At 35.6% G+C, this 109565-nt stretch overlaps 2 protein-coding genes across 3 annotated transcripts; both read right to left on the bottom strand.

The window, feature by feature from the left end:
* Nucleotides 1–2347: 2347 nt before the first annotated feature.
* On the bottom strand, nt 2348–11193 carry GCG (glucagon). Its single transcript, XM_004674606.2, has 6 exons — nt 10961–11193; nt 8177–8274; nt 6457–6618; nt 4730–4867; nt 3504–3647; nt 2348–2835 (listed from the first exon to the last, which is right to left on the bottom strand). Exons 2-6 carry the CDS (start codon nt 8263–8265, stop codon nt 2829–2831), a joined length of 540 nt encoding a protein of 179 aa, XP_004674663.1. The 5' UTR covers nt 8266–8274; nt 10961–11193; the 3' UTR covers nt 2348–2828.
* A 16722-nt stretch (nt 11194–27915) lies between these two features.
* FAP (fibroblast activation protein, alpha) lies at nt 27916–96005 on the bottom strand. 2 transcript variants are annotated; one of them, XM_004674603.1, is made up of 26 exons: nt 95788–96005; nt 95372–95456; nt 81372–81470; nt 80474–80568; nt 79473–79547; nt 77984–78036; nt 74848–74920; nt 74036–74156; nt 73035–73189; nt 70803–70906; nt 68536–68671; nt 64988–65032; nt 59532–59636; nt 59362–59432; nt 57090–57143; nt 55030–55154; nt 50914–50961; nt 45851–45949; nt 45373–45442; nt 44437–44631; nt 39163–39217; nt 31667–31766; nt 30594–30658; nt 30021–30093; nt 29685–29758; nt 27916–28290 (listed from the first exon to the last, which is right to left on the bottom strand). In XM_004674603.1, exons 1-26 carry the CDS (start codon nt 95791–95793, stop codon nt 28189–28191), a joined length of 2283 nt encoding a protein of 760 aa, XP_004674660.1. In that variant the 5' UTR covers nt 95794–96005; the 3' UTR covers nt 27916–28188. The 2 variants fall into 2 exon arrangements, with proteins under 2 accessions (XP_004674660.1, XP_004674661.1); XM_004674604.2 differs by lacking the exon at nt 79473–79547.
* Nucleotides 96006–109565: the final 13560 nt, after the last annotated feature.

The raw sequence follows: 109565 nt of genomic DNA, 5'->3' as shown, positions 1-109565 counted from the left end.
TTTTTTTTTTTTTTTTCAGAAAACCACAATTTGTTCTGTTATTCCCGCTGCTTTTTGGTTTGTCTTTCAACCCAATTTCTTACAGTTTTAACTTTATCATTTTCACCTGAGATTTTAAAAATTATTAATGAGTTTTTGATTTTATCAGATGTTAAGTAATGTTTGACAAGGGTGGAGAACACTTAATGGGAAAGATAATCTCACCAACAAATGACATTTGAACTCAAATAACTACATGCAGAAAAATGAAATGACCTTTATATTACACCATCATAAAAATTCAGTCAAAATGATTAATGACTTAAAAATAAGACTTGATACTATAAGACTCAAAGAAAAAAATATAGAGAAAATCTTATATTGGGTTTAGAATTGATTTCTTTTCTAACATGACACCAAATGTATATGCAACTAAAATGAATATCGCCAAAAAATAAGAAGTTTCTGCCCATTAAAATAAACTATTTCCAAAATTCAAAGGCAACATATAAATGGGAGAAAATGTCTGCAAGCTGTAGATTAGATCAGGAGTTAGTGTCTAAAAGTAAGTAAATAACTTAAACCATTCCATAATAACAACAAAATCCAAACAATCATATTTAAAATTAAACAGAATTAAACAGACATGTTTCCAAGAAGACATCAAAAGAGCAATTAGTGCATGAAAAGGTGCTTTACATCACTATTCAGGAAATGCAAATCAAAGCTACAATATAATATCACCTTATGCCTGTTAGAATAGCTGTCATGAATAAGACAAGAGATAGCAAGTATTGATGAGGAAGTAGAGAATAGAGAATCCTCGGGCACTGTTGGTGGAAATGTAAATTGGTTCAGTTACTATGAAAATATTATGGAGGTTCCTTGGAAAATTAAAAATACACCTACCAGGCCCTCCCTGGTGGTGCAGCAGGTTAAAGCACAGCACTAAGAAGCTTACGCCACTTCCGCATGAGTGCGATCCCCGCCTGCCCCGGAGGAGACCACATGGCGTGGCAGACCTCTCCTGACCCGCCCGCCGCTCCCCTCAGCAGTGTACTTCGTCGATCTGCCTGTTCTGTTCCCAAATCTGTCCCTGGTGAATCCTCTCACCCTCCGCATCTCTGGCCTGTACCCCAGTTCTGCATGAATGAATAAATAAATCTTAAAAAAAAAATACACCTACCATACTATCCAGCAACCCATGTTGCCACTTCTGAGTATTTATCCAAAGGAAATGAAAATAGGATATGGAAGAGATAGCGGCATTCTTGATGTTCATTGCAACATTATTGACAACAGCCAAGAAATGAAAACAACATAAGTGTCCACTGACAGATGAGTGACAGAAAATGTTATTTACACACACACATACAGAGACAGGGGGAGAGAGAGTATTGCATGACATGTAAAATCTAAAATAACCAAACTGATAGAAACAGAGGGGATAACAGTGGTTACCAACAGCTGGGGGCTAGGGAGTTGGGGATATGTTGGAGATATTAAGGAGAACACACTTGCAACTAGAAAATGAATAAGTTTGAGATGTAAGGTACAGCATAGTGATTGTAGTCAACAATACTGCATTATAGCCTTCAAATTGCTAAGAGACTAGAGCTTAAATGTTTAAGAGTCTAGATCTTAAGATTTCTCACTACAAAAAGAAATGAGGGGAGTGTCAGGGAAATAAAGGAAGTCAACAGGTACAAACTTCCAGTTATACAATAAACCATGGGGATGTAAATTACAACTTGTCGACTGTAGTTAATGATGGTGCCCATCAGCTATGTTTGGTCATGGATGTTAACCTGACTTATCACCATGATCATTTCACAATCTATGAAAATACAAAATCATTATGTTGCACACCTGAAACTAAAATAATGCTGCATGTCAGTTAGATCTCAATTTTAAAAAAGAAATGATGTGTAAGATGTATTAGGTGTACGCTGAGGTGTTGGCTATGGTATGGAGGTAATCACATGGCAACATATGAAACAGATGAAGTCAAAATGATGTACACCTTTTACTTATAGAGTATTCCAGCTCAATTATCTCTCAATCAAAAAAGAGAGCTAGTGTAAGAGGGGTGGGAAGCAAAAGGGTAAACTGGAAAGCATGTGACATTTCAACAGGCGGTAGCTGCTACTCAACCTCGGTAGAATTTTTTAAAGGAAACTAGGAGTTATTATTTTTATATCAAATACCCAATTTTTCAATTATGCCTCAAAATATTAAAACACCAGGCTGCTGTTCAAAATACAAGGCCAACTCTGGACGCCAGATTTGGGTCATGGACTATCAACTTAGGAAGAAATATTCAGAAGAAATGAGGACAAACAACAAAAAGAGAAAACGATGATAAAGAAGTTTGAAAACTTTATTTATGTTCTATCTTTAATATATTGAAAGCAGAGCACTTTTATGACAAAAAGTTTTAGGAAGGAAGTTCTCTTTCCAATTTCACTAAAATAGCTACCAGTCCTTCCCTCAGCCTATTATTATTATGCAGAGAAGTTGTGATCGGAATAATTGATATATACAAATTATATAATAGAAAAACCATTTCATTGCTAATTGTAAGCAAATTAGGACACTTCATTCAAAAGAAGATAAACATAAGAGAATCCTGTACTTTTGTATTTTAAAACTGATATGTTAGCAATATTTTGACAATGATTTATTCAATTTATAATCTTTTGGCTACACAATATCAAAAGAATATTTATTGGCATGCAAAGCAATATGACTTCAGAATATACCTCTTAAATTTATACAACTTAGAGATTTCAAACATTCCATGTTGCTGGCAGATGATGTTGTGAAGATGATCTTGAATAGTGATATACTTATTTCCTAGAGATTAAAAAAGAAAGAGAGAGAGTGATTTTATGTAGTTATAAGACCCAGATGCTGTGGTTAACTTAGACAGGAACTATTTTCATTGATTTATTTTGATAAAAGTTATTTATCAATCCTTCATTCTATAAATCCTTTTCATCCTGTTGTATTTTAAAATATTTATAATTAGAGATGATTTATCCTAAACATACACTATTGAAATATTAATATCATGTTTATGAATAGTTATTAAAAGTAATTAAAACCCACCATAATTTTTGGTAGATCTTTTCTTAGATTTTTACTACTATGCTTATTACATTAAATATATAATACCATATATACTGTGATATGTTATTTTATACTGTGATAAAGTTTCAACCTATATAACAATTTGCAATGTGACATTAATATATAAATGACTTAACATTTCCATGCCTTATTCATGTCTGTGTTCTGAATGCCTTATCTTTTATTGACATTCAAAACATGCTTTTTTAAGTAAATTGGTGAATGAATAAAACTCTAATCATCAAAAATGAATATAGTAAGCTACTATTAAATGATTCATAATTTTGATCATATACCAAGGGAGTGAAGACATCATAGGGAACAACCTATAGCAGTATAATAATTACTACAGAGGTTTGGATGTTTTCCAGAATGAACTAAAATTCAGTCACCTGTCAGTAATTTTGGTTTGGAGCAACCAGTTTATAAAATCTCGGGTGGCCAGATTATCAAGCACTGTGTTCATTTCATCAGAGAAAGAGCCATCCGCATGCCTACGGTTAAGTTCTTCAACAATGGCTACTTCTTCTGGGAAACTGGTAAAAACAGAAATAAAGTCAGTATTTAGTTAAAAGTTTTCAGAAATTGTTTATTGATTGTCCCTCACAGGCAGTCCAGGTGAAGGTCGTTGAGAAAATGTTAAGTTTCTATTTGTAGAGTAAGTGCAGGGAACAGCCTTAGAGAAGCCTGCATGCTGGAAAGGTAGTTATTTAGCTGGCAAAGAACAGAGGAGGGTCAGAAGCCAAGTTTATCAAACTTCACATTCTCTTCCATATTCCTGGAGCTTTACCAATTGCAGGGTATTGGTAACATAGACGTTATTCTTGAGATGATTAATTCATCTGTAATTTAAAAAGTATATATCTTGTAAAAGCTGGTGACTAGCAGAAAAACACACTTATAAAAAATAGCATGAAAAAATGAAAATTTAGTCTGTGTTAGGTTTTCTCTTTGATTAGCTTAACACTGAAGACTTTTTGGTATCCCTTTACCCACTAAAAAAAATATTCTCAACTGAAACAACTATTTTACCATGGTTGTTAATGTTTAAAAAAAAATTAGTCACAGTACTAGTTTTCCTTTGTGTTGAAATCGCTTTTAGTTTCAATGAGCTTGTTTTAAATCTTGCTAGGAAAACACAGAGTTGATATGAGTTGAAACAGGAGTTTGAGAAAATGAGATAGGTCGGGGGTCTGTTGGTTGTGTTAAAATTCAAGGAAGTCAAACTTAAAGTTTCTAAATTATTTCCTTCTTTTTCCCTTATCCCTAGTTTTCCTGGGACAATCCTAGTTTAAACTTACTGTCATGGTGTCATCAAAAGCACTCTCTTCTGAAAAGTGTCCTGGATTGACACATTAATCCCTTACCTATAGCACAACTACCACAGGTAATAAAAATGTAATCTGTTTGACTCTATTATTAATACTTGCTACCAAAGCCAAAATAAATTAGATGTTTATATACTCGATCACGTCTTCTGCAAATAGGAGTTATTTCCTTACTTTGAGAGACTATACTAATTGCTTCTTTAATCCAGATCCATATATAAATAACTCTTGTCTAGGTTTTCCGCATCAAGCAATGAAAATAAATGTTAAATAAGAATATTCAGACTTACTCTCTCCTTCCTCGGCCTTTCACCAGCCAAGCAATGAATTCCTTGGCAGCTTGGCCTTCCAAATAAGAACTTACATCACTGGTAAAGGTCCCTTCAGCATGTCTCTCAAATTCATCATGACGTTTGGCAATGTTATTCCTGAAAGAAATGTGAAAGTTAAATTGAAGATCTGTCTCTTTAGCAATATGGTTCTCACCTATAAGCAGCGGCAGCTTTGGGTTGGGGATTCTACGTAGGAGGAGCATAGGGAGATAGGATGGCTGGGAGGTTTTGCTTAATTATCTGTATTGAAGATAGATGAAAGAAGGCTAAATCTCCCTCCCCCCCCTACCCCGCTCCACCCAGCACAACCATTTTTACCTGTCCTATTTCTCTCTCATTATTAAAGCTGTGTTTACTTTAGTCTTGATACACTTGATACATATGACTTCCCAATGAGCTATGTTAGTGCAAACAAGGCAGCTGTTTGTCATTCCTCTGGAAGAAGTCAGAGTTAATTGACTCAGAGGAAAGCAAAGAGTCATCTCAAAATATCACACAAAGCACCACATGATAAAGGACTAAAGAAACTATATGGTCTGCTAGCCATGGAAGAAGGATAAGAAGATGAACATGTCACTTCCAGTATGTGAGGGATGCTCTGTAGATGTGAGACTGGCTCTCCCAGTCTCTCTGGGATTATTACCCCTGGAAGTTCTCATTTTAAACACACCCCCCAAAAAGGCCTGACAGTAAGGATTCCTTCACGTTAATTAACCAAGTTGTGGCATTTCCTTTCTAGGAAAGAAGTCAGCTGTTCTCATTTTTTTCAAATTTGTGAGTTTTTTTACAATTCACCAGTGACCTCACCTGTCCCTCACAGGAACTTCTCTCATGGATCTGCACTGACCAAGACCACTATCTTTCCTGCTGTGGTAGACTCACTTGAAACTCTGGCTTACCACCCACTCTGTCTCTCTTGTTCCTCCTGCTGGCTTCTGTTCATTCTCTCTCACTCTTTTTCTTCTCCAATCTATCCAGGCAAATCTATGCCCTTTTCCTGATTTGCAGATTCCTTCAGCTACTTTGTATGCATAAATCCCTTTCCCTTGTGGGCCACCCTCCAAAGAAATTGTGAAATTCCACCATCTCTGTGAAACCCTTGCGGATGATTTCTCCAGTAGCCTAGATGCAGCAAAAACCCAACACTGTCAAAGAAATTCCAACATTAAAATGTATGCTTTACGACAAGCTTGTGTTCTTATTTGCCTTCTTTTCTCTGTGTGCTGTGCAGTTAGACAGTAATTTTAAATGTGTATCTTGGATTGTATTCTACAAGAAAAAGACTGCATCTGTTTCTATTCCTTACCATTATTAACTTGGCTATGGGATATTTTTAATGTGATTAAAATTATTACCTTGAACCAGGCAAGGGTATGTTGAATTTGGTCCAACATTTGGCCTGAAATTAAACTCTTAACCTCAAAGGCCACAAAAGTTGGCTCTTGGTTTTCAAAGGAAAAATGGGCAAGAGAGTAAATATTACAAAGATCACAGTTTGGAAAATTAAGTCCATGTCCCGCTGGTAAGTGTTTGAGAAGTAAAGGAGTGGACTACTCAGAGAAAAGCCTCACCAATTTTGACAATTGGAGTTTATGGGCACTCTTTGGAGCATGACACCTTAAGAAAGTCAGGGGGATATTTTAAACAATTTGTGTGTACAATTTGGACCAGGTTCGGACTCTTACTTGTTCCTCTTGGTGTTCATCAGCCACTGCACAAAATCCTGGGCACGCCTAGAGTCCAGATACTTGCTGTAGTCACTGGTGAAAGTTCCCTGTGAATGGCGCTTGTCTTCATTCATCTGATCCGCATCACTGAGTGGGTCTGTTTGGGGAGCTGGGAATGATCTGTAAAGAGCAGTGATTGGTACAACTAAATACCTTTGCAACACTTGATTCAATTATCAAGTACTTCACCTGTAAAATACAGTACAATATGAAAATGAAACACAGGAGCTTTGGGCATTTTGATAGGTAGATCAGACAGACCACAGCTTGTCATGGGAATCCCATAGTTTATTAAAGTTGAATACATCTTAATTTTAACAACAGATTTTTTTTTTCAACTGGCTCCTCACCCCTCCCAATAGTATTAAATAAACCATAATCTAACTAATTCCTTTACTCATGATTATGCAAATAATGACAGAAGAGAACGATGACTTGAATATTTTAAATGAGTGAAGGATCCCAAATTATTTGTTTGGACAGCAGATATGTTCCAAAGTCTGTCTTGCTTATATTAATATTTTTAAAAAGTGGTGCAATTACCCAATTATGTGGTAGTTAATGTAAAACCAACACAATTTAAAGTTCAAAGAAAGATGATAAAAAGCACACTTGCTCCTTTGAATAGTGGACAATCCACATGTCAATAATCAACAGTTGGTGGACATGGAAAATATGGGAAAATACCAGTGTGATTAATACTGCTAAATGGAAATGATGTTCTATTATTTTACCTGTCAAATTAATGAATATTAAATCTGGAGGGAATATAGTGAGGGGACTGTTTCTATACTGCTGATGGGGTGTGTTTATGTATATGCCTTTCCTGAAAAGTAAGTTGGCAAAATAGGATATAAGAGATTTAAACTCATTCAAACCCTTTGACATAATTTTGCTACTAGAAATCCATCCCCAGAAAATACTGACAAGCATAGGGGAAAATGTTATTTGCAGTATTCCTTGTGCAAATATTTGAAGAACTGTTAAGTGTTCAATATGGGAGAAACAGTTAAATAAATACATTTATGAGGCATAATAGTATGCAGCCATTAACTACCATACCTCTAAAAATATTTTAAGTGATAATAAGAAAACCTAACAATAAAATTTAAGAGTAAAAACATAACACAAAGTTATATATAATAATTATGGAAATACATTTCTGTGTAGTACACACACATTCATACACATACACCAACAGAAGAAAATACTAGATTTTAAAATTATGAATAGTTTTCTCTGAATAGTCAATGTTTAATATTTAATTTTTTTACATATTTTTTGTATTTTCTATCATGAACATTGTAGTACATTTACAACTAACAAGGAACAATATCATTTTTAAATGTAACAGAAAAGAGTAAAAGCTAGTATGTATAATGAAAATAATCTACTATGTTGTATGTGAGCAATGAGTGGATGGATACATTGGATCAATTGAAGATTTCAAAGAATCATAATTTCCCATAGGACACATCCTTCAACATGCCCATTCTTGGGGTTATGAAACAACATACGCTTTGATTTCTACTTCAGAAAAGCTTTTATCACAATGATACTTTCAATATACGAATATTGTGTACAGTAGTTTCTCTAAATTACTGAGAGCTATTCACAAGACAACGTTTCTCAGGTATCTTCTAAACTTAGTGCTATGTGGGTTCTAAAGATTTAATACCTGGCTTTTTCCTCTGTCTCTTGAAGGGAACGTTGCCAGCTGCCTTGTACCAGCATAAACAATCCGGCCACAAAGTAAATGGTCTTCATTTTTGCTGCCTGTTGGAACACAGAGTTGTGTTGGGGGTGTGGGCACATTTTGATGAAGTAAATATTGTAAGTAGAAAGAACAAGCTAATCGATTTTATTCTGATAGTATATCTACAGCTAACTTCAAAGAGTAGATTATATTATTCCTCTAAGTATTTTTTGTGGCAAAAAAGGCTACAAAAGACATATTCCACCATTAAGATTTTTCATTAGTATAGGACACTTCTGTTAATGATTAGAAGGCTCACTTCCAGACTTGAAATGAAAAATGTCCATGATAAACATTAAAATATCCACTGTAGATGATATGCTACATATGGTTAGCCTGAATGGCACCTTATCCATAATGCCTCCCCCTTCACTATCAGTCTGGCTTTCAATTAATAGTCCTTCACTTCCAAGCATTTACATTATACTGCATTTCAACCATCTTAAAGCAGCCTCAGGCTACAACTTGGCATACCAGCTGTCGGTTCAGATGTATTATTCATTTATATTTTAAATAGTGTAACTTGGTCTAGACTTTGTAATTATAAAGCGGCCAACAGATTTGAGGTATTTTAGGGTGCTTTGACCTGTTCTAAATTAAAGAAAAAAAATCATTTTAAAGACAAGCAATTTGCAACAAGAACTAATGCTTCTGGCAACTTGAACAATCACAACTAAGAAACTAAGAGATCACTGTCATAAGGAAAATTAATGCTTGCTTTGAAGTCTTGGAAGTCCCTCGGATGTTTTCTAATTGGACTTAGTCCAGGACACGTCATTCACTGCAAGTGACACCCTCGACCTGGTTGTAGGATACACCTGGGTGCCTGTCCTCAGGTCACAAGCAGATGCTCTGTGAATCTAGAGGATGCTAAGAATGTGATGCTGTGGTGGATGGTGAGGGCATCCTGAAGTAGGGCAGAGTGTTCCCAGGGGCAAATACCTCTGTTTTCTGAGTAGAAATCTTGTTCAGGTTTGCCCTGGACTTTTCTTTGCTACTTTCTAGTTTGACTATATTTACTGTGAGAAGTGGAGATTGGAATCCAACTTTGATTATGCTTATCCATAAATAATTTGAAGGAGTATTTTTAGCAAAAGGCATTTGGTCTGAAATAAAGATTTTACAAATATTACCATTTTTAACTATCAATCTTTTCTTTAACATCTTAGCCATGTTTGCTAGATATTTTTGGCACTAAAACATGGAGATTGGAATACCTACTGTGGTACTTTTTCTTTGAAATGCTGCCACTTTAGATTAAGTAGACAATGAGACATAGCAAGACAATAGAAATTATATAGTCAGTGCTTTTCATTCATAAACATCAAGTTATTAATTTTGTGTTTGGCTGTGCTTCAGTTTACCTAGTCAGTAAGCTTTGGCAACCTTGTCATGAATCTAGGTAGAATATTCCAATTATGATTCTCAATCACAAATTCTTACTTTCAGGAAGAGATAAACATACAGAAGTGTTAAGTCAGAACTCTCAACAAGCAGTAAAATGAGTCCTACTGGAAGAAGAAACTCATTTTGTGAAAATCTACAGAATTGTGAAAATATGAAGAATAAGGTTAACAGTTTAAATCCCACTGCTGAGATAACAAATCTATATTGTAATAGCTATTCAATCCAAGAAATTTTTCCAACTTTCTCCCCCAACCCCCACAATTTAACTTAGGTATTGTAAAAAGAGAACCTGAAGTTTTATAAGAAACAATACATTTCCACCACAAATTTAAGGGGAAACTATGATAACAATGGCATTTCCTGTTTAAAAGTTTTCTTTTGAAAGATTAGACCTAGGCAAGTTGATGTTATAGCACATCCCCAATACATCAGTGTGGTTGATCACATACTTTTTAAACTGATGATGAGCTTATTTCCTCAAAGGTTATTAGAGGTGGAGAATACATTCAACTTAGCAGGTGACTACATTGAGAAGCATTGCAAATTTGTGCTTTGTCCTTATGAACTTAAATAGGTAGAAGATCTGGGTTTTTTTGAAAAAGATTTACTAAAATTTCATTTCAGAATATAAACATATTTTATTTACTATTAGTCTTCAACAGTGAGTAAATAATTGTTAATCTGTGGTTTTACTCAGCTCCCTCCAGACAACTCGCTGTATCAATGATATTTGTTCTCCACACAAAATAAGTTGTATTTTACTTACAAAGAGCTGATTTCGTGGACTTTGATTTTTTGATAGACATTGTTATAAATTTGAATATTTGAAATATGATGTTGATTTTGTCCTTCTGCAAAATATGAGTTTTCATTGATGAGGAGCAATTTCTGTGAAAGCCTCCCTAATGGACACATTTCTGCTGAATTAAAAGGCGCCTTCTGTTCAAAGTAATATACACATTTATCAAATCCAGAAAATATATTTACTCTTTAACATGTTATCACTTATTTTTAAAATGCAGTCACCATAACAGTTAAATCTTTTAAAAGTGCATTGAGTTGAATCTGTTCTCTTTTATCTTTGCATTGGATGTCTCTCATGCACTTTATAACTTTGCTATGTTGAAGTAAATAGACACATTTTATATCACTTTTTAAATTTCAATTCTGTCCTGTGTATTATCAATAAAGTATAACATGAAAAAAACAACAAGTCTTTGCGTTATAATATTTTACCTCCTTAAAAATCAATATCCCTACATCAGGATTAATAATCTTACAATCATTTGGTAATCTTACCTTCTGACACGGGGAAGAAGAAAGAGCAGGTGGAGAGAGCGAGCTCTCTGTAGAACTTTGGATGTGCTGATCCTGAGCTCTGTACTCCTGCACCAAACCTCACTGCTTTTATATACTCCCCAGTGTTGTTTAGTTCACAGATATTACGCTGACAATAAATTTCTCATCTGTAAATAATGAGTTTTTGTTACGAGCGATTTCACTCGCCCACTCACTTTGCTCATCTGCATTCTTCACTTACATTGGGTGGGACCTCAGAGATCAGGAAACTTTTTATTTACTCTCGCCTTTTTTTTTTTTTTTTGATGGGGAATGGAAAGGGCAGTTTGGAAATTCACCTTTTATTCAATCAGCCATGAAAGTCAGGTAAATACTCTAAGTGAATGTTGATGCTGAAGACAGAAAAAATTGACATTGTCCACGTCAAAACCCACTTTGAGTAACACCGCATGTGAGTCTTAACATTTCCTTCTGTTTGCTATTTAGTTATGATGAATTTATCTATCTGAATATACTTAACTCATCTACTAAATAATAAAGCATTTGCTCAAAACACGGTAGTGTAGAGTGTTCATGTCTCCACTGAATGGAATTTATTTGTATTATTTTGGTGGAGAATTTTAAAAAATATCAATTAAAACCTAATATTTCTTGGTGCAATAATTTGGGTTGAGGTAGAAAAAATAAAGCAAAATGAGGATTAAAATCCAGGATATGTGATGCTACTAGGACCGGATTTAGTATTTTGTTTTCCTTCTAGTGGATATTAAAGGCTAATTTTACTGATAAGAGGGCTGCGGCCTAATTGGCAACCGCAAGGTGAGAGGAAAGCTGTTCAGAGGAGGAGAGTGCTTCCTAATTCCTGAACTTTGTGATCTACCACTTAAGACTTGAGTGATCCATAGGATTTAGCAGGTCTGAGTCTGGTCACTGTGAAGAAAGAAAAATGAAAAACAGTTAAACAAATAGCATGGGGCAGTGTTTGTGTAATTTGATTTTCATCTCACTGCTATCAACAAGCTGCGAAACTCAAATAAGTCATATTCCCTTTTACTCAGCTTCCTGATTTGTACAACGAGACAGTTGGCTAAATGACTTTTCTGAAATGAAAACCTTATTTCATATGATGACGTCATTGCAACATTTCCAAACTAGATTTCAATGTCCTAATACAATCAAGAGTATGACAAAGCTGATGACGAGCACAGAAGTAAACCATTGAGGTAACTGGAGTGACATTCCCAGTAACTTAAACTATTAAATTTTGTGGGTTGCATGCTCTGTTGGATAGAGAATATTTAAAGTTCTATGTGAAACTGGAAGACTCAAGCTTTTTGCGTGTCAGTGAATCTTGACAATCTCAAGTCTTGCTCTTGAAAATTTGGCATTATCACCCTGGAGCTTACTAGAAGTGCAGAATCTTTGGTCTAAACAGACTTCATAAATAACAATTTACATTTTACTAAGTTTCCCAGACAATTTGTATACAGATTGGAGTTTGAGATGTGTGGCTTTACATAACATATCTCATCTCCTTGATACCTACAATTTTGACCTGAGAACAGATTTTTCAGCACTACCAGCAGAGGGGGCGAGAGAGCAGGAAACGTGGCATATCTCAGGGCCCACTGCACTAGAATTATAAATACAGCAAAGACTTGAAAGTCTGGATTAATTTAATATGTGATCAAATGATTCACATGTGATCAAATGATCCAGACTCAATTCTCATACTTTATTGTTTGGTGTTCCCTTTGCAATCTGAACAGATATTTCTTTGCCAGCTTCACCTGCTTGCCTGCCTGTCTCTTTACTTTTTAAATACTACCAATTTGGGGAATATCTTAAGAAAGCTCTTGGGATGATATATTTAGAACCCATAACATGGTGGAGGATCATTGATGCTTTGACAGTGGGCACTGTATGTAAAACAAACATTTTTAGAGGTGTGAACCTATACATCTAAAGTGTACACAGCATTCAAAGCCAACATTACCTCAATAAACATAAAAAGAACAATACAGCACCTGACATCTCAGTAAATACGTTTTACCAATATCTACCTACAGAACGTGTTTTGTTTGTTTTGTTTTCCCTTACTCACACTTGCTTTCTAGTATCACAGACATAATTCTTAGAGATCCCAGCACCACTCTGATAAGCATTCTGAGAATGCAGAACCATTAAGAGAACTGCTATATAGTACACTACTTTCTCCCTGGGAAGGGCACATCAGACTCCTTTATGGACAATGTGTTATCAAAAATTAAGACAGACATCAAGTGTAATTTGGACTTGTGGGTATTCTTTCTCTGACTAGCCTCCACTTGGCCACCATTACACTTTTCAGCTCTTTAGACACAAGGCTGGAATCAGTATGCCCCTTTATACACAGTGTTTAAAAGGTTTTCTGAAATCAAGAGTAAAGTCCTCTTCCATCATGTAGTATGGTGGTTCCTGGTAATGAAATGTGTGTTGCCACACAATAGCTGTGCTATACCTTCCTGAAAGGTCAGTTTGCCTTGATATAAATGATGTACCACATAATTATCAAATGAGTTGACTACAAAATTTACATTTTTAAAAGATAAAATAAGGTATTTACTCAAAGATTTCTTGTTTGCTTTATGATGCTTCGGATAAAAGACAATTCTCATGGATTCAAGATCTGGACCATTCCTTAGGGTCACATGCTTAGAAAGGTCCCATGTGTGACTTAATACTTGACTCTTATCATGTTGAAATTCTTGATTCTATTTGAACAGGACTTCAGTTTTTTTCTTACACTGACCCCACAAATTACGTAGGACTTGCTTCAGAAAATCATAGGGTATTATTTTTTCAACTGTCCATGACATGCTGGAGAATGTAAATATCCAAGTTCATGGTGCTTTCTGGTGGCAAGACTAGACATTGGGATTATCCTGCTGATGAACGCACTGTCCCCTTTTGGGGTACAATGTGGCAGTATTATCAAAATTGAAAATAAAAAAAAAAGAACTATAACCCTTGTATGTGACGATTTGCTACAAGATTCTTCACTGCAGCACTGTGTAATTTTGTAACAGGTTTTAATCAACCCAGCAGTGTTTAGAAAAAGAACAAGGAAATTATTTTATTGGCCAGTATTGAAAGATGCCAAGTTAATGCTGCTAGGTGAAAATAAGGAGGTTCATTGTAAATATACAGTAGATTACCTTTTCCGTTAGAAGTGACAGGGAAAAATATATATTTATTTGCTCACAGCTGTATTTTAAAAAATTGGAATCAGGCCCACGAAATCAATAATGCATACTTACCTGGAGGAAGCAGTGGGGAAGACAGAAACAAAACACCTCTCAATATATACTTGTTACACTGCTTGGAATTTTTTGCCATTTGATTTAATTATCTCTATACAACAAAAGAAAAATGAATGCATTTTAAAGGCAAGAATAACAGTATAGCCATTTTGGAGAAACGTTAAACTTTAAAGTTAAATCTACAACTAGCCTTTGACCTAGCAAATTTACTCTAGGTACTTTACCCAATGGAAACATATGTCCACAAAATTGAGTTATACTAAAATGACCAAAGCAGCTTTGTTTACAATAGTTAAAAACTGAAACAACCAAACTGTCTATCAACAAAGAGAAAAGATAAACTGTGGTCTGGAGTTTGTGCAATGAACTATTCAGTAACAATAACAAGAAAAAAAATTAATAACTGATACTGACAGCAAAGTGGGTGAGTTTCACTGATATGCTGAGTAAAACAAAACAAAGCAAAACAAAAAAAAAAAACAGCAAAACTATGGCACAAGAACCCTACATACTGTATGAATCCATTTATAGAATTTCAAGAACAGGCAAAAATAAGGTTAAAAATCCCTAGACAACTGTGGTTGTCTCTTGGGAAAAAAAGGTAGAGGTCTATTTAGCAAGGAACTTTGTGGAGACATTTACATACTCTTTATTAGGAAAGAGGTTTGGAACTCAAGTATGTCCCATTGTCCAATCAATCAGCTATAAGATTTCATTTTATATAAATTTTAGCTAAAAGACAAAAATTGCAAAGTAGTGCAGGGTACATACTTGTACAGGGTACAGTTATGACAGATTCATGAATAACTGTTGGAATTAACTTAGGAGTAAACAGGGCTAATTATGAGATTCTGTTTACTTTATAAATGTTGGAAAATTTCCAAACTAGAAGGTAAAGTAATAATAGAATAAGCACCTTTTGAAGGTAGAGAAAGTGATCTTTCAGTTACTAACTACAAGCTGGCTGAAGTGAAAGAAGTTGGGAGACTTGAGGTAGCCAAGCAGACAGAGACAAGATGGCGGAGGCTGGGCTTGGGCCGAAGAGGCTTAGCTGCACTGGAGCCAACATTTGGAGGTGATGGAATGCTGCTGCAGCTTTCCTCTTCTCAGTCTTTAAGACCTGTCCTGTGTGTATGCCCTGCTCCGTTACCTAAGTCTTCTTAGTGACCAGTAAGACTTTTGAGGTTTTTTGTTTGTTTGTTTGTTTTTGGAGGTAGTCCTCTCAACATGCCATTCTCTTCTCATGTTAGAACAGTTTTCTGAAAAATGAGGATCTTCTGAAAAGGTGCAAGCCATTGAAAGATTAACAAATTATTTGTTACACACAAGAGAAAAGTTTATCTTGAAATTATCTTTAGTTTTGAAGGAAAAATGGTGGTTGTTTCACAGTAGTCTTGAGATTTTAAGAACTGAGTACACAGACAATCGAGTGTAATAATCACATCCCTTTTGCTTCACTATTCCTGATGTACTGGGTTCAGGGATGCAGGAGAATAAATGAACTTCCAGGGAGAAATTCTGAGTTTGCCAGAGGATGGGAGAAATATCCCTATGAGAGATACTGAAGAGCAGTTCATGACCCATCCATCTGGGACGATTTCGAGAAAGCCTGCTAGGTGAGGAAGATTTGGTAATCACATCAGTGGACAGTCTTCCTGCCCTGAGGCTCTGAGACCTTGTAGATGTCCCCGCCACCAGCCTGAGCTGGAACTGCGTGCACCACGGCTTTGCATGCCATGATTTTATCTTTTGCTAGATTCCTGGTATAATGAGATGTTTAAAATTGTTCTAAGTTTCAGTTGTTATTTTTATTCATAAAGGGAACAAGAAAGAGAAAGAAAACAAAATCACATTTGTACAAAATAATCTTATCTCATAATTTATAAGCAGAATATATATTTATATGTATAAATACATATATATCATTGAATACATGTGTTATGCTTCTATTTTTTCGCATATTGTAGCTATAAAAAACAAACCATATGTCATTACATTTATCCAACCTCTTGCTCATCTGGAAAGACTTTTTTTCTTCTAGCTTCTAAGAGTCTTTAATGTGAACCAATTAAAACATTGCAATTTTTCAAAGGCAATGTAAAAGGAAGTAACTTCAGCCATTAGAAAATTTAAAATTTGAAATCTGTATACTAAAAAAATGCAGAAAATGCAAAATGGAACTATAAACACTTTTTCCTAGCATTATGCCTGTAATAAGATTTACCCCCTGCCTGAAACTCACTCAGTGTCGTCAACTCATATTTTATCAGATGTATTGTAAAGATATGCCCAGTTTTCTGGTGGTATTGAAATGCAATAAGCATAAAGTGGATGATAATTTATAAAGCCCTTTAGGCTAATACTCTATTTTTAAGTGTTCTTTATTGCAATTCATTTTTTGGGCTATATTATACTTCAAGTATAGAAAATTAATTTTTACATTTCATTTCCAAAAATAATTTATATTCTTAGAACAGTTCTGGCCAGTAAGTCCTCATAACTGTGCTCTTTAATCCTCTTACTGACAAATCTGCCATGTGGTAAGAGGTTATAAAGAAAGACCTTTTCACTACCATTTTAATAAAACTCTTTTTCCTTTATAGATCAGAGTAGAATAGTAGAATATTAACTAATGCTGCCAAAAAAATAGATTTTACCTTTTTTTCTTACAAATCTGGCCCATGATCACTGTATCCTTCTCATAAATAAGGATCAACTAAATTTTAACAAAGACCACATCATTTCCACCTTTATCTTTACCCTTTATTTACACTTAGGCTAATGCATAGCACACTTAGGCTAATGCATAGCAGAAAAAGGTGATTCAAGGACTATTTTAAACTTTTGTTTGATTTAGTAAGAACCAATTTGCATCTAGTGTTTTTGTGGACACTTGACCTTTATAAATGTATCATTTAGGGCAGATGATAATGATGCAAACAATCAAGTACTATTTGTAAATTCAGGTTGCATTTGACTAAACATCTGGGTGAAAGTGTACTAACCATTCACTCCAGGGGTTTGCATGTAACACCAATCACCGCCAGATTAGGTGATTCCTTTTTTGTATTTTTCAGTTAGAATTCCCTAACTGAATTCTCATATAGAGAATTTTAGACAATGGACTTAGAAAATAATTCGAATGAAATTTATTTATTTATTTATTTATTTATTTTGCTGTTTAAGGCCAGGTTTTTATGCTTCAGGTATGAGGAGCAAGTTCTGGAGGTTAGCATCAACTATCATTTCTTGAATGCTTACTAAAGACACAGCCTTCTGAATATTGTTGTCTAGTACTCATAATTCAGAGCAAATTAGATATTTTATCTCCAATTTACAAATGACACAGGACCTTAGAACAGGTAAATCAAGTTACTGATAGTCATAAGTGACGTGAATGTAGACAATTCTGCCCTTTTAGAATGAGAGTCTATAAGTTGTTCAGGGAGGTTGAGACAAGATCTCCTTGCTTCCTTGGAATCTGCTTTGACTACTGACTGTAACCATTCATGTGCTAGATTAAATAATTGGCAGTTCTGGTGCTTTTTAGCTCAGTTTTTATCTTTTAAGTGTATGAATCCATGGTTTTCCTTAAATTCACCATGTTGTGAATTTAAAAGTTCTAATTTTAGAATTTTCATCACCTCTAAAATCATTGCCTACTTCCTGGTCACCAATTTATTTCTTGAAGTGTATGTATTTGTCTATTGTGTACATTTCATATAAATGGAATCATTCAGGATTGCCTTTTTGCATCTAACTTCTGTTTCTTAGCATAATTATTCTCAAGGTTCATCATTGGTGTCATATGAATTAGTACTTTGGTCCTTATTGTGACCAAAACATTAAATTAAATTGCACATACCACTTTTCCATAAACCATTCATTAGTTGATGGAAATTTGAGTTGTCTTCATTTTGGGCTTATTGAGAATAAAGCTGCCGTGAACATTTGAATGTAAGTTTTTGTCTGAACTACTTTTAATTCCCTTAATATCTGGAAGTAGACTTGGCTGAGAGCCCTATGATAACTCAGTGTTTACCACTTGAGAAACTGTCCAACTGCTTTTCCAGGTGAATGTTGAGATTCTATATTTTAAGAATCAGATCCATGAGTTTTGAATATGTCACTATTAAAAAAAATCAGAGACATTAAAAGCCGTGTACAGGAACGGAATAGGTCTTAGTAAGCAAGAGAGCTCATCCTTACTGTTTTCTCTATAAAGACTTGAGGACAGAATTGGACTGTGAACCCAGAAAGAGGCAATCTAAAGCTTGGTGTTTGAAAAAGTCTCTCTGGAAGATCTGAGTGTAGATGGCATGAAATTGGAAGAACATAATTAATTCAGCAATCAGGCAAGGGAACTTACGATATTCAAGAGATAAAATGTTTCTGTTCCGGCCCTCCCTTGTGGCGCAGCGGGTTAAAGCACAGCACTGAGAATCTGAAGCCACTTCCGCATGAGTTCGATTCCCGCCTGCCCCGGAGGAGACCACATGGCGAGCCAGACCTCTCCTGACCCGCCCGCTGCTTCCTCAGCAGTGTACTTCGTCGATCTGCCTGTTCTGCTCCCCACTCTGTCTCTGGTGAAGCCTCTCACCGCCCCTGAGCCTCTGGCCTGTACCCCAGTTCTGTATGAATAAATAAATAAATCTTTAAAAAAAAAAAATGTTTCTGTTCCTGTGAGATGTTAGGTGTGGATCAGAAATGTCAGGGGTGAGTTCTATGGGTTTCCTCTCTACTGTGTTTATAGGTATGGCAGTGTGACTGGTAACTGGCAGTAATAGACATAACAAATTTTAATTGATTTTTTTCTGAAGCATGAAAGTAGCTCTTTAGTTGGCAATAAAAATGGATCAATATATAAATATTTATAAAACATCCATGAGCCTAATTTCAAGGAAAATATATTTTTATATCAAAAATTGTCTGATTCTAGAAATGATGCCACAATACTTATAGATTTCTTAAACCATCAATCAATACAAGTGAAGTTTTAGAAAACAGATTTTTTAAAAAATGCATTGAGATTAAATTCACATAAACTCAACTCTTTGAAAGTGACTGGGTGGCATTTGGTACATTTAGAATGTTGCACAATCACTAACTCAACTTAGTACCAAACATTTCAATTGCTTCAAAATAAAAACCATGTTTATTAGGCAGTTTCTCTTCATTTCTTTCTTCCTCCAACCTCTGGTAACCATCAGGCTATATTCTATCTATGCAAATTTATCTATGCTAGCTATTTCATAAAAATAGAATCATATGATAGCTTTTGGTGCCTACCTGACTTCTTAGATGGAGTGCTTTTGAGGCTCTTTCACATTTTAGCATATATAAATACATCATTCCCTTTTAGAGTTGAATAATATTCCTGTGCATGTATGTACCACAATTTCTTCATCCATTTCCCCAACTGGTGGACATCTGGGTTGTTTTTACCCTTGGACTCTTAGGAATAATGTTGTTGTAAGCATGTCTACCTACATATATTTTTTAAGAACTGTTTTAAGTTCTTTTGGGGACTTAGTATGTCTAGGATGACAATTGCTTGGCTCTATAGTGATTTTTTGAAGAGCTGCTAAACTGTTTTCCATAGAAGCAGAATGATTTTACTTTCTTACCAGCAGAGTATGAGGATTCCAAGTTTTCCACATCCTGGTTATTATTTCTTTTCTTTTATAGTCATCATTATAGGTATATAGTGTAGTTTTGATGTATGTTTCCTTAATGGCTATAGTTGTAAAGCATATTTTCAGGTGTTTGCTGACCATTTGTTTATATTTGGACAAATATTTATTCAAGTTTTCCCCCATTTTCCAATTGGCTTGTGAATTGCAAGAGTTCTTTATATATTCTAGATATTAAATCCTAAAAAATACATTTAAATATATGTACATTTATACCTATGTATGTATTTGTATATGTAAACATGCATAGCATATATACATAAAATATATATACAAAATATGTAAATAATATATATGAAGTTCCTTTTCAGAATGAATAAAATTTTAATAAAAAACTTTACATTTTAATAAATTACTTATTTAACATTTGCAATAAAAGTTTCCATGCATGTACTTATTTTTGGGAAATTTGACATTAGAATGACTGGATATTTAGTTCTTGTTTTAAGATTTATGGCAAAATTTTTATACTTTGATAATGTTCGATTCCTAATGGAAATGTGATGCAAAAATTCTAAATCAAGTCAAAGAACTGATACTTGTGTTCCTATGCAGTGTTTCACTGGGCACAACTTTTCAACAAAGAGATTATTTGAACAATATTTTATGACTCCTAGTTACTTGATAAACAGTGAGGGTAGTCTGGATTTATTGTAAGCGCTTTGGCAACCTGGAGGCACATTTAATGTTTTTTAAAGCACACGTTGTTGGCCACCAACTAAAACAGGGGAGAGATACAAAATACTTATTTTGTATTTCACATTTCAATTTTGCTTTCTGAAAATTAGAGAACTAAAACTTAGGTTTAGAATTTGTGCTTTTATTTCTGGAGCCTGTGCTCTGGCAGCCTGAGTGCTATTGGCAAGACGCATCTGATACTAATTTGGGGGATGTTCTTGTGTGATCTCTTAGAAGTTCACCCACACTGCCCCCTTCTATAGATCCATGGTTTGGTGTGGAACTGGTTGCAGAGCAAGTTTGGAAAGATGTAGTAGATGGGAAACATCAGAGGGAAGACATTGAGAAGAAATACTAGTGAGTAGAGAAGAGGTGACAGGGGAGATTGGGAAGCTAGATGCCATTTTAAGCCCACTCATAAATTGGATTTATATATCAGGTAGCTTGTCTTTATACACAAAAATTTTCAGAGACAGTAAATAAAACGCAAATGCCATTGAAGTCACTGAGTTGTAGTGGAAGGTACAGACTCCATTTTGAAAGTCACCCTACAAATGTTTATTTAAGCAGTTACTTCATGACCACTTCATTACCTGCACATAAATTCTAATTATGGCTGATAAGGGCCTGCTCTTAGAGTTGTGTTTATCATACTCCAAATGAACATTTGATTAATGATGGCAATATGTAAGAAAGCCCATCTCAAAAGGCATTCCACATCCTCTTTCTGGAATTCCTGAGAAAAGGCAGGTAGTGGTTTCCTAGAGTTACAACTCAGCCACCTGAATGGTCAGGTGGAACAAGATGATCTAAACTGTGAAACCTTTGGAGCTATATTTCCAAAGCTTTGTTTTTTTATGACCGCCAAGTGTATAATCTGAATTTAAAGGAACTGACCAACCAGAATTTCAGGGTTTAAACTTGTAACTCTTCTGATCAAGAGATAGAAACAATATCAACCATGAATAGCCTTGCTTTGAAAAGTGAATGAAACCATTAGTCAGTGAAATACATTTATTAAGAAAAATATAATTTTTTAAAATACTGTTTTTTTTTTAAATCTGCTAGCATAATCAATAGCACTTTAGAGGCTTATTTGACTTTTTATAGTCTGAACATGTTGTGCCAAACTCTCTCAATCTGCACTGTTCTGGTGATTCATCAAGAGGCAGCAAGCATATGAGACAGGACAGGACAGTGGGCTGTGTTTTCATTTCCTAACCCAAATTATTTTTGTTTCAAAGACCAACCTCTTTTAGATCTCTGGCTAAGATTCATGTCCTCCCAAGCCCATTCTCCTGACTATGGACAATCTGCTACAGGAGGGATTTTTCCTCTTTATTTTCAGAGAGAAACAGCAAGTGCCTATTACTGCACTGCAGAAATGATGAGATCTGTTTCCATCATGAGATCGTGCCTAATAATTTCAGTTTCAGGTACTCTTCTCCCTTCTACAGAATATGGGAAGACATTCAACATATATTTATCAAGAACCTCCTACATTATTCCAAGGATTATCTAGCTTTGAGCACAGAGAGCAGAGAGACAGACAGAGCCACGGCTTGTAGTGAGTTTATAAATGAACGGGGAAAAGGTAAGAAAGATATACACAAATAAAATAATTTTCATGCTGATAAGTGTTATCAAGTAAACAAAATTAGATCAGGCGATTGGGAGTCTCTAGTCAAGGTAGGAGTAATATTAAATCCAGGGACCAGAGCAATTCTAAGGTAGTGACACCTAAACTGGGACCTAGGTGGCAAGGACATAGTCAAGTAAAAACCTGAGAAAACCACATTCTAGGTCCTGATACAGAAATGATTGCCCAGCACAAAGCAACCAGAACAGAGATCAGATTGACTAGGATTGGAAGAGACAAGGCCAGAGGGAAAGGTCTGTGTGGTGCTTTGTAGGTTATGCATGAAACTTGACAATTGACTGTCTTTGTTCTTCAACCAAACATCTCCCTGCAGTCTGTCTGCCTACAGAAGTGCCATTTGATCACTACCATCCAATATTTGACAACAGATGCGTTTTAAGATGCAGAAATAATACCTCAGTTGAGATATAGTACCAAGGTTGAGAACCTTCTCAGGTGGTCTTGATGCCAATATTGGTGAATATTGGTGAACCCTTAAAGGCCACCTTGTTTCAGAAAAGGATCAAGATTCACTTCTCAGTCAATGATAATTCTGGTACTTACATTAAATTTGTTGATCTGGGAAAGATCATCTTGGCTTCTGAGTCATGTGTTCATTTCTTGACTGAAAATGATTTTACTGAAAATGATAATTAAAAGGTGATTTAAGTATTCAGCAATCCCCTACAAATTACTTACTATATCCCACATATAGTTCACTATACAAACAGTAACTTATATAAACTTCCAATCCCCACATGAGGTAGAAACTATTCTACCCACATGAGGTAGAAACTATTAATTATGCCCACTTCACCTAGAGTAGTACCCCCTATCTTTGGGGGACACATCCCAGCACCCAGACTGAATGCCCTGTTGATACCATATTCTATGTATACACACTGATGAGAGAGTTTGTCATATTTATAAACTAAGTGCAGTAAGATTGACAATAACTAATAAAAAAATAGAACAATTACAAAATATCTTATTGTAGGTAGAATTTTCAGATGCAGCTGACAATGCTAACTGGAACCAAGGAAGAGAAATGGGTGATAAAGAGGGGCTCTTGTCTAAGAAAACTGAAGCAGCAAGAAGTTAGGAAAACTGACCAAGATCTCCTAACTGGTATGTTGTGAAACTGGAATTCAAATCAGTAGTCTGATTTTGTATCTGTGCTATTACCTATTACATCTGTTGCCTCTAAAATGAGCTATAATGAACATATTATATTTAAAGGAATTGACATATGAGCTATGTTGTATTTCCTATGGAAGAAAAGAATTTGCTATATTGCAAAATACCACTTTCATCTTCTAAGAAAATGAGAGCAGCATTATTTCCTGTTAATATATAGAACATCTGCACATATTAAAGCACCCTCCCTTTTACTGTCGTTTCTTAAGTTGGAAAGTTAGCTCAGTGCCAGAGTGATAGAATCAAATTTTATGACTTTGAAATTTTCCATTCTGTCTCCAAATGCCTGAAAGAGCATTTCAATATCAAACTGAAATCCAGTGGGGGCATGGATAGTTTTTTAACATACAAATAAATGTATGTAATTTTAAATGTCTTACTAAGAATTTTATTTCAAAAATTCACCTTTGTAGCAGTGAAAAATATTCCTGCCCCCAATAATTAATGGCTAGCAAAGATGTTTGTGTCCTTGCTTTCTAATAAACAAGACTGAAGAAAGACGACAAATTGTCTGACCATTGTGGCATGACCTGAGTCATGACCCACCCCTCTCTCATTCGCAAGACACAGACTCTGTGTAGCCACAGACTGAAGAATGCAATGCTGTACCAAGGGTATTTGCTGAAGCATATACTGTCAAAGCAGTAAGTTAAGTAATAGCATTAATTAGAAGCCAATGGAAGGAAATCATTCTGTTCTAGCTTGCCAAAGACAGTACCTGTGTGTCAAAAGAAGTGTTTATGACCAGCATGTTGTTATTGATGCCAGGAACTGGAGCAGGTGGTCACCAGAGACTTTTGCTGCGAGCCAGATCGCTCTCCCCACGAGTAGCCTGGTAAGGTCCAGGCACTTATTTCTCCCTGAATTAGAAATTATTCTACTTCAACTTGCCTAAGTACCTGTCCACAATGCCAAGGAAGTGTTTTAGCACTTCTCCTTTCACAAGCTGAAAATGATTTGCTGTGTTTAGAATTTTTTATGTTTATTGAAAAAACTCAAATAGCTGCTTTTATTGGATAAATTAAAGATATGTTAGCTTCCTTCTTTCTTCTTTATAAACAGCATAATTGAAAGCATTGTTTTGGTAGAATATTCTCAGAAGACCACATAATCACCATTTAAATTAGCCCTAATTCATTTTACATTTGCTTATTTTACTGTTAACTTTCCCAGAACTGTATTTTTTTTTTTTTACAATTAGAACATCTGAATTTTAATTACATTACCATCAAGAAGCTCATTAAAGTCACTTAATTGGCAACATTTCCAAAAAAACCTTAGCTGGGTTTAATATATTTTAAAGAGTTACTGTCAAAGTATAATTTCACCATTACAAACAGCTTGGCAACAACATTTGCATAAAGATCTGTCAGTTTCTGAAAAATGCTCAAATGTTGGGAAAATCAGATTCGTTAAGTCGCCTTTATTGAAACAGTCTAGAAATAAAGAAATTGTCACATATACTCCTCTTTGTAACCCCAGCACCACTCAGAATACTGCCATGTACAGCATAGGTATTCAATCTTCCTTGAATGAAATAAACCATACATTTATTTTGAGGTAGATTTAAAATGATTTTAACCTCAAAAAATTTTTCTTCATTTGTGTTAAATTTTACTAAATACTCATTTTCTTGCTGCTTCTTTCCCATTCACTCTAAGAAATATTAGATGACTATATTTTTGAAACCTTTTCAAATAGTTCCGGCCAGCTCTCAGGGCAGAATTTAGAGTATTCTAAAAAAATAGCTTGAGATTACTTTTAGGTGGCCTAATAATTTGTGGTTCCCTCTTGCAAAACCTATAGTCCCAGCCTGAGAGTACTTGATCTCATTAGAATTTGCAGTGTAGTTAATTCTTTTCTCACCCTTACAAGATTGTTAGTGCCTACCAATAGACATGTGTCTTGTATAACATAAATTTCTTTTGTTGGGTAGTGACCAACAGTATAAAACATTGAAATTACACTTGCTTAATCTAAATCTAAAGTTTGTGATATATGAAGGATGATACCTTGAAGCATTAATAATTAGGCTGCTGGGATACCCCCTCCCCAACTTTCAAATGCAAGAATGAAATGATAAAGGATAGTTTCTGTTACAATCTGGATTCATACAAATAGGCAGGGTAAGATTTAGAAAATATTTGAAATATTTGAAAATATTCCTTTCAGTTTGGCATTTCTAATTAAGTATCTCTCTTTTGTACTCTATGTACTGTGTATCTTCCAGTCAAAAGACAAAGATAGCAAAATTTTACAAAAATAAATAAATTCTCTTTAAAAAATGTACAAAAATGATGTAAAAATAAACTTTTATAATAATAAAAAAATTCTCTTTAAGTTGCTATCTTGCTCTCTCCATTATGTCCTCAAAGTCTTGCAGCATATTTGATATACAGACTCAATAAATGTTCCTTGGATGAGTGAATGAATGAACGCATGCAGACAATGCTGAGGAGGACCTGGCTGATCCTACATGAAGTGGTCAGGGAAGCTTCATCAATAGTCTGGAGTTCCGAACACAGAGTTACACATCCATTCACCAACTGGGGCTATAAAGATTATGCTAGGAGAGCATCCCACACTAGTACTTTCTGTGAGGATGGAAATATTTTACATTAATAAACAATATTATTTGCAAACAACAGAGAATCACTACAAGCTTCTATATGGGAAAATGATGTAATTAGATTTATCTTTTTGAAGTTTCCTCTATGGAAGTGGGAATAAAGGCCTGAGACGGGAGACATCTTATTGAAAGTTAGCATTATTTGATATTCTCCACAAAGGTTAAAAATAAGTGGCACAACAAGATTACTTGTAATTGTTCTTGATAGAATGTTAGGTTATAAGTACTGGTTAATCATGTTCCTAGTTGGAAAGAATGAAAGATGAAAATTATGAGGAAATTTCTTGGTCTTGCTTCAGAGGATGCTCCATGACAACAGAATGAGAAAGTAGGACCTGCTTTTTCTGACTTTCTGACTCTCCAGGTATCTATATTGACTTAGAAGTGGAGTGGAGGTCCTGTGGCCACTCTTGAATCTGGGGGTTTTAACCAGGCTCTCTGAATGCTGCAAGACACCCTTTGTCGGGAACCGAGGCAGACAGCTTGTTCTGTTGAGCAATGGAATAAAAAGCATTGCAAAAAAAAAAAAAATCCGGGTTGACAAAGACACGACCAAAGAAACCCTTCCGCCCACACCCTTCCTCTTTCTCTTCTCACCCATTTTTGCCCCTGGCGAGATCAGCAGCCCGCCAAACGTGCTGTATGCGCATTGGTCTCCTCCCCTCCTGGCTTGCGCTATTGCATCACCCTCATCCTGTATATAAGCCGACGTAAAGCTCAATAAACTCTCTCTCTGTTGCTGCACGATCAAGATCGGACTCTTTTGTATGCCGGACCTGGGGCCCCTAATCTCCGGCCTTGCTGGTCAAGGTCCCCTGCAACCCTTCCTTGCTAAGTGAGGTGGGTTATGTGGCCTTAAGGGGAAGGAAGTTTTATGTGGCCTTAGGGAGATAGCAGTAAGTGCTGGATTGAGAAATACTTGAAAATTCTAGAGGAGTCTTTGATCTATGATCATCAAGACCCACTCCTGATTCAGTGCTCCATTTTGGATTGGTTCTTCTGCTAGAGATTGTGTGAGAGGGCATGAGGGCCTTCTATCCGCAACTAGGAAGACTCATTCTAGGGATGGCCAGAAATCACCCAGGGCAATGCAGTGCTGGCTAACATCAACAAATTGCCCCCTAGACTGTGACTTCATGGTTCCACTTTTCAGCCAAGAAACTAGCTTCTGGTAACCCAGTATGGATCTTTTTTAATTCTGTGTCAATTGCAAAGATGGCGATTTGCCATGAATTTCTAGTTAATGGGCACATTTACTGGCAGAGCGCTGCCTTTGGGATGGGAGGGAGGGATTATGGTTTTTTCCTTTTCAAAATGAGCTTTATAATATAAAACTAAAATACAAGAAAAATCTCAACATTTTCTTCTCCAGCTGTTGATGTTCAATTTTCTCTGATTTTCTGTTTAGTTTGGTGAAGACAATTACCATTATTAATTTTAAAATGATATGAAATGGAAACATTTCTAAATTTGAAGCATGACTTAAATGGAGTCTGAATTCAAAATTCTGACTTCATTCTTATCTAATGTTTTTTGGCGAAGTTGAAATAATCTTCTGGGAGAAATTTAGTAAACATTTCTTGGAAGGACAACGCAATGCAAGCATCAGGAAGCCTTTGCAAAATGTAACTCAGATGTGATTTCTGTACAAGGCTTTGCATTCTATGAACCATTTGCTAGCATTCTACTTACAAAAGTCCAAAACTGCTTCTGGGTTCTTCTCTTCCATGGCTACCCTAAAATCACATGTGCATTTGCCTACCACAAACACTTCTACAATAGAAACTGGAACATTAAACCAACACAGACACAATGACAGCCCTTAACTTCTGACTTTATTCTTCTCCCTCAAATGAACAGGCAATAAAAAGCCGCGTCCCAAACAAACCGCAGGACTCACATTTTTTCCTTTTTCACAGAGAAAATGTAAGCACTATGTAGGTAGAACTGCTGAGTCCTCCTATTTTTTTCTTCAGCTTTTAGAACAAAATTCATTTTTCTGTCTTACCAACAATGAACAGCATAAAGAGTAAAATGAGACATTTATATAAAGAATTCAGGTTGTGATGCTGGCTGTAACGGCACTGTTTTTAGTCAGACAAAGAAAAACATTGCTTCAGGAAGTGGGTCATGTGGGTGTATAAATGCTTCGTGGACAGGCCGGGCAGGCCATGGTTCTGGTCTGAGTACCACTGAAAGGCAAACAGAAAAAAAACTCTTACATTCCTGCAGCCAGAAAAGTCATTTAGTTTTGACTTCATGCTCTCAGGACCTGATAATTATTCTGTATTATTGGGAAATTTTACCTGAGAACACTTGAATAAATTAACTGTTTACACGGAAACATTCAGAGCAGGATGATTGGGAAACCTTTTCTTAACCTTCATTACTGTTTCATATTCTTCCAACATGTACTTTAGATCTCTGTGGCTGAGATCATAGCGGTCAGCACGCTAGGGGAGCGCGAGTCAGGCACGATTTCCGGAGCTGCTGTACTGGGCTTGTGACTCGGCTTCTTTGGAGCTTGGTTTCATTTGAAAAATCGACAGGGTTGGATTTGATTTTCCCTAAGGCTCCTTCTGGCTCTAACATTCTATGAAGGGTTTAAGCCTCTGAATCTAATCCCTTTCTGTTATAGAAAATCAAAAAAACATATAACCATAAACACCCTTTATGAGAGTTAAAAATAGGTTCATACCAAAAAAAACCCCGGAAGATGTTATTACAGTTTTAATGTTATTATTGGAGAGATGCTGTTAAGATTAATGTTTTTATTGTGTAAGAGGGGCTAGTGGTCATGATGTAATAGTTGTATCCTTATAAGTTTACTTTTGGGGCCACAGTAAAAGACAAAACCAGAAAAATCTCACCTCACCCTTGTAAATTATTTTTAAAAACACACTTCTAAAAGATGAGGCTTCTTTTTTGGGTTCTTGTTCAGCATAAGCAAGTGAGGGAGAATTTATGCTCCCTGAAGAGGGGGAAAGGTGTCTCCCTTGCTTTGGCTTTCGCCTTATTTTTCTTTGTTTTTATTTCTCATTCTTCATGCAACCTGGATTTCACAGCTAGCTCATTCATTCATTCAGTAAAAATATGAGCTTCTGTGATAGTCCAGACATGTGCCAAGCACTGAGAACACACAGAAGAGAAGAATCTCTAACTCCAAGTCGAGCTGTGTGGCTTCAGGGAACCTCTGACGTCTCTGATGATATTTTGCAGTTGCTCATATACAAAATCTTCTAGATGCTTTGGGACTCCCAGATTTTGCAGGGACTCTAAACATACAGCTACACTTAGGTAAACTGGATCACCGAACTATTGGACATTTGAACTGGATGATCATATCATCTTGTGGACACCTTTGTATTATCTATGACTCAGCTGGGATTCCCAGAGGGGACGTGGATTGCCTGATGTTCTGCAAGTTAAAGTATGATCCAAAATTCATTTGCTAATGTTCTGCCTACTCTAGTCATTTTTGGTCAGGTTTTAGTAAATAATAAGTAAATAAATAAATAGAAATAAGATCCCTCCTTTTGGCTTACGGGTCTAAGGCCATGAACATGTGTAAAATGAAATTCTGTACCATTGCCTGGAAATCCACTTGTGCGTTAACCAGTGCTTTAGCAATCTGTGCTGAGTTTTGAAAGTGCACATTATCTGCAACAAAGAGAGAGAGTTAAAGTGCTGCTAAATACCAGAAAGCATAGAGTGACAATGTATTGCCTGGAAATGAACACCAACTATTATCTAGTCATGCACTTGACATTGTCAGCAGTGGGTAATCACACTCATTTATGGAAATGTCCCTGACTTTTAGGTACTGACCCTGAGCATAGGCATAGGAGGATGCTTAATGTTTCTTAAACAAAGTGATGCTGGCTCAGTATTTTTATGTGTAAGAGTCTTGCTTAAACCTTACCATCTGCTGTTCCGTGGATGAGAAGATAGTCTACATTTCTGAAATATTCTGCTCTTGCCATCACAGTTGAATTCTGGAAAAGAGGAAAAATTAACATTTTAGTTGCTGTAAGTTCTAATAGAAAACTAGCTAAATCATTGTGCAATGGACTTAGCACCAATACTGAAATTATGTATTGCTTTGGTTGATAAATATTTAAGAGTCAGAGCAACACATTTTCATCATCATTTGCATTACTTCCATCTGATTCTTAGTTTGAAAAACTGAAAGTTTATGTGTCATATGTTACATATGAGTGAGACCTTAGGCATAAATGATGCCCGCTCAAGCTGTGTAGGGGCTGGGCTGGGGCTGGGGAGGAGGATGAGGAAAAGAGAGGTTGGGGAGAGAGAGAACATAATCCAAAGGAGTAGTAAATTCTTTTCTAGTGAAGTGTTTTGCAGATAACAAAAGAGCACCAGATTTGCTTGAGGACCCAGTAAAAATATAAACTCTGAATGATGGCTTTAAATTATTTAGCACATCTGAAAAGTGCTTGCCACTAATGACCTAAATAAAACAGAAAGTGCTTACTTTATAGTGCTCCAGATTATCATCCTTTGTTGGAAGACCCATGAATCTTTCCGTGTAGATAGATGCTATGCAACAGATAAAAATATGTTGTTTGCATATGTTATGTGCCATTCCATTAACCAACAGAACCCCTAGTTAGGTGACCACACTCTCCCATTCTCCCATGTGGAAAGGAAGATTTTGACTTTATTGAAATTCTCCACTAAAGTCCTCTGCTCTGCAATTTGCCTCAATAAGATTAAAGAAGTCGTGGAGGAGATTATGAAAATAGGAGAATCTATCATTAGAAAGGGCTGGTCTCAAATTTTTTTTTCACCTCTACTCAAACCCCTTCAGTGGCAGGGAGGTGTTTTGAGAGACTGACTCCAGGAAATAACCTCTACGATTTTTAAAAGAAATCACAAATCCAGCCATGCCTACTACTTTAACTGGTGTTTTCATGAATGGATAGGATGGAAATAAACCCCCTAAATCATCCTCTCTCAAAACACACATACACACACTTTTTTTTTTCCTGGATTTCCTACACCTCACAATTTTCTCATTTCTACTTTACCACAAGGAAGAGGTTCTGATGAAAGCTACTTTTTGTATAATTTTTAGGGTTAGTTCCAAATAATCATCCTTCACTGATATTAATCATAATAATACACACAGAGAAGGTTTACTTCTTGAACTTATTTTTGTTTCTTTGATATCTGGAGTCACAGAGCTGGCAGCTTCAAACAATGGTGTGGAGGTGAATTGCTTGGACCTGACTTAACTTTGCAAAAAATGTTCTTAAAAGTCAGCGTGCTGTCACGATGTGCCTGCAAGCCAGAATTTGCTCTGATTTTATATATTTGGTTCAGCAGAGGGGAACACAGTTTCTGGGTGAGAATAAGCAATAATAGATTTTGGAAGAGTCCTTCCTCACGTTTAAGATCTCCTTGTTAGGACACAATTATAATGAATCATTGTAAACAACCCTGTTTACAGACTATCTTTTTCCTAGTGATGCTTCAACCACCTCAAATCTAGAGTAATTATGTGTTAAATGTTTTTACAGCAACATTTATGAAATGTTTCCATACCGTAATATTCCCAGTTGGAGACTGGAGCCACTGCTATGCCACATTTGAAAAGACCTGTTCCCGACGCAAGGGCCAGAGATGAAATATATCCGCCATAAGACTGTGGAGACATGTTAGGAGTCAGTCCCAGGCTTATTTCATTGACTCGACTCAGTATAGTTATAACAACTCTATGTGCTCATAATAAGTGCTGGGGGGAGCTGAGGGCATGGATCAGGTAGACTAAATATCTGCCTGCATCTTTGGCACCCACCAGACATAATCCCACCAGACATAACACTAATTTCACCAAAAGAAAATTATAAATGCTTGGTGTACTGGTCAGAACATGGTAAGTGTGGTTAAAGAGACAAATATAATTGCTAATTTCTGCAAGCATTTCTTGTTTTCCTGTTTATTTTTCTCAACCAGGATCTTGCTAGAGTAAAATTAGAATTTTACTTGAAGTAAATGCATGAAAAAGGAGATGATTCCCAAAATGTAAATGAAAGGTATTTCCCACAGTTTGCAAAAGTCCTGTGAGGCAGAACTTGTATCTGTGATTTATTTATTTTCATGACAAAACAGTAAGGGAAAGACATAAGAAACATAACAACCTTGTAGCTTAAGACAGGCCAGAATCTGTGCAAAAAGTAGTACTACATGTTCTGTTTTGAGAATTTCTGACACAGCAGCTCAAAGGAGGAAAGCCGCCAGTGTCTTTAAAGACCTACATTTCCTCTCACAAATTTAATGGGAAGACAAAGAAATGCAAGAGGGATTACAAATTCCAGGGTCAGGAGTAGAATTAGCAATCATCAATTTTCTTCCCCAAGAAATGCACCCCAGTGGCAGAAGGAGATGAGTTTTTCCATATCACTTAGGAATTTGATTCTTAAAATGAAGAAATGAGCAGAGCAAATAAGATGACATCTCCCCTTGGAAGACAAATTAGGTCTGTGTGAACGTGTGTGAGAGAAATCCTTCTTGCAAAACATGGACCTCCCCGAACAGGTGTGCTCAATTAGGGCAAATCTTTGTGTTTATTCTTGCCCCTTCACGGGATGCCTGTGCAAATCCAAAAGGACAGGGCACCTCTACCATGAAGGAGCCCTATTTCCAGGATCTTATTACCAAAACCTTCTGGAGATCGTATTCCTCAGATTTGGAAAGATCATATCACTTTTGCTTCTGAATGCTAGTCTTTAAAGAGAGTAAAAGGGAGAGAGTGAAAGTGAGCTCCTTGGAGCTGGAAAGACAGACAAGTGGTCAGTGGCTGGGTCTATTCTTCACTCATGAAATGCAGGAAATGAGGTAATAAGTTAAATAAACAGTGAATTCAGCAACTAAAGGAAGAATTCTCTAACTAGTTTACAGTTTTATTTTCCAGCTCTGGGGAATTTTATGGAAAAGCCTGGGCTACCAAACACAGAATAAAAGAGAAAGTTCCAGTTATACCAAGGACTTTTTTTTTTCTATTATACTTGGAGGAGAATGAAAGCATGTTTTACTAAAGGAAAAATAAGATTTTGAAAAAGAAGGAACACTTGAGCTTAAAAATCATTTTGGGAAGTGAAAATTCTCTCAGGTTCTAACTTTCATGTATAAATTATAAGTAATTTGTTTTGAAGAGTAGGTGAGCAACAACTATTACTGAAAAAGAGGGCCTTTCTTCCCTCCTCAATTTTAGGTTCAAATGAGAAAAAAAGTAAGTTTGAGTCCTGAAGAAAAATTGTCATTATTAATGGTTTGATTGGAAACATGTGTTCACTGTAAATAACAATACGGGTTCCTGTCTCCTTTCCTGGGCCCCAGAGAAGTGAGTGTGTGAAGCAAGATTTGAAACTGAAAGCATCTGCATATCAAAAAAGGTTTTTAAATACTTCTGTTCCTAATGTTTCTAATTGTTCATCTGTATCTATTAGTGATTAGACGACAATGCTGTGTCTAAATAAAACTTTCATGTTTTCGGTATGGAATACAAATCATCTCTAAAATTAGTAACAAAACTACTGATGCAGCCACACAGCACATGAAGGGGTACTTGAGGTTCTTAGGAAGCTTAGAAAAGCTATTCCTATAGTAGAAACAAAGAGGGGGAATAAAAACCAATTCGAGTTGACTTTTTTCTGCTGTCCCATGGGTGGGGCTCCAAGGCACGAGTGGGTGGCTGCTGCAAGAAAAGAACCCACGGAGCAGATTGGCCATGAGAATTCTAGAATTTTGTCCTTTGCACTTAGTTACTTTGCCATTTTGCTTAAACGAAGGATAGCTTAAAAAACATTCTTAGAAGGGCACAGAATTTTGAGGGGCTTATGGAAAAGTCTATGTGCACATGGGAGTAGTTACCTACGGGCATCAACCATAACTGGCATCATTTGTATGGCCAGTGTGACTGCTTTGGGGTTTGCCATTGCATGCAAACCATCTCCTTGTTCCCTCCTTACATGTCCTTCCCACCCAGTAGCTCCTGTGCTCTCCTGATGCCCTTTGAACTTTCCAAGTGTGAGCTGGCTCAGGACTCTGCAAGTGCCACCACCTTCTACCTGGAAAACTTTTCCCCAGAAATGAACATCCTTCTCCTCATCCCCATTTAAGTCTCAATTCAAAACAAAACATTCCCCTCCAGGAAGCCTTCCCTGCCCTTCTAAACTAAAACAGCACTAACTCCACACCATCTAATTGTCTTTTGATTTTCTCTATCATTTTACTTATCTTGTTGATAGTTTTTCTGCCCAACCACTCCCAAATCCATAAGGGTAGAGACTTTTGTCTGTCTTGCTAATGATTGTATCTCTAGTTTTAGGAATATGACATAGAACACAACAGGAATAAGATAAACATTGCCTGTAGGACTTTTCTACTAACTTATTAAACCCTGAAAATGATTTGGTAAAGACATTACAACTGGCTTTTTTCACAGTGAGGATACTGAAGCTCACTGTGAACTGAGAGTGGTTGGGGAATTAGCCAGTGGCAGCAGTGGGCATCTAACCCCATTCCTGCTACCCCTGCCATTTCCCTTCTCTCTCTCTATACTAGAGTAACCTCTCTGGGGAACTTGGAGTTCAGAGTCTAATACAATCTCATTAGAGGTGCATTTGTCCTACTTTTACATCGTTGATCACACATAGCAATTCAAATTGCTTATAATTAGTCACTGGAAGAGAAAGGAACTAAGATTAAATCATGAACTAATGCTTATTCAACACCACCTGGCTAGGCCTTAACAAAGCAAAGCCCATAAATGAGGTTGCTATTCTAATAATTTAGGCAAAAACCCCTGCTGCTCTTCAGTTGTCAGAATAATTTCTTCAATTTTCTTTGCAAAACCCAGGACTTTTTGTGGCCTTAATACTGTTAACATTTGGGGATGGATTCTTTCTTTTCTGTGGAGGGCTGGGCTGTGCACTGGGAGTGGTTCTCTAGTCTGTTCACCAGATACCAGTGGCACCTCCCCAGCGGCAATGATCAAATATATCTCCAGACATTTGTCCTCGAAGGAGCAAAACTGGCCAGATAAGTCATAGTAATAACTTGGACATAGGGTTGGGGACATGACAGATATTTATGAACCAGCTAAAAACAGAGCCATTGCACTTTTGGTTTGTGTGAGCCAGGAAAATGAAAGGGTAAATCAAAATGTCTCTTTTCCCCTTCTTAATCTGGATAATGGAGAGAAATACTTTATTTGCAAATTATTGGCCATTTAACTAAAAAAAAATATGCCTGGTAAGAAATCGTGTATTTCACAGCTCACTAAATGTCTAACACCTTATGGTAACAGCTATTTTCTTCCTGACAATGAACAAAGTAATAACTAAATAACCCTCAGGTCATTCGCAATGTTTCCTCTTTCCTGTCTCTACTTCCCAAGGTTGCTGCTTATTTGACTATAAAAAAAAAAAAAAAAAACCACTTAGAGTTATAAGCTTCCCCTCCTGCTCCACTGCCTAACCCCAGGCCCCTGGCATTTGTTGCTAGTATCATTCCTTACCTAGCACTTTGATCCACCCCCTCTCTCACCTCAGGCCGCCTTCTAATCTGCCACCAGAACTGTATTTCTAAGACACCAAAACCACTTCCTACCAATTTCAAGAATACTTCTCAAAGAAGTACCCACTGGATCAAATGTTCTTGATAAAACTCCATTAAAATTTATCAGGTTTCTACACTAGTCCTATGTAGAACCCTATGTCCTTTTAGATAGAACTCAACTCAGGATTTGCCAAAATATTAACCCATAGAACCTTTTTTTCTCCTGAAAAATCTCTTAGTATTAAGGAGACACTTAAGAGGGAATATTAATTTCTAGTATAAAATTCAGTTTAAAGAACATCATTGATATGTGACATGGTCAAGTATTGTGCTAGTCATCTGAGGGAACAACATAAAAAAGATAAAATCCATTACCCTGGTGAGCTTACATTCTCACAGGAGAAACCAATAAAGCGAGAAAATTTGCTATCCGCTATAAAAGCAATATAAAGGCTTATTGGAACATGCAGGAAATTATATCAGAGTTTGGTCTTAAAGAACAGGTATGAGTTTTCCATTTTCTAGTAAATAAGAGATGGGGGAGGGAGGAAGAAGTTGTATATTGCAAGTGCAGGTGACAGGATTTATAAAATTAAGGGAATAAAGAAGCATAGGCATAAGTCATATTCATAAAACATGGGTAGATGTGGAATGAGATGAGAGTAGAAGAGCAGGTTGGAGGCAGTCTGCCCAGAGCTTTACATGCAGAAATATATTTGGGCATTAGGTTGAAGACAACATAGCCCTAGAAAATATATAATCAAAAAAGCAGGGGGATAGTTACTGTGTTGGGGAACAATAACTTGGTCTGCAAAATTGTAATTGTGAGGTGAAAGTAGGGCTCCCAGTTGAACACATCTATTGGTGTCATTCACCTATGACAGAGTAGCCAATATAATCATTGCCATTTGGGGCCTTGAGCAAAACATCAGAAACTCTTCTGAAAGCCATTCCTTTACAAGTTCTCCAAGTGCTTTATATAAACTAAAGCTTAAGAAGATCTAGTCTAATTACATATGAAGAAACTCAAAATAAGGCCATGTAAATGGGAATGATGACAACAGATTAAGACATTTGACTGCAGAACTGACAGAATTTACTCACCAATAGAATGTTAGAATCAGAAAATGGGGGGGGTCACAATATTAGCTCTGATTTTGGTGACTAGGTATGTTGTGAGATCCTTAATAAAGATGAGGCTATATTTAAAGTAGACAATAACTAATTTAGCTTAGGCAAGTTAAATTTGAGGTCTCCATGAGACATATGGGAGAAAGAATCAGCAGGTACTTAAAATATGGAGCTCAGAAGAAAGTGGGGGCTGGTGATAGAGATCTGCAGTCTTCGTCATCTTTGAAACCACCTGGGTTTCCTCAAGAAAGTCAAGAACAATGAGCATGAAGGCCTGAGAGGCATCTACATTTGAAGAAGAACTATAATGATTGTAGAGACATAGAAAAATTAAAAAAGATGTCACAGAGCTGTGGATAAAAAGTAAAAAGCCTGTTACCTGGCTACCTACCTATCCAGAATCCTTTCCTACATCAACTTCACCACACCTTTGCCTTCTGACATTTCAAGCGTTCCTAACCACTTCAGATTCTTCAGGAACACTAAGCTCTGTTACCTCAGGTGGGGTCATGTCTTCACTCTGCCAGGAATGGCTTATTTGCTAATTTCTCAATCACCCCTTAGCTCTTGCAGCCAGAATTAATGATTCTCCTTGTAGGAGTTCTCTTTTCCAGCAATTGAAGCATTGTGGAACATTTGCTTTTTGCTCTTGTTTTCTGCCCAAGAGAACCAGAGTTATGCCTTACCTCTTTTTTCATCCCTTAAAGAAGCTAGTTTATTGCTTAGTTGAGATATAATAAAAATTTACTACATGATGAAAGAATGAATGATTCAGTGATCAGATGAATGGATTAATAAATATGGATTGGTTTTTTAACCAAAAAATGAATACCCCCCCAAAAAAACCAAAATATTAAGGTATTTGTCCATCTTTTGGTCCTCCTGCTGATTGAGGAGATGGCCAAGTGTCATATCCTTCAGGAGTTCATTTCTTTCTTCATCTCTTACCCTGCACACAAGATCGACCTCATAATCACTGTCACCTTGGAAAGCATGACATCAAGAGAACCTAGTATTCTACTATTTTCAGTATCAATTGCACATATAAAAGCACTTCTTAGGATGATATGGACATACTTTTGGGTGATGATTGGTCTCCTTAAATCATTCCACTTAGATCTCTACAAACTAATATTCAGAATGTTCTGGAAATTAGATAAAATTGTTCACTCTATGGATGTTACAAAGACTGCAGTAAAAGGAAAATATAATACTTAAGAGAAATGTTAATGTAAGTTTTCAGTTTGAAATTTGAATCATTCAAGGATTTCCACTAGGAAATTTCATAAAAATATATGGTAGGAAAGGTCTTATCTGAAATATTTCACTATAAAAACAACACATTTATTTCTACCAATTTGCAATGCATTCTGTTTAGATACTTCACATTTGATAGTTTTAAGAAGAAGCAAATGGCTTGAAGCGACAAATTTCCACAAATTCACAACAGCTCTTCATCTGGTCACTGAGCTGAGCGTTGTGCCCAATCCTGCAGATTCCCATCAATATTGGGTTTCATTCCCTCCATCATGCTCAGGCCGTTCTCAGAGAAAACAGCCAAGAAAAACAACCGGAGCACCAACGGCAGCAAATTGACTTGCAAATGTACAAATTCAGACCAAAAAGTGAAATGGGGAAATCTTTGAAGAATAATTATCATAATTTATAATTGGAAAATCTAAATTCCTTCCAATATTTCTCTAAACTTTCCAGTGACTTCATTGCCCATGACTGAAAAGTTCTACCACTTCTTTTTAACATGCATTTGAAAATCCTGCACAACTTTTGAAAATAGGAAATTACCTCCATGACCTACAACTAAAATACTAATACTTCTCTCAAGTTAGAGCAAACATATATATTCAACATGGCAGAAGAACTTTTTTACAAAAAAAAAAAAATGTTCAAAATAGCCAAGCTATGACAGGGTTAGACTAGGTAGTAGGGAATTAGAGTGTGAAATTTTCTACAAAATCAAATTTCATTTAAACTTTCATAAAAATGAAATGAAAAATAAAAGATACATTTTAAAATTATAAAAAGAAAATTAAATCTCTGGTGACTATGGTTCAGGTCAGTATACTATAATCTAGTACCAAAAATTAAGTAAAACGTGTCAATTATGAGTTGATTTGTGATACAGAAAAAAAACTAAGTGATTGAAAAAAAAAGGAACAAGCACTTAAAGCCACCACTTTGAAGCCAGATTATCCAAACTGACTGTTTCCACTGACAGATTAAATTATGTTGCAACATTAACATTTCATGAGAAACCTTATAAACGAACACTTTAGAAAATGATGATTGCTGAACTGAATAACAGGCGTAAAACATATAAAACAACTCACCCAGCCCCATATGGCTATTCTTTTTTCATCAATGAAACCCATTTCTATGAATTTTCTAAAGTAAAAGAAACAAATTTTTAGAATTTTAAGTGTGTACACATGACATTTAGTTCATTACACAAGCATATTTAATCCAAAGATTTAATAGAAACGCTACATTTTCTTTGTTTAAACACATGCATAATAAGGCTGCACTTACAAATAATTAAAAGAATTTTATCTTCTTGCTGCAAGGATCAAAGAATCCTCTACACTACTGCATATCTTTTGAGCAGAACTCCTGAGGCTGCAAGGCCTGGTAGCCTAACTGTTTTGGAGGAGTTACTCAGGACTTAGAGAGGTCACAAGATAGACTGGTATAACACAAGAAGTAAAACCACCACAGCTATGACCAAATTTCTAAAACCCCAGCTATGGAAAGAAGTTTGTTGTTGCTGTTTTAAGTTTTGTTTATTTCTTAGACCTTGTTTGAAGGTTAATGTTAACCACCCTCTCATTTTTCATCATATTTGAGGAATATCTTATATTTCTTCTCTCATTTCATACTAGGCGCCCTCAATTTATTATAGTATGGACAATTGTATGTAACATGTAGGATATGGAAATGATTCAAACTTCATAACAGAAGAGCCCCCAACAGGAAACTGCTGAAAGTGAATCCTTAAGATTTAGACCTTCCTGCTGAAGATCAACACCTAAAAAACCATGGACAACCACAGCAAATGTGACTTGTAGACTTAGTACGTGTTTTTCTGGCTAACTTAGACAACATGCCCTAGAGAGCTGGTGTTCTAGAGCAACTGGACTTCTTTTGAAAGTGGTTTGATTGAACTTAGGAAACTCAGAAAACAGAAGCTGTGATACAAAGAAGCAACTGGATGAGGCTGCAGAGGTCTGGATGCAACAGAGGTGGGTAAGTGAAGGGAGGCCAAAGGCGAAACACACATGGCCCCAGAAAAATTACAGTGTGCTTGATTTCCTGTAGCTCCATGACCGCCCTTTCTCATTTTCTGGAAGTAGGACAGAGTGGTCTTTATTAGTTAAATAGTGGTGTTCCTTAAAAGGATTTTCACAGCAATCATTTTGCTCATTGCATCGATTCAACATGCACGTTTCAGATGCACAGTAGTTGGGCAAGTGCCCGAGACAAACAGATGGGAAGGAGCCCCGTCAGTCACAGCTTACCCGACACTGATTCTGAGGGACACCAAGGAGTCTACAGGGAAGAAATGCAGTAGTAAGGGGAATTTGCTACCTGAGCGGATGTTGCTCAGGCTAAAGCAGAGAAAATGTGTAGCAAACTGTGGCACTTTGGCAATTCTTCCATAAACTTTCAAAACCAAATAAAGAAGAGAAACTTCACTTCCCTTGTAAAAAATAAATCTTGTCACTAGGGTTTGAAGACAGTTCTGAGCCATAAAAATCAATCGTGATTTTATGATCTCCTACAAGCTCGCAATTACATCTGGGGTAAAAGCAAATAACAGGTGATACATTGGAACAGGAAATTCTTAACAACTCCATTCCTAGGTTTATTCTGAAAGGATGACATTTATAGGAAATGATAGTGGGATAATTAACATGAAAATGAAACATTAACACTTAATGTGGTCTGGGCTAGGTTAAAGGTTAGCTAGGTAATCCAGAAGCTCTTTGAGTCCAACATGGCTGTATAAAATTTATCTCTAAATTAGGAAGTGCTTTCAAAAGGTTGATATACAGAAACACTGTTGATGATTTGGATAAATTAACAAAATGTTAGAAACAAAGGAAAAGTGTGTTTTTTTAATTTTGGAGACTGCTATGAATTTAACAGTCTTTCTCATAAAAATGGTACTAGGCCAAAGGTCAGTTTAGCATCCAAGTGATCAGTTAGTTTCTTATTTTGGAAATGTTCTTATTGATACTATCTAATAATATGGCATGACATTTTTTTTTCTAATTCAATTTTTTTCTTATCAGCTCAGTTATAAATTGCAAAATTGTCAAAAAAGGCTGAATATACCCCAAATAAGCAAAGTTGGCCCCATAACTACTAAACTTTTATAGGTCTCACATATGACCTTTTGCAAAGAAGACTGAAGAAAGCAGATCTCAGTTTTTCTTATGCTTTTGTCCTTGCCAAGATCTCTTACAGACATTTCTCTTTCCTGCTTTCCTTTGTTTGAATCTCTTTATTGACCCCTATCTAGCATTTACTTTCATTTCCAAATATGTTTATAAGATTTTATTTTGTTATATAGAAAATTTAGCTGGATTGTATTTCATGAGATTCAAAGGAACCAATTTCATTCTGAAGTGAAATTGGAGGGCTACCACAGAGAGATTTCCTCAGGTCAGACACTTACTGTCTAAGGACTAAAACACTTCTGAGGGAGGCATGTTATTGAATTAGTCCCAGGACTAATATTATACATCTATCCTATTTAGCGTTTTTTTTTTCTCAAAACATCAGGTTCCAAGGCTTTCCTTTCAGTTTGCAGAATAATGGTTTCAAACAAAGACAAGGGCAGTTCCAACTGGCATCATCACCTTAGAGTCTTTGCATGGGTCACAAGTGGCTCCTTGTGCCTACTGGGCATGTCCATAGGGTGTATACTGAAGGTTCCATTTAATAGCAATGCTGTCCCTTCACAGGGCAGGTGACTTATCCACTTATAAGGATTGTTAGTGTATTGAAAATAGAAGCATACGTTGTATAATTTTATACAGAGAATATTGCAATGTATAGATCTGTAAATGAGTGAACATAATCCTGCTTTACAGAAGGAAGTCTTCAGATTCCATCCTAAAAATGACTCAAAGAAGGTAAAGATAGCCAGCTACCACCTCTGGATCTATCTACAAACCTAAATGTCAAAGACATTTAGTATTTGTGGCTTTGTGTCCTATATATATTGAATGTGAGCAACAGTAGTTTGCATTAAGGCCTATACATGGGTTTCAGGTTTAATTATCCATCATCTAAGGAACACATTAGAAGTTATCTGCTCTTCTTTTCAAGGTACTCTTATACTTGAATGCTGCATACTTGATGGTGTAAAATCCATAAGTACATAATGAGATGTTTTGTATTTATTGGTTGTAATGAGTAGCTGGTGATCACAGTGAAGTTGTTGGCTAGCCAGAACCCACAGCAACAATGGTCTAACTTTACCAAATTTGGAAGCAATCTGACTGAATTACAAATGAGGCATGATTCCCATCTCTGTCTTTTGATATAGTCCCAGCATACTGTCTTTACTGTTTATTGCATGGTTTAAATACAAATAGATGTGACCCACAGTGACAAAAAAAGTCCTTAAGGAATTAAAGTCTGTGATGCTGATATTTGTGCTAATATTTCCATTAAGGCACACTGCATTCTTTATATAAAAAATTGCTCTCTCCATTGAAATTTTCTTTGAGTTGTCTGTTATGTCTTTGTCAAGCAGAAGACTCTTCTAAACAAGTTTATAGTGGAAAGGCCAAAAATCTGATCAGAAATCAAAGTTAATCCTCTTAGACAGTAGTGTGAACATTGAGTGTTATGTTGAGTGTTATTTAATAATATTGAGTGTTATTTAATAACTCACTAATTTTTCAGGTTTTATTGAAATAAACTGTTCTAATAGAATATTTTGTATAATAATGTGCATATTACTGCTCACAGGGTGCAAGATATGGGAAACGTGGGTTTTGATTACTTTTCTATTTTTAAAAGTAATTACTTGTGAGTCAAAATTCTTCTGCTTTGATTAGAGACAAAAATACAGAAAATTATCTGGGCCTGACTCCTTGCTGTTTAATACAGTCTATGTTGTATTACTGAACTCAATAACTATTAGTGACATTGTGGAGATAAAAGAAATCTAATACTGAATTTCTAAATTGCTCCTTGCTGCTGAAGTCTGTTAGATTCTTTGGTTATTGTGTGTATATCTGCCCTTGACTGAGTACACTAATCTGTGTTGGCTTTTAGGTTTCTCCACTTTTACTAACTTATACTATGAATATGGAAACTCAACAACTATGAAGAAATAACCAGAAGAACCTTGTATGTATTTCCCAAAAAAGCAACACACTGGTTGACTGTATGCTTTTTGTTTCAAAATAAGATGATGGAGTCATAGATTGTGGTTAAGAATATAGTTGGGCAGAAATCAGATTATGAATCTTTCCTTTAAATATTTCATAATGTCATTTCTGTTATGGAAAGTGATTTTTTTTATGTCAAGTGATGATAGGCAAACACTTTTACGCTGCCATAGTCAAACTCAATAGCTAGTTAAATCACAATTGAATTACTAGCTTCTTAAAAACAAAGTACTGGCCCTCCCTGGTGGCGCAGCGGGTTAAAGCACAGCACTGAGAATCTGAAGCCACTTCCGCATGAGTTCGATTCCCGCCTGCCGCCTGCCCCGGAGGAGACCACATGGCGAGCCAGACCTCTCCTGACCCGCCCGCTGCTCCCCTCAGCAGTGTACTTCGTCAATCTGCCTGTTCTGCTCCCCACTCTGTCTCTGGTGAAGCCTCTCACCGTCCCTGAGCCTCTGGCCTGTACCCCAGTTCTGTATGAATAAATAAATAAATCTTTAAAAAAAAAAAAAAAAGTACCTGTGCCCTTTCTAAATCTACGTGGTAGGCTTCGGAATGCTTGAGCAAATTCAGGTGTTTCGTGTCCTGCAAACTAGTAACTTTGCATATTTTACTGCTTGGTTGTGAGCAGCATTAATAAATTAAAGAAAGGCCTCTCTTGAGAATTTAAAGTCTCAGTGCAATCCAGCTTTTGGCAGTGACTGCAGCATGAGTTCCATCCCCAGCCAGGGTGTTAGCCCATATGGCCAAGTAGCCCTCTCCTGTCTCGCCTGCTGTTTCTCTCAGCAGTGTATTTATGTAGATCTGTTGTTCTGTTCCCCACTCTGTCTTTAGTGAATCCTCACCACCCTCACCTCTGGCCTTCCCCCCACTTCTTGTATATATAATAAATAAACTAAATCTTAAACTAAATCCATAAATGAAATAATATTAAAATATCCTATCAAAAGAGGATATTTGTCATTTATCACTATCAATCATTTATCACTATCAATAATTTTCTATACATTTATTAGCTTTCTTCCATGCATTATTTTTTTTATATTTGGATAAAAATACCCCTTTAAGATTAATGATAGTTATAGACCAAGTTAGGAAAAGAGACAAAACAACTGAAGTCATTAAAAATCGAGAAACAAAATAGTGATTGTGTGACCTTTGCTGATGTCACCTGTTTTTGACTGAGAAGGCACTCACCTGACAGCTGTGATCTGGTCGTCAACTTCATACACACCGAGCTTTCGATATACTGCATAGAGGAGCTTGTCACCTTGGAAAGCTGTTCCTCGGCCATCCACCAAGGCCACGACCACCCCTTCCTTACTTGCAAGGTAAGAGATCCAACTAATAGCGAACACAGATCTTACACTCTGGCTGCAGGGACCACCATACCTAAAACAAAATGAAAAAAGAAGGATCTGATTCCTTTGTAAAACCCAACTTCTTATCATGGCCAGGAATTGCCTTCCTGTTTCACAGTACATTGAGTGATAATATTTCAATAACAATGGCATTAAAACTGGCTCACAATCAAGAACGGACCAGGCTTTTCCCAGAGGTTTGCTACAAGGAAGTTGTTTTGGGACACAATCTCTCCTATTCCCCAAAACGGATACATCTAGGGTTGGCATTTCAAGGAATATGTGTGGGTTTTTCGTCATTTCTGCCACCTGCCACTTGCTAAAAGCAGGCATAAGATATACTAAAAAAAATGCATGGTGTTTTAAGCAAATTGTGTGTAGGTCAGCACTGATTTTTGGGTGTGATTCCACTAAATGTATTCCATTCCCTTATTTCATTTCTAACTCAATTACATAAGATGTTAAGATGATTTACAATATTTTTTTGGCTGTAATTTCTCTATTTCAAAGGTATTTTGACACATTAGGCAATTTGCCATATAAATGAAATTCAACACAGTAAATGCAAGCAAGTCCATCTAAAACCTCAAAACTTCCTCAATCTATTTTAAAAAGCCATATTTTATTTACTCTGATTAGTTGAGGAATATATAAAAACAGCATCAATAGGAACTGTTACCAAGGAGAATGGTTCATTCTATCTCATAAATGTGTATTTAATCCAACATATTTTCAGTAAATAGTTTTTACACCAAAGAAAAATATTACATACACTTGAATTAGCAAGGGATACTTCTTTGATCTGTCAAATTGTGGAGGAAGAATCATCTTGTACCATAAAGCTTAAAAAAAAAAAGGAGGAAATTCTCATTCTACAATACTCATAGAACATACACCACAAAATAAATCCATAACTGGTAAATTATTAGCAATTGAGAATATTTAAATTGATTTTTGTTACACATTTTGTCTAGTTTACAAATGACTAGAACTATTGTTATTTGTCCTAGAAACATGCATTCCAAAATTAAAATTAGGTATGTTCTTTTTTTAAAAAAAAAATGTCAGGGTTGAAAAAGAACTATGGAAAGTACAGGTTTAACCCATTCATAAACATAGTAAAGATATTCATGAAATTATTTTAATGATTCTGTCATTTTATAAAACTTAGATTATACCACTTACCCTCTAAAAGTAAGATAAGTGTTCAGTTTCATATCTATAAATGAGAAGACTTATAAAGAGCTTACTAATTTCATCCACTTCAAGTTTATGAATTTCCTCTTTAGGCAGCTGGATATTTTTCAAAGCATTTTCCAATTCTTTGTTTTCCTCCAGGATTTTAATTTCTTAAAAAAATGAAATGTTCATTTTGAATTAATAGCATTTCCATAAGAAAATTCCTTCCTTAAAATTCCATGGGCTTGAAGAACTGCAACTGTGTAATAATTAAGGCATTCATATTGACAAGCACATTTTCAATCCAGCTTTTAAAGGAGGTATGACCTTATGAAGAACACCATTTTCTCCTCAACTTATTCTAAGGGACTGAAACACATTTAGAGGTGAATCACTCAAGTAACACTGTCTACTCAATCACAATTTCCCCAGCTATCACTTTGTTTTTTTTTTTAATACAAAGCTATGTCCCGACAGAGTAAATGACATCTCTTTACTAAAAAAAAAAAAAAAAAAAAGGAGAAGCAAAACCCATATTTGTTGAAACCTCAAATTTAGAATAATTAATTATATAGTCCAAACCTTATAAATTTTCCAACTGAGAAGTGACATATTGTTTCTGTGATTTTTATACAAATTTGCTTCTTAACCTTTTCTGTTATACTTGATAAATTTAGGAGAGTCCTTTTTGGTAACTTACTACTGTCCCCATTTTCTTTCATTTATCACAGTAAAACAATAGTATCTACACACGATGCTTTCTTTCTGTCTTTCTCTTTTAAAGATCTGAAATACTGCTGTTTATAGTTGAGTTCAATTATATTTTGCACTTTAATCTTTGAATCTGACAAATCCATTGATTCTGTGATACTACAGACTGGAGATATATACAAATGGGTTCTTGGCAGTAGAAGGTTTTTTTGTACCCTTCTTATTGAATGGGTATTGACATGAGGCATCTTCCAGGGAAAAGGCAGACTTTCATATACTATGTGGAGTGCATAGCTTTATGTTTTAAGAGGGCTAAGGTGACTTCTGAGTTATGGTGATTTCTACAAAAGACATCCTGTGGACTTCTTGTTTTGTGCCTTTTTTAAAAAGTTGTCCTTGAAGATAGGGAGCTGGAGGAGTACTTATAACTAAGCTAAGTTTGCCAAACCACTTTGCTTATAACTCTCAGTTTTCATATACTCATGGCATTTTGCTCCAACATGTTATATTTAATCTTAGAACAAATATAGATGTTTTGGTATGAGTTGTATAAGATACATAATAAATTTCATTTTAACTTTGGATAATCCATTGGCAGAAAGACACTTGTGGTATCCTAAAACCAAAAAAGAAAGAAAGAAAAAAAAAAAAAAGAAAAAAGAAAACCAACACATAATTCTTAGAACAATGAGCCAGCTCTTCATTGTCCTCCTGTGGATTGTGCTGCCAGGGCCAGGGGAATCCTGCGTGGAGTGAGCACACAGAGCGGATGCATCAATTATTTATTTCTTAATATCTGTATCATCTTGCCAACAGGCACTGAAAAGTGGAGCTAAACATAGGTGTTGCTTGTGTGCCTGGTTGGTTTGACTCCTCCATTCTGTTTCTAGCTATGGAACATTTTTGATTCATAATGTACTGAAAATGCCAGATTTAATTTTAATGACTCTGTAGTGTAGGGCTGCATTTTTGTGGCTGGAAAGTGGGCCATTTCCCACACCATTTTGTAAAGTGGAATTTCAGAGGGCTGCGAGGAGAGGTTAGAGGTGGCAATTGGGCTTCTCTATGGGCTATGGGCCTTTGCATCAAAAGTCTGTAACCTGGCAACAGGTGCCCTCTGCCTGCTTCTACCTACACTGTCCACACAGAACCCAGCATACTCAGTCCTAGTAACGTGCACTACGTGCTCTTTCTATAAGGTGGGCTCTATTATGAAGCAATCAAATGGTATAAATGATGGATCATATGTTAAGATTTTGTTTAAACAACACATCATATTTTTCATTAATATAATCACTGATGAATATGTAACAAAGCTGACAGTTGTTTTTATCCAATCATTTGGGTCATTTTGATGAGTACACGTTGCAACCGAAGCATTTTAAGCCTCAACTGGGCCTTTGATGTCCAGTGCCAACTCTTGTGGGTTTCCTTACCATCTGGCTCAAGTACTATTTGTTATTTTCAAATGACTTTACCTCACTGTCATTTCACTGTTTACTGCAATGTTTACAAGTATTTATGTGACTGCACCAGGAGTTTCTTCATTCTGTCTCATTATAATATAAGCAATTATTTCTCTCACCTGGCTGTGAACTCCACTTTTCCCCAACTTCTCCAGGACTGCTTTTAGGGCTACAATTGCTTTTGGTCTAATATCATCTATCACTATTAAACCACCTGCTAAAGTTTATCATCTTTCAAAAGCAAAACAACCCCTCAAAAGTAACCTATACTCCTAAAACAGATACTGATTGCAAATAAAAATAATTTTAAAATGAAACCAATCAATATTTTCACTACTTTTCCACTTTTTTCTTCCTCTAGCCAATCAGTCCTTTGAAAATCCCATCTTTTTTCCTCAGTCTGGCTTCTGCTTTCACTGCTCCATTGAAACTGCTCCAAGATAATGTGAATTTCCCTCTTGACCCATTGACTTGGAGCAGGGCTTGCTTTACTTTCCTCAGCAGTTGACACAGGTTTTTTGATATCCTCACCTCTCCTGTTTCCCTGACACTGTACTCTCAAAATTCCTCAGTCTCCTGTATGGACATATTTTTCTCCTTCCATTTCTGATGTTGATGTTTTATTCCAGATTCACACTTCCATTATTGCTCCCACCACCCTCACTTTCCCACTGTGTCAGCTGATCCCCTCCCGTGCATTCCAAGACATGCAACACAATATTTCACTCACCTGTGGGACATAGGGAGAACAATTAAGCAGATGAACTTTTGGATTAACAAGCAGATAGAGGTGCCCAGAACAGAAGGGGACATAGGTAAGTCAGGAAAAAGGGGACGGTGTGTGGTAAAGGATAGAATTGGGTTTTAGCAAAGAAGTTAAAGCAATAGGTACACATGTTGACTTACAAATATGCATCCCTGAAGCTTATATAATGATATAACACAATATAACTTCAATTAAATAATATGCATATCAGTAAAATAAAAAACCTGAATGACAGCAACAACAAGCACAACAAAAGCAAATTTCTTTTAGAATATCATCCTCAGCCTAAACTCATTCTCTAACACCCAGATCCGAAACATCACCACAGCTTCGCTTGGACATCTCATCAGTACCCCAGACTCAACATTCAAAAAAAAAAAATCATAATTTCCTCAAGAACATTTTTTCCCCAGTGAATCCTGTCTTTCAGTGAAAAGCATCTGTATCAGTCTGCTTGATGAAACATATGCAGCAACACCAGTGCCCCCTTCATATTTATGAGTCTCCAGCATGTTATAGCCATGAATACAGGAAATTTTTCCTAACCACAAACCAGACAAGTGCCTGCCTCTGAGCTTTCATGCCCTGTGTCTCTATTGTAAAACTTTTCTCTACTGTATTGTAACCACTCAAGGATATGTTCGCATCTCCATTCATCAACACAGATCACGTCTACCGCAGCACCTCTTCATTTAAACAATCTAGTACTCAGCACAGCATCTGGCTACAGGGGTAGGTATTCAAGAAACACTTGTTGAGTGAAGATTACTGGCAGCAAATATAATGAAAAATGGGTGGAAAAGCTACAAATAAGCAAAAGGCAATATTTGGTCTAAAAAGCAACTCCCAAACTTATCTAGGTTAAATTTATAGTATCTATGTTAAATATACATATTCCCTAACCCATCCTAAGAACTGCTGGATTTGACTCTGGAGAATTTTATCATTGGGCAAATTTATAATTACAGATTGGCTTTCTGAAAAACTTGCATCTTATAAGGTAGCATACAAATGCATATCATGTACATGAGAGTGCAAAGACATGGAACTATTTTTGTAAATATTAGGTAAAGTAATGAAGCAGTACTGAAATTGGTTCCTGATAGGAATATATATAATAGTAAGTAAAAATTTGGAAAAAGGAAATTTCACCTTTATTTGCAGTAATGATAAAATTAACATTGTATGTGATGATTTCCATCAAAATAAAAACTTGCAAATTTGAAAGGAGTCATGTTTTAAAATTTTGCTCACTGAAGGTTGAAGTAAACCAAAAGGACAGGTACAACATTATCCTTAAAACTATCTCATTATTAGATACAATGTTTAAAAAAAAAAGCAACACTTCCAAATGGTGCTAACTTCACAGTCCCATTATTGTAATATCTCTCCTGTCCCCAGCTCCTGAAATGACTGCTTAACTCCATTATGTTATTTTCACCTACAGTTGGACCATTAAACTGGCAGTCAAACTAATCCCAAAGCAGTGTCCTGACTTGTCACCAAAGCTGTCCAGGAGCCATCACAGGCATGAGTGCTAAGTTCCTTATTCTCCCCAGTCTCCATCAACTTCAACTCCATAATGTTGTCTAATAGTGAATCAAAAGGTAATGGAGAACCACAGGAAGTGGGTCAGAGCAATTATCCACTTGGATAACTGTTGAGAGCAAAAATGGTTATCTTTGACCTGTGAACTATTTTGAACTAATATCACAAATACAGGATCAAGGAAGACGCTCTTGGTAGCAACTGGAAATAGAAAGAGTCTCCTAATTTCCAGGCATTCATACATGGCAGTCCTGTGATGTAGCTGTTAAAACAAAGGAACTAGCGTGAGGGTTACCCTTTGCTTTGAATTGGAGGTGTGTCTGGAATTTTTCTTCAGCTTTTGGATGTTACTAAAAAATAGACATTCCTATTTGGGAGAGAGTTGAGCTAAATACCCTGAGTTTCCTTCCAGTTCAAATCGTCTGTGCTTTTTATAAGGCTGATTGGGGAAGAAAGAAGGAATCCCTCGCGTTATTATCCCATCTGCATCATGCCAGGTTACAGCAAATAATTACAAGCTCTAAGAAAAAAGGATTCCACCACAGTTCCCTTGTTTAGGGATACTGTCTTGATTCCTTTAATGTGCTGTCAGTAGGAGTTCACAATTTCTTTTTCCAAGGCAACAGCATACAAGAGAAAGTACCTTGATCGGTGCGGCCGTCGTGAAGGGTGGAAATGGGGAGGCCTGGGCCTGTGTGTGAGATCCAAACAAAAACATAGCTTACTTTTAAAATAACAATAATTTTCCATAAGAACTGCTGGTAATTTATGACTAATATCAAGCTCAACTATATCTTTTAGTGCTGCAGCAATTTTCTTTCCTAGAGAAAAGCAAAGATCACTTTATAAGTTGCATTTGAAACACACACATGATCAGAAACCCATCAAAGAATCCATCAAAGGAGAGCAGTGCTACCTATGTGCTTTTCCAAGCAGGAACCTTGATAGTCAGGATGTCATTCCTCAAATGAACCCAGAAGCTGCAATGCCAAGTGCCTCTGAAAAGATGTCCTGCTGGATTGGGCGATTCTAGCTATGTCTTTATTATCAAATAATTTTCATCAGAACCCAGGTTGTATTTTTAGTCTGGCTTTTAGTTGAATGCTCAGTTTATTTTGGTGGGCAGAAACCAGCATTATTTTATTTTTTATGCAGTAAATACATGCAGAAGTAAATTCACGTGAAATGTGTTACCTGTTGATATATGTTATGGCAGATCACATTCTCCAGGAAACATGCCAGGAGTTTTGTGAGGCAGAGATATTCCCAGGGTCAAGAGAGGAGAGGGAAGGGCTGGTGGCTCTCAGCCAGCCTCCTCCCACCCCCTGGGGGGGCTCTCAGAAGTATGGGCCTTTAGAATTGTCTCAAATGGAGCAGAGGGGGGGGTGACTTTCACACCCAGGGAAGGGAATGTCACATCCAGGGGGATGTGACCACCATCATCCTTGGCAGCTGGAGAAGTAAATGATTCAGTCTTGAAAGCAAGGAGTGGGGATCTGCAGACTTATGACTCTCTACTACATACTTCACCATGGAGCACAGATTTCCAGAAATGCAGAACCTGGTCATTTTAACAAGATCTACAAATAATTAAACATTAATTAGCTACCATTTGCTTGAACTATAGAATAAACTCGTATCTGGAAATATACTTTTAAGACTGCATTTGTTCAAGCAGGTTTGAGTTAAAAGCAACAAGCATGGGGATGGAATTCATAAAGTTTCCTATGTGGAAGGAGTGTCACTCCAGTAGAACATTTGGGACCCAGGAAGTAGAGTGAGAATAATTTTGTTGTTGATCCCCTGCATTTTTCTGATGGCATCGAACATGCTTTAACATTTGTGTGATGTTAAGTGTGATGATGCATGGTGTCCCTCAGGGATGTACCTGGCTGTTCAGTTAGTTTCACAAATGTGTGAATAATTGTAATTCTGGGTACAGTAGTAGGAACCCATACAAGTAGCCACGTCTTCTAACTAAGCCTTATAGATAACATGGGTACTATTGTGGATTCCTTCCATACTCCTCAGTCTAGCTTAGAAGTGAGGAAAAGATATATTATTTATCAGGTATCCTGAAAAACCAGGAGTTCTTTATGTGTGGAATCCCAGGAAATTATGGAATTTTTTTTTAGATTTATTTAAGTATAAAGAACTGGGGTACTGTATGTGGGCCAGAGGTGCAGGGGTGCTAAGAGGACTCACCATCCTCTCACCAGAGACAGAGTGGGGATCAGACAGGCAGACTTAAGTACACTACTGAGGGGAACAGCGAGTGGGTCAGGAGAGGTCTGCCATGCCATGTGGATCACCTCCCTGGCCGAGGATCAAACAAACTCGTGCTGAAGGGCCTTTATCTTTGTAGTGCTTTGCTTTAACCCTTTTTGCCACCTGGGAGGGCCCAGGATTTAATTTTCAAGATTTTCATTTTGTCATTTTTTTTTTGAAAGCTATTAAAAGGGACAAAAACATTTATGTAAGGGAATGTAAGAGAATGGTGAATTTTTTTTTTTTTTTACTTTAGTCAATCAGTGTCTACTTTGGGGAACTGTCATGGTGTGTAGTCCTAAAACTGAAAACAGTTATTTTTCTTTTGTTCAAAATATGACACAAACTAACTACCAACTTGACACAGTACCTGATGGTGTGGTCATTGTGGCATAAGAATCAATTATCTAGAATTCTCTTTTGCATTGCTTTTGTTCTATCATCATCATGAATATTATTTTACCCATTTTAATTCTATTATCTGGGATTTACTCACCACCTCTCTTGGAGGGTTTAAAGTTACATAATGAGGCTTTACTCTTAGTCCTAAAGTGAAAGATTTCAAGGTTTTTCCTATGATGGTGCAGTGACTCATTTTGCTGGAGCTTCAAAAACACCAGACGATGTGATGCTTCCCACACAGTATATTTTTTGCTAAATGGGAAATTACCATACTGCCTAGGAAGAGTGAGTGTGGAAAAGTCAGGGGATTCAAGTTCTAGAAGGACTCTTCCACCAACTTTTGATGAGAGCTTACTTTTGGATTCCTTATCTTTTCAGTGGGCCCTTAGTTTCAAGTAGAAATTAGGAAGACAAAATGATGCAAGTGGGAGGGAGATTTCAAAATGTACTTTTAAAAGCTTTAAAAAAAAAAAAACAAAACACTGCACAAATCAAAATGCATACAGAGGTGTATTAATTTATTTAAGTATGACCATCACTAATCACTCAATCAGTAATTATATCACCATAAAAATGAAATTTGAAGATATTTTGCAAAAGGCAGCAATGCTCTGATCTTTTATAGCACTTATATTCTTTTGGCAAGCATGCCATGTCATTGTGCCTCAACCCTTGTTAGTTTCTTGAGTATAAAGATTTTATATTATTTTTAAAAAATGATTGTCTGCCATCAGATTAGAGAGAGGAACAAATGACTCAGTACAATTAGTCCAATGGCACTAAGAGACTGGAATGTGAGTTTTTAATAATGTTGCATAAATACGTCTTGAGTTGATCGTGTTACACATAGTTAAGAGGAACATTTAACGTATACTTTTAAATGCCATAAACACAATCAACACATGTGGCCTTTAACAATGTCTTGAATTTTCAAAGATGCCACTGACCAAACATTTTGTGAAACTGACATCTCATGAAGGGAGCTTTTAGGTTAAAATGCTTATTCTTCACAAAGCTCTGGGTTTGGGACCTAGTAATGGATTGAGGGGTGTGGCATGCCAGGATGACATTTCTTCTGGTAAATAAAGATGACTTTGGGGTCCTCTGCAACTGAGCAAGGATCTCAATTTGTCAAAGTTCCCACCTGTTCTCTGAGATCCCATCCCACAAACAGGAAAGCAGCATGCATATTGCAATAACTCCCTGTTTTCTGTCCCAATAGGGCCACTTAGGGACTAACTCTGGGGAAGGGAGGAAATGGAGAAGTAGCTATTTCCCAAGTCAGCTTTCTAAATCCCTATGATTACTCCAAGACTTTAACATACCTCATCGATCTACCAATTGCCTGACTTATGTCTTCGTTTGCCTTAAAATCAAGATTTATATATAAGGTCAAGATTTATATTTATATATAGAAATTCTTCACTAATATGCACATGGCCTAAACAACCAGGAACTATTTAGTATATTGTATTACTATGATTTTGTTTTTTATATTTGGTTGTATAACTTACTATGTTTTCAAAGCTTAGAAAGGACATACTAGGTGATAAAGCTTATTTTCCATCCTAATTGAAATTACAACTCATAAAATCACTGGCCCCCAAGGGAAGGAACTCAGATTTCTCAGTCATTGTTCTTCCTTTGAAAGTAGAAGACTGACATTTCTGAATAAATGGGACCAAAGTGCAACAACCATATCATCAGAGAACACATCGTTTTATGGTATTGTTTGAATCCTGCTGTAGATAGCTGGTGGATGGTATTTGCGTACAAGTCCAGGTGCTGAGGCACTTGGTGGATAAGAGCTTGGGATTTATAGTCAGCACACCCTTGCCCCCATCCTGGCTATGATGCTCAACAGTAGCAGGGACTTTTTATAAGTTACGCTTAGTTTCCTCAACTGCAAAATATGGGGGTAATAATGTCTTCCCACCTCCCCCCATTCTTTCCATAAACACTAGATAAGATAACATAGATAAGAGCCTCATGTAGCACAAGTGCTAATAGCCAGTAGCAAAGGAGTGATCAGATGGTGGTGAGGAAGAGATGGGAAAGAGGTGGAATCTGTGTTAGGTCCATTACCTACCATAGCAGATGAGTGCGTAGTATTTGGTATAGTCACTGAAACTTGCTGTGTAATATTGGCACCTCTCTTTCCTCAGATAGCAAGTAATGCACTTCTTGGTTGGAGGATGGCTTCCAATGCTAATTCTAGAGGAAAATGAAAAGAAAACTCAGCTGAAATTTGGAGATTGTATTGATTGAAATGTGATACTCCATGTAAAATGGCTAATTTGCATATTGACACTCTATTTTTCTGTTGCCAATATCTTCTGAAGTAAAGCAGAATCACAGTATTTTGATGTGTTTTGACTCATCCTTCACCTAATAGGTAGTAAATTGAGAAAGAGACTCATCCTTGACCTAATAGGTAGTAAATTGAGAAAGAGAAGTCCTTCATGGTCTCTCTGGGGCCACCACTTTATAAAATGTTTGAGAATGCAAAGTTCCTCATCTCCCATTATTTTTTGTACCCCCCTGGCAAAATATAGTAGGAAAATATGGCAGTGTTATCAAAAAAGCAGTGCCTGTTCTTAGATATATCTAGAAGGTGAAATTAATATTAGATAGAAGAAACCATGATTTTATGTTTTTCATTCTTTTTGGCAGGAAATTTGGGTTCTGGGATTCTCCCTCCACACTAGGCACTATACTCACCACACAAGTTGAACCTTCGGTGTGGTTCTTGGAGAGATCAGCTTGAATGGGGAGATCAGACTCCCAGACTTTATCCCAAACTCTCAGAAATCAGAATTTTATTGAGGACAAATTAGGTCATTATGCCAGCATGAGGCAGAAGCAGAGACTCCATTCCCCCCCTTTCCCCCCCTCCCCATAGCTAGTAGGGTTACTCCTGGCCGCCACTGTGTGCCTTCTGCTGCCACCCACCACTGGCCTTGCCCTAGTCTTAGTGAAGAGTGGACAGAGACATTGCTAGTGCCAGAGAGGGATTCTCCCCAACACAGCAGTAGCCATGATCCAGCAGGAAACAGAGTAATGCAACAGAAGGAAAAGTTACTTCCTCAGTTATGGTTTATGTTAATATTTTGGTGCAATCTTAGAAATACTAGGAAAGCAGTTAAGAATAAAGGATTAAGGTCAGCATGGGTATAGGTACAAATCCTGACTCTAACAACATCACAGACTTGCAGAGTTGTAGGGATTCAATGAAATTATATATGTAAATAAGAGAAAGTGTCTAGCATGTGTAGTAAACTACCAACCATGGTAAATATTGCTTTTATTTCCACATAGAAGGGGCTGTTGAAGGTGCCTTTCCAATCAGCAAGGGGACTGCTGAACTGAATTTCAACAAATTTAGGAACAGAGATGAATTATTTTTAAGCATGATAGGTTTAAGCCAAATTGAGTCATATTAAAAAAAATACTGTTATAAATATAACACCTTATATATAATAGTACTTAATATATGTGTGTTAAGTGAAAGATTGCCCTCAATTACCTTTAAATGAAGAAGTATTTAGAATGATGTTTATATCAGCATTAGAATTATTAGTTTTTTCTTTTTGAAAAGAAAATAGTTTTAGTTGATTAATATTTGGAATTATACTTTTTTTTGTATAGTGATATAGTATACAACATCCTCTGAATGTTTCACATAGTAAGTATGTTTTATTATACTTCAGCATTTACATTTTTTATAACATTGGTTCATAACATTATCTAGATCTCAGGTGTAGAGCATATTTTGGCATCTATATAGATAACCCCACCAAAAGTCTACCTTCCATCCCTTCCCATCCACCTGACTCCTTTTACCTGATTTGCCCATTACCATCCACCTTCTCATCTAGTAACCACCATTTTGTTTTCATAATCTAAGAATTTGCGTTTCTATTTTTTTTTAAGTTTCAGGTATACAGTTTTATACTTTGACATATGTATAGACTACATTATGATTAACACCAAAAAGCATTATCATCTAATACCATAAAATTGACCCCCTTTATTGAGTTTACTTTATTCAGGGCTTTTAAATAATATTCTAAAATTTCTGAGTACTTTGGTGGATTTTTATTCAAATATCAATCTACAAAAGGAGCAGAATGAATTGACATAAATTACCTGTAAATGTTTCTTCTTCCAGGGTAGCCTTCAAATTCATTGCTAGAATAAAACCTGAAAATGTATTTATAAATTATTAAATATTTATGACTAAATGGTGACAGAATTATTAATACTAATACCAATATAGTAAACAATGTAACCCAACTTTCACCTAATAAAACTACTAGTTGGGACTTACCTGTATGATTTACTGTGTTCAAACACTGAATTTGGGTTACCTACTCTGACTTTCAAGTTATCAGAAAAAGATTAGGTCATGCTTTTTACAATTAGGTATATTATATTTAAATGTTTGATTCATTAATTATGAAACACACAAAAATAATCTAGGATATCCCCTTTCCTTTTTAAGATTAATAACAGTTTATGGGTTTCTCTATACTACATTATTTAATTTTGTCTGGGATTCTGCACGTTTTGAATTTGTTTTACAGAATCCCTGACAGTAGATACGTTTGCTATAAATCAGGAAACTCATCCACACTGGGATACCACACAAAAAGCCATGCCAATTTACCCAGATGCAAAACAAGTCACAAGAGAACATACTTGTTACTTAAGTACCCAGGTCCCAGTTCTAACCTGTCTTAATATAGCCATGAAGTGGGAAATCCAATTTTAGCTACATGATTTTCACTCCTCAGTGAATTCATCTAAATACCACAAAGTCAGTTTCTCACTATCTATCCCTCTCTCTCTCTTCCTCTGTTTCTCTTTCAATCTCTCAATAATAATAACAACAATAATAATAATATGTTAAAATATTTAAAACCACCCAAATTTGGTCATTTACCATTATTTCAATTCTTAAGACTATTCAACAGTCTAGATATTTTTATGTCTTCACTGTCATAAAAACCTTGCTACACACAATACACAGCAATATAACTCACTCCTAGTGTTAAATTTGTCTTTTAAACCAGCATATTTTACATATCTTTATTAAATTCACATACTTTAGTCATCACTTTTACTTGCCTTTCCCAAATCCTCTCAAATCACACATTATTTTTTTCCAAACAACTTCTGGCAGTTCTCTTGTTATATCTGAGTTTTCACAATAGTCCTCATTTCTATCACTTGCTACAGAGTCCACTTTTCCTCTTTTCCTTCCCTTTTCCCTCAGTCACTAATTTGTCAGTCTTGTTCAGCCTCCATCTGTCTTTACCACCTATCTACACTTTTTGTTCAATATTTATTGAACTCCAACTCTTTGCCAGGCATTGCACCAAACACTAGGAATGCATAGAAAGGAGGTATAGTTTTGCCTGAAGAGTCCATATTTCATGGCCAGTATTCTAGTTCCAGCCTGTCTCATCTACAACATAGAAATGACCATACTGAGTTTTCCTGCCTTCAGTTTCCTTTTACTATCTAAATACATTATTTCTGAATCAATCTCCTCTCTCTTTTTATCTTGTTACTCCTTTTATACTGGTGATTTTAATGACTGTTCCATGAAAGAATTCCAGGGGTTGGTAATTGGTTTTTATCCAGTGAGCCTCAACTATGATCCTGCCATTTTGCTCTCAGAATCCCAGTCAATGGTAGTCATATTATGATCAATAAGAGGGTACTCCTCTACTCCTTTATCATTATTAAAAGTGAGTAAAATAAATTATTTGTTCATGATTAGAGAAATTTTATCATAAGTGATTATTTTCAAGATAGTTTAGTTAGACAGTATTCATGATGGCCTGAAAGGAAACGACTGGAAGAAATAAATCCCATGTTGTTTAGTAATAAGTTGGTTAGTAATGGTTTAATATGTTTTAGATTTGAATTATAGTTCTGCCACTATATGGCCTTGGCCATATTATTCTGAGTATCTGTGTTCTTATCCATAAAATGGGCATAAACATTTCTATTTTACAGTATATGGCACATAGTATTGTGCAGCAAATGATAACTGTTATAGATAATCTTAAACTTATATAGCCATGAGTGAACACAAAGGATTTTCTGTGTCTATGGATTATTCTAAATGGACTTTTAAAGTTTGCTCATTGTCTTTTAGATAAATTATGCTTTTAACATAATTAGTAAGTATGAGAACAGAGAAGTCTACTATACATCTACTAAACATCCTATTCAAAAGAAAATCATCTTGATTCATTATTAAAAACCTGCACTCTTAATGAAACCTGTCTCAACTATACAGGAAGTAACAGAAATGTTCTTAACCAAGTGGGGTGGTGTAGTACCATTTGGACATCCATCAGTGCCAATTGAAACCTGAATGGTGCTGCGTGCTTCATGTAATACTTACAGCGAATCCTGTGTTACTCTGAATATATTTATGGCCTCCCACTTGCCACTTGTAATTTGAATAGCATTTTCCTATAAAAAGACAAACATTATGTTGTGTGAAGTTGAGCGTTATTTGAGCAACCTCAAGTGAATGATCTTTGAGGAGATAAAATCTTGGAAGGAACGTACCACAGTGTCTTTGATATAGTGAATATGTTTGTAGCCATCCTTGTCGCTAAATATTTTGTAGTATGAAATGGCATCATAGCTGAAAACTGGTGTTGAAACAAAGAACTGAAAGAAATGAACAGAGGTTATGTTCAAAAGAAAAACTAAACTGAAACTCTATTTTCTATAAAAACATCTTATCCTGATCATAGGACCCAAAAGACCTTGATACCCTTCCATCACTCACATCTGAAACTCCATTCTTTCGGTAGACAGCTTTTCCAGTGATTCTGTCATTACCTCATCCCAGCTACTGCTCAAATGTTACTACACACCAATAAATTGGTAATGTTTAATTTGACTGAATTTTTATGTTCTAGAATAATATAGCTTAAAAAGAGAGTTAAAAGAATCACAAGTAAAGGTTGATATTTTACTGAGTTAAATTTCAAAATAGGATGTTTAACTAAAGTCTGACTCATTAAGGCTGACTGCCTTTTTGATTCTTTGTCAGATGCCAACACCTAATGCCAATGACTCAGTGAAGACATTTCTAAAGCTTTAAATGCCATCGCCAGGTAGCCACAGTTTTTAATGGTGGGAAGGAACTTTAAAGAAAAGGGCTCCCCGGGACAAAGAAATGGGAGGTTTACTTCTTGAGCCCAGGGAGTTGAGTTGACCTCATTGGCTATCTCTGGCTTTTCTCAGAACCCTCCTGGGTACTTGTTGGGAACAGCTTAATGACCTAAGGCATCCCTAACACTGAGCTCTAGTGTGGTTTGGAACAAAGCAAGCCACACCTCAACAACTTCAATGGTACAGAAAAATAAATTCCTACAATGTCTTCACATCCAAATTTAGCCAGCACTTTCATGTTTTTTCTCCCAATAAAAAATAAAATTACTTATCTGACATTTGTTGGGCTCTTTTTTTTTTCCAGTGGTAAAAGTACCACAAAAAGGCAAAAGAAACTACATGAGAAAAGAGTTACCCTGTATCAGGCAGAATAGATGTTCCCATGAATGATCTAAAACCATCTCTTTCTAGCTTGAGACCTTTCACATTGTAGTGAACCAAGACATTCAGGTCTACAACAGAGCCAAATAACACAAACCAAAAAAAAAAAAAAAACATATTTTTTAGTTATGAAAAAAAGAAACCTATCTGGTTGCCATCCAGTTAAGATTTTTGAGAAAGAAAAATCTGGAGAATCTATGTTGGCCTCTGATGACCACATTTCAACTGATACTTGATTCTTTTTGATAAATTGATTATTATAATTGTGTGATATTAAAATATAATTTATTTGCTGTAGTGTCTATAAAGGGCTTAATATAGTTCTACACAACTCATTTCCACCCAGAACTTCAGAAGGTAAAGTTCATATGTTGAAACTATTCCACAGTGGAATGGTAAAAAGAGGTGAGGTCTTTGTGAATTACTGCAAGCCTTCACCAGAACCCAACAACGTTGGCATCTCAGAATTAAAGAATTCAAAGCTAGGAAAAACAAATTTTGGTTATTTATAAGACACTCAGTGTATGGTACTTTATTACAACAGTCAAGTGGATTAAGACAGTCACCCCCATCTGGAAATAAGTTCTTTGCAGATTGATCAAGGTAACAAGTGAGATGTGATCATATAGGACTAGTTTGAGCCCCACGTCAAATGACTATTATCTTCATATGAAGATGAGAGGACACAGGGACACTGGGATAAATGCCCTGTGAAGAAGAAAGGAGAGACAGGACTGATGATGTAGTTGCAAATCAGGACTGCTAGAAACTACTCAGCTAGAAGAGTAAGGCTTGTTCCTTAGGACTCCAGAGGGATATGAAACTCTGATATGACTTAGGACTTTTACTTTCTCAAGTGGTGAGAGGATATATTTCTTGTTTTAAGCCACAAAGTTTGTGGTAGTTACATGTGTCCTGGGAATCAAGTATGGTGTCCTAAGTCTTAACATTTGTTATAGAGTTATTGTCTTTAACAAAGTGAAAAAATGGGTTGATGACAAATTGCTGTCTCTTTACATGATTCCTTCATTACCTTTCTTAATAATAAGACCAACCTTGGTAGATTTTGTGCAGAGATTAACCATGCCTCTAAATGAAATTGAGAGCCTAGAGAACCAGGAATAGAAAATTCTGATTTCTAATTTTATGAGTGGAACTTCATTAGTAGACATCTGACAAAATCCTTTTCATTTTAGCATGAATTTTTGTACTTTTATTCAAATGATAACCTATTTACTAATAATCACCTTAAAATACCTCTGCGTCACTCCTCAGATTTAAAGATAAAAACTGGCTCTATGCTGTCTTAACCACTAAAAAGTAAAGGAGTCGCAAGCTGTTTTAAAATTTCAGAGAAAAATAATTACATCTGTAGTTGGTTAAGGAAATTCTTAATTGTTTTGTTCTACATCAAACCTTAAAATTACATTTTCATTGAAACTTTAAAAATAAGAGGGCAGAATATTATCTATTAGATATTAGAATCAAGCAAACAGGAAGCGTATCTTTGCTAAGTAAAGACTGTTATCATTTCCCTTTTTATTGCACAACCCAAGATAGCTATTTTAGATGCACATGTAACTTGGGTGAGGTAAAGAGAGTGTGAAATATTTCCGTATTCACTTTACTACAGCTAGGCCTGTAATGCGTTCTGAGTTAAGTGCTTCTTGCAGCAAGTCCTACCTGGGTTTGACATAAGCACACATATCTAGGTGGTCCTCACTTTTAATGATGCTCCTACACAGGTCCTTTTATTTTGCATAGATTTTGTGGAAAATGACTCATTGCTACATGAAATGCAAAGCTATTTAAAATACGTTACTTGGATGGTAAGTTGTTTTTTTTTTTTTACCAAGTGATAGTTTTTTGCCATAGTTTGTGAATGACTGGGGGCCCTACTTATCTAACATTAATGCCTAAACTGAGTTCCTATTCAGTCAGCAGACATTTAAACATCAAGTAGAAAATTCACTTTTCTGAACCAAAGAATTTTTCCAACTACCTAAAGAAGGTGTTGTGTGTCTTTAATTATTTTTAAAAAGCTTAAGTGTGACTTTGCAGTCTAAGTGTGATGCTTTGAGTTTGGTGACCAAATTTTTGTAATTAAATACCAGATTCTTTGATTAAAACCACCTTTTGCCTGTTATCTACAGGTCAAAAGCAATTTAAAGTTAATTCATCGTTGTTACTTTTCTGATTAAAAATCAAAGGATAAATTAGCTTACTTATCTCAATGACATGAAAATTTCATTCTAGAGGGAAAAAAAGCGATAAATAAAATTCTCAAGGAATCTGTTTTATGTTCTGTGCCTGCAACTATTCTAAAGGAAGAACTGCTCCAAACTTGCTTTTTAAATGTATACTAATATAACTAGCCTGTACATTTAACCTAAGATATAGCAGATATTATTTGAACTAACATATTTCCAGGTTACTTCTATGTAATTTTGTTAAGTCATTGGTTTGATCAATGGTCAAAGAAGCTATTCGGTGTGTTCTGATATAACAGATCTTAAAAAGTTGTGGCCTGGCTTTTTCAAAAGTTATGTCAAGATTTAGAATACCCAATGAATAAACTCTTTAGAGCATTGCTTTCAGAGAGTGTGTATTTTTTTCTTGGAAGTTATCATTACAAAGAATTCCTGACAATTCCTCTTTTGATAGGTAGAAAGTTACTGACAGATAAATTTTAAGAGATCAAGATTAGTACATAATATTGCTTGCTAATAGAATCCTGTAACCGCAGATATTAAAATGGTCTAATAAAAATCTCAAATTATTTATTCACTAGATTTATTTTGACATGACTTTTGACTGAAGTAAGAATCTTATCTCCCCCCAAAGGACTAAGATATATCTCCCCTTAGAGTGTTTGAAACAGTGTTCTATAGCTTTAGAAGGTATTTTTATGTATTTATTCATCCATCCAGCGAATATTCTCTGAGATTGTGAGGTTGGTATATGCAAATATTTAAAAGTAATAGGGTAATTGTTGACAACAAAATGCATGAACTCTATTTATAAAAGTACACCATTCATATTACTATTATCATCACAGAGGACATAACTTATAGTATTACAAAAGCTGGTAGTATTTTTAGAGTATATGAGCATAGATTAATATGCTCATGGAGAACATAACTAAAGGGAATTTTCAACTTTTTTCTTCCTCTCATTGTTTATGGAAATCTTTATAATAGGACTGAATGCACAGATTAACTCTCCCTTTACTTCAAGTTTTCACATGCTGATCTAGGAATTATATTTTTGGTAGGTGAGATTCTGACTGATCAAGAATTCAAAAGTTGGGAAAATCCTGTACTTTCACACTTTCTAATTTTTCCTTAGTCAGAACAGTGGCAAAACATAAATTCAAATAAAACTTTCTCTTTTATTTTCTGAATTTCATATCCTTTATACTTTAGAATGTAACTGATATTTATGATATATTATTAAGAAAGTCATAGTTATTATAGTTAATGAATTTTTAAAAAGTATCTTTATTTGAAGTCAGAGCAAATATAAGCAAAAGGCTAGAGCTATTAAAAAGAATTAAAAAGAATTTAAATTTCTCAACTTTTTTACTTTACAAGTTACCTCCTTCCTCCCTATTAAATGTGCTATTTTATAAGACTTCTCATCGAAGAATTGTTTCTGAATTCTTTGTCTTGTATCATGGGCTACTGGGTTAAATCAGGAACTGAGTTTTCTTTTTTTCTATGCATGTGTACAAATTTCAGAGAATTTCAAAGAAATGATATGTGATAAGTGGCTCCATCCACACAGTATTCACTTATTCTCTCTCCTATTTTGATTTTTACAGTGGAATATAAAATACAATTGATAGTTTTCTAAGACAAAATTTTTTTACAATAAAAACCTCAGACATCACTAATTAAACCTATGCAAAAATCTAGCTATATCAGCATAAACCACAAGAAAACGCACATTTTCCTTTTTGATATCACTTTACTTAAAAACTAAAAAAATAGGTATGAAATTAATCTTTTGTTTAGGTAAAATCTAGCTAGTAGAAAATACTCTAAATTTCTGAGCATATCCAATATGTATTTTCTGGAACTCAAATTACTAATAATTACTAAGTTGGTTTTTAGCAGATCAGGGATTGTGTCCCTTTTTTTTTTTTGTTAAGACAAAAAAAGATCTTTATGCATTGTATAATATTAATTATAGATATCAGAGAATCAATTGAAAAAATTAAGGTTGGGATATGAGAAGTAATGAATAATGATTGATTCTCAATAAAATTCTAAAAATATAAATATCAAAACTGACTGACCCCAAATTCCTGAAGAATTACTACCTTTGTGTATTTTACCTTGATATTTTTTTCTATGACAACATTAATTCCAGTTTGAATGCATTTCAAATAATCCTTAATTAGGTAAGAAACTGTCAAGTTACATTAAAATATAAGGAAAAAGATAACAAAATCATACTCCACCAGCCCATCCAGTAGTGCTTTCTTCTATATGCTCCTGGGCCTAAAAGACAAAAGAATCACAGTAGACATCATATAATCTGGACATTTTGAACCAATTAAGCTGTCTGGTTGTGTAGTATTGTTAATCAACTAACCTCAAATTTGAGTTTAAGATGACTATACTCAAAATCTTACAGAAAAGTGGGGTTGCATATACATAGGTATCACAACTGTAACTTTAATAATTCTGGTTAAATCTTTCATGAGGAAATGAGCAAAAATTATCATGACATCTAGAAGGCCTGCACAACCCAAGCATGGTGTCATGTAAGTAAAAATGTACTTCACACTGGAGTGTAGGTGTTATGAAGTAGGAATCTCAAAACTTGCACTGAATTCTCTTTTGTTGTATATTTTAGCATAATGCAATCAATTATTTATTGAACAAATAATATTTTATGAGCCTAATAGAGTGAATAAGTTTTTCTAGATAAACAGAGAACATTCTAGACAGAATGAACAGCTTAGAGACCAGACAAGTTTAACAAAATACAGGTGGTACAGTAAGGCTAAGTGGACAGTGATGATGGAAAAGAGCTATAAAAAGAAAGAATATATATACATGTCTGCAAGATTTTGTAGAAACTTTTATCCAAGTCTAGGATATCTGTATTTTACCTGAAATTACAAAATCTCTTCAAGTATTTAAAATATTAGTTTGGATAATGCAATTGTGAACATGATACAGAAAATAGGTAAGAAGCAGGTAAGACAGAAAGAGGTAGACTATTAGAAGACTACTGTGGTGAGGACAAAAAGAATGACCAAGAACTGAATCTAGGAAGTGGTAGTGAGGATGGAGCAGAGATGCCTAAAAGATCAAACCACAGGATGAATTTGATGAACAAGCGGTAACAGCAGTAACATTAGCTTGGTAACAGAAGCTCCTGGCACACACGAAAACCACCAAAAGAGGTTAAAAAGAGATTATGAGATAATCAGCAGATGCATTTCCTCTCTGCAGCATAAACTAAATTTCCCAGTCCCTCTTCCAGCTGGCAGTGATCATGTGATAAATACTAATCAATAGTGAATAGAAGGGAATCAGACTGTACCTATACATAACCTACAAAAACAACCTCTCATACAAGGATCCTTTATTCTTTTATCCATCCCTCATTGGATATTGATACTCAGATTTGAATGCCCTTAAGCTAACAGCAATAATAGCTGAGATATTATCAATCTCGGTTACTAGGTGACTGAGTAGAAAAGAGCAGCCCATCCCCCATCCCCCTCACTCCTTACTTGGACTCACTATTGGACAGTTAACATGAATGTGTAGAAAATATCTACTGTAGTAACCCGCTGAATTATTAGAGCTTTATTTTTTGTTTGTCTTTTGGTTGTTGTTATTATAGCATTTAGCCTACCTTGCAAATACATTAACTTGGAGAATAGTAAGATTTCTAGAGAAGTCGGAAGAGCTGAAAGGGAAAAAACAGTGAGTGAAGAAGAAAGAGAAATATTAGAGTGTATATGATCATAAAAAGTAAAGAAATAACATATTTTAAAAATCACAGTTGGAGTTTTTTCCTATAGGGATAAGACAGTGCCTCAGAGAGTAAGTAAAGATGCAATTTAAAGAAATGGTTAAAAAAAAAAAAGTATTCATTGTTTTTAGCTATATAAGTATTGCTAATTTTAATCCCCTTTTCAGAGGAGGGAATATAATGTTAAATATGTTTATTCACCGAAGTGCAAATATAACTCATAGATATAGCAACATCATAAGTTACAATTGCCAGTTTCCTTTACTCTTTGTTCTGGGTATAACTTTCCAAAATCAGTAACATGTTGCCATTTCCCTTTCTCTTAAATATATATATATTTTGTTTTACACACACACAAAACACACACACACACACACACAACCAGTCATGAGAAATGAAAGATGAGTCACACGTGCATGGTTGCTGAAAAATTCAACACTGTTGTTCTTAAAATTGAAAATATGTTCCATGTATTTACCAGATTATTTTGAAGCAGAGGTTGTTTTGAATCCTAAGGTTATTCAAACCTGGTAGTCTAAATTTAAGCACTGTTTTTGGCCATAATACTAAAGTTTATATTCCAGGGAATTCCACGTCTCATTGAATGAGCATCTTATATGTTCTGTCAGTTTGGATTAAAGTTGTCTCAGATTTTGATAAATTAGAATTTCAAATTCCAAAGCAATCACAGTTTTTACATGCCTAGTTTTAAGAGCTAAAAATTGTATCTAAATGACCAATATTACGATTTTAAGATAAAAAAGCTTAATGTTATAATTCCTAAAACCTAGGCTTAACATATATGTTAAATGCATAGTTAGTCAAAATTGAGTAATCAGACTAGTGATTTCTAATTAACTAGCACAATCAAGCTTATTCTATCCTTTTTCTTTAATTTGCCTGTGATACTGCATGAAAGCCAAAATCTTTCTGCTTTGTATATGAAAATATAAATAAGACAAAAATAAGATTCTAGCAGATTCCATCAAAATTAGTCAAGCTTCTTACAGACACAGTAGTGATTTAAAAACATATTTTTAGCCTGAGTTATGTTGACTATTATAGTCCTGATATATTTCCAAACAACATTCATATGACTTTCTCCTTGCAAAACATAATGTCCTAATTTCTAGATGAAGTTTAGTGATTTTCTTTGATTGCTCTGTGCTTTTTTCCTTTATAAAATAGGTTTATTCTATATTTAGCTTAATGGAACATTTCTTCATAATTAGTAGTCTCATGAAATGTACCCATCAAATTTTCCATGAAAAAAATATTTTGTATTTCTTAGTCTCTAATATGAGTTCTTATGAATGCACTTATTCATAAAGCTTTTAGACTAGTGAAGTACTTTTCTGACTCATTAATTCAACAGATTATGTTTGGATTTTAGCAATAGAAACAATTAAAACTCAACAATAAATCTGTGCCTAGTTTTCATTTTTTTCTTCCTAAAATTAGCATCATGGGAAGCACTCTACTAATTCAACAGGATAAGTTGATTTGATATTACATGTCATATTTCCAGTGTCCACTTTTGATTTTAACAATTGTTAGCAATTGTTTTAACAATATCCATTTTCTGTGGAATTTTTTGGACATTAAATAGTCCATGCCCCCATTTTAATTTCTCCTTTGATTCTTTTGGAGATAATATATTTATTTCTCTAATAAATTTGTCACACTTTTTTATCTTTAAAATTTGCTTTTCATGACTGCCATTCTGCAGGGCAAAGAATGGATATCCATCTTAACCAATCACCAGATACCAGAGTTTCCCAATTTTTTTTTGTTCCTATTAGTCTTTTCTTTTAATTTCAATGTTAAAAACAAGAAGTGTCTTATTTAATAAAAATAAAGGGACTGTGAATATATGGAGAATTGTTTTTTATAAAGCAATCAGAAGTTGAAAGCAAAATTCTGGCTTCTTGATACACAACTGTAACTTTGCTAACTCTCCTATCTTCTTTTATCTTCAGAAATGCATGTCTGTAGCTTTAATAAAACCTACCTTTGGACAATCCCATATCTGCCAGTTTTCCTTGAAATCACATATAGACAACACTGAAACATTCTGGATTCTTTTTAGCCACTGCAAACATATTCTTTCATCAGTAACCCATGTGAGCCAACTGAAATAATAGTCACTGCAAATAAAGCAAAACAGAGTCACAACCATAAACCAATACAACATTCAAATAATTTCCTAATTTCTATTTTCAAAAGATTGTATTTCATTATCATGAAATATCTCTCTTATAGATAAATAAGACTTTTTTTTCCTTTTTCTGTAGAGAAAGTTTTTATATACCTGCTAACTTTTATTCATAAAATAGAATTATTTTACATGGAGTTTTCTACCCATTTTAGGAAACTATATTTTAGGAAAGAATTAAAGACATAAGGTCAAAACTACTGGTCAATCTGGAGCAGAAAAAGCACTAAACTGGCTATAAATAGGTGCTTTTTTTTTCTTCTTTTTTAACTAGTTGAGAGAAAACCAAGTGGTAAAAGGCCATCTTTCTCCCCAGACAGATTTGTGTTGGAAGTTGAGTTTTAAAGTAACCACAGTCAAAGGAGTAGATATTGTGGTTAGTGTAATAATCATACACGATGTAGAAATAGCTGAAAGAGTACTTGCATACAATCAGGTGTCAAGAAATGGCAGCAATGCTTTTGAGCATTTGTCAATAGAAAACATCAATGTAAAGAACTATAGAATTTTGGATAACAATATAAAAATATCACTTTACTAAGAGGTGAGTCTCAAATTGTGGCCTACTGAACCTATCTAAGACTCTGTTTCTATACAAAGTAGGAATGAGAATCTTACCAGCTTTAAGGGGAGCTATAAAGATTTTCTGAATGCACTTGATGTTCTTAAAAACTTTTACATGAGTGCTCAAAAAAATGCTAGTGATTACTACTATATTGTTAGTTTGACAGGTAGTCAAACAAATCTCTCAACTTCTTGTATCACGGTGTCTCACTATCATTGCATTTCCCTCCTGAAGAGAATAACCTTTAAATAAAGATTTATTTAATCAGGAATTTGTCTATCAGGTTGGAGTGGGAATAACAGATAACTCAAAAAGTTAAAAGACATTTTTGATTATCCATGACTGAATTCATCTTTGCGAGGCCCACCAGAGGTCTCTGATAAGGTTCATTTCCCTATTAGCAATCACTAATTTGGCTGTGACTGACTCTCCTTCATGAGACACTTCAGGGGAAGACAAGCCTTTACCTCCTGGGGTTTGGGAAATGGTAAGGAGCCCCACCGGGCAGGACTTGGGGATCCCTTCCTTTTATCTAGTATGACCAAAAAAACAGAGGATTGAAGGACTCTGAGCAGTTGCCATAACCAGGTTAATCAGACCAGATCTACATAGGTCAGTGTGCTGGGTAAAGTAAGTTTTTTCTGTCCTTATCAGTTATTTCCCAAAGAGATACATCCACAATCGCAGAATATGGAAAATAGGCTGCATTTTAGTGAAAGACTGACAAATGTATAACAACTACTAACACTTTAAACCTAATATAAGATACTTGGTTGGTTTTTTAATTATGCATTTACCTTTGTATTCATTTTATTTTTATTTATAGAATACACATCACAAATTCACTAGAAAAGAAGTGTAAATCTTGATTAAAGAAATTTCAGTATTAAAATTCAGATGAAGGGCCCTGTCTGGTGGCGCTACGGGTTAAAGCACTGCACTAAGAAGCTTAAGCCACTTCCGCATGAGTTCCATTTCCGCCTGCCCTGGAGGAGTCCACAGGGCGTGGCAGACCTCTCCTGACCTGCCCGCTGCTCCCCTCAGCAGTGTACTTCGTCGAACTGCCTGTTCTGCTCCCCACTCTGTCTCTGGTGAATCCTCTCACCGTCCGCATCTCTGGCCTGTACCCCAGTTCTATATGAATAAATAAATAAATATTTTTTTAAAAAATTCAGATGAGGCCCTCCCTGGTGGCGCAGCGGGTTGAAGCGCAGCGCTGAGAATCTGAAGCCACTTCCGCATGAGTTCGATTCCCGCCTGCTGCCTGCCCCGGAGGAGTCCACATGGCGTGGCAGACCTCTCCTGACCCGCCCGCTGCTCCCCTCAGCAGTGTACTTCGTCGATCTGCCTGTTCTGCTCCCCACTCTGTCTCTGGTGAAGCCTCTCACCGCCCCTGAGCCTCTGGCCTGTACCCCACTTCTGTATGAATAAATAAATAAATCTTTAAAAAAAAAAAAAATTCAGATGAAAAGGTGTAATGCACCGGAGATCAATGTACCTTGAAGCTATCATTGCTGGAACTGGTACTTCTCTGGGACCGACATGGTCAGGATAAGTGGTATCAATAATAAATACACGAACAACAGGGTTCTTAGCCCCAGCCTGGCAAGGAAATAAAGCTATGTAAGTACATAAAATTTTAATTTTCTTGTGCCTTCCCTGGTAGAGCAGCAGCTTAAATACAGCACTAAGAAGCTAAAGCCACTTCAGCATGAGTTCGATCCTCAGCTCTGGAGGTGATCCACATGGTGCAGCAGACCTCTCCGGACCCACCCGCTTCTCCCCTCAGCAGTGTACTTCATCGGTCAGCTTGTTCTGCTCCCCACTCTGTCTCTGGTGAAGCCTCTCACTGCCCCTGCACCTCTGGCCTGTACCCCAGTTCTGTACAAATAAATAAATAACTCTTTTTTTTTAAATTTAATTTTCTCCAACATTTTTAAAACCCATTGGGAATTTAGGCATATATTTATAAACTAATAATGTTAAGTGTATTACTTTTGAAAGCAGTCTAACATCACCAGGAATTTCATTTCAATTTTACTTTACAAATATTAAGACAACTAGAGTGAAAACATACAGTTTAAATAAGCTTTGACTCATAGGGAAAACATTTCGAGGATGAAAATGCAGTTTGGTGATATACTCTTTTCTGATTGATTGATTTTGGCAGAAGAAATGAAATGAAAGATAATTTTGTCCTTTACCCTAGAACTTTTCTAGAGCAATCAATAAGCACTCAGTCTCCTAACAAGTCACAGCACAACAACCTCCATCCCCACAGGATTAGGAGTATCTTACTTCCAAAGTGTCCATCAGATTTAAACTTTCCTTGTTTTGTGCTTTCTGTGATATTATAAACACTGCACTTACATGACAGTGTAGTTCACATCCAGAAAGATCCTTACAGTTCCTTTATTTACCACAGGAAAAGTGAATATTGCAAGAATCTTATCATTGCAATACAATTTGATTTCATCAAACTTTGGTACATAACCTTAAATGACTCCGTGGTGTTTGGATTAATCTAAGGCTGTGCACAGAGTCTCCTAACCATCCTGTTTCACCCTGAGGTCCAATTGAACTCCTTAGATTCTTTGAAATTGTCTTCCTCCAAGCTCAGAGTGAGGTATTTCAGCAACGTCAAAGGCACATGAGAATTTGGGCCCCACCTCCTCTCACTGTCAGCTGGGTTTCTTCATTTCTTTTTCCTCCCTTACAGCTTCCCAAAGATCCAGATTCTTTAATATTTTGGGTTGCAACTATCACACTCTGATGTTCAAACACTTCCAGCTTTCAGAATCTATCCACCTTGGATAGATCTCCTACCGAAACACTTTATCTCCTACTCCTTGTATTTTCTCAAATGCTTTTTAATGTAAATATTAGAATATTAGTCATGTCTATTCTGTGCTGCATACCCTGTGTTTTCACATCTGTCCTGTCATTTTCACATATATAAGGGTGTTTTATATACATGGAATTCATCAATGACATTGTTCCCCTTGATTAGTAAAAACAGTAGGGATGAAAATCACTTCCAATCCCAGAAGATTTAGGCTTTGAACATCCTCTTTTAGATTTCTCATCTAAATTAAATTAGGAAACCCTACGTCTCCTCTTTGATCTGGTCATTTTCCTACAGCACATGCAAGGCTCCTGTCTTCAGACATGGGATTGAGTGAAAAGTATAGACAATAAGAATTCTAGACTATTTATGCAGAAAATGTTGGGCTCACATTATATCTAATTCCTTAAGGAAGAAACTACCCTTACATACTTAATGCACATTAAATATCCAGAAAACATCCCAACCCATGCTTTCTTCCACCTGACAGGAACATCAAGTTCAGCATTTGAATTTCCCCAGTATGCTTTGCATTTATATGAGAACTCAACCGGGAATTGCAAAACAGAACTTTACCCTGAATTTGGAGCATGAAATATGAAAAAAAATGAAAATTAAGTTAAGCTTGTTTTTCCTCCATGATCTAGACCATATGTTTTCCAAAGATTCTGCAATGGGTTTTGCAAAGACTACTTCATCCAGCACAACCAGATGCCCAAAGCAACAGATGTCCACATAAATAATAGAGCACAGTACAATGTTTGCCTTACAATGTACAAGGCTAAGAAGCTCTCAAAACTTGTTGATCCCACCTCTATTCATGGTATTGGCTGCTCATTTTGACAACATAAAAGTGAAAGCATCTGCTAAAAGTATCCAACATACCTTTGGGTATGGAATATTAATTGTTCTTGGATATTGTTCATCACCATAATAGGAGTAGGCAATAACTGGTATATCTGTATCATTAAATTCTGCATATGCCAAAAATTTTCCATTAGGAGACCACCAGAGAGCATATTTTGTAGCAAGCATTTCCTCTGGAAAACAAGCACTACCATATTAAATACACTTATGCCTTACTCTTAACATCATTGTAAGAGCATAAAATACATATTAGGTATAGCAATTAATTGGAAAATAAATTTATTTAATTTCATTGGAAAATTATTTTATGTGGATATGCCACATGTCATACTCTCATTGTTAAAAAGATAAATAATATGGGTTTAAAGGAATTGTTGATCCTTTTATCTCATATCAAACACCAGAATGTGTTAGGAATTGACATCCATCAAAAAATATAATTTTAAATAAATATATCAACAACAATTATTTTCCCCCTTGGGGGAAGCTTCTGTCACCTAAAGTAGCTCAAATAAAGAGAACTGTAATTTTACAGTGTAACATGAACATTGAAAATTGATTTTTTCTCGGGAATTTTTTGTAATAGGGTTAGTTCAGTTACATATTTTTAAATAAAGACAAGGACTAGAAAGACTTTTAAAATCAATTAAATTCTTAATTCTCCCTGACACAGAAAGAAAACAGACTTCACAAGAGTAACAGAAACTAAGAATACTGCCACACACATTGTATAGACAGTTGATTAGAGAAAAATGTATTTCTCAAGAAAACATACTGACACTGCATCTTAAAACCATATTCCTCTCAGAATATAATTATTACTGCCACTTTTTAATGCTTCTGGAAATAAATTATAACAGTCTGTTCATGACAAAATTTTTTTCAGAACATAGATGTCCTGTTCATAACCTGATAACAACTTTGAAATGCCATTCATCTAAATTCTCCTCCAAGTATGCAGTTTTAATTTTTAATTAAAATCCTAAAAACAGAAGCAGTAGAAAAATAGTACAGCTTACCTTCATAAACCCAGTCTGGTATCCCATTAAATATTTGATTTTCTCTACCATTATGTGTTATTTGAAAAGCAGGGTCTTCTGGTCTTTGTTTCAAGTATATATTGTTTTGATAGACATATGCCTGTAGGGGTTTGCAAGTTAGTTAATGATGGGAAATTCTATAAGAAATACAAAGAAGTAGATATTATTTTTGTTATATATGATATTCATTATTTTTGTGTTAATATTAACCCAATCCCTTTAAAAAGAATCCAAATACAAAAATTCAGAATGCAAATGTCATTTTAATAGGTAATAGAATCCAACCAATTCATTATTATGATTTTTAAAGTCTATATCAAATAATGGATGAAGGCTATTATCATACTAGTTGTTTTATTACTCATATAACTAATGATGCATATTGACAGAAAATCAAATAAATCTCTGAATATTAATAGCTAGCCAGCTCTAATCTTTATTTAGAGCCCTTAAATAAGAGCTTGGACAAAATTTCATGTTGTCTGAAGCTAGTCTGGGAAACTTGTGAAAACCATATTTTTCCTGAGCTTTCTGGCACAACGCATTCTGGCTGAGGATAAGGATAAAGTTTTTGACTGCGATATTTAAAGAAGTCTATCCATGAGCTTGAAATTTTGCGGAATTCTCAGATGGGTTTCAATTTATCAAAACTCTTCCCATTTTTAACAACTAAAATAGTCATGAATGTATTATTTTTTTTTCTTGTAGGCAGGAAAATTTAACAAAGGCCAAAATCAAATGGCTCCTCTTTTATTTAAATGATTAAACACTTCCATAATTTAAACACTTACTAATTTACTCCCAACAGGCGACCAGCATAAATACTGAATTGGACGAGGAAGCTCATTTCTTCTTACAAACTCTCTAGAAAGAATGGACAGAAAGAAAGAAAGAAAGAAAGAAAAAAGACCTTTACTATTGAATGCAAAAAAATTGGCATAGAGGGAGAAAAATAAACAAACAATAAAAATGCCGGGTCATCCTCTCTGCTTCTTCAATCCAAACGGGGCAAAATGTGAGAACATAAGGTTGAAGCAGTCATAGATCTTCACTAATGGTTTATAAGTCAAAAACATTTCCTGGGTCTCCATTTTCTGACCTTTGTAGTGAAGTAAATAGAATAAAAATTTACAGACTATGAAAACTGGAATATGTCTAGAAATTTCCTAATAGAATTCCTTCATTTTATAGAAAATAAACTGGAGGTTAGAGAGATCACACAACTTTTTAAGGTTACGTTGATAGTTCTTGGCAGACCCCTAATTAAACTCAAGTCTTTGAACTCTCAGCACTGTAAAATTTGTACACACCAGGCTGAGATGGTCGCTGAAGTGCCTTCCAGCTCTGAAATTCTATAATTGTACTGAAGTTTAATATGTACTCTTCCACATTCTCATTCACAACCCCCATCTCTGGGAATGCATATGCATTTCAAATTTTTGAAAATAAGATGCCATTTGACAATCTCCCCGGGGATCTGACTTGCAATCAGAAAAGGAAAGGAACATCTGATCTCAAGCTAAACTGAAAAACAGATCGTATACTGGGCAGTCTGCCTTCAGCTTGCGAAGTCCTCCACCAGGGGGAAATTCAAATATCCTATTGGCCAGAAATCTCACTTTGATGCTGAGAGTCACCCGGCAAATACTCAATTGACTGACTTGCATTGTGGAGTTTTTCTAGTTCTGCGGCAAGAATGTGTTCAGAATTTTCTAAGTGTTAAAGAGTAATGGGATGCCACGCTTAAGTTTTGACTACCTTCTTCTTGAAGATTGCATTTAATAGTTTCATCAAGACTGCTTTTGTGGAGAAGCAAAACAAGACCTGCTTCCAAGGTATAATTTGAGGAGCCTCAAGAAAGATGCCCTGGTTTTCCCCTCCAAAACAGTCTCTCTAACATGAACTGGTGCCCAATATTTCTACTTTTCCTGTTCTCTAAAGGCTTGGCTATCTGTAAAGTCTTGTAGCACATGTTACATGTTAACTTAATTTCTTAGGTCATATAACATGAGGCCTAGAGAAAAGTGAGGGAATGTGACACTGTATAGATCAGAGTTGGTTAGAGGAAGGAGACTGTTGGGGCTGCCGTGGGAGTTCTGAGTGCCACAGTGGATGAGTACCAGGTCCTTGGAAGGTCCAGGACATAATGAATTTCAGGACATGGGAAAGAGAGTGACCCAGAAAAGAAGACACTGTTCACCTGGTTTAAGATCCTGCCTCAAGGCAGTGTTCATTGTTAACTTTGACGTTGTACCACTTACTTAACTAAAATCTCAGCACAAAGTCTCTCTATGACTAGCAAGTCCCCGTAGTTGCTGTTTCTGTTTTCTAATAATTAACACAATGCAGTAAATGGAGGAGGTGGCTTTAGGAAGGCTTGGTGTTCCTTCCCTACTTGAAACCAAACCATCTTTATTTCTCTGTGGCAGATTTTTATAGACTCTTCCGAGGCATATAGAAGATTTGGAATTAGTCATAATAAGATTTAAAATGAATCTCAACATATTTATCATCTCTCATTTCCTAAATTATGCTCTATTTACCTGACAAAAAACCTTGCAAATTAGATAGGTGTGCAGAGCAAAACAAACCAAAACAGCATTTTGAATAAATTCATGGCATAAAAGCTGAATATTTAAGCTGATTCTGGGTAAAAGCTTATACAGAACATAATTAAAATAATAGAATTATCGTATTTTGGAATGCTGTTTGGTGAACCTTAACATAGGTAGGGCATGAAGAATTTCAAAATGCTGAAAAATATGGAAATAATTAAAGTTTTATGAAATAGTACTGAAAGAGTAAAGCTTCCATCTCACTAATCTAGATTTATTTCTTAAGTGTGGGATTGACACTCAAAAATCATTTGCATCTCTCCACTTATGCTTTTCACTTAGTAGGTGCTCAATAAATACTTCTTGAATTAGGCAACAATGTGGATACAGAGAAGAGAGATACTCTCAAAGTATAATGATAGATTTAGATACTACTTTATGAAGTAGTTCCTATTTCTTAATTTGACAGTTTAAGGAGATCAGAGTTATTCTTTTCTGAATACTTAAAGGATAGATAAATTTTTTGTACACTTGCTAGACAAAAGGAGAAACAGACCATAAGATTTTTCAATACCCCTTCAAGGTATATAATTATTTTTTCCCTTTTATATAACAACAAAGAGGATATCACATTAAGATGAGTAATGAAACCAATTCATTGTCCATACTTAGCTGGAGTGATTTTTCTAAAGTGCAAATCTGATCATGTCATTTCCCATTTAAAACCCTTCAGTGATTCCCTATTGTCATCAGAATGGGATCTAAACTCTTTTAAATGGTTTCCTCGTTATTACCCCATGCTTCCTGGCCTTAACTCCTTCCCAACCTTGTACCACCTCCCACTAGTCAGCATGTGCTCCTCCAATTTCAACTTCACTGACCTACTTTGAGTTTCCAGAGCACTCCAAGCTCTCCTTCCCTTTGGGGCTTTATATATTATTCATTCTGTCAGGAATTCTCTCCCTCAGAAACAGATAGTTCTTCGCCTACCTATTTATTTAATTTTAAAATCAGGACTCTTGTGAATACCAAAATCCACAGATATTCAAGTTCATTATGAAAAAAAAAATGCAGTACTTGCATATAATCTATGCAGATATTTCTCATATATTTCAGGTCAATTTTGGAATACTTTTAATACTACTACAAAATAAATGCTATGTAAAAGTTGTTATAGTGCATTTTTGAAGGAATAATGACAAGAGAAAAAAAAAGTATGTACATGTTCAGTATGGATGTTATCATAGCCTTACCACACAATATGTATTTTCCATCTGTGGTTGGTGAAATCTGTATATTTAGAACCCAGGAAGACGTGAGGCCACTGTATATTATATTTAAGTAATATTAAAGAATAGAAATGAAATTTTACCCATTCCTGAGGTCATAAATGTGGTAAGTTGCTGTGTAAGAGTATCTCCAAAGCTGCCGGAAAGAAGACAGGTAAAAACAAATTATGATTCTTAAAAAGCTTATATTAACAATGTACAATGACACACTATTCGATATAAGACTCAGAATTACAAAAGGATCACTTTCACAAGGCATTAGGAGGGAATTTCAATTCCAATGAACCTTCATTTAGAGTTTCACTGTGATCTTTTGTGCTGTTTGTCCAAGTTCCAGAACTAATCTCAGCAGTGATGCAACCCTCACTCCATAAAAAGAATATCCAAAGACATGTAAAAATAAATATAACAAGCCTTGCTTTGACACACTCTATCTGAAGAATTTTCCCTTTTTGCTTTATTTTCCTCGATGGAAATAGAACCACTACCATTTCCACGGGCCAAAAGGATTACCCTGCACTGTGTAATTCGATAGAATGATACCATTTAAAATGGGTTAAAAAGAATTTCAATCAATGTTATAAAATGTTTTCTTTTTTAATCATATATTTCTGAAAAGTAATATATATTTAAAACATAAATAGAAGATATATAGGTTATAGTTCCTCCTAAAAAATATAGCTTTTTATCCATATCAAATATATTTGTGTCCTGTTTAATAATGCAAGTATTATTTTGCAACATGTTTCTTAAAAGGGCTTCCAAATTCTTGGCTTAGAATCTGTAGCTGTTTGAGGCATATCATTCTGAAGATGCTGGTCAGTAGAAAATATTCAGTTGATTGAACAACCAGAATAGAACAAGATTGACTTTTCAGTTTATATTGTAAGGGGAATTTGCACCTCAGTAAAATATAAGAAAGTAGCAGCCAAAACCAAAAGCTCAATATTAAAAGTAATTATTAGAAGTTTAATTGTATGTTCAATTTTTTGCCTTTTGTAAAAAAACAAAAACAAACAAAGCAAACAAACAAAAAACTGGATGATGTATCATTAGGGAAAGTAAGATGATTAACTTCCCTCTACAGTTTCATTCAAAAGGGTTTAGTGACAAAGTCCTATGCCAGGTTTCCAAAGTCTTAGATTTAAACCTTGGTCTATACTACGTTATCTTGTTTGAGCAAGTGAGTTAAATGAGTTACATCTTGATTTTTTCATTTTCTATAATAATACATTTTCACAAGTTTAAAATATGTGATAACTAGTTAATGACTTATGATGTCAGATAGTTTTAGAAATAGGAGTATAATCTCCAATTTTCTAGCAATATCAGTGCACTCAAATGAAATTTTTCCCCTAGAAGAAAGCAGTTTGTGCCACTTGATTATAATCAAATGCCAAATTCTGAATTACTATATCTGTTACAGTTATGCATTTAGTGCTCAGCTAGAATTCAAATTAACATTTTGAATAGAAATAAAGATAGACTCTTGCTTCTTCTAACTTTTTATAAACCAACCTCTGGACTACTAGGAGGTGTAATCAAATATTCCCCAAATTAAGAAGTCAATACCTTTGAATAATCACTTTCTAGATATGCAAACTGCCGATCGGGTGATAAGCCATAATTTGAAGCATTCACACTTTTCTGAAATTATAAGGAAGTTGATTAGAATACAGAAAAAGTAGCAGAACCGTGCAAATTTGCTTTCTAAAAGATATATGATTAAAATATATGGTATATAATCTTACATATTTCAATTTTATTATTTAAAATGTGTATTGCCTACTATGTACAAAGAAATTTACTGCATACTAGTGAGAAGGATGTGATAAATAATATAAACTGTGATTTCAAGATGTTTACAATATTAAGCTTGTAAAGAAGAAACTTACATTATAAATCAAAAATTCTATGAGACATATAAATATGCACTGCAAAAGCATTAAGGAAAAAGTGATTGAACCCAAATAAAAGGATAATTAGTGTGCACCGAGGAGAAGAGTATCATCTAATCCTGATACTAAAATATTGGTAGGCTCGTGTGGGTTGTGAATGTAAGAGGATTGAGAGTTCAGGAAGACAAAATAGCATGTGCCCATGTATCAGAGTTACTACTTATAAAATATTTATTCATTTCTAGGCACTAATCAGAAGTACTTTCAAGTGTTTCTTCATTTCAACTATTTAATTATTATAAAAGGCATTATTCTTAATACTTTGCAAAGGAAAGGAATGAAGAAAAGTGGGTTGCTGTAGTATGTGAACACACCAGAGCTTCCATAACTAGTAAGTGACAGAGCCAGGATTCCTCTGACGATAGACTATGCTCTTAACTCTTATCTCCCACCTTACTACTTTCATGGAGGGATAGGGATCCTAGGTCAATTAGAAGAGGCATGGACAATAGTCCAGCATGAGTGGAAGAGAGAATTGGGAGGAGACCAATAGTGAAGATAGAGCAGAGAAGGTAGATTTGATTTGTGTGAAGAGCTAAAGGTTTGGGTTCAGTACTTTGGTTAATGAAGAGCCGTCAAAGACTTTTGAAGAAGAAGGTGATGTTGTATACATACCAAGGTGGTATTACTCAAAATGGTATATGATTCTCCTGTTTCAATATTATAAAATATGATATTATTATCTGTAGATTGATGAAGATATTCTTGTCCTTTAAACAAAAAGAAAAATGAAACTAGAAATCATCTCCCTTAACAGGGTATACATATATAACAAAAAGGAACCTCTTTTTTTTCCCCCAGACTTTCCTTGTTTTTCATCCTGTCCCATACATATTGTTTTCTCAATATGGTGTTATAAGGAGGATAAATTTGTCAAAGTTGACATATTTCATTTGCAATAAAAAACACATATATTGATATTTGAGCTGAATAGTGACTTAGTTTAAAACCTATTTGGTATAACTTTTACTTTTTAGAGAAAAAATGAATATATTCAAAGTTTTTCATGACACTTTACAAGTAAACTATGTCATAAAAAATATAGTCATATTACCCATTTGTTTGATTAGACTTGTTTGACATCTTATTTTTAAAACTTATATACAAATATCAACTTTATGATCTTTACAAGAAATTGCTTTTAGAAATGAGATTTATCCCACTCTCAGATTATCCAGACTAACAAAGGAATTTCTCTTTTGGTAAAATTTTCATGATTGCCACTAAATAGATTCTTATTTCCCATGCAGAAAAGCTCTGCCATAGACTCAGATTATTCCAATAATACATTCTCAGCTCCTACTTTCCTAACCAAACTCCGATTTGACATCATTACTATTGAGTGAGAACAGTCTAAAAGTGCCTTGATAGTCACTTATCTAAATAATTGTACTTTTTCCCCATTTCCACTAGATGACCTCTATCACCATACAGATGCATTGACAGTAAAAGGAAAAACCTAAGAAAATAACATTCATGACAAACTCAGAAAGTAAAGAAATAATTGATTTACCTGAAATCCAGTAAGGAAAAAATGTTTTGTAAGTAAATGTCCCATTTAGAATGTCCTTCAACGTGAGCGCTTTTGTTGTACTTCCTTCCGAGTTATGAACTTCAGGGGAGGAGGAAACATTATTACATAAAAGAAGGTTAATAACAAATTCTAAGCCTATCTCTGGTCTCTTCTTTCTCATATAATGAAAACATTTGCCATTGCAGCTAAACACATGTTTAACTGCAGTCATAATTTGGTATAAATATTATCTCCTTTTCTATAGACATGGTAACTGAGACTCAGAGATGGAGTTTGATTGCTTGAAAGGGAAAACTGGTGGGAAAATATCAGAGTGTAAAGGGGATCAGGGAAGGCCATGCTAGCAACAGCTTATTATTCTTCAAGCAGCAAAATTGGCTGAGGTTTCTAAGAAAGGAGATGCTCTGAGTTTCTAGCAACTTAAGCCTTACAAACCTGGGCTTGCTCACTAAGTGGACTTGAGAAAAACCTACTCTCTTATACAGTTCACTGTTTTTCCTCACTATGTGTAGCTGGAATCTTTACCAGTTTATCAATGATGCATTTGAATATCCCAGTTGGTCAGATGAAATCATTTAGATTCTTCATACATCTCCAGAGAAGGATTAATGAAGGTGGATGATTTGGTATCCTGATGAGGAATTTTAATAAAGAATAAAGTGGACCAGAAGAAAACCAATCATCTAGACAAATGAGCTCAGAGATTTTAAGGATAGAGGTTTTACATGTAAAAGCTTATCTAATGTAAATTGCAAACCAAAAGCAAATTTCACCTAAATTTGAATTGTCCTATTTGTTCTTTTCAAACAGGCTATATTCCTCAAACAAACACATTGTAGAGCCCTGAAACAGACACACCAGATACACAACATGGCAACTGACTGCCAGGCCTCCTTCATAACTATATTGTCATTTTCCACCCCTCCCACCTCAGTCCTTCTCCAGGCCACCACCAATAGAATGAAAACAGGAAAATGTTCTAAACCTTCAATAGCATCTATGAAGTTGGCATTTGTCTATGTGAAAATAAACTATTAATGATGTGAACTGCAATTTTTTCCATTGCTTTCCATAATCCTTAGGATAGAGATAAAAAATGAAAACCTGGTCTATAGGCTCTAGTTGATCTGGGGCAGCCTGTATCTCAAGTCTCTTCTTGCTCCTTTCTCATTACTTTCTGGATCCCAAACATTCTGGAGTCTTTTCTTTGGAAGCTCATTTCTGTTTCCAGGACCTCTACACCTCTTTCTATGTTTTCCCTTCGCCTCATTACTTCTGTTCATTCTCTAGTGCACAACACAAGGAGCCTTCTCACCTCCTCTTTGTATTTGGTTCCCTTGCTATATATTACCACTTGTTTTCTAATGCATTTGTTGTGGTTTGTCATCATGGGTGTATTCAAGTGATTACTTTATTAATGTTCCTCAATTTCCACTGTATTCTCAAAACAATCACTAGGTCAGGTACCGTATCTGATTTTGCTGAGTATCATACTCTCAGTGTCTAGCATAGAATGAGCATTTAATAAATGATTGTTAAATGAATAAAACATGAAATTAAGGTTGGATGTTTGTATGCATGTATGAATGAATGAATGGCTGAGATATTTAGCTTCTTTACAGAATGGTTCTACTACTAATAATTTTCTGGAGGGCATTGGTAAATCAATCCCTGACACCTGTCTTGCTCAACTGTAATGAAAAGGACTGAACTAGAAAATGTTGATAATACCTTCCAGCTCTGCCATACTAGATTTTGGAATTCAATACTCAACCAGCTCTATTAACCTTGTAGTTTCATAAATAATCTGTCAAACATTTATGTAAGTGCCAAATGACCGACTGAGTGATAGCATCCCTGCTATTCTGATTCTCACAAATGTGTTTATGCTCCACACTCTTGCTTAGGCTATGAATTATTTTTCTTAATTTGTTAGAAATTATTCTGGTGATTATATGAACAAAAGTGACCAGTGAACTCTTTTGCAACCACCCGCATGCAAAAATACTCAATAACATTAGGTAATTCTATTTGTCTAAAATAATCATCTTTTTACATTTTCTTTGCATAAGATTGTACATACAATTATTTGTAATGAAAGTTCTTCTGTTTAGTTAAATGATCTTGTGCCAAATTCATACCACTAATTTTGTAATTCTCATTCAATGAATAAAAGATCATTTTACTACAGAGTATTAGAATAATTACTAAGTATTTTAATTGAATCTTTTAAAACTGCCATCTGTTTCCAATGTAGTCACGAGGAAATTCTAATACTATTTGCCCTGGAAATTGTTTTTCAATTGAGATATGTTTAATTTGCGTCTACATGACCTAAAACTGCATGGAGAGTCATTTTAAAATAAAATGAACCCCTTTACTGTGAATACACAGAAAACTAGGTAATTGTTTCTGTAAAAAATTTTTTGATATTAATTCAGTAAAAGATTATACTCTTATTGATATCTTTTTCCTTCTATTTATTTTGGGGGGTCAGGATCTCACATATATTGCTTTGATTATGACTAGTGACTAATACAAAAGATTTTCCTATTGTATCTCTGCATATATTTTTCTTTCTTTGCAATTATGCTAATTGAGACATTCATTGCTATAATTAATCATAATTTTTATAGAAAGTTTAGAGTAAGTGAGAAAATCCAATTGAAATATTCAGCTCTGTGCTTGGCACATGGATAGGTACATGCTTGGCACACAGAAAGAGGTCAATAAATGTGAGTTTTTGTTATTTTCATAGTGTATCAGTAGTGTTCAATGTATATTTTTTAAATCAGTGTTTTCCAAACTAATTTGACCACTGAGGTTTTGCTTTAGAATATCTGTTAAAATTACTCTGAAAAATAGTTTCATCTTAAAGTACCAGTGTATATATAATGTAGTTTATTTTTACCCTAGTTTAATGAAATTTATCAGCTTTACTTAGAACATTTTGGTAATTGTATAGCTGAAAAACGTAAATAGTACAATTGATCACAAATGTTTACCACTAATATTGCATATATTGATGCACAAATTTTACTCCAAAATGAGTTTCGAATTAATTTTAAATACCTACTTACATTATTCCTTTCATGTAATTATTAACCAAACTGATCCTTATCATATTTCTCAGAAAGATTTCAAGGAAAATTTATCTTTTAGAACCTCTGATTTGGATTATCCAGGAAAACTACATAAGAGTAAATTTCATATTACTTCCTACTTAGTCATTTATTCTAAATGGATGCATAGTAGTTATAAATGCCAACAATCTATATAGAGAACTTAGCATATGTTATGTTATGACTTCAAATATCTACAAAAACAATTTTAAACATGTATTAATTGTACTACTAATTTCCATGATGAAATTTCCCTTACCAGTATCCAAAAAGTAACAACATATATAAAAAACATATCTAGAGGGGTCACCTGTAGGTATATTGAAACAGGGTTCATGGTACATATTTGGGGTGTGAAATTACTCCCACCTCACACGTAACATAGCTAGGGTTCAGAAGGTCTGATTATGCTACAATCAAAATGGGCACAGGTAGTGAGTAATAGCAAGTCAAATGGGAAGAATTTTAATTATGCATCCTTCTCTTTCTGCTGAAAATGACCATACCTTTCTGAACACAAATGAATAGTGTCTGTTCTCAGGCATTGCATTAGATCATATATTAGGAGTTATAAAGTTGACAATTTAGAGTTTCCCTACTTTGGTTGGTTGTTCCTCTAGAAAGATCATTAACATCCAATGTTTCACTACCTTATCAATGGTAACCCCTATATCAACCACCAATAGAAATGCCCTTCCTTGGCCCTCCCTGGTGGTGCAGCAGGTTAAGGCACTGCACTGAGAAGCTTAAGCCACTTCTGCATGAGGTCGATTCCCTCCTGCCCCGGAGGAGATCCACAGGAGACCTCTCCTGACCCGCCCGCTGCTCCCCTCAACAGTGTACTTCGTAGATCTGCCTGCTCTGCTCCCTGCTCTGTCTCTGGTGAATCCTCTCACCCTCCACATCTCTGGCCTGTACCCCAGTTCTGTATGAATAAATAAAATCTTAAAAAAAAAAAAAGAAGAAGAAAAAAGAAATGCCCTTCCAGATCATGTGTAGTGAAATAAGCCAGAAAGAAAAAGAAAAATACTGCATGGTTTCACTCATACCAGGAGTGTAAGAGACCAGGAGAAAAAAAAAAAAAGACAATTGGAATAAAGAAAAAATTAAAAACAATGAAAAACTATAAACCAGAGACATTTTACAGGAATGAAGAGGGAAGTAGGATCAAGACTGGGGTGGAGTGGAAAGAGTGCTCAGGACTATAGTGATAGCATATGAGTGAATTGGTGGTGGGAAGCCCATAGGGATTACAATCAAGATGAAAAAAATGCACTGAATGAAGAATGATGTAAAAAATAAAATTTTTTTGTAAAATGAAATGCCCTTCCATTACTCTTTGAAAATGTCATTGGTTTATTGCTATCTTAACACTTAGCTTAAGTTTGTTAACATGAATCTTTTTCTTCTCAGTATTTATGTGAGTAGTAGAATTCATCTGTCTCTATCCTTGAGAGTAGAATCTGTGTTTAATTTTGTTACTATTATATGCCCAGCAGTTAGAACAGTGCTTGCATATAGTAGGAACATATTAGATATTTTTTGCATGAATAAAATAAATTCAACATACAATATTAGCTTGTTAGTTAGCTTTGTTAGCCTGCCCTGATTCTTTAACCTCCTGCTCATGTTATAAATTTCACACATACAATCTTCTACCTAGACATGCCTTCATTTAAATATTCATCTAAATTTTTGGAGTCATTTGGACTGTTCGTTTGAAAAGCATCTTAAGCCTACTGAGTCAGAATATCTCTGGTAATTTTCATTTTACTTAGCTCCTCCTGCCCCCAAGTGATTTTTCTATAAAAGTTCAGAATCTAAATTTAACAACTACACTGAATTTATTCTGTTCAACATATCTCTGTCCTATCAGTAGGCTTGCTTCTTTAAATTTTGGAGGTTAATGAGGCTGACCTGAATAGCAAGACATACATCTGGGGCATGGACTACGCAAAACTAACTGCTGATCAGGTCTTTCAAGAAATGTTAACAGTCCCTATTAATGGGTATGCCTCTATTCAGGTCTTTTTGAAGTCTGTCCAAAAGGAGTTTTCTTTAGGTATACTCTGCTAAGTGGAGTGGAGAAAGCAAGGGGAATTCATTCTGATCCAGATTAGATTTAGGAAGTTTGCAAAGAAAATACTGGGGTCATAGTTTTTCAGTGTTGTGTGTTTGAGTGTGGGGGAGTGGTGGTGCATAAATCAGTATAAATGCATTTCCATGGCACACTAAACAAGTTCCAGTAACCTGAAAAATACTCCACTGATAATTATTGAATGAGTAAGATTTTCATGTTCTTTCCAAATACTGTTTTTAGTGTTAAACTATGATCTTGGTTACTTTTGAAATTATCACTGGCATCTATAATTTTGAAGCTAATAATTTAGCAGAAGTAGGAATTCATTCTGGAAGCATGACTCGTTTCTATCTGTAACGGATACTTGATAGATACTTAATTCCTTATAGAGCCCTTACATTTGACTTGACCTTTTTGAATTGTTACTCTATGCCACTTAAATACTCCAATTAACAATATTATAATTATTTGCATCTCAACTTATTAAGTCAGAGCTGAAATTGTTTCAGTTTTTTGGATCCAAGAAATTATAATTCACAGAAGTGATTCACAAGCAAGTAGTGACTCACTGTTCTAATTCTTTTTTAAAACTTTATGCTTACTCTATTAGGATTCTGTTTCTGTTTCATGAAAAATCGGATATAAATGTCAGTGCAGAAACATGAGATGTTAACTCTAAGATTCACCATAAAGCAAATGAGAAAATATGGTTTATTAAGTGGGCATGTCCTTTGCTCCCACAGTTGTGTAGATTTGCAACTTGTGTCTGTGAGACCACCCACAGAAAGTGAGCTGAACTCCCAGTCACACACTGCACCTAAGTTTTGCTGGCTTTGAAGAGATACATCTAGCTATGAAGATTCATCATTTCTAGACATCACGTTAAATCATGCTTGTTTCTGGAATGAACACTACTGGGGAGGAAGTGTAGGAAATATACTTATTATTACAAATTAATAATGTATTTGGGCAAAGATTGACAACTTTGAAAGAAATGTGGATCTGAGGTTATTTTAGACCAGTAAAAGGAAGTGTTACATTTACCAAGTTCTTATAAGTGTCATGTAATCTCTATACATGGTGCTATTAAATCCTCACAGCCACTCTGTGAGATAAGGGTTATTTTTAACACCATTTTTGAATAGGAAGTAGAAATTAGAGAGGATAAAGTAACTTGTCTAATGCATAACAGATCTAGGGGTAAAATCCATCTGCTTTTATAAGCTGGACATCATTATACAATGATTTAAAGTGAAAGCAAACTGGAATGAAACAACAGCATACAACAAATACAAAAATAAGGACAAGAACCAAGTGACACATAGTGTGTAGAATAATTATCACTCAAAACCTAGAGTAAGAGAAAAATGAGGAAACTTTTACTTTACCAAAGCAAAGAGGGTTCCCTAAAGCTCTCAATGTCTGGTTGAAGAAACTAGTAGCTCTTGAGAATAAAATCACCCATGTTTTATACTACCAACAATACTGCATACAATAGCTATTAAAAAGAATCGTCAGGCTTGCTTTTTTTTTAAGAGCTTATTTTTGTGGTATGTGTGTGTTGTTATGTGTTAATAAAACTACTTTTTCATGATTTCTAAAGTTTTGAAATTCATAGGTGGTGCATTAGAGCATGATTGGTAGATGCCATTTTGGTGAGTCTGAAGATAAAAGCCAATGTTTCTATTTGGGGGCCTGTTCAGTCTCCTTTCTATACTCTCCAGCCTTTAATCTCTACTTTAGATTTTTGTATGATTCCTGTTGATGCTACTTGGGGCCTTAACAAGAGCCACTCCTTCCATCATTTCTTTCTCTCAATTCTCAATTATACATCCCTAGACTAGTTTCCTATCTTCACCACACCTGGCCCTCACTGAATTTATTTCTAAATTCCAGGATTGTATATTGAACTACCTCTTTAACATCTCTACTTCACTAGTGGCAGGTATTTCGAAACATTATGTCCAAAGCTAAGAACAAAGAGTTCCATGCTGCCACTCCAGATTTCTCCAAGGTAACAACACAATCATCTGTGTAGTTTCTCAACTCAAATATTTGGGCTGCTTCTTTGACCTACCTCTTCACTTACCAACTTTGTCCAACACCCAGGCCTGATTACTCAATCTTCAAAATTTCTCTCTACTCCATCTGCTGTTCTCCATTTTTATTGGCCTGGGCCATTCCTCACTAGGTTAGCTTTAATGGTTATCAATTGTTTCACTTACAATTTTATTCCTGGTGTTTCCTCATAGTTTTGATCTTCTTAATGACTAATAATGAACATTTTGTTATGTGCTTATGTTTGTATCTTTTGGGAAATGTCTATTCTTTTCCATTTTATGTTGAGTTACTTGCCTTTTTATTTTTGAGTTGTAAGAGTTCTTTATATATGCTAGATGCAAATCCTGTATCAGATGTATACTTTGCAAACTTCCACTCCATTTTTGTGAGTAGTCTCTCTTACACAAAGGTGTCCTCTCAACATCAAAGTATTATGTTTGTATAAAGTTCAATTTGTATATTTTCCTTTGGTTACTTGTGCTTTCGTCATATCTAAAAATAAAAGTCGCCTAGTGCAAAGATTTGAAGACTTATGCCTATCTTTTAAGAGTTTTATAGTTTCAGCACTTACATTTAGGTTTCTGATCCATTTTAAGTTAAATACTATGTATGCTGGCAGTAAGCAAGTCTAACATAGTTTTTCATATGACTACCCAATTGTCCCAACATCGTATGTTGAAAGCCAATCTTGTTAATGTTGGTATAAATTGCACTTGGTCTCTGTGTTTAATCTTCCTCACATATTACTGGATTTGGTCTGCTAATATTTTGTTGAGCATTTTTGTATAAATAGTCATTAGAGCTATTGATCAATAGTTTTTCTTATGATGTCTTTGTGTGAGATTTGTTTTTATAGCAGTGCTGGTGTTGTAGAATGAGTTGGGAAGTGTTTTCCACTTTATTTGGAAGTGTTTGTGAGACTTAGTAAAAACTGTTTTAAAGTCATTGGTAAAATTTACCAGGGAAGCCATTTAGGCCTGTAATTTTCTTTGTGGGAAGGTTGAAAAATCACTTAATCACTTTATCTTTCACTTTAGATTTTCTATTTCTTCTTGAGTAAATTATTAAAGTTTGTTTTCTCATCTATTTTCTGATTTTTTTTTCAGATAGTCTTCCTAGCTTATTCCTTTAAATTGTACTAGTACTTCAGTTTTTCTACCAAGTATAAAGTCATGGGTATAAAAAATTTAATTATTAGGTGATTCTATCCTTTGTTATTAATATGAGTAAAACTAATAAGGACTGCCAGATAATCTGCTTTCACTAAACAATTTTAGTTCATTCATAAGGATACTAAAATGAAAAATAAATTCTTTGTGCTATATAGAATATAAATTTGTACAGAATATAAATTTTAAAAAGCCTGATTATCCTTTGATTTTCTAGCCCCAGAAACGATATTAATTTATATTTGCTGTGTCAATTATTGTTATTTAAGTTTTATTCTGACATTCTTTTTTCTTTAAAGCCTTTGTCCCTGATACCACATTTCTGATTTCCGGTTAAAAGCATGTTTTTCTCAAGGTATATCTATGACTAGATATTCTTGTATACGTTATAACACAATTCATTCTGGAAATCAGAGACAGATAAACTCCTCTGCATCATGGGAATCATCTAAAGACGTGGATTATTTTCTAAATTATTTAGAATTTGGCAAAACTCAAAAAGAGTTTGCCAAGATTCATCTTCTGTGATTTCTAAAATCCAAGTACAAATCAGAGAAATATAATCTGCATGCTCGATTTATTTACAACTTAACTCAAAGGTTCTTTTATGTCTATGAACTTTCTTAGCCCTTTAGACTTCCCCATATTTCCTCCAAAAGAACAGTGAATAAATAAGCTTAAACTCTTAAGATGTTTGAGGGAGTCTGTTTCACAGTTCTGAATGTTGATACTGGGAAAATTTCAAGCCTTAGAAACATATTCTCATCTCTTTTGAAGATGATTTCATCTAACATACACCTTATTTTACAAAACATGTTTGTTGAGGTAATAGTAGTAGTAATAGCAGCAATAGTGATAGTAATAACAATGAATTTCTGCCTAAAATATAGACATTCTAAATGACTTTCATTTTTTATTGATTACTGTCCTGCCTAACTTATCGATGAATTTGAATTTCTTCTGAAATAAATTATGTAAGATACTACTCAGCTAAGTAAGCAATAGACGTGTGATATAATCATCTGTGTAAATGTGTCTACGCATTAAAGCCTCACAGCTTTAAGGTTCCTTTTGGTTCGCCGAGCCACCCCCTAAACATCTCTGCTTCATGGCGTTTGTACTCCTGTCCCTTACATTCAAATTTTATTCCCATGCCTGTGTCCTCCTTATCCTTATGGATTGTCCCTCCCCTCAGACTCAGATTGAAGCTCTAGCTTTCAATGTGACCGCATATGGAGCTATGGCTTTCATTTAAAGAGGTCATCAAAATTACATAAGGTCCTATTGACAGAGCTCTAACACAGCAGAACTGCCTCCTAGTAGGAAGAGGAAGAGGAAGCAGGTGTGCAAGCACAGAGCAAAAGCCATGTGAGGACACAGCAGGGAGGCAAAGGTGCCTGAGCCGAGGAGGGAAGCCGCTTGGGAAACCAAACCTGCCTACCCCTTCTTGGACTTCCAGTTTTCAGTACTGTGAACAAAGAGGTGTCTATTATTTTAGCCTCCCAGTTTGTAGGATTCTATTATGACAGTCCTAGATGTCTAACACGCCCATCACTCTAGTTGTTCTATAGCACCTAGAAGGAATTTGAAATACTCGGTTAATTTGTTTAACTGCTTATATCCAAAGGACCTTGTCATTTATGCCCTTGACCAATGCCTGGTAATTGGAAGGTGTTCAATAAGTAACTGTTGGATAAATAACCCAAGTGTCCAGGAACCGCAGTGAACTGGACTTTGTGAATAACAGACAAATATGAGATATTAATCTTGTTTTTTTATATTCAGTAGTTTGTTATGTTTAATACCAGGAGGAATCCTATGCCTCCTTTGGCCCAAGGATTAAAAGCCCAAATGTTCTGGTAGACAGGCAGATATTATAAATGAGTATGGTATCTTGTACTCAGTAGAATAGGTTTCATGGTCTGGGCAAACCAGAGAATGTGCTGTCCTTCTGATGATAACTTCTCGACCAGCTACAAAATAGGCTAGTGCTACAAATCTAGTATTTCAAAAGAAGATTCAAATCTCAAGTCCTATGAGAAATGTTCTTTTTTGAAAGTGGGCAACAAATGGGAAAAATGCTGGAAGGTAAATGAGAGAACTTCAAGGAGCCAAGGAGAGACTAACAACAATTCTCTTTTCACTGCACAGGAGAATTTACAGTCTTCACACTATAACTGCTTCTTTGATCCCCACCTCGCCCCATTTCCTTATTCTCTTACTCAGCTTTATTCCTCACTCCCTTTCCCTCAATTCATTTATCTTTCCTTTTCCTGTCTTTTCTATCACTTTTGCCTCAGATTTGCCAGTTTTGGATGAGTGCCCTTGAAAAACCCAAGCTTCTCAAATGTATTTTTCATGTCTTGGATACAAGATGAGGTGACGGTAATAGGATGGGTGATATAAAAGGGTAAAGACTCTTTAGCCTTGAAAGTAAGAAAGAGATTGTTGAAACTGAAATATATCACACACAAAGGCTTAGTTTCCATCTATATGTGTCTGCATGTGTATGTATTAGGATGGAGAACACAATAAAATTCTAACATTCACTTATTAAGTAGCTACTACGTGTTAGACATTTTAGAAAAGTAATAACTATATTTTCTGAGTGTTTGCTCATCAACATGTGAAACTCTCCACTGAGAAGAATTCAGAGAGAGGACAAATAGCACCCACATTTTGTTTCCCAGAGGTACAAGAATTCAAAAGCTTTAAACCATCAAACAAGACCACATAGAATTTATTTTTGAAGTTCTGGAGCCCCTGGCAACTTTTCAACTGTAGCTTTTGCTTTTTTTTTTTTTCCGACTCTATAAATCTCTTAGGAGAAGGAATTGGTTAAACAAGGGTTGTCTTTGAAGGTGGCAAAGGAGGGGAAGGTGGGAGCTGAGTATCCATTCTCAGCTTTGTCCTGTCTTCATGGAGGAAGGATGTTCAGGGAGGGCCTCAAGAGAAAAAGTGATTAAAGATGTGACATAATAAGGAACAGGAAGAAGAATAGGCCAAGGCCAAGAAGGACAGCTGGAGATTAACGCATAGAAAGCTGTATGTATCTTATCTTCTAGGTGATAAAAATTTAAAAAAAGGACAATTTGGAGGTTTCAAAAAAAAATCTCTAATTTCTATTATATGTGAGTGAGCTAAAAGAGTTTTCTCATTTCACCACTACATTTTTTTTTTATTTGTTCCTGAACTCCTACCTAATTCTACAAAGTTATTTCAACCCTGAGGCTAGTTTTCCTGAGACAGTCTCCTTTTGGGAGACTGCTCTCTTTTCTGTCTTCCCTTTCACCTGGTGGGAATGACAGAAATCTTTACCCCACGTTGGTGCTGGTGGCTGTGCAGCCTACTGGCTTCTTATCCTGCTTGTGAAGGGAAACCCAGACCTGCTGAACATTTATTTCCTTGACTGGCTACAATGATGGGCAATTGTGGGACTTAACTCACTAATATATGAATAATATTAACTCACTAATATATGAATAGTGGGACTTAACTCACTAATATATGAATAAAGTTTTCTTAACTGAATCAGGAAGCTTCTCAAGGAAACACTGCTCTTATGCTGACACATAAATCCTGGGTTAAGAATACAAGAGCCCTAAGGCAAAGGTGAGGTCATGGGATGGCTGATGAGGAAGGCCAAATAGGAGCTTACTTGGCTTTGAGTTCTTTGTTCTTTCCTTTCCTTTCCACCCTTCCCCCCCCCACACACACATCTTCTTGTCACCAATTAACAGATATGCAAAGAGTAAGGACTGAACCAAGGATGATTGAAGAGTGGGGTGTGAGAAGAAAGGCAAGTCCAGCATTGGCTGTACCCCTGAATGGAGGAAAAGGGGATCTCTATCACATTCCTGCTCAGGACTACAAAGGCATGATTTGCTCGCTGCACCAGTTATTTAAGTGATATTCTGAGTTTTTGAGCAAGTTTAGAATAGAATAAGAATGATATCATAGACAAAAAAAAATTAGTTCTCAACTTTTCTGGTTTTGATCAAATAATAAAATATCACTTAACATTGAATTTGATTATTTCATCAAGAAAGTATTTTACTCTGAAAATTATCCTGTTGCTTAAAACAGAATACTGTTATAAGCAACAAAGGGTTTTTACAATGTATATAGTTTACAACATATTTATGTCTGTACTATATATGGCTAAATTTATGAAGAGAGTAAATATTCGGGCTATATATAATTATATAAATGTCTATTTAATGTACATATATGCATATACTATTTGTAAATATTATACAGTATATAATTTTGTAAATTATACTGTAGTTCTTATTAAAAAATTACGACTCAGTTTCCAAAGAGCAGATGAAAACCATCCTTGCCTGTTGGCATGAAAGCAGACTTAAAATAAATTCAATACACTTTTGTTTGTAAGAGAACAAAGTGTGAATTTCAAGTACTGGAGGGTTTCTTTAGAAACCAGGACAAATCATGAATAGATAAGCACAGAGTGAGTCAGGGGGTCCCTCTGGTCAGAGAGAAATGTGGTCCCGATACCATGGGGTCAGAAGTGGTTTGAAAACAATTTGAACTTAAGAGAACATGACAAACCGAGATGTAGCCTAGGAAAAACTGTATGCTAGAATAGGACTAAAAATATTTTCCTATATATTTTCCTCATATTTTTTTGAGAGCCATAGATAACTTACAAATGATTCTTTAGCTAAAGAATTGCCATGGATCCTCCTTTATTTTCAGTAAACTTTTAAGCAATGCTATAGCCCAAAACTATCATAAGTTTTTAATTGTCGATGCTACAATTTTTTTTTCCTTTCCCTACCTAGGTTCAAGGAACAAAATGTGTTATTTTGTTATTTTAGTCCATGTTTTAGAACACTTCTCTTCATAAAACTATTCTCCTCTATCAGTGAGTTATTTATAAACAGTCTTCATTTAAATTCAAACTAGCCCAACATTAATCTGTAGTATTTCCCAAATTTCAGCTCTGAAAGATCAATGTTATTCTAAGCCTTTTTAAAAAGAATCAACTTATCACTAATCATAATGCTTAACAATATCTAATCTTCTATATGATTATTTATTGCTACTGTATCAAAAATAATTTCACTCTTTTCTCATACATCTGTCCCTACGATCTCTATTTGCTACTGTCTCCCTAAATTTTTGGAAAGACTCAATAAAAACCTCCTTCAGTTCTGTTTTAACTTTTCTGTTCTTACTCATCTTTACATTCCATAAGGCAAACCAATAATGAAAAGCATTGTTGTCTCTAAAGGCCTGTCAAAACTTGGAATTTAGCATATATTTTGGGGGGTGTGGGGGTGATGTAGCGTTCTTAAGCTTTTCTATTGCTGAAATAACACTGTAAATTTCTTCCTACCCTTGCCTTAAATTCCTCAGTATTTCTGGTTGCACAACAGCATATCTGTAAGCTGATGTGCCTTCATAGAAATAGCAGATTTGGGAAAATACGCATGCAGGAAAAATTCAATCACTCGTGACCATGCATTAGTACATTTTGCAATCTATTCTAGACAGATAGAGAAAATTAGAGACAACTCTTACCTCTTGAAGGACGTAAAACAATACACATCACCAATAAAGCAAGGACAGCAGAGATGGCAACTCCAAATACAATTTTTAACCATGTCTACATAAAATAAAGAAAATTAGACTTATACACAGTTTCTTCTAAATAGTAAAAATAGCAAGATTTTGTTTACACCTAAATCCTATTTCTCCCTCCCCACAAAGCTTTTTGATTGTCTTCCACAGATCTGGTTATAATTGCTGGAATTCTTCCAGCTCTGCAAGGACAAATGTTTCTACAGCATATTAAGGGCAATTTCTCATTCCCAGCCCACTCCAGGAAGTAAATAGTTATGTACAAATCCTCACCTTCTAAACAATAGAAAACTCTGATCGCCCTCAATTCAGCCAACCGTCATTCTTTAGCAATACTCGAGTCTGCATATACTAACCTTCATTTTTCCAGATGTTTTTGAAAGTTAGCTATTCTGACTCCAGAGTGTGGGTCACTCAATCTGGGAAAACCGTTGAAAAGAAGCAAGCCTGTCTTCGTAGTTGGAAACTGAAGCTCTAGCTAGGACAAGGTTTTTTCTTTCCACGGACTTTTAAATACCGTGCCAAATTTCAAAAGATTTCTGTAAAATTGGAAACAGATTTTGGGGGCGTTCTTGGCCTTGAAATGAACTGTGAGTGGCTCAAGAGAGGTTTTATAGCCTTCTCATCCTTGTAAATTCCTTACAAACCTCTGCTTATATTGACATACAGAGGTTTCCAACTTTTTTTTTTTTTAACAAATTCAAGTTTCTGTTTCATTTTCTTTTAGAAATTGCTCGGATTACTTTGGCAAGTCATTGGATTTTGTATAATCTTTCTACTTGAAACCAAAAGAAGAGTTTAAGATCATGCAAACTTCCAGTTATGTACAATATAGATGTCTTTAACTTTAACAGAAGAAGAAAATTAAAACTTTGTAAAACTAAAAATATTAAAACATGTAAAACTTTGTGAGAAATATACCATATAACTGCAATTTTCTCTTCCTCTGAGAGATTATGAGGTACTGAAGACAGAAATGTTTTTCTTTCAGCACAATTTCTTTGTCCATATAGCACCATATGCACTTTCAGTAAATACAGAAGTTTAAAAATTCAACTGTCTAAACCCACGACTGCTTTACTTTAAAGAAATAAAATGCCATCTGGTGAAATTTAGTATGGGTTAGGTGTGTATGCACAGGCCAGAAAGATGGAAAGATCAGTAAGAATAATTTACCAGCAGACCTTTGGAAGAATGGAAATGGCTCTGCAAAAGTGATATTTTTGCTTCCCTCTCAGAATATCTTCTGAGAGAACATTTAGTAATTATGAAACCTTTAAAATAAATTAAAAAGCATTTGAAAAGATAAGTAAGTCCTGTGTACAATTTCATTTTGGCTACAACAGTCCAAATTAGTCAACTCAAAAGATCAGTAAAATGGTTGACTGAAATTAAAAAAAAAAAAAAATGCACACACACATTCATCCAAACAATAACCTTTTGGAGCATTCTGGTTGGTTTTTTGCAATTCAATTAAATCAATTCTGGGTTTCACATAAACTCCATTGTTTATCTACTATAGTTTTTATCTTTGGATTTTTGTAATGTTCTCAGTCTGACCAAAACAAACTTCACAGTGACCTCTCATGGATCATTCATGAGAGGTAATGAAGAAACGTGACCGAAATCTGTTGCTGTTTGTTTTAGTCAACCCGTCCAGCTACCATGGAGGCTTTCTCCAGCACAGAGCAGGACAGTGGCTTGCAAACTTCCTCTCAGACATTCTCCAGACACCCCTCCCTGAATTCCAGCCTTATGGAAATTCTGTTAAGGAAAATGAATCATTAAGCACTTACTGGCAAAGAGATGTAACCATCCAGCTTCTAAATGAGCTCCCCTCTTTTGAAATCGCTGGGGCCAGCTCTTTACAAACTGAAGCAATCATTAAGAGTAATATCCAGGTTATGCTAAACACTTGTACACATCTCCATGTGATTATCAGATCTAGGCATCAAGATAAAAGCCTCCGGTCAGATTCCAGAAGAACGGCTCTCAGTGGGTCTTGGTAGATTGCCTTCTTTGGAAAATTCACACAGCATGGTCTCAGAAGTTCTGTCTGTCTGCCAAAATCCCAAAGTCCACAAGCAGTTTTCAGTCGGTTATATCCAGGACTATATGATCTGAAAAGTAACCGACTGTAATAAATGATTAGGGTATAATTAACATGAATACTATTTGCTTTAGCAATTAAGAAGACATTGACATGTGACTAGTTTGAGTACCACTTAGGATTGCTCATTTGACAAATTCTATGGATATATTGGGGTGCTTTAAGAAGAAAATTTTAAGTGAAACTGCTAGTGAGGGGGGAAATTATGAGGTTGAAATATGTGTATTTGGTTTGTATGTTTTTCCTCTGGAAGACTGGGTGATTCAAACGACAAGTTCTGGAAAATTCTCACCAGCTTGAACTCTTTTGAGAAAAATGAGACGATCAACAGAAATAAAGAGGTCAAGAGTTTTTCCATTTGACTTAGGGATGTATTGCTTACAACAGAGTTACATAAGTCCATCCCTTTGAAATAAAGTGCAAATGTGCTAACTTTCATTCAAACAATGACTCCAAGAAAAATTTGGATTCTTTTAATACTTTAACATCTTTATTGGTTATTTCTCCCTTTAGAATAAAAATTTTAAAAAAAATATTTATGCTATCTCAGGCTTTTTAAAAAATCATTATAAAAAACTTTTAAAATTTTATACAGAAAAAGTTAACATATAGTCAACATTTTTGTTGGGAAAACAAATATAACTAAACTTCAGCCTGTATCCTCAAGGAACTTACATTCTAGTATAAATTTGGTAGATAGTGGGGGTGTTCTGATTGATTTTGTTTTTCCATTCCTACAGCCAATTAACCTGATACTAGATTTGTGCTTAGCAAGGAAGGAAACTGGCTGGTCACTGATTTCTTCCAGGGCCCGAGAGGAGGGTTAGAAAATATATATAGCACATATTTATCATCCTTCACTCAGGTCTACTTTTTTTTTTTTTTTGTCAGGACTGGGGCTTTTCTCTGACACAACTCTAGATTTATTAAAATGATTTTGAAAAATTGAAAAATATAATTCTGACCTGTAAAAAATTAAGAGCAAGAATTAGGATAGAGGCTAACTGAACTTTTTCCCAGAGACAGACCTTTTTAAGACTTGATTTCAAGAATCTGATTCTATTCTAGTTAGTGCACTAAGTAAATTAACTATAACATAAATTCTTAATTTACTCAAAAGGCATTCTAAAACTATTTAGTTTGAGTCATTGTGTATGTGGGATCCCTGGCTCTCCTTGTTTTGGGGGACATTGTCTTGACGCCTGGAGTTCCTGCTTGTCAGCTCGGTGTAAAAGTCCTGTTATGGTGGGCCTCTCAGGTGGCTCAGAGGGTTAAAGTACAGCACTATGAAACTATCACAACCACTGAAGCACAAGTTTGATTCCAGGACAGGGAGGTGACCCATGTGGTGCAGCAGAACTCTGTCTCACCTGCTGTTCTCAGCTGTGTGTTTCAGTGGATCTGTTTGTTCTGCTCCCCGCACTGTCTCTGGTGAATCCTTTCACCCATTACACCTGTACCCTAGTTCTTGTACAGATAAATAAATCCTTAAAAAGAGATCTCTGTTATGAGGAACATACTGGAAGGAACATACCAGTCTCTGTAATAGCAGGCAAATGTTAAAATAGAAAATATGTTTGACTTGCAGGAACAATGGAGACCCCCCAGGCAATAGCCCCTGGTTGACACACCCTAATTTACATTCGGGATAACTGCATCCCCACTTGTGTACACTTCCAGCATGTACACCCTACATGTCCTTGCCAGCCCTGTACTTGATGTTAATAAAGAGGACACTGCCTTGGGATCTTTTCTGCACTTCAGTTATAAGTCCCTCTAGGCCTCTCTCTTAAACTTTGAGTATTCTTTCTCTCACCCCATGCTGCCTCCAATGCTGCCACTTTGTGAAGTGACACTCTGACAAAAATGCTCTTGATTTATATCTTTTTCCAGAAAACACATTTAACTCCACAGTCCTAGAGTGTGAAGGTGAGACTATGCTGAAGGCATGTATAAGGATGATGTCTTTTTATGTGAGCACTGGGCGATAAAGAAAGAGGGGCGCATTCATTAATCAAAAGCTCAGGCAAATTGTTGAAGGCATTGTTCCAGTTCATTGCTATACACAAAGGGCTTTGATATATTATTTGTGTTATCTTGTACCAAAACTCATTTCACTAATTATGTAATAGAGAGCAGAAAAATTAGGAAAATTTCCTGAAGTTTCAATAGGATCTAATGCCACTCATTAAACTGACTTCATGAAGCCAACTGGAAATAATGCAAATTAAAAAAAAAAAATGCTAATTGGCATTATACTCTGTTTCTACCAAAAGTCAGCTTACAGGATGATGGTGGATCACAAAGCTAAAACAGGAACAAGCCTCAGAGAACATCGTTCACATTGTCTCAAAGGGCTACCTACAGTCCCACTGCAGGCTGTGTCCAAAATAGTTGATTAGTTTTGTTAGAATCAGGGTCTAGTAATCAGAGTCTGGAGTTCAATGGTCCACCTCTGGGGATATTAGGATTAAGATACCCATCACAAAGCTTAAATTAAGATTGTTTAAATTAAAGATTCATTAGCATACCCATAACAAAGCAATTTTGAGATCCAAGCTATAAAGACTGCTAAGCTCTTCAAAAGAACTAGAAGTGATATAACATAGTATCAGAAATGCTGAAGTTTAAACTAGTTTTTGAATCTGAGCTGTTTTCTAAGTTGTTATATAAAGTAGAAGATGAAGTAAAAATGCCTCCCAGGGTATAATCGGTACCTATTACCTTAGTAAATGTTATAATTAGATGGCAGTCATTTTTTTCTATTATAATGAGGGTAAGTTCTCCTTGGAGGACCAGAGAGTTAACTATCAAAGTTGGATCAGAAAAGAAAACTTCAAGAAACAATTCATTTCTTTAGGTGCTTTGAGGTAGTATACAAAGGTAAATGTTATCTCTCCATAGCAGCGGTTAATCAATAGGAAGACTGAACAAACAGTACAAATTGAAAATATGCCTCAATACTTTGCTATAACTTATTAAAGTATATTGCCATTTCACTACCATTGTTAGAGAATATTACTCTAGTTGATGTTTATTGATCACTTGTGTTGAATCTAACATTTTTCTAAGCATTTACATATACAATCTTATTTCAGCCTTACAATATTAGTGTTATTATTAGTCCCATTTTAATATGAGGACATGGATGCACAGAAAATTTAAGTAACTTCCCCAAAATCATATAGCTTATGACTATGTGTTCATAAGTTATGTGGGTGGTAGGGCTGGAACATGAAACCAGAGAGTCTTATTCTAGAATAGAAGTGATTGTGCCATGTTTAGGGTTCTGATAGGAGGGCATATATATGTACTGTGAAAGCCTGTAAAATCTAGATGGAACTAAGAAGAGATGAAATGGAAGGAAGAAATTCGCTAGGTTAATATGCTGGGTGTCTTGATGAGGTCCAAAGGGTGTGCTGAATTAGCAGTTGAGTGATAGAGTGGAAGAGGTTGCTACCAGAAAGCAGTGGATTTAAGTTTAAGGTTTCAGTGAAACATGCTCACAAAGAGAGGATATAGATACAGTAATGGAAGGCTGGGTAAAGGCAAAACAGTAAGAGGCTAAGGTGTCAGTTGGGTTGTTAATGTAGGAAATTAATTTGCTCCAAACTATGGCTGTTCTTGGGCATGGGAATAAACACCACCTCAAGTCAAATTCTAAAGTCAACAAAAGATTTTCTGATATTTCCAGTTCAAGATGGCATATTAAACATATATATTCATTTCTCTACCTATTGAACCCCCCTGGCTGTAAAGGTAGGAAAGCATAAAATATACAATAATGGAGGGAATATCAGTAATGGGCAAAGCAGAGTAGAAGTGGCAGCTGTCTGGCACTCACCTAGAAAAGAACACATTTGCATGGCAGAAGCATGAACAGTTCCAGAACTCAGAATACTTACCACCAAGTGGAAGATAGAGACATGGAACTGGAAAAAAAAGATGACTGTTTGAACATCCATATATGGACTCTTTAACTGTAGGTAAATCTGAAGCTGGGCAGATCTCTGGCAAAGCAGCAGTAGTCTAAGACTTAAGTCTGGGGAGAGTACTAGAGGAGCATAGGACTCCATGCCTCAGAGTGATGACAGCCCTCCAGCTTAGTGGCTTCTTAATCTCTTATCCTTCAATATGATCTATCTTCCAGCAGTTTCTACCTGCAAACTAGGGTTTCTCTTTTAACCTTATTCTTAATACTAGCTATAGTAAACACTAAGAATTAGTAGAATTAGTAGAGAGGATTGACCTTTAAAAAAAAAACTCTAAAACATGAAAGAAACCAAAAATATTAAGAAGAAAAAGTAGGGTGAAATTATACCCAAAGAGAGCAGAAAAGAAAAAAAAAGACTGAAGCTAATTTTGAGAATAGGAAAGGACTTCAAAAAGCTAGAATTAGCATCATCAGTGAGATAAGATAGTGTCACAATTTAGATCCCAGGTGATAGAAAATAACATTCAAAAAACCCTTGCATATTGAAAATGCAATTGCCAAAAATTTTTGAAATTAGTGTAGGTTTTGAGAAATAAAATTGAGGAAATCATTTAGGCCATAAAAATGAAAATGGATAAAGGGATGGAAAAGATGAGTTATAGAATATAAACTTGGGAAGTTCAACATTTCAGCAGAAATTTGAGGAGGAAATTTCCCAAAGCCAAAGAAGAAAAATGAATGAATACAAGAGAATTTTCTAAAGCTGAAGAAAATATACCTTCAGAGCCCAGAAAATCCTCACCATTAACATATTATAAAGAACTCATAGACATAATTGTGAATTTACAGAATATTAATTTCACATAAAAATTTCAGTTCTTCCAGAGGGAAAAACAAATCCCTACAAAAGAACTAAGAATTAGACTGACAAGAGACTTACCATCTGCCAAATAGATGCTGAAAAATAACCAAAGAATGTTTTCAAATTTCTGAGAGAAAATGCTTGTCAAGCTAGAATCTACTTAACCAAAATACCAGTCAAATATGAGGACAAATTGAAGATATTTTCAGATGAGTGAGAAATCAGAGTTTACACCTCAAATACCTCCTCTTAGGAAGAAACTTGAGGATGTATTTCAGCAAAATGAGAAATCATCATTCAGGGGAGAGCAAGACTGAGCCAAGAAATGAAGAATCTGTTCTTTGGAAACCAGCTAACTTTGGGGGTGTTCCCATCACTTTTCATGTCACTTATTTATTTATTTATTTTAGTTATTCTTTTCCATTTTTCAACTGTTTTTCATGCCCAGTGGAAAAAAAAGTCCAGTAGTGGCACACTGTTAGAGGCAATAAGGAATGTCAAAGTCAAATTTTAAGTACATCCTCTGATGAGCACTGTGAACCCACAGAGAGTGAAATGTTATCTTACCAAACTAAGCTCAAAAGTAGTGTATACATATTGACAATAGTTTTTAAATATTTGCTGTTTGAAATTTTTAGGATTCAATACAAGTTCTTTTTAAATTCAGAAAGGATAAAAATATTACTTATTATTTAGTATCAATAAAATTATACCTTCTAGAAGGCAGAAAGTTAGATCACTATGTCCAGTAATTATGAAATTATTTTAGTGACAAAATTGTCCTTCTTTCACAACAGACCACTTCACTCCCACCACACCTCACCTTTGGTATGCTATTCCATCAGAGATCCAAACGCAGAGTCCTAGAGACAATACAATTAGGTCATCAGATCAGCTGCTCAAGAAAATATATGAAAGCATACTTCTCTATGGGATTAAAATATATCCCTGTGCATTTATTCAGCACCATATTTGAGGCCAAGCTGACTTACTCGCTCTCTCTCTGCACAACTCCCATTGAGCCCCTCAGCTACAACTGTAAGCTGAGAGGCTATCTCTATGAATCTACCAGCCCATGCAACACACACAACCTTTTTCCTTCTTGAATGTGCACATTTTTTTTCCAGCTTCTTAATCCCATGGCAAATTTGAATTAAAAAAATGCTAATAATGATATACTTTAATAGCAAATATAGCTTCACAATTGTGAATTCAAGCAGCAAGGCTGATGATTAGGCAAGTTATGTAAGTTTTTTAGAAAACAGGTTTTAAAACAGCAAAGGACATGGTGGAGAAGGGGATAGGACTTGGAGACAAGCCCTTGTACTTACCTCCTGCTTGCATGAGTGAACCAGGCTTCTTAGTTGTAAATGTTAAGCCTTAGGCTATCATGAAACAATCAAGTAACCTTTACCTTGGGTCTATAGAGACTCCAGCTTATACATAATATTTTTATGTGTCTAGTACCTGACACAAGATACAGAGAGTGACAGTAAAGTCTCATGAGAAAAACTTTTCTAACAAGGGCTCATGTCTTCCCTCAAACTTTACCTTCTCTGTAAAGCCTAATCATTTAAAATTGGCAGTTCCAACTTCCAGGTTTTCCTGATATCACTCTTCTTTTGATTTCCTAGAATTTGTCACTTTCTAATGTTCTGTAACTTCGTTGTAACTTATTATTTGCAGCGCCAGCAAGGCACAGAGCAGGTTCCCTATGATCCCAGCAGGTAAGTAAAGGAGAAATCCTTGAAACCTCAGTGGCTTTCCCCAGCTTTGAAAAATCTTTCTACACCATTTGTAGTGAGGCCACCAGGCTCAGGGAAACAGGGGGGCCTGAGGGTTGGCAGAAGTCCCAGCTCCAGGGGAATCTTTACTCTCTTGGGGCTGTCAGGTGTTTCCTCCTGGTCTCTCCATGGTCTCTCACTGCTCTCTGCCTCAAGGTCCTCTGTCCTTCCTCCTCCACTGCCGCTGCGGGTGCTTATATGCTCAGCCTCTGGCTCAGCTGCACCCACCCATGCACGCCCACACCACGCTCCAGGGGCCACCATCAGGCAAGCTTCAGACCACAGGTGTCGATCACTAATGTTAATGGCTGGAGGGCAGAAAAAACCTGATAAGGTCCATTTACTTAATAGTTCTTATTGTATATTTACATAGCCCCATTATTTTTGATTACTTCACTCATATAGTCCCGAGACAAAAAAATTAAATAATTCTTTGTGTAATAATTGTTGCTGGCTGTCTGAATCAATGAATGATGAATGAATGGTTGTAGAGGCTATGACGCCCACCTGCTGCTCACTGAGGGCAGAAGCTAGATAGCCTCAAGGAGAGCACCTCCAGGTGTGACCCCTAAAGGGCCAAGCATGCTCTTTATTGTCAAACAAGCAGATATTAACCATTGTTACCTAACAATGGTAATTTAATCCTTGTGCTACTGCTTCAGGGTGCCTTTCAACATGAATTGTAGTTCTGTTCATTATAATATGGAGAATTAGTAATTGGAGATTTTACTGCAGCTATTCAGTTATTTTTTCCTGAGAACTGAGGAAAGATTACCAGCTATTTATGAGAAGTATCTGTTTTATGGATTAGTAAAGTGAGAATTATCCATGTCTACTTCCTTTTGACATACCAATTAGTGAAATTTCAATAAATGGATAACCTAATAAATATATAATTCCACTCTGATATATTTTTAGCAACTTACAGATATTTATAAATATCATAGTATCAGAATATTATAATTAATATAAGAGAAATCATTCAATAAAATTCTAGAACTGCAAGAGACATAGAAGATAATCTTTGTTAGGTTCATGTGTCCTGATTGTTGGAATTTTGGGGGTGGGGTTGGGGAACAAGTAATTTACATGATGTGGTGGATGACTTGGTATAGCAATTAATTTGTTGTTGTTGTTTAAGATTTATTTATTCACGCATACAACAACTGGGGTGCAGGTGTTGAATGTGAGAGGATTCACTAGAGATGGGGTGGGGAGCAGAACAGGTGGATTGACTGACATACACTGCTGAGGAGAACAGTGGGTGAGACAGGAGCAGTCTGCTGTGCTATGTGGGTCACCTCCCTGGTGGAGTATGGAACTCATGTAACAGTGATTGTGAATAGCTTCATAGTGCTGTACTTTAAACACTTGCATCACTAGGACAGGCCCTGTAGTAGTGAATTTGAATGGCAACCTAGGCTGACATAGTTAAGGATTTGTATGAACCCGTGGAGATATCTGGAGCAGCCCGATGGGGATTGGCGTTTCCATTAATTAAGGCAAGCTCTGATACAGCAAATTCTTTCTTTGATGAGCATTTGTCTTTTCCTCCTCCAGGCTAATATGGATGAACACATCATAGTGAAGGTTGAAAGAAACAGTAGATAGCAGAAAAGATAAGCAGGAGAAGGTAGATTCTGTGGAACTCCACAATCTACCCAGGCATTAATTTATTGTCCCACTGTGTGGTGGAATAATCTCAGATAAGACATGAGCTCACTTGATTTCTCTCTTGACAAATATGGAAGACTAGAAAAACAACACTTTCTGTTATTTTGAGGTAATCATCTACTGTTATGCTATAATCTTGTTCTCATGTTACAGGAAAAATGAACAGTATTCCCTGCATCCACATAAACATACATCTACTGATAGAAGTTAAAAGAAGAAAAGTTCCTTTGTTGATCACACAAAAACTTAACTCTAGTTTTGCCTTGACACAACTAACTGATAGAAATATTCAATGTGCATTACTAGATCATTTTTAAGCATTCTCAGGGCCTAATAGGGAATATTCTTATTTTTTACTACATATATATAATTTTTTTTCACATCATGCCTCCTTTTGTGCATTTTTTCATCTCAGTTGTAATCCCCATGGTCTTCCCACCACCAATTCACCTGTGTGCCATCACCACAGTCCAGTGCACCCTTCCCACCCCAGATCCAATCCCATTCCCCCTCCCACCTTTATAAAATGTCTCTTGGTTATAGTTGTTCATTGTTTTCGTTTTTACACAACTACCTTTGTTTCTCTCTCTCTCTTTTTCCCCCGATCCCTTACACTCCTGCTATGAGTGAAATCATCCAATATTTTTCTTTTTCTTCCTGGCTCATTTCACTAAGCATGATCCCTTCCAGCTCCATCCATGTTGCTGCAAAGGCATGAGCTTATCTTTTTTAATTGCTAAGTAATATTCCATCGTGTATATGTACCACATCTTTTTAATCCAGTCATCTATTTTTGGGCATTTGGGTTGATTCCACATCTTCCCTATTGTAACTAGAGCAGCAATAAACATGGGGGTGCTGGTATCCTTTTGAATCAATGCTTTTGTACCCTTTGGATAGGGCATATTCTTTAAGACAGAATCACCTTATTCCTATGATTACTATGTGTTTGTTCTTTTGGTAGAGTGGGAAAGTATGCACAAAGTAACTAAGATGTATGGTATTGTTCTTGGGAACCAAAATCTCAGGGGGGTAAAAAAAAGTTTGCTTTATTCACAAATCAATAGATTCTGACTCATTAGAACTTTTTCCTTAGGACAAAGTACAAGTGCCCACTGTAGTTCAGTGATCAGAGTGGGTGGAGTAAGAAACAGCTGGAGTTCAGTGAACAAATTCTTTGGTGCAATGAAATAGCCTGCATGCCAGGTATATGACTACATGTGACACTCGACAATGCCCCCAGAACTGAGTCATATTGAGAACAAAAAATAGATAATGTAGAAAAATTATTTGTGTTTGAAAATGAGAAATTATTTGTATGTTTCTATTACCACGGTGATGTACTTTCATAGTAATTTTGTTGATTACTGTCAGTTTTGTGCTGGCGTGTTAATCCCAGCTCGTGATTTTATTTCAACATCAACCAGATACACTTATTCCCCTGATTCTCATTGTCAGTGATCCAACCCAATTTTATCACCTTATCCTGAGTGGTTGTAATCATTTCCTTCTTTATTTCCATTATTCCCATTGTTCTCTCTGAATTTTACAATTTAGCCTATCCCCTAGTTGATCATCCTTTTATCTTTTTATGTTCTTCCTTCTTCTTCATTACCTCTATTTAGAAAGCACTTCCTACTCTTCTTTTTAAGTTGTTTTAAAGAAATTGGAATTGGCCCTCCCTGGTGGCGCAGCGAGTTAAAGCACAGTACTGGCAAGCTAAGGCCACTTCCTCATGAGTTCGATTCCCGCCTGCCCCGGAGGTGACCACATGGTGTGGCAGACCTCTCCTGACCTGCCCGCTGCTCCCCTCAGCAGTGTACTTCGCTGATCTGCCTGTTCTGCTCCCCACTCTGTCTCTGGTGAAGCCTCTCACCGCCCCTGAGCCTCTGGCCTGTACCCCAGTTCTGTATGCACAAAAATAAATAAATCTTTAAAAAATTTAAAAAAAAAAAAGAAATTGGAATTGAACACCTAATAGATATGAAACACTATTCAAAGTGTTCATTTACTCTACTACAAATTTTTTCTCAATTGATTTCTAACTTTTTCGAACTCTAAAATACATACAATATTTGTCACATAAATACAGTATTTTCATATTTTGAAACAGCATTTTCATATTTTTTCTTGTAAGTTTATGCCTGTGATCATTGACCTTTCAAGCAATTTGTTAACTCCTCAAGGTCAGAGATTACTTCATATACATCAAATCAGAAAAGGAAATTAGTGTTTATGGAATGGTTTCTCTGTGTCAATGACAGGAATACCTTTAACACGTGTTATCCAGAATTGTCAGTATCTGCTTTTCCTTGTGTGCATGTTCTCCCTTCATTGTTTCCATATTGCCAGACCAGACTTCCCAGCCACCTAATGCCAAGTAACACTGACGTAAGTGTGTCAGTGGCAAACTTACTGGTGTTTTGGACAATGATGATGGAATTTAGGCTGTGGGCTCTTGCCTTGCTCCTGGAACTCCCTCTGTCCTCAACATTTTCCCCCTTCTTCTTTAGTTCCATCTAACTTACACTGTTTTGAAATTTTAATATGTTCCATAAGTTTATTTTACCCTTTTCCATGGTAACCTGCATGTCTTAAACATACAGGGGCAGAAATGATGGGCAGAGCTTTAGAAACATGGTTTTTCATTTATGACAGGATATTTTAGTTCTAGTATTGGTATCACAACACCAGTCATTGGATTCAGAATATGAAATTATCTAGCTGACAAATGCCTTTGGTCCTGTTTCTAAATTATTTGGTTAGAAAATTGGTCAGCTACATTTCCTATGTGAGGTATAATCCGCATAAAGTTGGTTAGATATTTGAAAATATTAACTTCTCATGAACTAATTCTCAGACGTCCTTAGATCATGTTCTATGAATCTGAGTGCAATCTGATAGGAGAAGTCACATGGTAATTTTAACAGGTAAAGTTCAATAGAAATAATCACTAAATATAATGTGACTGAAGTAACAGAGGATTAGCTAATAGAGCAAAATGAACTCTAGAAACATAGAAACAGCAGATATAAGTAGCAGCCACCTCCCTTGGAGAGGCAGTTGTAGGCTACTGAATGCAAAGAAGTTGCATTTCTCCAGCTTACTGGAAGTGTGCCCTCTGGGTGGGCACTGTGAGCACCACGGGAACTGAGCCCTAGGGAAGCCACCAACATAGCAGAATCTTGCCAAGTCAACCACCAGAGCCAGGAGAAAAACCCTTTCTTTCTGCCGTTCCTCTCCACACCCTTCACAGGGGAAGCAAAATGCCGTGACAGCTGTCAAAGCAAAGATATTTAAAGGACCTACGTATATTTCTAGAGAACAAATGAAAAAGGTTAAATTTGGAGTGGAGAGGCAATAAAATATCCAGTGCTGTTGTTTTCTGATATTCCAGAGATTAAAAATATTAATGTGAATATTCACAAAAATTCCCACCACCCAATCCTCACTTCAGAGGTAGAAAAACCATCTGTTCAGGCACACATCAAGCCTGGGATAATGAGCACAGAGAGGCAAAGAAATAAACAGTTAAGCAATAATGATTTATATTATTAAAGGAAGGGATTGCGGAAAGAGGGCAGGGAGATAAAAAGAAATATAGGATGACCATAGGGAGATAATTTTGAGGAGATCTGAAAAGAGAAAAAGTTGCTGTCCTATAATAAGTAGTATTTGGGAACTTGGAAACAGAGTTAAAAAGATTTGAAAATTAGAAAACCCACATATAAACCCACGAGTTTATGGACACCTAATTTTTGACAAAGGAG

Source organism: Condylura cristata, unplaced genomic scaffold (genome assembly GCF_000260355.1).
Source record: "Condylura cristata isolate star-nosed mole 26May11 unplaced genomic scaffold, ConCri1.0 scaffold00002, whole genome shotgun sequence".
In the NCBI taxonomy this organism is placed as follows: Eukaryota; Metazoa; Chordata; class Mammalia; order Eulipotyphla; family Talpidae; genus Condylura; species Condylura cristata.
This window is presented reverse-complemented; position numbering and strand designations above follow the sequence as displayed.

Coding starts and splice junctions, on each gene's coding strand:
- FAP (XM_004674603.1), bottom strand. Junction 78,037..79,472: donor TAGAAAGTGATTATTCAAAG/GTATTGACTTCT, acceptor TCTTTCCGGCAG/CTTTGGAGATACTCTTACAC. Junction 29,759..30,020: donor CATCCACGGAACAGCAGATG/GTAAGGTTTAAG, acceptor TCTTTGTTGCAG/ATAATGTGCACTTTCAAAAC.
- GCG (XM_004674606.2), bottom strand. CDS start 8,265: ATGAAGACCATTTACTTTGTGGCCGGATTGTTTATGCTGGTACAAGGC. Junction 4,868..6,456: donor ATGAACACCAAGAGGAACAA/GTAAGAGTCCGA, acceptor CATTTCTTTCAG/GAATAACATTGCCAAACGTC. Junction 3,648..4,729: donor AAAGGCCGAGGAAGGAGAGA/GTAAGTCTGAAT, acceptor TGTTTTTACCAG/TTTCCCAGAAGAAGTAGCCA.